The 121,896-nt window shown below is 44.1% G+C and overlaps 2 protein-coding genes across 3 annotated transcripts in view; both read right to left on the bottom strand.

The window, feature by feature from the left end:
* Positions 1-44,550, bottom strand: part of FAM47E (family with sequence similarity 47 member E) — a 52,779-nt gene extending 8,229 nt beyond the window's left edge. The window contains exons 1-7 of the mRNA XM_073637104.1: positions 44,282-44,550; positions 37,072-37,444; positions 29,018-29,190; positions 28,510-28,681; positions 14,735-14,935; positions 13,320-13,478; positions 11,306-11,383 (exon numbers count right to left, since the gene is read on the bottom strand). Of these exons, the coding sequence (XP_073493205.1) occupies positions 11,306-11,383; positions 13,320-13,478; positions 14,735-14,935; positions 28,510-28,681; positions 29,018-29,190; positions 37,072-37,444; positions 44,282-44,334 (1,209 nt within the window). The 5' untranslated portion in view covers positions 44,335-44,550. The remainder of the gene's footprint in view (positions 1-11,305; positions 11,384-13,319; positions 13,479-14,734; positions 14,936-28,509; positions 28,682-29,017; positions 29,191-37,071; positions 37,445-44,281) is intronic.
* A 9,226-nt stretch (positions 44,551-53,776) lies between these two features.
* HPSE (heparanase) lies at positions 53,777-120,010 on the bottom strand. 2 transcript variants are annotated; one of them, XM_073637106.1, is made up of 12 exons: positions 119,423-120,010; positions 87,359-87,507; positions 83,500-83,625; positions 78,528-78,704; positions 77,056-77,227; positions 71,846-71,893; positions 67,669-67,762; positions 65,378-65,484; positions 60,133-60,247; positions 59,671-59,798; positions 58,059-58,202; positions 53,777-56,764 (listed from the first exon to the last, which is right to left on the bottom strand). In XM_073637106.1, the coding sequence occupies exons 1-12, from the start codon at positions 119,611-119,613 to the stop codon at positions 56,728-56,730; spliced, it is 1,488 nt and encodes a 495-aa protein (XP_073493207.1). In that variant the 5' UTR covers positions 119,614-120,010; the 3' UTR covers positions 53,777-56,727. The 2 variants fall into 2 exon arrangements, with proteins under 2 accessions (XP_073493207.1, XP_073493206.1); XM_073637105.1 differs by having other exon boundaries at positions 53,778-56,769; positions 119,423-120,009.
* Positions 120,011-121,896: the final 1,886 nt, after the last annotated feature.

Consider the following 121,896-nt stretch of genomic DNA (forward strand, 5'->3'; position numbering starts at 1 on the left):
TGTCAGCAAAGTTCTCATGCAATGTAATACATGTCTATTGCATTGCATGAGATCAGTGATTACAAAAATAAAAATTAATGTCCCATACAGGGACTAAGTAAAAATGTAAAAAAAAGTCTAAAAAATGTTTTCAAACTGTTAAAAAAAAAAAATCACAAAATAAATAAAAATAAATAAATAAAATATTAAACCAATAAATCCGTATATTTATGCAAAAACAAAAAGAGTACACATATTTTGTATCGCCGCGTCCGAAACAACCCGATCTATAAAACTGTCACACTAATTAACTCCTTCTGTGCACACCGTAATAAAAATAAATAAAAAACGGAGCAAAAAACTATGCTTTTTCATCATATCGCCAAACAAAAAGTGGAAAAAAATGCGATCAAAAAGCAAAATGGAAATAAAAATGGTACCGCTGAAAACGTCATCTTGTTCCGCAAAAAGAAAGCCGCCATACAGCTCCATCAGCCGAAAAATAAAAAAGTTATAGCTCTCAGAATAAAGCGATGCAAAAAAAATATTTTTTCTATAAAATTGTTTTATTGTGTAAAAGCGCCAAAACATAAAAAAATATACAGTAAGTGTAGTATCGCTGTAAACATATTGACCCGAAGAATAATGCTGCCTTATCACTTTTACCACACGCAGAACGGCATAAAAAAAAACCTCAAAAAACAATTCCTGAATTGTTGGTTTTTGTTAATTTTACCTCCCAAAAAACGGAATAGAAAGCGATCAAAAAACGTCACATACCCAAAAATGGTACCAATAAAAATGTCAACTCGTCCCGCAAAAAACAAGCCGTCACATGACTCTGTCGGCCGAAATATGGAAAAATTATAGCTCTGAAAATATGGCGATGCAAAAACTAGATTTTGCAAAAAAAAGCGTCTCTTAGTGTGTGACAGCTGTCAATCATAAAAACCAGATATAAATCTGGTATCTCTGTAATCGCACCGACCCGAAGAATAAAGTAATCTCATCACTTATACCGCACGAGGTAAATAAAACCAATTCTTCACCTGCTACTGATTTGTTTATTATGTCTCCCAAAGATCGCAGTAAGGCTCTGCTCACATTTATCCTGCTCTCTGCGCTGAGCACTTACACCAGAGTTTCCGTGTAAATCTCTGAAATACGTGATTCAGACGGAACCCATGATGGAAGATTCCCTGTAATGAGGCAGATATAGGCCACTGTGGATGCCATCTGGCCTGTGATCCCACTGTGTCATTTTTTTTAGGCGTGCATAAAAGTGAGGTTAGCCACAGTTTTGTGCACTTCTGAAAAAAAGGACACCGCTAAACAGAGATCAGACGGAGTCCAGAGTAACTCTGCTGCCTCATTATAGTGAATGGATCCTGCAGGGGTTTCATCTGAATTACATCACTTGGAAATTTAGATGGAAACCCCGATGTAAGTGCTCAGCCTAGGGCGCCGGATAAATATTACATAAAATGTTCACAATAAAAACTTCAACTCGGTCCTCAAAAAAAGCTAGTCCCCACTCAGGTACGTCATCTGTTAAAAATATAAGGGACTTCCAAGTTACTGGTAGCAGAAAGGCTCTGGAAAAGCGAAATGGCCCTTGCCCCCTAAAAGAAATTCATAAAATTTTGTGCTCCCAAATCCAAATGCCTAATCTACAATAATTTGTTCTCCAATTGTCAAATAGCGCTCCGTCCCTCCCAGATCTCGCCATATGGCTAAGCGTTACGATACAGCCACATATGGGGTATTGCCACTTTTAGAAGAAATTGTGTGACACATTTCGGCACCATTTTTACCCATTGCCTTATGTGAAAATGTAAAATCTGAGGGTAAAACATTTTTTTGTGGTAAAAATACAATTCTGTTTTCTTCACTGCCCAATGGTATAAATTTAAAAATTAAAAAATACTCACTACTTCCCTAGATGAATTCCTTGAGAGGTGTAGTTTACAAAATGGGGTCACTTGTGGGGGTTTCTGCTGTTTCGGCATGTCAGCAACTCTTTAAATATGACATGGTGTCTGCAACCTCTCCCAGCTAACATAGCGCTCCTTTCTCTTCCGAACCCTGCCGTACCAAAGCAGTGGTTTTCCCCCACATATGGGGTATCGGCGTACTCAGGAGAAATTGCACAACAAATTTCATGGTGCAATTTCTCCTGTTATCCTTATGATAATGCAAAATTAGGGGATGAAAAACATTTTTTGTGGGAAAAATGTGAACATTTTATTTTTACGGCTCAATATTATAAACTTCTGTGAAGCACCTGGGGGTGCAAGGTGCTCACCACACATCTAGATAAGTTCCCTAAGGGGTCGAGTTTCCAAAATAGTGTCATTTGTGGGGGGTTTCTACTGTTTAGGCACATCGGGGGCTCCCCAAATGCAACATGGCGTCCGCTAATTATTCAAGCAAATTTTACATTCAAAAAGTCAAATGGCGCTCCTTCCCTTCCAAACCCTGCCGTGCGCCCAAACAGTGGTTTTCCTCCACATATGGGGTATCGTCATGTTCAGGAGAAACTGCACAACAAATTTCATGGTGCAATTTATCCTATTACCCTTATGATAATGCAAAATTAAGGAATGAAAAACGTTTTTGTGGGAAAAATGTGAAAATTTTATTTTTACAGCTCAATATTATAAACTTCTGTGAAGCACCTTGGGGTTAAAGGTGCTCACCACACATCTAGATAAATTCCTTAAGGGGTCTAGTTTCCAAAATTTTGAAAATTTAGCAATTTTCAAAATTTGAATTTTTATGCCCTTAAATCAGAGAGAGATGTCACACAAAATAGTTAATAAATAACATTTCCCACATGTCTACTTTACATCAGCACAATTTTGGAACCAAAATTTTTTTTTATTAGGGAGCTATAAGGGTTAACCAGCGATTTCTCATTTCAAATTTACAAAACCATTTTTTTAGGGACCACATCACATTTGAAGTCACTTTGAGGGGTCTTTATGACAGAAAATAGCCAAAAGTGACACCATTCTAAAAACTGCACCCCTCAAGGTGCTCAAAACCACATTCAAGAAGTTTATTAGCCCTTCAGGTGCTTCACAGGAATTTTTAGAATGTGGAAGAAAAAAATGAACATTTAACTTTTCTCACAAAAATGTTACTTTAGACCCAATTTTTTTTATTTTCGCAGGGTAACAGGAAAAAATGGAATACACAATTTGTAGTGCAATTTCTCATTAGCGCGCTAACCACTGTTTGGGCGCACTGCAGGGTTCGGAAGGGAAGGAGCGCCATTAGACTTTTTGAATGTAAAATTTGTTTGAATAATTAGCAGACGCCATGTTGCGTTTGGAGAGCTCCTGATGTGCCTAAACAGTGGAAACCCCCCACAAGTGACAACATTTTGGAATCTAAACCTCTCAGGAAACTTATCTAGATGTGTGGTGAGCACCTTCAACCCCCACGTGCTTCACAGAAGTTTATAATATTGAGCTGTAAAAATAAAATTTTCACATTTTTCCCACAAAAACGTTTTTCATCCCTTAATTTTGCATTATCATAAGGGTAATAGGATAAATTGCACCATGCAGATTGTTGTGCAATTTCTCCTGAGTAAGCAGATACCCCATATGTCGGGGAAAACCACTGCTTGGGCGCACGGCAGGGTTCGGAAGGGAAGGAGCGCCATTTGACTTTTTGATTGCAAAATTTGCTTGAATAATTAGCGGACGCCATGTTGCGTTTGGAGAGCCCCTGATGTGCCTAAACAGTGGAAACCACCCACAAATAACACCATTTTGGAAACTAGATCCCTCAGGGAACTTATCTAGATGTGTGGTGAGCACCTTGAACCCCCATGTGCTTCACAGAAGTTTATAACATTGAGCCGTAAAAATAAAATTTTCACATTTTTCCCACAAAAATGTTTTTCAGCCCCCAATTTTGCATTTTCATAAGGGTAACAGGAGAAATTGCACCATGCAATTTGTTGTGCAATTTCTCCTGAGTAAGCAGATACCCCATATGTGGGGGGAAAACCACTGCTTGGGCATACGGCAGGGTTCGGAAGGGAAGGAGCACCATTTGACTTTTTGATTGTAAAATTTGCTTGAATAATTAGCGGATGTGCCCCTGATGTGCCTAAACAGTGGAAACCCCCCACAAGTGACACCATTTTGGAAACTAGACCCCTCAGGGAACTTATCTAGATGTGTGGTGAGCACCCTGAACCCCCAAGTCCTTTACAGAAGTTTATAACATGGAGCCGTGAAAATAAAAAAATCTAACTTTTTCCACAAAAATTATGTTTTAACCCCAATTTTTTTATTTTCAGAAGGGTAAGAGGAAAAAATGGACCCCAAAAACTTTTGTGCAATTTCTCCTGAGTACGACAATACCCCATATGTGGGGAAAATACAGTGTTTGGGCGCACGGCAGAGTTCAGAAGGGAAGGAGCACTGTGTGACTTTTTGAATGCAAAATTGGCTGGAATCGAGAGCGGACGCCATGATGGGTTTGGAGAGCCCCTGATGTGCCTAAATAGTGGAAACCCCCCACACGTGACCTCATTTTGGAAACTACACCCCCCAAGGATTTTATCAAGGGGAATAGTGAACATTTTGAACCAGAGGTACGACGCAGAATTTGATAACATTAGGTCATCATATTGAATAAGTTGTCATTAGTCTTGAGCGCAAGTGCTCGCTACTTGAGTTTGAATCGGGTACTCAGGTATGCACCATGTATCACGGGTGCTCGAGTGACATGCTCGAGTCCCCGCCCACATGTTTCACGGTTATTAGACACCCAAAAAAAAACATGCGGGGATCGCTCGTGCATGGCAGGTGTAACATACCTGGCGGCGTCCTTGCATAGTGGTCCATCTCCCACTGTGCAAGAGCGTGCATTTGATTTCCAGTCCAGACTATCACTTTGGCTTCTTTCCATATTGTCTGCTTTGCTCTGCTCTGTCTGCTTAGGGCGACGCCCGCTGAACTTCCTGTTTCTTGTAGCTGCTGCAGACACACCCCTGATGCTTCCTCAGCCTATTGCTGTCTGTCACCTGGTATTTAACCCAGCTCCTCCCTGGAATCCTTGCCTGAGCATCTTGTTCTGTCAGTTGGCTTCTTGTCACTGATGTGCCAGGTCCTGTCTATGTTTCCTGCCTATTGCTGTCTGTCACCTGGTATATAGCTCAGCTGCTCCCATCTATCCCTGCCTGAGCATAGTGTTTCATTCAGTGTGTGCTTCCACTCTGAAGGTGCCAGGTCCCGTTCTTTGTCTCCTGTCTTGCGGTATCAGTTCCCGTGTCTGAACTGTGTCCTGTCTGTGTACTCTAGCCAGCTGCCTTTCCTGGAGGCTGTAATTCCAGGCCCGTGTGAACACGCTCTTAGCCTGTTCCTTCTGCCCTCTAGGGGCCGAATACCTAGATCACTTGTCTGTGTCTTTTCCCAGTGTCTGTTCATGCCCTAACTATCTTCCAGCCTGTTTCCCGTTTCTCTCTACGCCCATATCTTCCCTTTTTCTGCAGAGTCTGAACTCGTACCTAACTCCTGCTCGTTGTCACTGTACTTCCGTTTGTGAGTTTGTGGTCCACTCGCTACTTCACTGCAAGCACCCTGTGGGTATCTGGTTCTGCCTTTCCCTTCCTGTCTGTTCCGTGTGAACAGAGCCCTGTCCCCTCTGCCCTGCCTTGCTCGCCGCTCCGGCGGTTTCTGCCTGCTCTGCCTTGCTCACCGCTCCGGCGGTTCTTGCCTGCTCTGCCTTGCTCACCGCTCCGGGGGTTCTTGCCTGCTCTGCCTTGCTCACCGCTCCGGCGGTTCTTGCCTGCTCTGCCTTTGCTCACCGCTCCAGGCGGTCTCGCTCTGCTCTGACCCTTTGCTCGCTGCTCCGGCAGTCTCACTCTGCTCTGACCCTTTGCTCGCTGCTCCGGCAGTCTCGCTCTGCTCTGACCCTTTGCTCGCTGCTCCGGCAGTCTCGCTCTGCTCTGACCCTTTGCTCGCTGCTCTGGCAGTCTCGCTCTGCTCTGACCCTTTGCTCGCTGCTCCGGCAGTCTCGCTCTGCTCTGACCCTTTGCTCGCTGCTCCCGCAGTCTCGCTCTGCTCTGACCCTTTGCTCGCTGCTCCAGCAGTCTCGCTCTGCTCTGACCCTTTGCTCGCTGCTCCGGCAGTCTCGCTCTGCTCTGACCCTTTGCTCGCTGCTCCGGCAGTCTCGCTCTGCTCTGACCCTTTGCTCGCTGCTCCGGCAGTCTCGCTCTGCTCTGACCCTTTGCTCGCTGCTCTGGCAGTCTCGCTCTGCTCTGACCCTTTGCTCGCTGCTCCGGCAGTCTCGCTCTGCTCTGACCCTTTGCTCGCTGCTCCGGCAGTCTCGCTCTGCTCTGACCCTTTTGCTCGCTGCTTCGGCAGTCTCGCTCTGCTCTGACCCTTTTGCTCGCTGCTCCGGCAGTCTCGCTCTGCTCTGACCCTTTTGCTTGCTGCTCCGGCAGTCTCGCTCTGCTCTGAACCTTTTGCTCGCTGCTCCAGCAGTCTCGCTCTGCTCTGACTCTTTGCTCGCTGCTCCCGCAGTCTCGCTCTGCTCTGATCCTTTGCTCGCTGCTCCCGCAGTCTCGCTCTGCTCTGACCCTTTGCTCGCTGCTCCGGCAGTCTCGCTCTGCTCTGACCCTTTGCTCGCTGCTCCGGCAGTCTCGCTCTGCTCTGACCCTTTGCTCACTGCTCCGGCAGTCTCGCTCTGCTCTGACCCTTTGCTCGCTGCTCCGGCAGTCTCGCTCTATTCTGACCCTTTGCTCGCTGCTCTGGCAGTCTCGCTCTACTCTGACCCTTTGCTCGCTGCTCCGGCAGTCTCGCTCTGCTCTGACCCTTTGCTCACTGCTCCGGCAGTCTCGCTCTGCTCTGACCCTTTGCTCACTGCTCCGGCAGTCTCGCTCTGCTCTGACTCTTTGCTCACTGCTCCAGGCGGCCTCGTCGTGCTCTACTCTCGCTCACCGCTCCAGGTGGTCTCGTCTTGCTCTGCTCTTGCTCGGCCTTACTCTGCTGTGTTTGTCCACCGCATCTGCGGTTCTGTTCCTGAGTCCCAGTCTGTACTGGGTCCTATCCACTCTGTGCTCCAACCTGTCGTACCTGCCAGTACCTCCCTGCCTGCATACCAGTCGTGCTTACCAACATCCACCTGCCTGCATACCGGCCGTACCTGCCAGTACCTCCCTGTTTGCATACCAGTCGTGCTTGCCAGCATCCACCCGTTTGCATACCAGCCGTGTCTGCCTGTACCCACCAGTCTGTGTGCCAGCCTAACCTGCCTGTTCCTGTATTCCCCGGTGTGGGTCAACAGCCGTGTCCGGGGTCTGACCTGGAGTAGCACCTGGTCCCTCTGCTCGGTTCCTCCTTGGTGCACTGGCGTCGTATGCCGTCGTGCGACCTTGGTCAGATCGGGTGGATACTTAGTTACGCCCCTACACGCACACGCCAGTCAGTCCAGGCGTGTGCATTACAGCAGGCAATCCCCGCAAGGTTTTTTTGGCCGCAAAGCATATGGGGCGGAGATTTGAGCACCCACAATACTCAACGCTACTCAACGCATACCCGAGCACCCGATGCAAACTCAAGTAGCGAGCACTTGCGCTCAACACTAGTTGCCATATCGTCATCTTTTTATTTTTTTTTTGCTTTTGACAAAAATCCCAACCCTAACCCTAGCCCAACCCTAACCCCAACCCCAACCCTAACCCTAGCCCAACCCTAACCCTAGCCGAACCCTAACCCTAGCCGAACCCAAACCCTAGCCCAACCCTAACCCCAACCCTAGCCCCAACCCTAACCCCAACCCTAACCCCAACCCTAGCACAACCCTAGCTCAACCCTAATCCCAACCCTAGCCCCAACCCTAAACCTAACCCTAGCACAACCCTAGCCCAACCCTAACCCTAGCCCAACCCTAACCCCAACCCTAACCCTAGCACATCCCTAACTCCAACCCTAGCACAACCCTAACCCGAGAGTTTATTTTTCACACCGTTCCTCTAGCTTAAGTGATTAGACCGCTTTATTCTTCGGGTCGGTGCGACTACAGAGATACCAGAATCATATCGGGTTTTTATGATTGACAGTTGTCACACACTAAAAGACGCATTTTTTTGTAAAATCTAGTTTTTGCATCGCCATATTTTGAGAGCTATAATTTTTCAATATTTTGGCCGACAGAGTCATGTGATGGCTTGTTTTTTGCGGGATGAGTTGACGTTTTTATTGGTGCCATTTTCAGGCACGTGACATTTTTTGATCGCTTTCTATTCCGATTTTTGGGAGGCAGAATAAACAAAAACCAACAATTCAGGATTTTTTTTTTTTATTTTTTTATTCTGTTCCTCGGGTGGTAAAATTGATAAGGTAGCTTTATTCTTTGGGTCAGTATGTTTACAGCGGTACCACATTTATATAGTTTTTCTATGTTTTGGCGCTTTTACATAACAAAAGCAATTTTATAGAAAAAATTATTTTTTTGCATCGCTTTATTCTGAGAGCTATAACTTTTTTATTTTTCGGCTGATGGAGCAGTATGGTGGCTTCTTTTTTGCGGGACAAGATGACGTTTTCAGCGGTGCCATTTTTATTTATATTCGTCTTTTTGATCGCGTGTTATTCCATTTTTTGTTTGGCGGTATGATGATAAAGCATTGTTTTTTTTCTTCATTTTTTTTTTTTTTTTACCGAGTTCACTGAAGGGGTTAACTAGTGGGACTATTTTATAGGTCAGGTCGTTTCGGACGTGGCGATACCAAATATGTGTACTTTTATTGTTTTTTCTTTTTTTTTTCATAATAATATTTATTGATGGGTACATTATATTTTTATTTTTGGTGGATTATTTTTTTTATTTTTTTTTTATATTTTTACTTTTTTTTTTTTTTTTTTTTTTTTTCACTTTCTGACACTTTTTTTACTTTTTTACTTTGTCCCACTATGGGACTTTCACTTTTTTTATTCTGATCGCCTGCATAGTACAGGGATGGAGCACCATTCCTGTGCTATGCAGGCTGTCAGCGCTGCACAGGGAGAAGATAGTTTGGTCATGCACTGCGCATGACCAAACTATCTTCCTGCTGTCTGGTGACCCGGATGTTGTCATGACGACATTGGGTCGTCATGGCAACATCCGGGAAGCCGCGGCAGACAGCGCTGGAGGCCGGAAGAGGAGGGGAGTATTGCGATCACCTCCCCTTGTCACCGCAAGGACCGCTCCCAGCACATAGCACTGGGTGTCAGCTGTGACAATCAGCTGACACCCGGCGGCGGTCGCGCCCGCACACAGGCGATCGCAAAGACATACTAATACGTATCAGGCTCTTAAAGCCCAGGGCGCAGATACGTATTAGTACGTCTTGGGCTTTAAAGGGGTGTTCCCATCTCCAAGATCCTATCCCAATATGTAGTAGCTGTAATAATAATAATATCTCCAATTAGAAATGTAGTATAGTATTTTTGATTCGCTATGCCACTTACCTCATGTGCAGGCAATACAGGACTTTAGGTATCTACGGTTACGACCACTAGCAGCTAGCTAACTAACTGTCACTTTATCAGTGGACGTAAGCTTGGATACGTAAGGTCCTCCAATGCCTGCACATGAGGAAAGAGACATAGCGAATCTAAAATACTTTACTACATTTCTAATTGGAGGTATTTCCTAATATTATTATTATTACATCTACTACATATTGTGATAGGATCTTGGAGATGGGAATACCCCTTTAAAGGGGTTGTTCAAGTAGGATTCTTCAAAACTGTATTGCCCTGTATAAAATAATAATAATAAAAAAAAACATATTCACACCTTCTACTCCAGTGCCGGCTATCAGTGGCCACTAATTATCTTTAGTGCTCAAACTTCTTGGATAAATACAGTGTAATAAGTGGGGCTATGAGTTATACAGATCAAAGGTTGGGGGCATTGGATCACTGCCTGCATCACTTGCTGTGAACAGGTAATTGAAGCAGGTTATCGGATGAAGAGCAGACATGGAGTGTGTATACAGAGTAATTAATAGGTAGCTGTCAATGTTGGATAACAATTTAGGCCAGCAGATGTGTCCCTGTATGCCTCCCCTAGCACAGGTGTTAAACGAAGGTGCCTCAAGCCTTTCATTTTGTGCAGCTGCCCTATTTGTACTGTATAGTCAGGACAAGATAAAAAAATATTTTAGGTTTTTTTGTATTATAATTCTAGTTTTACAGAATCCATGGATGTATCCATGATCGGGGAGCATATTCACATCTGTGGGTAAAAGTGCAATAGTTTTGGTAGCTGGCAACCCACAGGAGCAAAATATCTCCCGGAATTATGGATATATCATATTCATGTGTGGTATGTAAAGAATGCTTGAAGGATGTTCGGTAAGATGGCAGACATATTGTTTCTCTAGGATGTTCCTGGGGAAAAATATGACCCACAGCAGAAATAAGGGCTAAAACTGGAATCAAATCTAAACAGCCGTCCACCTCTTATCTCAGTAGCGGGAGGAGTGAGGGGTCTGGTGAGACCATTTATAACATGTTATCTAAAGAATATCCGTGTCAGAGCCCAGGAGAAGCAACGTGTATTGCTGATCAGTCCACTTTTATTGCGGTGTTCTGCTCCGCCAGAAGCACTCATGGATCCAATTCGTAAGACGCATCTGTAGTTTATCCTTTTTATTTTATACTGTTTTTGCCGTTTTATGTACTTTTGTTATTCCATATTTTGTAACCTTATTAAGCACTGTACTTTTTTGTATATTAAATCAAAAATGTAATGAGTTTTTCCCTCGTTGCTCTAAAGTATCCACGATCTCAAGGAGATAAAATAGCTTGGTTGTGTTACCTTGCAGCCAGAGCGCAAGCAGTGAATCATTCAGGAGCTCTAGAAAGCTGGGTGTGCATGTATACTAGTGTTTTGCCCAGTACGAGTGTCTCGCTGGCCTGGTAAAATGGTGAGTGGTGGCAGCGTAAAGCGTGGAGTGGATGTGGCGACCGTCTGTGGGGCGTGCTTAGCTCATTGATAGCCTATTGCGATAGGTGACTGGACGAGTGAATGGAAAAGCGGATTCCCCCTTTACATCCGAGGCATGTGTGTCGTGAGCGAATGATGTTCGTGATATACAGCATTTAAGAAGTGCTTGTCCAAGTAGTGGACAATCCCTTCAAATTTAAGTCAATAAAACTAGATAACCTCATCAAATTAATTTTACACTGGGTTGTGCAAATATAGTCATCCAAACATTTTCCTATTTAGCTTTTTTATATAAAGTAGACATCAGGTAAGGTTATTAGATTATAACATTAGATGAAAAATTATAGCAAATGACACTCACCTCTGGTTTTCTATAACCCTTCTTTTCAATAAAATCTTTAAGGGCAGTAGATCCATGAAGCTGCAGAAGCTTTTCATCCTATATAAATTGTTTAAATAAAAATTGTTTAACGTTTCCATGGTAAGTTTAATCACAAAAGCAACTGGAATTGTTCATTGGTTACGTCCAATGCGGTAGATCGTTCAAAAAATATAAATGTTTACAAACGGTAACATACTATAGAGTGTCACTAAAAAACAAGTCTCCAAATAATAACGTTAACTCTGTCTCCATATGTGCAGTTCAGAATATATAAAGTGTTGTTTCTATCTGGGACTTTTATGGTATATCGAGATTAGAGTCTCACCGCTAGGTCACATCCGTCTTTACAATGGAGCCCCAATGTTAGAGTAGTATTCTGCAACTCTCCTAGTGCCGGAGTAACTATGTAGACAGTGCATCTACAGTACACACCAGCTTACATGTGCCAGGGAAAGCCACCACAATTGTGGTAAAACACAAGGCCCACGAAATGTTTCACTGTTAATTCGGCTTCATCAGAGGTACAGGTGTTATAAGTCGGATTAACAGTGAAACATTTTGAAAGAGCTTTTGCTATAACCTTCTATTATAGTATTCTAAAATACACAACTATTTTAACACTGTCTTTCTATAGTCAACTATGCAGTGTGGTATTGTATAATCAGCTTCATAAGTTTAGAAAGTGAAAAGTCATTATACAATCCTCAACACTAAAATTTCAACACTAATAAGGATGAGCTGTAAGGTTTTGCAAATTGTGGAAGTAGCAAAAGATCTGCAAATGATCTCATTTTCAAGCACCTAGCTCCAGTTTGTGGCAAGTGGGAGGGGCATAAAAGCCAGATTGAGAGCTAATTTTTTTTTGCCACATCAAACTTTAAAAAATCAGATGAAGTCTTGTGGGGTGATTGTGCGATGCTTCCTGTTAGTTTCTGTGCCAATTATCACCACTGACAATCGCCAGTTATTGCTACTGACTATTACGAACTGACAGGGGCAGAATCCTTGAAAGAGAAGACCTTGGTTTATCACTCTGGCAGATTGCAATACACGTAAGCCAAATTGTCAACACTGTCCAATGGTGCATATTCAACTGGTTGGAAAAACAACAATGAACTGAAATGTTAGCAAAAGGTACCCACATTGGGCTATGAGCCAGATGTCTGGCTACTGGTGTTCCATTGACCTCACTCCACCGCTCTCAAAGGTTATCATAGTGCAGAGCAAGATGGCAATGGAGGCTGGAATGGAGGTTTATCATCTTCAGAAATAAGTCCCACTTTTTTCATGGGCACAGTGATAGCCAGAGATTGATCTGGAGATCATTTGAGCAATACCATGAAGAGGCCTTCACAAAGGAACATGACAACAGTCCTAGTCTCAAGATTATGGTGTAGGGTGGTATAATGTACTGTAGTTAGACCCCTTTGGTCTTCATTCCAGGTACAGTAACAGCTTAGTGTTACATTGATTTGGCCGTGGAACCAGTGGTACAGACATTTCTCCAAAGTGTTCCAAGAGCAGTTTTTTAACAAGACATCGTCAGGCCGCATTTTGCTTGTGCTACTGTGAGCAGCCTGAATAACAGAAACATGCTACCATGGCCTGCATCGCCAGATTTATCTCTGATCAAGCACATCTGGATTGTCATTGGTTGGTGATTGTAATGAGAGCTGCCAGGAGCGGACCTTGAGGAGTGGCGTGCCCACATGCATTCAACATGGCAGAACAGTCCTCAGACAACCATTAATAACCTCACTGATAGCTTGCCAAGGAGCATAAGTGTGTATGCATTTTTGCCTTTGGCGCTCATATTCGACATTGAGTAAGTCAAGATGTTTTACAAATTTTGTTTTTTTACCTTTTTGCATATGATTAACATATTGATCTATCCTGTGAATTACATAATTCCACAACTTTTCCTTCATGGTGATGCAATGTCAATGTTGAGGACCATATGTTTTTAAAGACACATAAACAGAATATACCATACCATTTCACTTAGTCTTTCTACAGAATCTGCACCCTTTTCCTTGTCTTCTATTGTCGGGTCTTTCAATGGCTCATTGACTTTCTGTCTCTTCCATGTTTTAGGATCAAGGTACCAAGCTCCATATCTAGTTTTTACCCAACTTGGACGGTATGTGGACTCCTATAAAAAGAAAATGTTATAGAAGATACAGTTGCGTTTCAATATATGTTTATAATGCAAGAAATAAGACAAAATAACCAAAAGTAAAAATGTTCAAGTCATCAAACGCCACTTTAATTATGGAGTTCACTAAAGCATTCAATCTTAGTGATAAATCTCCTGAAAATCAGAAGAAGGAACAGGGATCAAGACGGATGGAGGAGAAAGCAGGGGATATACAAGACAAAAGGAAAGAGCAGGAAATGTAGTGAACATATAGGGAAATGGTGGCATGAAAGACCAGATAAAAGACTAGAATGTGTGGTAAACATACGAGGAAGAGGAAGGAACAAAGGAGCAGAGGGTGCAGGAAGGAAAGTAGGAAAAAGGGATCTTCAGGAAGGATCAGGTACAATTGGGACAGTAGCAGAGTTCATGAAAGACCAGATGAATGATTGGGGTAAAGGGAAAGGGCTTGGATGACCAAAGGAAGAAATAGGCAAAAGCAACAGTAGAAAAAGCAGTGTACATGAAAGACCAGAAGAACTAGCAGGAAGGATGGGGAACAGGGCAAGAAGAAGTAGCATGAATAGCTAGAGACATGGTAAGGGAATAGGGGGGGAAGCAGTTGGCACGTGGAATTGAGGAAAGGAGCAGAGAGAGGTACAAATGACAGAATGTTCCTTAGGAAAGTTTAGTTCAAGCTTCATTGTGATTTATTTAATTAAAAAAGTACTTTATTTTACCTTCAAAGGATTGGTACAGAGTATACATGGAAACAGAACTCTATAAAAAAAGCAAATACTGTAATAATTTGAAAAAGAAAAAACAAAAAAGCCGGCACTAAACCTCATTACATCAGGATCCACCAGTCCTCATTTAGAATCAGGTCGTAAGAAGCCCAATGGTCCGCGGTGCTTCACCAAACAATCAGTCCAATAAAGATAAATGAAGCATGAAAAGAACGGTGGCACTCACCATGGGCTGGAACAAACGACAATTTTTATTGCAAAAAAGACATCAAGGAGCAGCGGCGACCATGTGGACCTGTAGAAGCGCATTCCGGCGCGAAACGGCCGTAGTCAAGCTTCACACTCCCCTGCATTCCTCTGGTCGCCGCTGCTCCTTGATGTCTTTTTTGCAATAAAGATTGTCGTTTGTTCCAGCCCATGGTGAGTGCCACCGTTCTTTTCATGCTTCATTTATCTTTATTGTAATAATTTATTTCACAGGACCTGCATTCGCTTGATTTCTCACAGTTAACTCATTGGATTTACCATAGATTTACCAGCGTTCCTTAACGCTGAGGTCTTTGCTGTGCCATCTTGCGGTGGGACTCCTACTGACATTCTTAGCTCTGGTGGTACATTGTTGAGCTCTACTACATGGATCGGGACACTGAGGGCAGGCTTTGTCTCATATCCACTGGCAAATAAACTGAAGATGCTGGATTCATTGACACTGCATGGCTCCCCTCCCTGTATTATAATGCAAATACACAATCTTAATAATATATATAAAGACATTTTATTATTAATATTTGAATAATAGGACCCACTATAATGTACAAACGTGTGCATTCTCAATGTGTGCACAGCTTTCCCACCATTTTTAAGTGACAGTGTGATACTGTTTCATCCATTTGTTTTCAGCATAATCTATATAACTTCAAAAGTGACAAAACTGCTCAATGACAAACAGATACTAGTGTAAAGTTTAAAGAGTTAATGTGTATCTAAAATGTAGACTGCAAGCTATTTATCCCCACAATGAAAATTCTTCTGAATAAAGTAAAGGGCTTAAATGGTGGTAGAGAAAGGCTATAAATGTATCATTTCAGAAAATGTGTTCTTATACAGTACTAGATGGTGGCCCGATTCTAACGCATCGGGTATTGTAGAATATGTATGCGGCCGACCGGGCGCAATCAGCAGAACGTTGTTTAAATTTGCCGCCAAAATCGCTGATTGGTCGCGGCCGGCAACCGCGACCAATCAGCAAAACGGTGTTTAAATTTGGCGCGGCTGGCGGTCACGACCAATCAGCAGAGCAATGTTTAAATTTGGCGCCAAGATCGCTGATTGGTCGCGGTCGGCTGGCGGCCGCGACCAATCAGCAGAGCGTTGTTTAAATTCGGCGCCAATCTCGCTGATTGGTCGCGGCAGCAGAGCGTTGTTTAAATTTGGCGATAAAATGCCTGATTGGTCGCGGCCGCTGTTTAAATTTTGCGGTAAAATCGCTGATTGGTCGCGGGGCAGCGTCCGCGACCAATCAGCACAGCTGTGTTTAAATGTGGCGCCAAGATCGCTGATTGGTCGTGGCCACTGTTTAAATGTGGCGCCAAAATCGCAGATTGGTCGCGGGCAGCAGCCGCGACCAATCAGCACAGCGGTGTTTAAATTTTGTGCCAAGATCACTGATTGGTCGCGGCCGCTGTTTAAATTTTGCGGTAAAATCGCTGATTGGTCGCGGGGCAGCGTCCGCGACCAATCAGCACAGCTGTGTTTAAATGTGGCGCCAAGATCGCTGATTGGTCGCGGCCGCTGTTTAAATGTGTCGCCAGAGGCCGCGACCAATCAGCGAATCGTATTGGTGAGGACCGGGGAGCGGAATCATATTGGTGAGGACCGGGGAGCGTCGCTGCCTATGCGGCTACTTCCGCTGCGTGAAGTCGGGAGATGAGCGGCTGCTCGCAGCAGAAGTATCCCGACGGCAGCGCCGCTCCCCGGTCCTCCCTTGACACCCTAGCCGCAAGGAGGTCAGCGGCGCCGACGCCGGTCGGGATACTTCTGCTGCTAGCGGCCGGGAGATGAGCGCCTCGTGCCGCCTCATCTCCCGGCTGCATCACCGCTGACCTCTGTCCGGCAGATGAGCCGCTAACGGCCGCCATCTTTTTCTCAAATCCTGCGTCGCTGATTGGCCGCAGCCGGACCAATGAGCGACGCGGGATTTCCTGGACAGACAGACAGACAGACAGAAAGACAGACGGGATAAGACGATTATATATAAAGATGTGCAAACATTTGTCACTAGCTGTAAATACTGATGTGTTTAAACTTTTGGTCTGTACTGTATGTAGTAAATATACATACATACAAACATATATAATACAATATATATATACTTTATATTTTTATATATATATATATATATATATACACATATATATGCAGTATATAGATTGTAGGGTACTGCATGACTATCGGGATCATTACAGAACTGTTTGTGTGTGTGGTAGACTTTAAAGTATGTGGACACCATAGGGAATTTTATGCATGTATTTACGTACATTTTTTGTAAAATGCATATGCATTTAAATAATAAAAAAAGGCTCTAAAGGTGTGCAAATCATTTAAGGATATGTGTGCGTTGCAATTTTTGATTATTATTTTTGGCATGTTTTTGTTGCGGAATAAACAGCAGTTTACAGTACCAGCAGACTGAATGAGATTTCTGAAATCTCGTGCACATGCTTATTTTTTCCTTGCAGATTTGTAGCGGATTCAAATCTGCAGCATGTTGATTCTTTCAGGGTTTTTGCTCGTTTTTTCGAAAAAAAACATGCAAAAAAAGCAGCAAAAACGCAAAGAAACTGGCTCACATGAGGACCACCCCAGGAAAGGAAGACCAAGAGTCACCTCTGCTTCTGAGGATAAGTTTATCCGAGTCACCAGCCTCAGAAATCGCAGGTTAACAGCAGCTCAGATTAGAGATCAAATCAATGCCACACAGAGTTCTAGCAGCACACACATCTCTACAACAACTGTTAAGAGGAGACTTTGCGCAGCAGGCTTTCATGGTAAAATAGCTGCTAGGAAACCACTGCTAAGGACAGGCAACAAGCAGAAGAGACATGTTTGGGCTAAAGAACACAAGGAATGGACATTAGACAAGTGGAAATCTGTGCTTTGGTCTGATGAGTCCAAATTTGAGATCTTTGGTTCCAACCACCGTGTCTTTGTGCGACGCAGAAAAGGTGAACGGATGGACTCCACATGCCTGGTTCCCACCGTGAAGCATGAAGGAGGAGGTGTGATGGTGTGGGGGTGCTTTGCTGGTGACACTGCTGGGGATTTATTCAAAATTGAAGGCATACTGAACCAGCATGGCTACCACAGCATCTTGCAGCGGCATGCTATTCCATCCGGTTTGCGTTTAGTTGGACCATCATTTATTTTTCAACAGGACAATGACCCCAAACACACCTCCAGGCTGTGTAAGGGCTATTTGACCAAGAGGGAGAGTGATGGGGTGCTACGCCAGATGACCTGGCCTCCACAGTCACCAGACCTGAACCCAATCGAGATGGTTTGGGGTGAGCTGGACCGCAGAGTGAAGGCAAAAGGGCCAACAAGTGCTAAGCATCTCTAGGAACTCCTTCAAGATTATTGGAAGATCATTTCCGGTGACTACCTCTTAAAGCTCATCAAGAGAATGCCAAGAGTGTGCAAAGCAGTCATCAAAGCAAAAGATGGCTACTTTGAAGCACCTAGAATATAAGACATATTTTCAGTTGTTTCACACTTTTTTGTTAAGTATATAATTCCACATGTGTTAATTCATAGTTTTGATGCCTTCAGTGTGAATGTACAATTTTCATAGTCATGAAAATACAGAAAAATCTTTAAATGAGAAGGTGTGTCCAAACTTTTGGTCTGTACTGTATATATATACACAACGCATCTAACAATCCTTCTGAGGACTAATCCAGCTGCACATATTCAATGGTGATAGCAGGGGTTAGGCAGGCAGTGTATGTGGCAGACTTCAGTGCATATAGAGCAAGACGGCCAATTGAACGTTCCTGCTGCTGCTGTTCTTACAGATATTTGTAGACATAGCCCCAGATATCAGGGGCCAGGGATTTTTTTTTTAATCTTAATCCTGGTTATTTACTTAAAAAGCAATCCAGAGTACACCATTTTTCTGCTCCATTTGCTTGTTCTCACTGCAGAATAAAGCCAGATCTGTTCCATATTTCAGCGATAAAAATCCAGAAATTTAAACTGAACGTGGAAAATATTGGCCTCCTTTTCCATTCTGCTGCAGTGTGTCGGTCAAGCTATTCACACTAGGTGTTTGTGAAGAATAGTATTAGTAAATTACAGGCTTGCTATTTAAAATCGAGGTTCTCTGTCAGACATAACACCTATAAAAGTGTTCCAAAATCAGACATTTCTTCCATTTTCATTTCGTTGCAGTGTGTCGATCAAGCTATTCACGCTAGGTGTCTGTGAAGAATAGTATTAGCAAATTACAGGTCTGCTATTTAAAATTGTGGTTCTCTGTCAGATGTATCACATATAACGGCGTTCCAAAATCAGCCATTTCTTGTGACCCTGGAAAATAGTGTCCTCCATTAAAAATGGGCAAGGTGCATGGCAAGGGATGGGGAAGTGGACGTGAAGATGATGGTGCATGCAGAAGCCGAGGACGTGGGCAAGCTGAAATTGTGCCACAACAAACACCCACATCTTGTTGCTCGACCTTCCTGTCCCAATTTCTAGGTGACCGCAGAACACCACTATTGAACACAGAGCAGTGTGAAAAGATAATTGGTTGGATAGCAGATAATGCTTCCAGTCACTTAGCCACCACCACCCTGTCTTCCACACAGTCAAGTCTCAGTAGCCGTGAGTCCGAACCGCATATTCCTTACCCCGATCCTCCTTCCTCCCACCATGCCGAGTGTCCCGAGACAACTGATCCCACACTTGGACACTCAGAAGAGCTATTCACTTTTCCATTTGTACATTCGGTCCTCTCGCCCAGCCAGTTGCAAGCGAGTCAAGAGGAGAACGCGTATTGGAGCAGCCACGGTCACATGAAGGCGACGGTGGGAAAGTGCAATTACTGTCGCAAGAGGTGGATGATTATGATGATGAGACACAATTGCCAGAAAGTCAGGAGGAGGACCAGGGTGCAGAAGTGGAAGACAAGGTGGTGGATGATATAGTAACTAACCCAACCTGGCAGGGGGACATACAGAGCGAGGACAGCAGCACACAGGGGGAGGAAAGCATAGCACCACAACAGGCAGGAAGAAGCAGTGTGGTGGCCGCAGACCCGCAGACACAAGGCAGGAAAGCGTTCCTCGTAACGCAAACACGACAGAAGTTGCCAGTACAACTGTTCGGTCTTCCCGAGTCTGGTTATTTTTTAAAGACTCCACAGATAACACCCCAAAAAGGCCATTTGCACAACCTGCCAGGCCAGCATCAGCATGGCTAGCAAAACTAGCAGCCTGATCACCACCAGCATGATCAGGCACATGGCAGCAAAGCAACCGACTAAGTGGGCTGAACCCCAGGGTCCAGCAACAGTGTCTGCGAGTGACACCACAGCTTGTTCCGCTGTTGTGCATGCATGCCAATCCCCTGTCCATGGTGCATGCCAAGATGCCTCCCGCCCTGCATCTGTCGTTGAATACTCTCAACTAGCACCATTAGCAAGCACATCCTTGTCCCAGTGCAGCGTTCAGCTGTCCCTACCCCAGTCCTTGGAACGCAAGCGCAAATACGCAGCCAACACCTCACAGGCCACACTACTAAATTCACACATTTCGCAAATGCTTGCACTCGAAATGTTGCCTTTTGGGCTCTTGGAGACTAAAGCTTTCCAAAACCTGATGGCGGTGGATGTCCTTCGGTACTCGGTGTGCCGTCCCCGCATTACATGAGCACGTGTCCCACAATATTAGACGTGCCCTCTACAACGCATATACTGGGAAAGTCCACCTAACCACAGACACGTGAACAAGTGCTTGTGGGCAGGGACGGTATATCTCGCTGGCGGCACACTGGGTTGATATAGTGGAAGCCGGGACCCAGTAGGACCTTGGGATGGAACACGTCCTCCCGACGCCGAGGATTGCGGGCCATGGTTCAATCAGGGCTGCCCCCACATTCTACAGCTCCAGCACCTCCTCCTCCTCTTCAGCCTTCAGCTCCGAAATGATCACATCAGTCGCAAGCTGGAAGCACTGCAGTACTGCCTCGGCCAAGCGGCAACAGGCTGTGCTGAAGCTAATATTCTTAGGCGACAAACCGCACAACGCTGAAGAGTTGTGGACAGCTCTGAAAGAGTAGGCAGATCTGTGTCTGACACTGCCTACCCTACAGCCAGGCATGGTCGTGTGTGACAATGGCCGGAACCAGGTGGCGGCTCTGAGGCGAGCTCACACACTTACCATGCCTGGCCCATGTGCTTAACCTCGTGGTTCAGCAGTTTCTCAAAACCTACCCGGATCTGTCAGATCTGCTTGTCAAAGTACGCCGCCTGTGTGCCCATTTTAGAAAGTCAGCTACAGCTTCCGCCACCCTTGCCGTGCTTTAGCAGCGTTTGCAGCTTCCAGCTCACCTACTGATCTGCGATGTCCCCACGCCTTGGAACTCTACACTGCAGATGTTGGGAAGGATTTGTGAGCAGAAGAGGGCAGTTGTTGACTACCAGCATCAACAAGGCCATTGGTATTCAGGTCAGACTCCACACATAAAACCTCAGGAGTGGACATGGATGTCAGACATTTGTACCATCCTCCAAAACTTTGAATACTCCACCAAGAGGGTGAGCGGCGATGATGCCATAATTAGTGTCACCATCCTGCTTCTCTGTCTTCTGAAACACTGTCTGCTCACAATTAAAGAGGATGCATTGATGAGATGGAGCAAGGAACCATACAGAGTGATTCCACGCAGACCAGCCTCATCTCATCCCAACATGGATTGGGTGACAATGAGGAAGAGGAGGAGGAAGAACAGGAGCTAGTTTCCTGCGCTATAGACAGTACTACCTGCACAACTGTCATACCGTCTGTTCAGTGTGGATGGCCTGAGGACAGGGAGGAGGAAGAAGAGGAGGATGAGGAGGAGAGCATGGTCAGTTGTCCTCTTGGTGAGGACATGGAAGTCTTGCCTCTTTGCAGTCTGGCACACATGGCTAAGTTTATGTTACGCTGCCTTTCCCGTGACCCTCGCATAGTCCAAATTTTGGGTGACAGTCATTATTGGTTGGTGACACTTCTAGACCCACACTACAAGGAGAACTTTCTGTCTCTTATTCCCTTGCAGGACAGGCCTAATAAAATGGGGCAGTACAAAAAGGCCCTTGTTGCGGAATTTCTTAAAAAATTCCCATCTGAAAACGCTGGCGGCAGAGGTCACAGTTCGCTGGACAACCAAGGAGTACAGGCAAGAGAGACACAAATGCAATCCAGCAGAGGCAGGGGAACTCTGTCAAAGTTCTGGGACAGTTTTCTCAGACCCTCCCATCGCACAGGCCCTGAAGCATGGGGTATTCTCCCAAGGAAGAAAAAGTTTCGGAAGATGGTGAGGGAGTACCTTGCCGACTGTAACATCCCTGGCGGTGTGCTTGCATAGTGCACCACCTCCCAATATGCAAGACCGCAATCTTACCCACCAGTCCAGCCTACAAACCTTGCTCCAGTTCATGCTGTGTGCATGTCTCTTGTCTGATTGCTTAGGGCGGCGGCCCGGTTACTTCCTGATTCTTATAGCTGCTGTGGGTATGCTCCTAATGCGTCCCCAGCCTATTGCTGTAAATCACTGGATATTTAAACTCCCTCCACCCAGAAGGAGATGCCTGAGCAACACCTTCACTCAGTTTGTCCTTGCAATTGAATTGCCAGGTCCTGTCCTGTATCTTGTCTGTTTCCGCCACTCTGGGGGCTGCATACCCAGACCTGTTATCTCTGACTTCTAGTCTGTTTCCGCCACTCTGGGGGCTACATACCCAGACCTGTTACCTGTGACGTCTAGTCTGTTTCTGCCACCCTGGTGGCTGCATACCCAGGCCTGTTATTTCTGACTTCTAGTCTGTTTCCGCCACTCTGGGGGCTGTATACCCAGGCCTGTTGCCTGTGACTTCTAGTCTGTTTCTGCCACCCTGGGGGCTGTATACCCAGGCTCGTTCTTGTATCTCGTTGAAGTATCAGTTCCTGTCTGAACTGTCTCCTAGCCTGTTACCTGTTTGTCTCTATGTCCGTACCTTCCCTTTCCCTGCAGTATCTGAACCTGCACCTAACTCCAACTCATTGTCTCTTTACTTCTGTTGTTGAGTTTTGTGTCCACTCGCTACTTCATTGTAAGTACCTTGTGTGTATCTGGTTCTGCTTGTCCCTTTTCCCTTCCTCCATATCTACCTCCTGTGTTCTAGCCATCTTCCTGTATTTTCCAGTCTGTTCCATGTGAACAGAGTCCTGTCCTCTCGGCACCTTCAGCCCTGTTCGGCTCTGCTTGCTCTCCGCGCCAGCGGTTTCTCTCTGCTCTGACTTGCCCACCGCTCCGGCGGCTTCTCTCTGCTCTGACTTGCCCACTGCTCCGGCGGCTTCTCTCTGCTCTGCCTTGCCCACCGCTCCGGCGGTTCCGCTCTGCTCTGCCTTGTCGACCGCACCTGCGGTTTCGCTCTGCTCTGCCTTGTCCACCGAACCAGCGGTTTCACTCTGCTCTGCCTTGCCCACCGCTCCGGCGGTTCCGCTCTGCTCTGCCTTGTCCACCGTACCTGTGGTTTCGCTCTGCTCTGCCTTGTCCACCGCACCTGCGGTTCCTCTCTGCTCTGCCTTGTCCACCGCTCCGGCGGTTTCGCTCTGCTCTGCCTTGTCCACCGAACCTGTGGTTTCGCTCTGCTCTACTTGCTCACCGCACCGGCAGTTCCTCTCTACTCTGCCTCGTCCACCGCTCCAGCGGTTCCGCTCTGCTCTGCCTTGTCCTCCGCTCCGGCGGTTTCGCTTTACTCTGCTTGTCTACCGCATCTGCGGCTCTGTTCCTGTCTCCCAGTCTGTACTGGACCCTATCCAGCCTGCGCTCCAACCCGCTAGTACCTCCCTGTCTGCATACCAGCCGTGCTTGCCAGTGCCCACCTGTCTGCATACCAGCCGTGCTTGCCAGTGCCCACCTGTCTGCATACCAGCCGTGCTTGCCAGTACCGACCTATCTGCATACCAGCCGTACTTGCCAGTACCCACCTGTCTGCATACCAGCCGTACTTGCCAATACCCACCTGCCTGTATGCCAGTCTAACCTGCCTGTTCCTGCATTCCCCGGTGTGGGTCAACAGCTGTGACCAGGGTCTGACCTGGAGTAGCACCTGGTCCCTCTGCTCGGTTCCTCCTTGGTTCACGGAGTCGACTGAGCCGCCGTGCGACCTTGGTCGGATCGGGTTGATACTTAGTTACACCCCTCCAGGCACTCCTCGGTTCATGGTACAGTGGGATCACTAATCACGCTCACGCCAGTCAGTCCGGGCGAGAGCGTAACACCGACCGTACCAATGTCCTCCATGATTCCTCTGTGCCTTATAATTATTGGGTATCCAAGCTGGACACGTGGCATGAGCTGGCTCTCTACGCCTTGGAGGTCCTGGCCTGCCCTGACCCTAGCGTTTTGTCAGAGCGGGTTTTTAGTGCCGCTGGTGGAATAACCGATAGGCGCATCCGCCTGTCAATTGAAAATGCTGACAGGCTGACTCTTATAAAAATGAACAAGGGCTGGATTGGGCCAGACTTCTCAACACCACCGAATGATAGCAGCGTAACATAAACTCAAATCCAGTGTCTTTTTTTTGGGAGGTCTAACTCTAAACCTCTGTCTTCACATCCAGACATGGTGTGACAGTGTCACTGGTTTTATATGTGAGGGGAGGTATGTGTCACTCAGGATGCTTTCTTGTGTGAACTAAGACCTACTTTATTTCTGGCAGCATGTTATATGCTGGTGGGTTTACTCTGTTAAAGGGTGTGCGGTTTTATGGGAATGGCAAAGAGGGCGGGACGCCATTCCCCTTATTTTCCCTCAGGGTGTGGCTGAGCAATGTGTAAAAGCTCAGTCCCTTTTTTTTTTTCTCTGGGGTGTGGTCTGGAGAGTTAAGTCTCTAGACAGTATTGTGGAAGCTGCAGAGCTTTTCACAAGGGCTTTGTTGTGCAGTTTATGCTACCGAGAGCGGGTGGAACCCGCTCACCTATGGACTGAGCTATATATTTTTTTCGTTTTCCCGTTTAACCCAGAGGGGTCTTGATTATTTTTCCTGTGGAACCCTGCATGAGTTTATGCCATAATAAGCCAGCAGAAAGGTAAACCTGAGAACGTGTGTCCTGAGTCTACTTCCGGAAGTGGCCGAGCGAGTCGTCTTGCCACAATGATTCCTGATTTTGTCTATTTGCTCTTGTCCTCCTCCTACTCCGCATCCTCATCCTCCACCACCATATCACCACCATATGTACCATATCAACATATCTACGTCCCTTGCAAGAGGCATTGGAGTTCCTTCAAATTTTTGGCAGCCGTTGCTTCACTGCATAGGCAAACAGTATGGGAGACACACTTCCTAATAATGGGAACATTGTTTTCAGGAGGCCCTCCGACCTCTACGTCTCTTGCAAGGGGCATTGGAGTTCCTCCAAATTTTTGCCAGCCGTTGCTTCACTGAATAGGGAAACAGTATGGGAGACACACTTCCTAATAATGGGAACATTGTTTTTAGGAGGCCCTCCGACCTCTACATCTCTTGCAGAACCTCTCCTTTCTAATGGAATATGTCGTTACTGTGGCCCAGCTCTATGTGTCTTTAACTTGTTAGTAGGTTTTTTCCTAAATTTTGGCAGCCGTTGCTTCACTGCATACCCTATAAATGAATATCAAACCCTCTCCTTTCTAATGGGAACATGTTGTACTCGTTACTGTGGCCCAGCTGTATGTGTCTTTAAATTGTTAGTGGGGTTTTTCCTAAATTTTGGCAGCCGTTGGACTCACTGCATACCCTATAACTGAATAGCAGAGCCTCTCCTTTCTAATGGGAACATGTTGTTACTGTGGCCCAGCTATATGCGTCTTTAAATTGTTAGTGGGGTTTTTCCCAAATTTTGGCAGCCATTGCAGTCACAGCATGGGCATTACCGCTATAGGAGACAGGCTCCTTTATAATGGGAACATTTTTTTTTTACTGAGACCCTCCTCTATGTCTCTTCAAAGGGGTATTGGGTTGCATCCAAATTTTTGGCAGCTCTTACAGTCACTGCATACGTAATAACAGTATAGGAGACCCACTCGTTAATAATGGGAACAGAAAAGGATAGCCAACTGCTGGCCCTTTAAGAATAGTAAGGGCCGCCTGATAGCCCTATAAAATAGGCTTTGTGATTTTCAGAGTCCCTCCATCATAAATGAAACAGGATGCATCTGATGATGTGTCACACCACCACATGGCCAGATAAGGTTGTAAAATGTTAAAATGATATTTCCCGGTGAATGCATTTGTCTTGGTTGAAAGCAATGCAAAAGTGCAAAAACGCATCAAAAACGCTAAAAGCCCAAGGTGTGGAGGAGCATTTTTGTTTTTGGTTATTTTACCTTATATACAAGTCATTACCCTGGAAAGGATGTTACTTAACATGTGTCCCAGGAAAATCCATTTTGGTTTCGTTTTTGTATATTTTATAGTGAGTCCGTAAAAGTGGCGTAATACATCTGACAACGTTGTTGACAGCAGTGATCTGAGAGTCATAAATGCTTCCAGGGGTCTTCCCCATGCTGTTCCCATGTCATTTGAGCACTGCTCCCATCGATTTGGGCAATTTTTAGGCCCTCTGCAGACCGCCGGGGGGAGCCGCTGAAAAATGCTCAAGTTTCCCATAGACTTACATTGGGCTCGTTACTCGAACCGAGCACTCGAGTATTCCAATTTGCTCGACTCGAACAACAAGTACCCGAGCATTTTAGTGCTCGCTCATCACTAATGTTGATGAAACTTTAATGTAATCTATGCCTTCATGAGAGTGAAAGTAAAGTCAAATATTGGCCGCTGTGCGGTGTGTTTGCCTTTGTATGGGCAGTGTAATTCTTTTTGTTCTGCATATGTGCCAGTTCGAGGCTCGCTTCTAAGTCATTGGCTTTACTCATCTTTTTGGCCACATAACAAAGAATATTACTCTGCCCATTGTCCATGTGGTGGTTATTAGCACTGCCATGTAAGGAAAAAATTTTGTGCAGCTGGAGGATCATGCCAAAACATCATCTACATCAATCAAGGGACCAGGGAAGGATTAAGTAAAGAATTAATAGGACACTTTGTTCATTGAGATACACGCAGCAGACAGTTGAAAGGTCATCTGCAAAAAACACGAGAATTTTTTTTTGTTATGTGGTACTGCAACTGACTAATCTCTATAATTTTATGAAGACCTTTTCAGGCCAGAAAAGGAGGTGACAATGGTTTATAGGGGTGTGAATCCCGGTGATAGATTTCCTTAGCGTGCATTCAGACAGTCATATTACTACTCACGGACTAACCTTAAGGCAGAGTGGTCAAGAGGTCCATGGTCAAAATCCAGGAAGGATGAGACAAACGGGTAGTTAGGGGCAAAGTCCGGGGTCTGGTAACTAAAGTCAGAATATGTCAAAGGCAAAAGGGGTTATACAAATGGGTAGTCGAAAGGCAAATCCAAGGTCCAGCAACAATAGATCAGAAAATCAAAATACAGAGCACAGAGTAAGCACACCTCTGAACAGAAGTTACAATTTTCAATGATCTGACATTGCCAGCCAGTTAAATAGTCTGAAATTATCTGGAAATGAAACATCTGGGTGAAACCTGAACACAGCACTGACAGCCCGACACGTACCTGCTATCCATAGGGCAGCTGAGCTGTCACTCATGCACTGACAGCCCGACACGCACCTGCTATCCATACGGCGGCTGAGCTGTCACAACTATGACAGCCCAAAACACACTTGCTATCCATAGGTTGGTTAAGCTGCCACTTACAACAATGACAGCCAGACACGTACCTGCTATCCATAGGGCAGCTGAGCTGTCACTCATGCACTGACAGCCTGACACGCACCTGCTATCCATTGGGTGGCTGAGCGGTCACTCATGCACTGACAGCCCGACACGTACCTGCTATTCAGAGGGCGGCTGAGCTGTCACTCACAACAATGACAGCCTGACACACATCTGCTATCCATAGGGCGGCTGAGCTGTCACTCATGCACTGACAGCCCGACACGTACCTGCTATTCAGAGGGCGGCTGAGCTGTCACTCACAACAATGACAGCCTGACACACATCTGCTATCCATAGGGAGGCTGAGCTGTCACTCATGCACTGACAGCCCGACACGTACCTGCTATTCAGAGGGCGGCTGAGCTGTCACTCACAACAATGACAGCCTGACACACATCTGCTATCCATAGGGCGGCTGAGCTGTCACTCATGCACTGACAGCCCGACACGTACCTGCTATTCAGAGGGCGGCTGAGCTATCACTCACAACAATGACAGCCTGACACACATCTGCTATCCATAGGGAGGCTGAGTTGTAACGCACAGTGTCTTCAGAACACAGCGACAATATGCAAAATCATTCTATGTCATTATTGTCATTGTTATTATTATTGATGACCCATACACCTTTTGATTAGATAGGGTGGACTTAAGCTTTATTATAGGCTTGTCCGTGGTTATTTTCTTCATAGCCATTCAAGGCTTTTTAAATGTTTTTATTATATTGTGATTTGTGTTTCAATAAATAAATGTTTATTATTGTAAGATGATCACTATTTGTGGCTTATTTCTTTTTCTCTGTGTCACAGACTTAGGGCATACAATACGTCCTAAGTTGCGACCGCAAAGACTGCAGTGCTTGCAAGAAGTTCTTCGCCGTACAGCTTGCAAGTTCTTCCCTGTACAGCTTGCAAGTTCTTTGCTGTACAGCTTGCAAGTGCTGCTCTGAAGCTGGCCGGATCAATAGGCCCATGCAGCAGAGGCAAAGTTCGGGCCAGTGGCACAACCATGCTGCTAGTCCGAACTTTCAAACATAAGGAGTTCAAAGCTCCAGGCAAGAAGGAAGACAGGAGGGAAAGGAGTAGTGTGCTCCTGAAGACAGAAACTGAGAAAACCTCTTTAATGTTACAATTACTAATCACACATGTAATAATATTTCATACTTTATTATGAAAACATAAAGGAGAAAAAGAATAGGTTGGAGCAGGGCCTTTTAGCTTTCCGGTATGATTTCATTATTTACTCATGTACTTACCAAAGAAGTCACCCACTCACAAAACTCCTTGGTCACTTGCTTGACATTTTCATCTAGCGCAGGGGTGAAAGGCAGCATTGTCTTAGATTTTCTCTCTTCAGGAACAGGCTCTTGGTTAGAAAGCCATATATATAGCCATTTATACGGATTTTTGGGCCTGGATGGCTCACTCCTGCAAAAATAAGATTAAGAAGAACATGAAATGACAGAACCAATAAGAAACATAAATGATTTCTTAGCCCAAAGGGAAAATAATAAAAGCATTCTGCAAGATAACATAATTAAGAATAAAATCTTATATGTCATTATAGAAATGCAAATAGTATACTTTAGGTGCAAATCTGTAAAAGTTCGTGTATTTAAAGGATATGTATTTGGTAGACATCTTTTTAGCTGCCAGTAACCACCTCTACTTTTACACTTCAGTTTCGTGCAATTTTAAATAGAATTAACCTCCTATATCTTGTTTTCTACAACATACATGGTGTTTAAAACTATGAAATCTTACATGGATGATTGCCTTGTGCTTGCATCACGTGATTTCACACTTTGTACTTCCAGCATCTCTGGTGGCTCAAGGTAATGCTCTTCCTCCTGATCTTCTGGTACACCTTCATAGAATCCTGAAGCACTCTTTAGTCTCATCTCAGGGTCCAGGATGCCCACAACTTCCTCAAACAGCTTCACAAATTATATAATAGGTGTACAGTTAAATTCACATCTCAAACAAGAAAATAAATGCATTTTTTTAGTTAAAATGCTCATGCCATCTATGTGATCTCTTTTTCCAGATTATCCAACAAAAGTTCAAAAGCTGGCTCAAAAGTGATCAAGTCACACAAAGTTATCATATATCGCATCAATCTGAGGAGCAAAGCTGAAGAACACAATAAGGAATCTGCTGTTTAAAATATTGAATGGGTGTATTGCATAAGTAAATATATTGGTGGAGAATTACAAGTTATTGCTCAAATTGCACCAAAAAATGGCATAGATGATGTGTGCTAACTTAGGACATGGCAACGCAGATTTATGGAAGTGAGATAAAGAAGATAAATGTGCCCAACATATCTATCAAGATGCACCAAATTCATAATACAGTGTGCCACTATGATAAAGTAGTAGCATTTTTTACTATCTGGTCTAGCTTCATCCTACAGATTCTACAGAAAACCAAGGAGACTATCACAATTATTCGTATAAAAATAGACAAGCTTAATTAAACGCAACAAAAAGCAACTTAAAAGAAACTGAACAGATTAAAATGTAATTCTACAGGGAAGAAAAGGGGTAACATATCCACCAAGAGGAGACATCTACATGATAGCAATAAATATATTTAATATATATTTAGTAATAGATGGACGGTTACCTCAGTAAATATTATGAAAAGGTATAAACAGGCAATATCGGAAGTCGCAACACACAGGTGACCACCCCAGATATATGTACAGCAAAAGTTTATTAGCTCCAAGATGTATACCTTCTTACCCAGTGGTGGTCACAGACAGAAGAGGACCTCTATGCATGAACAGTATATGCAGCTTTTGCAGTCCAATAGCTCAGCATAATGTACATTTCCAACTCATTGGGAGGTAGATGTAGGCCCCCTTACATCTTGTGACCCTGGTTGCATCAACGATATTTCTGCCCCTGCTCTTACCTTCTGGTGGAACTCCAAATAGTGTTTACATTTCTTTGCTATCTACAGTGGGAAAAATAAGTATTTGATACACTGCCGATTTTGCAAGTTTTCAAACTTACAAAGAATGGAGAGGTCTGTAATTTTTATCGTAGGTACACTTCAACTGTGAGAGACAGAATCTAAAAGTAAAAAACAGAAAATCACTTTGTATAATTTATACATAATTAAATTGCATTTTATTGCATGGAATAAGTATTTGATCACCTACCAACCAGCAAGAATTCAGGCTCTCACAGACCTGTTAGTTTTTCTTTAAGAAGCCCTCCTACTCAAAACTTATTACCTGTAATAATTGCACCTGTTTGAACTCATTACCTGTATAAAAGACACCTGTCCACACTCTCAATCAATCACACTCCAACCTCTCCACCATGGTCAAGACCAAAGAGCTGTCTAAGGACGTCAGGGACAAAATTGTAGACCTGCACAAGGCTGGGATGGGAAACAGAAGAATAGGCAAGCAGCTTTGTGAGAAGGCAACAACGGTTGGCGCAATTATTAGACAATGGAAGAAACACAAGGTGACTGTCAACCTTCCTCTGTCTAGGGCTCCATGCAATATCTCACCTCATGGGGTAAGGATGATTCTGAGAAAGGTCAGGAATCAGCCCAGAACTACAGGGGAGGATATGTGGTCAGATGAGACTAAAATAGAACATTTTGGTATCAACTCCACTCGCAGTGTTTGGAGAAAGAAGAAGGATGTGTATAACCACAAGAACACTGTCCCAACCGTAAAGCATGGTGGGGGTAACATCATACTTTGGGAGTGTTTTTCTGCAAAGGGAACTGGACGACTGCACTGTATTGAAGGGAGGATGGATGGGGTCATGTATCGCAAGATTTTGGCCAACAACCTCCTTCCATCAGTAAGAGCATTGAATATGGGTCGTGGCTGGGTCTTCCAGCATGACAATGACCTGAAACACACAACCAGGGCAACTAAGGAGTGGCTCTGTAAGAAGCATTTCACGATCCTGGAGTGGCCTAGCCAGCCAGTCTCCAGACCTGAACCCAATAGAAAATCAGTCGACAGCCTCAAAACCTGAAAGAGAAGATCTGTATGGAGGAGTGGGCCAAAATCCCTGCTGCAGTGTAGTTCTTGGTCAAGAACTACAGGAAACGTCTGACCTCTGTAATTGCAAACAAAGATTTCTTTACCAAATATTAAGTTCTGTTTTTCTATTGTATCAGATATTTATTTCATGCAATAAAATGCAAATTAATTATGGAAAAATCATACAATGTGATTTTCTGTTGTAGTTTTTTAAGATTCTGTCTCTTACAGTTGAAGTGTACCTATGATAAAAAATTACAGATCTCTCCATTCTTTGTAGGTGGGAAAACTTGCAAATGTGTATCAAATACTATATTGTACTTACTTGTTCATCTTAGCGCTAATATGTTTCTGGGCTGTAGTAGATACTTATACTGTACATAAACTGTATACCTTTCATAATATTTACTGAGTTACACCTCCTGACTGCGCTTTCATCCATTAGGATATGAGCACACGATCAGTACTGTCAGCGCTTTGAATGCAGTATACTTTATGCTGTGTCCAAAGCACTGCACGCAGGTGAATCCGCATGTGTTCATTAAACCATGCGGATTCATTGCAATCAATACATTGTATTGATCTAATTTCTCTTGGGGAGACGGTCTGACAAATTGACATGCTGCGGTCTGGAAAGACGCGCCGCATATCCGTGTCCGTGGGTGATCCGCAGATGAACGGAGACACATAGTGGGCATGGGATTTCTTGAAATCCCATCCACTATGCTATAACATTTGGTCGCTGCTGATTGCACGCAGCGTAAGTGCACTGCATCCAATCTGCAGCGATTACTGATCGTGTGCATGTACCCTTACTTCTTCATTTACTAGTATTATGTAGCTATCTCCTCCATTTACATACAGTTGTGCTCAAAAGTTTACATACCCCGGCAGAATTTTTCCTTTCTTGGCCTTGTTTCAGAGAATATGAATGATAACAATAAAACTTTATGGGATACACCCGCGAGTACTGCAGGAATTAAGTAATGTCATAGATAGACCATTATTTTTAATCTTTAAAGATTCCATAATAACAGGGTCTGTACCACAGGACTGGAGTATAGTTTGTGGTGCCAATATTCAAAAAGGGGACAAAAACTGAACTTGGAAATTTAGGCCGATAAGCTTAACCTCTACTGTGGGTAAAATCCTGGAGGGTTTCCTAAGAGATGCTATGATAGAGTATCTGAAGAAGAATAACCTCATGACCCAATATCAACATGGGTTTACCAGGGACCGTTCCTGTCAAACTAATCTGATCAGTTTTTATGAGGAGGCAAGTTCTGGACTGGACCAAGGAAATGCAGTGGATGTTGTGTATATGGACTTTTCAAAAGCTTTTGATACGGTTCCACACAAAAGGTTGATACATAAAATGAGAACATTGGGGATAGGGGAAAATATATGTATGTGGGTTAAGAATTGGCTCAGTGATAGGAAACAAAGAGTGGTTATTAATGGAAAACACTCAGACTGGGTCTCAGTTAACAGTGGGGTACCACAGGGGTCAGTATTGGGCCCCCTTCTTTTTAACATATTTATTAATGACCTTGTAGGGGGCATACAGAGTAATATTTCAATATTTGCAGATAACACTAAATTCTGCAGGGTAATCAATACAGAGGAGGACAATTTTATATTACAGGAGGATCTATGTAAACTAGAAGCTTGGGCTGATAAATGGCAAATGAGCTTTAATGGGGATAAATGTAAGGTAATGCACTTGGGCAGAGGAAACAAAATGTATAATTATATGCTTAATTGTAAAACACTGGGCAAAACTGTAACTGAAAAAGACCTGGGTGTATTGGTGGACGACAAGCTCACGTTTAGTGGCCAGTGTCAGGCTGCTGCTGCAAAGGCAAATAAAATAATGGGATGCATTAAAAGAGGCATAGATGTTCATGAGGAGAACATAATTTTACCTCTATACAAGTCATTAGTGCGACCACACTTAGAATACTGTGTACAGTTCTGGTCTCCGGTGTATAAGAAAGACATAGCTGAACTAGAGTGGGTGCAGAGAAGAGCGACCAAGGTTAGTAGAGGAATGGGGGGTCGGCAATACCAAGACAGGTTATTACACTTGGGGTTATTTACTGTGGAAAAAAGGCTTAGGGGTGATCTTATTACTATGTACAAGTATATGAGGGGACAGTACAAAGGCCTTTCTACTGATCTTTTTACTCTGAGGCCTGAGACGGGGACAAGGGGGCATCTTCTACGTCTGGAGGAAAGAAGGTTTAATCACGATCACAGACGGGGATTCTTTACTGTAAGAGCAGTGAGACTATGGAACTCTCTGCCGCATGATGTTGTAATGAGTGATTCACTGTTAAAATTTAAGAAGGGCATGGATGCCTTTCTTGAAAAGTATAATATTGCAGGTTATAAATACTAGATTCCTTGATAGGGCGTTGATCCAGGGAACTAGTCTGATTGTCGTATGGAGTCGGGAAGGAATTTTTTTCCCCAATGTGGAGCTTAGTGTTTGCCACATGGTTTTTTTTTGCCTTCCTCTGGATCAACAAGTTAGGCTATGGGTTGAACTAGATGGACTTAGTCTTCCTTCAACCTTAAAAACTATGTTACTATGGTTATTGGTTGGGTGAAGCCATTTATTGTCAAACTACTGTGTTTTCTCTTTTTGAATCTTAATGACAACCAAAAACATCCAAATGACCCTGATGAAAAGTTCACATACGGATAAAAAAGTTCTAGCTCTCAGAATAAAGCGATGCAAAAACAATTCTTTTTTCTATAAAATAGTTTTTATTGTGTAAAAGCACCAAAACATAAAAAAAACAATATAAATGTGGTACCGCTGTAAACGTACTGACCTGAAGAATAAAGCTGCCTGTCAATTTTACCACACGCAGAAAGGCATGAAAAAAACAAAAAAACAATTCCTGAATTATTGGTCTTTATTTATTCTGCCTCCCAAAAATCGGAATAGAAAGCGATCAAAAAATGTCACGTGCCTGAAAATGGTACCAATAAAAACATCAACTTGTCCAGTAAAAAACAAACCATCACATGACTCTGTCGGCCGAAATATGGAAAAATTATAGCTCTCAAAATATGGCTATGCAAAAACTAATCTTTGCAAAAATAAGGGTCTTTTAGTGTGATAGCTGTCAATCATAAAAACCCGATATAAATCTGGTATCGCTGTAATTGCACCAATCCGAAGAATAAAGTCGTCTAATCACTTATACCGCACGAGGAACGGTGTAAAAAAATAAACTCTACGGTTAGGGTTAGGGTTAGGGTTGGGGTTGTGCTAGGGTTAGGGTTGTATTAGGGTTGGGCTTCTATTAGGTTTGGGGTTAGGCTTGTGTTGGGGTTGGAATTTTTTCAGAAGTAAAGAAAAGAAAATGACGACGATATGGCGACTAATGTTGAGCGCAAGTGCTCGCTACTTGAGTTTGCATCGGGTGCTCAGGTATGTACCGAGGATAGCGGGTGCTCGAGTGAGACATGCTCGAGTCTCCGCCCCAAATGTTTTGCAGCTGTTATACAGCCCAAAAAAAATTGCGGGGATTGCCTGCCATGCACGAGCGATCCCCGCATGCTTTTTGTGGGTGTCTAATAACCGTGAAACATGCGGACGGGGACTCGAGCATGTCACTTGAGTACCCGCGATACTTGGTTCATACCTGAGTACCCGATTCAAGCTCAAGTAGCGAGCACTTGCACTCAAGACTAATGACAACTTATTCAATATGATGACCTAATGTTATGAAATTCTATGTCGTACCTCTGGGTTCAAAATGTTCACTATACCCCTTGATAAAATCCTTGAGGGGTGTAGTTTCCAAAATGGAGTCACTTGGGGGGGGGGGGATTCCACTGTTTAGGCACATCAGGGACTCCCCAAACGCAACATGGCGTCTGCTAATTATTCAAGCAAATTTTACATTCAAAAAGTCAAATGGCGATCCTTCCCTTCCGAACCCTGCAGTGCGCCCAAACAGTGGTTTTCCCCCATATATGGGGTATCAGCTTACTCAGGAGAAATTGCACAACAAACTGCATGGTGCAATTTTTCCTGGTACCCTTATGAAAATGCAAAATTGGGGGCTGAAAAACATTTTTGTTGGAAAAATTTGAAAATTTAATTTTTACGACTCAATGTTATAAACTTCTGTGAAGCACCTGGGGGTTCAAAGTGCTCAACACACATCTAGATAAGTTCCCTGGGGGGTCTAGTTTCTAAAATGGTGTCACTTGTGGGGGGTTTCCACTGTTTAGGCACATCAGGGGCTCCCCAAATGCAACATGGCGTACGCTAATTATTCAAGCAAATTTTACATTCAAAAAGTCAAATGGCGCTCCTTCCCTTCCAAACCCTGCCGTGAGCTCAAGCAGTGGTTTTCCCCCACATATGGGGTATCGGCTCACTCAGGAGAAATTGTACAACAAATTTTGGGGTTAATTTTTTATGATACCCTTGCGAAACTAAAAAAATTGGGGTCTGCAATAACATTTTTGTAAAAAAAAATAAATGTTCATTTTTTTCTTCCACATTCCAAAAATTCCTGCGAAGCACCTGAAGGGTTAATAAACTTTTTGAATGTGGCTTTGAGCACCTTGAGGGGTGCAGTTTTTAGAATGGTGTCACTTTTGGGTATTTTCTGTCATAAAGGCCCATCAAAGTCACTTCAAATGTGATGTGGTCCCTAAAAAAATGATTTTGTAAATTTTGTTGTAAAAATGAGAAATTGCTGGTCAATTTTTAACCCTTATAGCTCCCTACTAAAAAAAAAATTGGTTCCAAAATTGTGCTGATGTAAAGTAGACATGTGGGAAATGTTATTTATGAACTATTTTGTGTGACATATCTATCTGATTTAAGGGCATGGAAATTCAAAGTTTGAAAAATGTGATATTTTAAAAATTTTCGCCAAATTTCCATTTTTTTCACAAATAAACGCAAGTGATGTCGAAGAAATTTTACCACTATCATGAAGTACAATATGTCACGAAAAAACAATCTCAGATTCAGTGGGATCCGTTGAAGCGTTCCAGAGTAATTACCTCATAAAGTGACAGTGGTCAGAATTGTAAAAATTGGCCTGGTCATTAACGTGCAAACCACCTTGGGTTGTAAAGGGGTTAATAAAGATTGTCTATTTTTGTGCACATAGGACCGATTCATCAAAGTGTTTACACCACAAAACTGGTATAGAACACTTTGAAAGGTCACAAAATGTGTGCACAACGTGGGGTTTCTCAGAAAAGTTGCGACTTTTGGCATTTGTACACCAGTTTCGGGCTTCTGCAAAAACAGTTGTAGTTGGGGAGTAGCCGGGACGGGGCATGGTAACTCCCACCCATCAAATACATCAATAGTTGATGGTGTTCTTTGCTAGCAATGTTACTCCAGCTCCTGACGGGAGTGGCATTTCTGGCATGGCACAGGGAGGTGCATGCCACTTAGAAGATCTGCTGAATTCATTAAGTGGTGTGTGCCTCTTAATGAATGTGACGCATACTACTCCAAAACGTCAGTCTTAATGAATCAGGATCATACTTTTAGCAGTCTCACAGTTTTTCGCTATTTCAACCTGTCTAACTTTAAAATAGTATAAAAAAAAACTCATCCCATTAATATAAACTGAGATTCATTATGTATAACACTTTTTCTGCTATTGTTGTGTTGCCATTTTACAATAAAACAACATTAAAATTGGAAGGCGTAATCCTTTTTTCCTACAATCATGCACTTTATATTTGAATAATATTTGAATTAATTTGATATTTGAATTAAAGATATACTGTAGACTATGGTTCTTACTTCGGGTGGTATTCCTTCTTCCAGGTGAGGGTAAAGAGCTAGTGGGTGTTGTGCCAGGCCATATTCTATCCCAGCAATGTACTCCCTGCGTGCTTGCTGCTGTGGAAGAAGCTTAGAGAAGTAAGCTTGCTCTTTTGTAAACTTTTTTTCTTGTTTCTGAGAAGCTTCTGAGCCCGTAGCCATATTCTGCAGGATAAGAGCATTCCTCTTTGTCACGGGAATATGAGGAGTACCGGTAGTAGAGGGATAGCCATCTCGAAAATCGTCAAGTCCTTTTGGTAAGAATTTCCATTGGTGGGTATTGAGAGCACCAGAAAGGTTCAGTTTATGGTTGGCATCTTTTAGAAATTTTACTTTCAGTCTCTCTTTATACCTGCAATAGAAATGGGGTGCATACATGTACCAGAGCCATCACACGCAGGTTCACAATACAAACTATTTATTGGAAAATATATATAATGTATGAAAACAGAGCTTAAAGGATATGGAAACTTTTTGGACTTAATTGAACTTCTAAAAACAGACACAAAACCGAACCAAGACAGACCCCATAATCATTAGGACCCCTCTGCTTCCTGTGTCATCAGTAATGCAACTGATCTGATTTTATGCACATGAATTCCGTAGAATGAGCAAATGGAAATGTGAACTTGGCCTTAGATGAATAAAAAGAGAGATAGTTATAAAAGGTATAAAGAAAGCAGCTCAGTGGTCAGCGAGTGAGTGCAAATGGGGGAGATAGGTTGAATAGATATAGATATATTGGACATTTTTCATTAAATGAGAATCAAAAAATGATACAATTTAATATAATGTGAGGGTGTAGTACACCCAGGGGCAGACATACAGCATCATTGGTGCAATGTATTCAGTCGCACAGGGACCCATGAGGGTAGGGGGCCCATTTCCACTTCCAAATCAGCAAGCAGCTCTTGTCACATACACAAAGAGGGGCCCATATACTGTTCTTGCACAGGGACCCTCTTCCATCTGTGTCTGTCACAGAGGCCCTAGTTAAAATGAAGAGAAGAGGATGAATGTCCACTTTGGCAAATCCCTGGTGATTTCCAAGCTATCCAGCTGAGGACAGACGGTAAGCTTTCATATAATATTATCACGGCATTATTAAATAGTGAAGCTCCTGTTTTTAGCTAGACTTTTATTGGCTAGATGTTGAGGACCACAGTTACTAAATGGTGTAATGTTCTAAACAGTGCGATTAAATAAGAAATATTTATATTATGGTGGGGACTAATTGTAAGGAATATCTGGGATAAATGGAGTGGTCATAATTGGTTCTTAATGTCCAGCCTCGCTTTCTCTTCCTTCTCCCTTTTTTCTCCTTTCTTTTCAGAATTTTTTGAGTTCTTCTTTTCAGCAGCGGACTAGAGGCGGGTAGTACGAGTGGTTAGTTTGTGGTTGGGTGGGTTTAGAATTTTGGAGCATTTTATTAATATCTGGATTTTTTTATAAAAAATAAATGCATTTGAAATGAATAGAAAAATCACTGGACTAGTTTCACATTTAACTTTACAGTGCTGCTGTTTTTTTACTGTTCTGCTTAGAAAGGATGATACAAAACAAAGAGTGAAGCAACACACTGTATGTGCTAAGATATATGTTAACATTGTATATACAGTGGGTAAGGAAAGTATTCAGACCCCTTTCATTTTCACTCTGTTTCATTGCAGCCATTTGGTAAATTCTAAAAAGTTCATTTTTTTTCTCATTAAAGTTCACTCTGCACCCCATCTTGACTGAAAAAAACAGAAATTTTTGCTAATCTGTTAAAAAAGAAAAACTGAAATATCACATGGTCATACCTGGAAATTTACACTGCATTATGCTATATAAATTGTTTGGCCAAGGCACGCGTGCCTACCAGCCATGACAAGGCATACCTTTCTCTAACGGTACCCTAGTCATGTCTGATAAAAATGGTTAAGGTCCCATCAAAAAAAGGATGCCTTGTCATGGCTAGTGAGCACACACAAATTGAGCAATTTGTGCACTCAGTGCCTTTATTTTATAAGAATATTCTATGTAGGAATAATGCAATTTAACCCTTTTATGACCTTGCAATTTTCCATTTTTGCGCTTTTGTTTTTTTCCTCCCCTTATTCTAAGAGCCATAACGTTTTTATTTTTCCGTCCTTATAAGCTTGTTTTTTGCGAGACACGTTGTACTTTTGAGTGACACCATTGATTTTATCATGTGATGCACTGGAAAGTGGGAAAACAAGTGCAATTTCACAATTGTTCTAGGTTTTTCTTATTTACCATGTTCACTTTATGGTAAAACGGACCTGGGAATATGATTCCCCAGGTCAAGATGAGTACGTAGATACCAAACATGTATACGTTTTTTTCTAATTTAAGTGGTGGAAAAAAATTCAGAAATTTGTAAGAATTTTTTTTTTTTGCTTATGGTGCCATTTTCCGAGACCCATAGCGTTTTCCCTTTTTAGGGATCTGGGGCCAGGTGAGGGCTTATTTTTTACGCCCTCAGCTGATGTTTTTACTTATACCATTTTGGGGTAAGTAAGATGTTTTGATCTCCTGTTATTGCATTTTATTCTGGTGTATTTCTGGCGTTTCAGTTTTTTTTCTCGGAACGCTGTTCGGATTAGCTTATTTTATATTTTGATAGATCGTGTTAAATCCCGCTGTCAGTGATTGACAGCAGAATTTAACTGATTAACAGCCGAGGGCGGAGCTCTGCTCCATCTGTTGCTTTTAAAGGCCCATGATGGCTGATTAAATCAGTCATCATGTACAGGGAAAGATGTGGAATCAACGTGCGAGCCCACATCAAAGGCAGGGACATGACCTTTGACGTAAATGTAAGTCAAAGGTCGTGAAGGGGTTAAATTTTACAAATATATTTGCATACATATTAGCACATACAGTGCGCTGCTGCACCGTTTGGTATCTTGATAGATAGCTGAATGATCCGTAGACAGACAGATTGTTTAAAAAACGGGCAGCACTTTAAATCCAAAATCAAGTGTAATGGACTTTATTCAGCCCGCGTGCTGATACTTTGGCTCAGTATGTCAGAATCTTTCTCAATGCCTTTTTTGAACTTGGAGAACAATTCTGATGTATTTAAGCCAAAACATTGCAACATGGGATGAATAAAGTCTATTACACATGATTTCTAGATTTGGAGTGCTGCCCCATTTTTTAGACACGTATACAGGAAGATGATCTTGGTGAAATCTTACAAGGATTTGCACTTATTCCATATCTGCGCTGATTGTAATTCTCAATATTAAAAAAATGAAAAAATGCAAGCACACAGTCCTTCACAATTCAATGACATATATTCTTCATTATTTATTACCTACCTCAAAAATAATGATGCGACAATGACAGCAAATATGCTTAAATATTGTTCAGAAAGTCCTTCTTTAGGCCCCCTTCACAAGTCTGTGTTTGCAGTATGTGTGGCATTTTTTCACGGATGTCACATGTACCCATTTTAACCTATGTTGATCTTCACATCTGTGTATTCCCAAGGACCATATGTCCATATAAACCACACGGAGACATGTCTGTTTTTTACCGGTAGCTCGGATGACAAGGGCCAATACAAGTCTATAGGTACATGAAAAGCACCAGTGTGTCATCTGTGCGCCGTCCGTATGTAGTACGTGGTTAACATTGCAAAGTATAGGAGAAGCTTTGGAGTTTCTGTTTCTTTTGCCATACCGGAGAACACTGATAACAACTGATGACACACAGATGACCCACTGATCCAAAAAACTGATGACACACTGATCCAAAACACTGATGACACACAAATGACACACAGATGACAAATAAATGACACACTGATGGCACACAGATGACGCACTGATGACACACAGATGACACATAGATGACACACTGATGGCGCACAGATGACACACTGATGGCACACAGATGACACACTGATGGCGCACAGATGACACACTGATGGCGCACAGATGACACACTGATGGCACACAGATGACACACTGATGGCGCACAGATGACACACTGATGACACACTGATGGCGCACAGATGACACACTGATGGCACACAGATGACACACTGATGGCGCACAGATGACACACTGATGGCGCACAGATGACACACTGATGGCGCACAGATGACACACTGATGGCACACAGATGACACACTGATGGCACACAGATGACACACTGATGGCGCACAGATGACACACTGATGGCGCACAGATGACACACTGATGACGCACTAATGACACACTGATCCAAAACACTGAAGACACTGGTATTGTTTTTTCCTGGTACCGGTTTTATATGGACATGTGAAGGGGGCATTACAATTAGCTACAAAGGGTTTCAAGGAGACACTGGCACAGGTACGTGTGTATCCAGCAAGAGATCACCGCTTGAAAAAGGTGAACGCCCCTGAAATGCAGCAAGCATGATCTCTCCCTGGATACACCTGTGCCTCTGCCAGTGTCTCCTTGAAGCCCCTTATAGCTACTTCTAAAGAAGGACTTTCTGAACCATATAATCCAAAATTTAAGTATATTTGCTGTCTCTATTGCATCATTATATTTGATGTATTTCAAAAATAATGAAGAATATGTCATTGAATTGTGAAGCGTCTCTCCTTGCGTTTTGTTCTTTTCTTTTTTTCATTTCGTACATATGGAATTGGAGAGGATCCCCTTTTGCAAGGTGTTTTGAAGTAGATAGATAGATACAGTACAGACCAAAAGTTTGGACACACCTTCTCATTTAAAGAGTTTTCTGTATTTTCATGACTCTGAAAATTGTACATTCACACTGAAGGCATCAAAACTATGAATTAACACATGTGGAATTATATACTTAACAAAAAGTGTGAAACAACTGAAAATATGTCTTATATTCTAGGTTCTTCAAAGTAGCCACCTTTTGCTTTGATGACTGCTTTGCACACTCTTGGCATTCTCTTGATGAGCTTCAAGAGGTAGTCACCGGAAATGGTCTTCCAACAATCTTGAAGGAGTTCCCAGAGATGCTTAGAACTTGTTGGCCCTTTTGCCTTCACTCAGCGGTCCAGCTCGCCCCAAACCATCTCGATTGGGTTCAGGTCTGGTGACTGTGGAGGCCAGGTCATCTGGCGTAGCACCCCATCACTCTCCTTCTTGGTCAAATAGCCCTTACACAGCCTGGAGGTGTGTTTGGGGTCATTGTCCTGTTGAAAAATAAATGATGGTCCAACTAAACGCAAACCGGATGGAATAGCATGCCGCTTCTAGAAACTGTGGTAGCCATGCTGGTTCAGTATGCCTTCAATTTTGAATAAATCCCCAACAGTGTCACCAGCAAAATACCCCCACACCATCACACCTCCTCCTCCATGCTTCACGGTGGGAACCAGGCATGTAGAGTCCATCCGTTCACCTTTTCTGCGCCACACAAAGACACGGTGGTTGGAACCAAAGATCTCAAATTTGGACTCATCAGACCAAAGCACAGATTTCCACTGGTCTAATGTCCATTCCTTGTGTTCTTTAGCCCAAACAAGTCTCTTCTGCTTGTTGCCTGTCCTTAGCAGTGGTTTCCTAGCAGCTATTTTACCATGAAGGCCTGCTGCACAAAGTCTCCTCTTAACAGTTGTTGTAGAGATGTGTCTGCTGCTAGAACTCTGTGTGGCATTGACCTGGTCTCTAATTTGAGCTGCTGTTAACCTGCGATTTCTAAGGCTGGTGACTCGGATAAACTTATCCTCAGAAGCAGAGGTGACTCTTGGTCTTCCTTTCCTGGGGCGGTCCTCATGTGAGCCAGTTTCTTTGTAGCGCTTGATGGTTTTTGCAACTGCACTTGGGGACACATTCAAAGTTTTCCCAATTTTTCGCACTGACTGACCTTCATTTCTTAAAGTAATGATGGCCACTCGTTTTTCTTTACTTAGCTGCTTTTTTCTTGCCATAATACAAATTCTAACAGTCTATTCAGTAGGACTATCAGCTGTGTATCCACCTGACTTCTGCACAACACAACTGATGGTCCCAACCCCATTTATTAGGCAAGAAATCCCACTTATTAAACCTGACAGGGCACACCTGTGAAGTGAAAACCATTTCCGGTGACTACCTCTTGAAGCTCATCAAGAGAATGCCAAGAGTGTGCAAAGCAGTCATCAAAGCAAAAGGTGGCTACTTTGAAGAACCTAGAATATAAGACATATTTTCAGTTGTTTCACACTTTTTGTTAAGTATATAATTCCACATGTGTTAATTCATAGTTTTGATGCCTTCAGTGTCAATGTACAATTTTCAGAGTCATGAAAATACAGAAAAATCTTTAATTGAGAAGGTGTGTCCAAACTTTTGGTCTGTACTGTATATGGATAGATATGCGATAGATAGATAGATAGATAGACAATAGATAATGGATAGATAGATATATGGATAGATAAATATATAGATAGATAGATACATAGATAGATAGATAATGGATAGATAGATAGATAGAAAGATGGATGGATAGATAGATAGATAGATAGATAGATAGACAATAGATAATGGATAGATAGCTATATGGATAGATAGATAGATAGATAGATATATGGATAGATAGAAAGATGGATGGATAGATAGATAGATAGATAGATAGATAGATAGACAATAGATAATGGATGGATAGATAGACAGATAGATAGATAGATAATGGATAGATAGATAGATATATGGATAGATATGGATAGATAGATAGACGATAGATAGATAGATAGATAGATAGATAGATAGATGATAGATAGATATATGGATAGATAGAAAGATGAATGGATAGATAGACAATAGATAGATAGATATATGGATAGATAGATAGATAGATGGATAGATAGATAGATAGACAATAGATAGACAATAGATAATGGATAGATAGATAGACAATAGATAATGGATAGATAGATAGATAGACAATAGATAATGGATAGATAGATATATAGATTGATGATCGATAGATAGATAGATAGATAGATAGATTATAGATAGATAGATAGATATGGGATAGATAGATATATAGATGGCTAGATAGATAGATAGATGGATGGATGGATGGATAGATAGATAGATAGATAGATACTGTATATACATAGATAGATGGATAGATAAGACAGTGATAGTAATAATACTAATAATACTTTGCACTTATTTTGCAGACTATCAGACTAACCACATCAGTATACAGATATACTCACCATGGATAACGAGGGGGCTGTGAACTACCTTCCACTCCTGTCCCTCCAGACATGGCTTCTATAACAGGCTAGAGATGGAGCATATTCTTCTATTAGTTATATGTGTGGCGATAACTATTACTACACGGGCAGGGCAGAAGAAGCACGTGAAAGGATACTGCGAGTCCGTCTGCAATACCTAAGCTCTACACAGCACTAACCAGATTGTTTGTTTACACTCCCATGTTGGTTACCATGGTAACTTAGCTGTTTTAGCTACTGCTGGCATGTGTGGATGACGTCACCTGGTGGTGTCGCATAACATTTGCCTCACGGTTCTGCTTGTAAACTAAACAGTGGTTAAATGTCACCATCTAGTGGTCACAAAGAAAATGGCAGCATATACAGCACAACCTATAACCCAATGTAAACCTACTGTTACAATTACTTCTGATAAAATGACCAGTGGGAATTCATTTTCCTGCAGCTTGTTGGTCACAAAGACACAATTATCAGGCACATTCACATAGTTTCTTCCAGGTTGATAATAGGGTGCGAAGGCGAAAAAAAAATACATCTGTAGGTCCTGGCTCTGATTTTATAGGTGGCTGACAACAGTGACCCCACTTGTGATGTTATTCTCTGTGATGTTACCACTTCTCCTGGAACCTAAAAAGGGGCCCATTAAGCAACGATGTTCCCCATGATATTGACTCGCCCCCTGGGCCGTGGGGTACCCGGAACCGGGCTTCTGTACGATGCTGGGGGTAGTAGTGGCAACCCGATCCCGTGGCTCAGGGTGGTCAGACCAATTTGTGGCGGTCTATTTATCAGTGTTTTGTGAATGTTTGACTATGCCACCCGTGGATTGCGGTTAGAGATAACCGCCGCTGCGAGGCAGACCGCTGAGGCTGGTGTTAGTGTGCAGCACAGGGGTAGGATAACTCCCCACGGGAAGAGTGTAGCCTCAGGGCAGTGTAGGTGGATGCTGGGGGTGATGGTGCAGGCGCAGCAAAGATCACACTGAGTCCAATGGTGCAGTTCAGGGTTTTTACTCACAGTTGTTATCCATGTCACTTCTGTCAGCAATGACTGCCCAAGCCGTGCTGCGTCCACCAGGTGAGGAGCTTGGTCAACCCCCAGGCAATTCAGGAGTATGGCACAGGACCCCCTTCTGTCCTTTCTCTGGCCTCTCGTGCCCCACCAGTGACCAAACTTCTGTCCAGCTACCGCGGACCGTGTCGGGCAAGCGTTGGCCTCCGCTTCCCGCTATCCTACAGTATATGGTGCCTTCCTAGCAGGTTTGGTGGGGGGTCGCACCAATAAATGATCACGACCTCCGGTTCTTGGCTGAGGGATGATTTACCTCCACCAACTTGGGAATCCGGTACCTTTCCACAGCCTGACCCTTCACCCGATATAACGCGGGTTTGCAACGGTTGCTGTCTGTTATGCTCTCTTAGGGTCCTTTCTGCCTTCTTGTTTCTGGAGCCTTTCTACTCCTCTGTCTCTTCTCCTTCCTTCCTTCTCCTTTTTCTCTTCTCCTCTCTGGCCCCGGCCTTCTCTCTAGGCCTGCCTCGTGGAGCTGAGCTCAGGCTGAGCCTCGGCTCCCTGTCAGCTCTCTACTCCTTCACTCTGCTCTGCTTTTCCCTGACTTAAGATGGCTCCCACCTTTTATCTGTTTCTCTGTGTCTGAGCTCAGGTGACCTGCACCCAATGAGCTCCTTCCTGTGCTCCAGAAACCGTCCCCTTCTGCTCCTACACCACTGGGTTCTCTCCCCCCTCCCCACTCCAGCCAGGGACATGGTCAGTTGTGCCTGCAATTATATGGGAGCACCGTCGAGTTGTCCCCCGAAAATGGGGTGAGTGTGTGTATGAAGCTAACTGAGCCCTGGTCCACACTCCATCCTTACCTGAGAAAGGAATATTACACCTCTGGTTGAGGTGCAATACCCCTGTGGCAACCGAACCCTCGGGGCGCCACATTCCCCCCTGGTAAACCACAGCACGTCATCGGGCTGGAAAAGAGTAAAAACATTTGATTTACAAGACATGCAGAATTAAAGTTTTTTTTTGTTTTTTTTTTACGTTAGAAAACAGCCAACATTATTCAATTCCCTTTATGGGAAACATTTTCTTTTTTTTTCAACACTTTAACTCTTTTACCAGACACCATATAAAACATTTTCACTATCATGTAATTCCTTTTAGCAGCATATCAAACAATTCTATATATATTATATATAACTTTTTCAGGTAAAACATTTTTAAGCAAATTCTGATTCACTGGCCGCGGTGCAACTTGCGCCCAGGTGTCCATTCTTTCAATAAGGTGCAAAACTTTAGCACACTTTTAAACATGAGGGACTCGTCCGTAAACCCTCCACGTAGGCCCTGGGCGTGGCGGCAGGGCATAGGTGATCCGGTAGTTGGACCATGTCTTCGGCCACGCCAAACGAGTTTTTGTCCTGAGGTAGACATTGCAGTACTTTTATACAACCAATAGGGGGCGCTTTAAGAAGCGCAACTATTTACAGGGTTGGCCGCTCCCAGTCCTCGGCCGGATCAAACAGAGGGGAATGGCTGCTCTCAGTCCTCAGCCAGTTTGGGAAGAGGAATGGCTGCTCTCAGTCCTCAGCCAGTTTTAACTGACCCGATACCGGCTAACTCTATGCAACAGTTTCTTTACCCTGACGGGTAACTATATACATTGGTACGCTGCCGCTCCTTAGCAGCGGTGTCCTCCTCGCGCACCTTCTTCCTCCTCGTATTCTTCAGACCCGTCCGGGTCCTCTGGGTAGCAATGCTCCTGGTACTGTTCCTCCTCCACCCTCTGAACATTGAGGGCATACCACCCTTTTAGGCCTCGATGTCGGGTGTATATTACCCGATCTCCCGGGAACAACTCCCGCTTCGGGTGACCCGCTGGCAGGTGACCCTCCACATCCCTCCTGTCGACATGGAGGTCTGTGGCTGTGGCAGAGTCCCGGATAAACCCACACCCTTTCTCCTGGTGGAACTTCACCACGGTCCCAGCCACTTTAGGACCGCGTGCTGCATGGGGGTTTCCTCGAGTCTGTGTCTTCTCCTCCGCGCTCTGGGCCTGCAGCTGCTCCCTCTTCGGGCGCCGCGCCCGCTCCTCCTTTGCAAGCTGCTCACAGATCTCTCGCCTGCGGACTGCGGCCGTCTGCGTCTCCTGGGCAAACCCCATCACATCCTCCCCGGTCTGGTCCCATCCCATCTGGACCTCTTGCTCCGGGAGCTGAGAGACGGTGACTGGTTGTGGTCGGGGCAAGAGCGGAGCAAGCGGGGCCTCGACCTCTGCGGACAGGTTTATCCGCTGACTGGGGTGCACCCATCCCTCTGGTACAGGGACCGCCTCTCCATCGGGTCCGGTGAGCTGGCTGTACAGATCAGTCCCAAGGGGTGGTGGCTTCGGGATTGGGGGCGCACGCGGTTGGGGGGCGCCTGGGAAGGCCAGGCCTTGCGACCGGGCCTGGAGCGGGCCACTTCCGACCGCACCCGGGGTCAGGGGGCACGACGTGGGGCATGGTTCAGTGGCGGTGTTCACGGCTTGGGGCCTACGTACCGGCGGCGGGAGCGTGGAGGCTCCAGCGGCTCCCGGCGTTTATGGCTCCGCGGCGGGATCCAGGGGTAAGCTTTCGGTGTCAGGACCCGGGGCAGGGGTGTCTTCATTACCTGCCTGCGCGGCAGCGCTGTTCTCGGCCTCCGGTCTCCTCTCTCTGTCTTCGGGGGCAGGCGCACTGCCGGGTGCTGGCAGCGTCTCTTGCTGTCGTGTCGCGACCCGCCAGGCCATCTCCTCTCTCCATCCGGCGATGACTTCCCTCTGCGCTCGGACCATCCTCCGGTCCAACTCCTCCAGCGCAGTCCGCAGGAACTCAGGGTCTTCTGCGGGGAGCTGAGCCATCAGCTCCGTGAGGCTGTACGGGGTCGCCTCGGCCTGCAGCAGGCCGCCTGCCAGGGTGCTGGAGTTGGTGCTCCTCTCCATCTCCGGGTGTGGTCTGGTGAGACTGATCCAAACCACACCCTGCCCCTCGGTTTTCTTCTCTTTCTGCCCCTGTTGGGGGTGGTCCTGGGGCAATCTGCTGACAATCACTCTCAGGGGCAGCCCCCCCACCTTGATGGACATCTCTACAGCCACACTCATGGCTGTTGGGGGTGGGCTCCTTCTATGGCGCCATTCTGGGACCTGGCCCACGATGGGAGGTGGCTTCCTGTTGTCTTTTGGCGCGCACATTATGGCGTCTGTTCTGCCGGGGTGGGCGCCATTTTCAATACAGTGAAACAGTCTCTTTTCAGGCACGCAATACCCGTTTGTGGCGGGTTGGTCACAATCCTGCCTACTATGCCAAAGCTGACTCGCCCCCTGGGCCGTGGAGTACCCGGAACCGGGCTTCTGTATGATGCTGGGGGTAGTAGTGGCAACCTGATCCCGTGGCTCAGGGTGGTCAGACCAAATTGTGGCAGTCTATTTATCAGTGTTTTGTGAATGTCCGACTACGCCACCCGTGGATTGCGATCAGAGATAACCGCCGCTGCGAGGCAGACCGCTGAGGCTGGTGTTAGTGTGCAGCACAGGGATAGGATAACTCCCCACGGGAAGAGTGTAGCCTCAGGGCAGTGTAGGTGGATGCTGGGGGTGATGGTGCAGGCGCAGCAAAGATCACACTGAGTCCAATGGTGCAGTCCAGGGTTTTTACTCACAGTTGTTATCCACGTCACTTCTGTCAGCAATGACTGCCCAAGCCGTGCTGCGTCCACCAGGTGAGGAGCTTGGTCAACCCCCAGGCAATTCAGGAGTATGGCACAGGATCCCCTTCTGTCCTTTCTCTGGCCTCTCGTGCCCCAGCAGTGACCAAACTTCTGTCCAGCTACCGCGGACCGTGTCGGGCAAGCGTTGGCCTCCGCTTCCCGCTATCCTATATGGTGCTTTCCTAGCAGGTTTGGCGGGGGGTTGCACCAATAAATGATCACGACCTTCGGTTCTTGGCTGAGGGATGATTTACCTCCACCAACTTGGGAATCCGGTACCCTTACACAGCCTGACCCTTCACCCGATATAACGCCGGTTTGCAACGGTTGCTGTCCGTTTTGCTCTCTTAGGGTCCCTTATGCCTTCTTGTTTCTGGATCCTTTCTACTCCTCTGTCTCTTCTCCTTCCTTCCTTCTCCTTCTTCTCTTCTCCTCTCTGGCCCCGGCCTTCTCTCTAGGCCTGCCTCGTGGAGCTGAGCTCAGGCTGAGCCTCGGCTCCCTGTCAGCTCTCTACTCCTTCACTCTGCTCTGCTTCTCCCTAACTTAAGATGGCTCCCACCTTTTATCTGTTTCTCTGTGTCTGAGCTCAGGTGACCTGCACCCAATGAGCTCCTTCCTGTGCTCCAGAAACCATCCAGAAGGTGCTCCTACACCACTGGGTTCTCTCCCCCCTCCCCACTCCAGCCAGGGACATGGTCAGTTGTGCCTGCAATTATATGGGAGCACCGTTGAGCTGTCCCCCGGAAATGGAGTGAGTGTGTGTATGCAGCTAACTGAGCCCTGGTCCACACTCCATCCTTACCTGAGAGTGGAATATCACACCTCTGGTTGAGGTGCAATACCCCTGTGGCAACCGAACCCTCGGGGCGCCACAATATCACCTCTCTTATGGAGCCCTCTCCCCCCACCCCCAATTTTCCTGCCGGTCCTGATGAGGAGATGTGGTGGAGTCAGACGCTCCTGATTCATGAAGAGGTGCACGCCTCTTCATGAATCTGGAGCATCTCACGAGTGACTGAATTGGAGTGAGATTTCTGGCGTAGGGAACACCACAGCTCGTCATCACTTAGAGGAGTTGTGGTGTCACGCCTCCGCCGCACCCCACGTCTCACCCCAGCTCTGCCCATTTTTGTGGAGCTGCAACAAACTCGTGTGAAAATGAGAAAAATTACAAAATTTTGGTGCAACTCCGAGTTGCAGCCAAATTTTATGATTTTTAAAAGCTTTTACGCCACTGTTTGGGTAATAGGGGACATATTTGGGAAATTGGGGACATAGTGTTCTAATCACTGTTTCCATTCTGCAAAAGCTGAAGTTCTATTGACGCACCCCCTGGGGCTGTGGGGTACTCAGTAGCCGGGCCGGTCGGTGCTGGGGATGTCACGGTGGCAGTGACCTGGTCCGTGGCCCCGGGCGGTCAAATAAAGGAAAAGTAAAAGGGGAATAAAGTTTTTAGAAATAATGTTCGTGACGCCACCTGTGGTATGCGGCTATATGGGGCCGCCGCTGCTGTGCAGATCCACTGGAGCTGATGGTGATGCAGCAGAGTTGGTTCAGCTCTCCACAGGCTGAACTTAGCTCCAAGGAAGTAGATGGTGATTTTATGAGGTAGATGTTGTTGGTGCAGTGTAATGCAGGTGATGGCGCAGCAATTATTCAAAGACACAATGGGGTGCAATCTTCAGGTTTTACTCACAGTTCTTAAGTTCTCCAAGTTACAGTCACCGGTGTGCAACTGTCCACGTCGTCCTCTGTCCTCCGGGGCAGTGATCCAGCAAACTCTCAGGTATTTCAGGAGCACTTGGACGGGACCCCGTTCTATGTACCCTTCCAGGTTGTCTCCTGCCCTGCGCCTCACAATCAGTATCCCAAGCCAGTGGCCTCGGGCCTTGTCGGGCGACTTGCAGTCCCCTGGACCCTATGTGGCCACCTTTTCAGCAATGTAATTGTGGGTTTTGGCTGCAACATCTTGAAAATGCTGCAGCCTCTGGTTGGCTAGCTGAGCCTGGTTGTTCTCCACTAGTTTGGGGCCGGTCCCCTTCTGCAGACTGATCCCTCCATGTCAGTGTGAATTCGGGCGCACGGGTGGCTTCTTGCACTCACCGTGCCCCTGGGATCCCTTCTGTCTCTGGAGCCTATCCCTCTGCTCCCATCCTCACTCACTCTCCTTCTGGGCCTCTCTCACCAGGCCCAACTCCTCTCTCTCCACTGAACTCCTGCTCCAAGCACTGGAGCCAGGAGCATGGACCCTTCTGCACTGCTCTCCTGAACAGGACTGGACCCTTCTAGATGTTTCTATCTGCCTTTTATACCCTTTCTGTCTGTGCTCCCCTGAACTACTTCCTCCACCCACCTCCTCTACCTAGTTCCACCCTCCAGCTAGGGACTAGGGACTGTGCTCTCCCTTAGGAGCAATCTCGCCCTTCCCTACTGAAGTGGAGTGTATTGGATGTGGGTGTGTGGGTCCCGGGTAGTATTCCGTCCTTACCTGAAAGTGGGGTACCACATGTGATATTTCAGTTTTTCTTTTTTAATAAATTTGCAAAAATTTCTACATTTCTGCTTTTTTTTCAGTCAAGATGGTATGCAGAGTGTACTTTAATGAGAAAAAAATGAAATTTTTAGAATTTACCAAATGGCTGCAATGAAACAAAGAGTGAAAAATTTAAAGGGGTCTGAATACTTTCCATACTCACTGTAGCTCAGTGGTAGAGCGCATGCTTTGTATGTGTGAGGTCCTGGAATCAATCCCCAGCATCTCCAGTCTTTTTTCAAATATGGAGAGGGGAGCATCGAGGATGAGTGAGGAGCAGAATCAGAAAACAGGCAAAAGCAGACATGACAGGCAGATTGTGGTAAACTTAGTGAGTGATTTAAGTTTAGCCCAGAGCTGGATTCACATCTACACTGATGTATTGGTCTATAAATTACTACATACGTCTGCTTCTACTGTCTGTGTGCTAACTAAGGAACCCTTCTCTGTGTGCTGCGCTGTGTATGGGCGAGAAAATAGCAGCTAGTCTCCTCCCACTAGCTCAGAGTCAATTGCAAATTTAGAGAGCGTTTGCACAGGGAAAAACTGGTGAAAAAGCAGAATACTAGTCATATGTCTATAGATAGTGTTATTCCTCATGTAAACACATTACAGTTGATTGGTTTATGATCTATTTATAATGTTTTTGCACCATGCCATGTACTAGCAACACTTTTATAAAGTCACTTATTGTGACGAATAATACCAGAGTTGTAATTACAACACATCCCACCACCATCGTCCCATATTCTAATGAATGCTGTAAATGATGCAGCTTGTAGCCTCTTGGGTTTCTGTACAGATGGGATTAAAGGACCTTCTGGACTATCCTGTGTAGTGTGTTATTGTATAAGACCAAGCATAGAGCTAGCAGTGTAAAACTGAACTGTTTGAGTATACTTAAAGAGAAGTTTTAATGTCCAGAAAAGCTTTTTAGGTGCAGGCATAGTGGCTATCTGCAGGTGCATAGTGTTAGGATTCCGCCTAGTTGCCTTACTGGCTCAGTGGTAGTGTATGGAAGGGTTTACAGTCACCACTCACTATTCAGTAAGCATGGCTGTAATCCCTCCCCAGCACATTGACGGACAGCCAGCTCTGCAGTGTGTCTGGTGCAGGCTGTCAATTAATAAGCTGGGGAGTGATTACAATGTGCACACAGCAAGTGAAGACACTAACGACTCTCTGCACCACCCCTATGAAAGCAAACAGCCGCAGGGAGGATAGAAGTTCATTTTCTCCCTGTAGCCACTGCCAAAGTAAGGCAGGCAGGATCTTATTATTTTACTGCAGATTATCCCTATATCTGCAGATCAATAATTTTCTGTTCAGAACAGGTTCTTTTTAATATCAATATTGGTATGTACTTATATGTATGCAGTGAGGCTTGTCTCTGCAATTTCCATCAGGCGGGCTGGTGTAGTATCATAAAGACAGCTATTCTTGATATGCTTGAAACAACAAAAAGGTGCTTTATTTATTTCAGCTATATTGGCTCTTATGTTGGCCATAATATCTATTAGTGATGAGCGAAAGTGCTCTTTACTCGAGTTTTCCTAGGGTACTCGGGTATGCATCGAGTATGGCGGATGCTCGAGTGACATGTTTGAGTCCCCGTGGCCACATGTTTCGCGGCTGTTAGACAGTCACAAAACATGAGACTGCAGGGACTCGAACATGTCACTCGAGCACCCGCGATACTCCGTGCATACCCGAGTACCCTAGGAAAACTCGAGTAACGAGCACTTGCGCTCAACACTTTAGTATTTGCAGCATGAACTTGCTCACTAATAACCAGGAAAGACAGTGTTTTCATCACAGCAATATTGCACGTTATCTTCGGGATTCTCTGCATATGTCATATAAATCATAATATCGCAAGATTACAATTATGATCAAGATAATAATTCACATCAAATTCATCATTAAATAATTAATTTATGGTTAAAGACCCCTAGCTATATTTATTCATTTTATTTCATGTAATCAGAATTTTGTGCGGATGGAGAAGCTGGATCACAGAATGTATGGTGCTGAGCATTAAATGAGTACCACCCCTTTGAAAAATAAGATTTTAATCAATATCTCATTCAACACAATTTCCAAAATTTTGTCAAGATTGAGTTTCATAGAACTAACATGAAAGTAAGGTTAATAATATAACTTTCATTACAAAATCTTTTACTCAAATTAGGTGATGAAAATAAGAGTACACCCCACATCAAAATCTACTACATCTAGTATTTTGTATGACCTCCATGATTTAAAGGCAGCACCAAGTCTTCTATGAACAAGTCAATGAACAAGTTGGTAACAAGTTTCAACATCTTTTTACATTCTTCAAAAGTGACCTTTTAGAGCCTGTGTAATGCTCGCAGGTGGCGCACGTGGTTCGTGCCACAGACCGGACTTCCCCTGGAGGGGCGTAACTAAGCAGCTAACTTGGTGTTCACTGGAGCCTCTGGTGGTGAAGTCAGGCGTGTTCGGCGGGTAGCTGCCAGGTGCCATTTCAAGGCAGCGTCTGGCAGTAGCAGGTGGCCACAAGGGTCAGAGACGTTAATTACCCTTAAAGAGCAGGGGAGAGCGCGCGTATAGACGTGCCGTCGGAACACAGTGTGGCGTGCACATGAAAGGACAGGGAGCATGCCAGGACCACACCGAAGGGCCGACACGGTGAGTTAGCTGGCATTCCTGCATGGAGGAGGAAGGGGGCACCATGCAGGGACACTGGCCATGGTGTTACAGCCTGGATGCTGGATGGACAGTGATGGTCTTTTCAGATTTCCCCATAGGTGTTTGATTGGGTTCACATCAGGAGACATACTTGGCCAGTGAATCACTTTCACCCTTTTCTTCTTCAGTAATGCATCAAATGTGTGTTTTGGATCATTGTCATTTTGAAAAAGTGCACATCTTCCAAGGGCACGGAGGAATGTTCGCATCTTCTCTTTCAATATAGAGCAGTGTACATGTATAAATCCATGATATCAATGAATTGTATCTTCCCGACACCAGCAGAACTCATGCAGCCCCACATAACGACACTGCCATGTTTCACTGCAAGCACCATGCGTTATTATAAATTCATTTTTCTAAATGCATGGCGGCTACAGTGAAACATGTATTTTTTCATATTCCCCAACTATAAAAGGGCCTTTGAGATAGAAGGGCATTTTTTGCAACTATTATCTTCACTCTAACATCTTTTGCTTTTAGTTACAATTTCGTACAACTCCTTTACACCAATCCAGACCTCAAAATTGGTCCAGATCCCAATATTTAGACCACAATCTCAAATGATACTAAACCCAGATAAGACCTTACAGCTTCCTTTGTGGCTCTAAGTACCTCACAATTTTTGTCCTTATCTTTCTTGCTCTATTACAGCAAGGACTATGCTGCACTGCATAGGTGGCTGGTGTATCACATTGGTTTGTTACTAACTACAGCAGTATTTTTGTAGTATTATAGCCGTCTGGCACTTTAAACATGTTTAACCAGATAAGAGATAAAAAACAAAACTAAAAACACTTTCAGAAATATAAAGTTTAATAGCACCACATCACTATTACAACCTTTTGTAATAAACATATGTGCTATTTCTAATCATTAGAACCTTACATCTCCATTTTTACCAATTTTCACTTAACATGCAAAAATATATTTCCTTCAGTATGCTACATAAAAAAAAGAGGTCAAACAAAATTGATGCACAATGCATCATTTTACAAGCTTGCATCAGAGTTATCAAAGAGGTGCACACAATATGATCACGTTCACTACAACTTAGTAACGCATCAGGAATAATAAATTGCACACCTTACTAAGAAATGTGCTGAACTCAATGCCGCAGCCTTTTTTTCTAGACAATTTTGAAAACAGAGTGCAGTGCAAAAAATACTTAAATAATTAGGTCACACACCACATAATCCACTTTTTTGGGGGGAAATTTGTTCTGCAGTAAGCAAAAATATCAGACACAGGTACTGACAAAGATACAGGAGTATTCCTGTTAAGTAAAGATTGCCATGTCCCCTTTGTATATATATATGTATATTCATCAAGATTCACTGCTGGCAGCTTCCTTTGCAATTTCTGACCAATGACTTCCCAGATGTGTTCGATGGGAGACAAGTCAGGAGACCATGCATCCATGATAGCATGTTTAGGCCAGACAAGCTGCTCACAGTAGCACAAGCGGCCTGGTGTTGTGGTGTTAAAAAACGGCTCATACGACACTTGGAAGAAACGGCTATATCACTGGTAACCCAACTAAATCACTGTAATGTCCAGCTGTTTGTGTACCTGGAATGAAGACTAGAAGGGTCCAGCTACAGTACAGAAAACACCACCGGTACTTTTTGTGAAAGAGGTTATTCGGGACATAACAATTGACCTATCCGAAGGATAGGTTATAAAAGTGAGATGGGTGTGAGTCCCACATCCAGCACCCCCACGATCAACTAAAATCTGCTTTGGCAGCCACTGAGTTTTGTAGTTTTTCTCCCTTTCACTTCAATAGGAGATAAACAGAAGTACTTGGCAGCAGTCAGTAACCAATGTAAGGAGCTGCTATTTTCCGCCCCATGCATTGCAACATGTCAGGTCGCTGCCATAGTTTTCCGCTGATTGTGTATGTGGAGTGTATAAAAGAAGTAAAAATGAAAACCTGATGAACAAAAAAGCCCCGATGCAAACTCTGTATTTGGCCCCCCTAAATACTTTGTGTTATTTAGAATACTGGTGCCGTATTATGTGTCCGAGGGTCTTTTGGACACCCTTCATACTCCAGGTTTCACTGCTAACTCTGCATCTCCTGGAGCTATGCAGGCGAGTTATAGGTGAGAATAAAAGTTAATGGCAAAGTCACTATTACAGTAAGTGTATTAATGCCAATTACACGTTAATTTTAAGAATTAAATATAATGTTGATGTTCAATTTCAATTCTAGCAGCAAAAAGGTTTACCAGAGAAAAAAAAAGAAATTTATTAATCTGATAACTGGTTTCTCTATGAAGAACTAATTTATTTTCTTCATATGGTAAGTCACAGGCAAGCACTGGCCATAGCACTATTTACAACAAAAAATCCAAAACTCATAGAAGGTAGAATAAGAGGAGAGCCCGGATCCAACTGCTTCCCATTCAGATCCGGCAAGGTTTTTTCATCCACCATCTTTAAAACTTGACCATTCAGCAAGACTGTTCTAGATGGAGGAGAAACAATCGCTTGATTAATTCCAATTAAAAAAGTATCAATTGAAGATTGCAGTGCAATCACTGAGCCACTGTGCTGCTTAATATCAAAACAGTGAAATTCTGACACCCCCACCGATCAGCAATTTTACCTTTGTTGGCAGGACAGTGTAAAAAGGGAACAGAGGCAGCCATCATAGCTCCATTCTCTTTGTAGCTGTCACTTTCAAGTGCCGCAGCTCAGGAGGAATACCGTGCCCAAAAACAGCAACTACACGGTGAATGGAGGGGTGCCAGTCTGGCTCTGTTCATCATTTACATCCTGCTGCTGCTAAAAGCTGAAAAAAGCTCATCGCTGGGGAAACTGGGTGAAGGATCACCACTGATATGATATTCACTACATATTCTAAAGATAGGTCATCAATATTGTAAGAAAATAGAAACACAGAAACATCAGCTCACCGGGTAGGAAAATATCTCAAAGTAGGGTGCAGTGCACAGCATCCTCAGGCCAGTTCCTGGGTGTATGAAGCAAGAAAAAGGAGGAAAAATGCCAGAAGCAGCAAAAATAAGTAAATTAAAATATCACATTTATAATAGTACGTAAAAATCCAAAGGGGATCAGCTCGCATTTCGAGAGGACTATCTCTTAGCTTTTACCAAGACTAAGCTAGTCATCTCGAAACGCGTAGACCCGATGTCTCATCTTTTATATGTACTTTTAATCTCTCATTTGGACTTTTACGTACTATAATAAATATGAGGTTTCAATTTACTTATTTTAGTGGTTGCTGGCATTTCTCTTTTCTTTGCATCAGTATTGTAAGCCTGGCCAACGCCATTAAGAGACAATTACAGACTACCGCCACATTAGGATTTTGCTACATTAATAGTTTCCGAAGTTGAGACGGATTTCTCAGCTGTTACTTTCATAGATTGTGTCCATGTGTACAGAGACTGCTAGACAAGTGGGCCCACCGTCGCTAGAATAAAAATATTAGCACCATCTACTGATTATTAGATTGAATGAAGAAAAATCTGTGTTTTGAGCAATTCTTTTCTCTGTATTACACACTAGTATGTACTTCATGGGCTGCATTAAGCGACAACAGTCTACCTTTTGGACAAAAGTTGCCTTTTTATATTTAGGAGCATATTACATTGTAAATGTTACACTTAAGAATAAGTGTGAAATAACAGTTGTTGGAAATGGAAGGATGGTAAAAAGTGAATATCGTTTAGCTTTTTTTTATATTATACTGGTTTGTCTCACAGAATATATCACTGCAGTGGAACTTACGTAGAAAGCAGTCCTTTTTCTCCGGGTAAAAGGAGATATTCATCCACAATCTTTCCAGACAGGAAGCTAGGCAAATGCATTTCCTCGCTACGGTTGTTCAAGTTCATGGCAAACAGTGTAACATCTCCCACTTTGTATTTAGGGCTGAGTGAGAAAGCATAGAATAAAATTAGTATAAGTAAGTATTAGCAATATAAGTAAGTACACTTGTACAGAACTATAATTGGACCTTTCTTCACCATAGGCAAAAGGTACAATTCAATGTCCGCATCCTGTATCAAAATACCTTGACCAAGGCAAAGGGGGTTGTTGAGCAAAGGGGGTTGTTGACTTCCTGGAAACTAGAACCTGGGTAAAATACTCTGGATGCCTATACGTTGGTACACCACTGCACTTACATTAATGAAAGGTCAGCATGAATCAAAGCCTAGCTGCACAATTGCAGTCAGGTATGATTTTCTCCAAAAATTTAAAAAAAAATGTAGTTTGAAGAACTGACTGAGGACCATAGGAATAGATTGGAGTGGTCCAGTGCTGCCCCGTCCGGCTCCTCCCTGTACCGTTATAATTGATGGACAGAGCAAGTGTGGGGAAAAAGCTTTCCAGGAACCATAGCGATAGATGTGACTGGCAACGCTGGACTATTCATATGGTCCCCACCTAGCTTTGCAAACTATATTTTCTCTGACATGCCGGAGCATTTCAGTAAAAAATATCTGCCTGCAATCATACAGCCAAGCTCTGATTCATACTGCACCAGAAGCACTGCAAAGCATTATAGAAAATGGGGTTGTCCGGTTAAAAGCTACAAGTCTGCAGTCACTCTGTGTGACTGCAGACTTTTGGATCCTCTATGTGCACAGCGCGTTATGGGGATTTTCTGATGCCGGCGGTATTGTGCCTCACAAGGATTTGATATGCATACTCCCGGCCACATTCCGACTAGATGGGTGCTGCCTTGTTCAATGCAAGTGTATAGAGCAAGGCCAGTAACAGTCCAGTATGAATGTGGCTGGGAGTATGCATAGCGCATGCTTGCGATCACATGACCACCCGCTCCTGGCATCCAAGACTCGTCACAGCCTGCAGCGCACGTGATGTGTGGATTCACAAGTCGGCAGTCATATAGACCCGACTACCCCTTTAAAGCGGTAGCTAACCACAATTAAACTTCTAATTTCTTTCTGCTCATTGATTTATAAATCAAATTGGTAGTTTAGTTGGTTTTAGCTATAACTATGTATAAAATATAGATATGTATTATTTCTATAAACTGGATTATCAAATCAGGAGGTACTTTTTAGTAGTTGAATTAAAATAAAATTAATCAAACACATCTTATACCACTGCCAATATTTCCATAGATAAGCTAAAATGCACATATTTACCTACATGTCCTGAAAACTTACTTGAATAAAAAAAATAAAATAGATGTGATAGAGAGACAGATGCAACGTGCCCTGCCATCGCTTTTTGGCCCCAGCTATGCTCATAGATAGATAAATATTAGTATAATGCAATCAGTACCATCAAATTAGTGCATTAAAATAAAAATATATTATTGAACAATTCTTTTGAAATAGTTTATAAAATAGTTACGGTATTTACTTACTTGTTAGTATTCGTGCAATGAAGATAAACCCTAATGTTTTCCACATTTACATTCTTGGACTTCTTAAAACCGGCACTCAAAACAATGGATCCAACCAAGTTCCTGAATACCAGCGACAGCCAATAGTCCTAAAGTAAATATTTTAGAAGATTGAAAATATTCTAAGATGATCTACACATTGATATTGAGTTTAGCCAGCACCTTGTAAAATGATACATTTAGAATTATACCAAAAATGTAGCATACCAAGTGGTAAAGAAGCAATGCAGGTATCTGACAGGGGTACAGACATAACATACAGCATTGTAATAGTATGGTATATACTACCTTCTGGTATACAACACTTCGCGGGTTAAATTGATGCATAATGCTATATAACAACCATGGGACCAACAGAAATCCTTAGCATGTTCCCATCAAACAAACTACCGTATTGACAGAAGTCACGAAATATTTACTTACAGGTAAAGGCTCAAATTCAGAATCCACCAGATTGTATGAGCCGGCACCAAACAAGGCCTGCCTCATAACCACATCAATTCCCAGTTTAGCAGACATCCCCAGCTTGTCTAGCCACCTGTTTGAATAAAAGAAAAATAAGAGAATTCTAGATGGACACTTGGTACCTTGTCTGATGCCTTAGATACCAGACAAGGTTCTTTTCGCTTTTGTTTTTATTTTCTAAGGTTTTATTACACATCATTTTATAATACAGATAACAATTATATTAGAAAAAATATCCAGCACATACCAACCCACCAACGGTGGATCAAAATAAATAGGATTATTATGTATGTAATGAATGAGTCTGGGAAAACTCGCCCCTACAATTCCAGACTTCAAATCTTTCCCTCCATTTTCCAAGGCGGTCTCTACTCCTGAACCATATTCAGCTATTCACCCAATTTTCCGCCATTCCCTCAATATAGGGACATTCTGTCTTAGCTAATTTCTAGCATTTAATAATCTAGCAGCAAAAAGCAACTTTGTAGCGAGAACACTTCGGGTACGTGTCCACGATCCTTTTCCAACAGCAGTTTGGACACAGCTCACTTGCGCTGCGTCCAAACCGCTGCGTTGTACAGTAGAAGCAAAGGGATGGGATTTCCAGAAATCTCCGCAACAGAAATTTCACCCATAGAATGGATATGGTACGGTGACTCCGCATGTGTTCAATGAACACATGCGGATTTACCTGCGTGATCGGACGCAACGAAAATACGCTGCAATAGCCTGATCGTGGGGACGCAGCCTTACACGGCAATTCCACTGGTCAAATTTTAGTTAAAGAAGCACTCCCACCAGGTTTTCAATTCATTAAATGTCTATGTACTGTATGGGCATGTAATGTGGTGTGAGTGTATTAATATACTCACCTAGTGCTGCTCTCTCTGGATTCAAGCACCGTTCTTCTCCTCTTCTCAGTGACGTCACCACACTGCAGACTCTCTGGGTCACTCTGCACTCAGTATGACCTGGAAGTGGTCTTTACAGTGTAAGTCTATGGAGAGTCAGAACGAGGCCCCATAGACTTACACTGTAAAAGAGACTTTAGGCTCATGCATAGAGTGACCCAACTAGTCACAATTGCGGTGACGTCACTGAGAAGAGGAGCAGAACGGCGCTGTACACCGGAGAAAGCTGCAATAGGCAAGTATATTAATACACTCACATCACATTACATGCACACATACACAGATTTAATGAATAAAAAAAACTTAAATGGGAATGCTTCTTCAAATGGGTATGGAACTATAAAAGGATTACATTTACATGGAACTGATATATCTTGTGATCTCTTTTACTGAATTTCCCCTCTCAGTAGATCACATTGAGATCTCAGACCTTCAATGGTTTTGAGAACAACAGGACTTTGTAAAATGATAAAACCACTAATGATGTGCCAGTGATGTGCTTTCTGAAGGAGTCTAAGTGAGCTATGAAGCCTCTGTCATTCTGACATTAAGACCACGGCCCCACTATCAGTATTCGGTCAGTATTTTTTCTCAGGAGTGGAAGCCAAAACCAGGTGAGGAACAATCAGAGAAAAGGTATAATAGAAACAAGTCACCAATTCTGCATTTATCACCCACTCCTGGTTTTGGCTCCCACTCCTGAGAAAAAATACTGACCAAATACTGACTAAATACTAATAGTGGGGCCGTGACCTAACAGCGGATAACCGCACAGTCTATCAATGCGATTCTTCTACTGCATAATATCTATGAAATGTCAAATACCATTTTGCATTGATTTAAGCATAAATAAATGTACTCCAACATGTAGGGGCCAATTCATTAAGACCGGCATTGTAAACTCCTGTCTTAACCCCTTCACGACGTGGCCAATTTTAGTTTTTGCCTTTTCCTCCTCTTCTTCTTAAAGCCATACATTTTTTCTGTTTACATAGACATATGAGGGCTTGATTTTTATGGGGCAAGTTGTACTTTTGAATGACTCCATTCATTTTACCACTTAGTGTACTGGAAAACGGGAAACAAATTCCAAGTGGGGAGAAATTGTGGAAAAAAAACGCAATTCTGACGTTTTTTGGTAATTGTTTTTATGGTGTACATTTTGTGGTAAAAATGACCTCTCAATGTGATTCTGCTCATCAGTATGATCACGGTGATGCAAACATGTCCAGGTTTTTTTTATTATTATTTTAGTGGTGAAAAATCTAAAGTTTTAAAAAAATAAATAACAATTTGGGGGGTTGTGTCGCTATTTTACGAGACTCGTAACTTTTTCATTTTTCAGCTGATGGAGCTATGTGACAGCTTACTTTCTGCGGAGCAACACAACGTTTTTCATTGATACTCTTTTGGGGTAGATATGCCATTTTGATCGCACATCACAGCATTTTTTGTGGAATTGCAGCGACAATACTTAAATTTGGGGTTCTTGATTTTTTTTTTTTTTTTTTTTCATTCACAGTGTGTACCAATTGGGTTATTTTTATATTTTGATAGATCTGACTTTTCTGAACTTCATGATACCACTTTTGTATTTTTTTCATTTTTATTAACCCCTTTACCATCTTGGGTTTTTCTGTTTTTGCGTTTTCATTTTTTTGCTCTCCTTTTTCCCAGAGCCATAACACTTTTTTATTTTTTTGGCAATATGGCCATGTTAAGGCTTGTTTTTTGTGGGAGGAGCTGTACTTTTGAATGACATCATTGGTTTTACCATATCGTGTACTGGAAAATGGGAAAAAAATTCAAAGTGCAATGAAATTGCAAAAAAAGTGCAATCTCACAATAGCCTTTGGTTTTTGTTTTTACCACATTCACTATATGGTAAAACTGACCTGCCATTATGATTCTCCAGGTCATTACAAGTTTGTAGATACCAAACATGTATAGGTCCTTTTCTATTTCATTGGTGATAAAAAAAAAAAAAAAAAAGTAAAGTTTGGACAAAAAGATAAAAAGTCATTTTCCGAAACCTGTAGCGTCTCCATTTTTAGGGATCTGGGGCCGGATGAGAGCTTATTTTTTGTGCGCCGAGCTGACGTTTTTATTGATTCCACTTTGCGGTACATCCAATGTTTTGATCACCCGTTATTGCATTTTATTGCGATGTTGTGGCTACCAAAAAAAACATAATTCTGCCGTTTTGATTTTTTTTCTCGTTACGCCATTTACCAATTGGATTAATTCTTTTCATATATTGATAGATCGGGCGATTCTGAACGCGTCGATACCAAATATGTGTATATTTTTTTTTATTGTTTTATTTTGAATGGGGCGAAAGGGGGGTGGTTGGAACGTTTATATTTTTCAAAACTTTTTTTTTTTTTTCCACTGGCTTCAATAGTCTACATGGGAGACTACAAGCTGCTAGCTGCTCTAGCACTGCTGTTTGTATCAAAAATGCTCACTGGCTATGAGCGCAAACCACTGGGCAGCGCTCATAGTATCCCGGCAATGACATCCGAAGGGATTTCCTGCAGACCCCGGGTTGTCATGCCAACCCATGGGCGACCCGCGTTCATGTGACACGGGCACCGATGGGCGGGATTAGTGACGAACTTCCAGTAAGAGCAAGTTAAATGCCTCTGTCAGAGATTGACAGCGGCATTTAACTAGTTAGGGGCACATGACAGCTGATCAGATCAGCTGTCATGTCCCCCGAAACATGCGGACTCATCGCCGGAGCTGGCATGGAGTGCAGGGATGCAACCTTGGAAGTACTCATACGTCCAAGGTCGTAAAGGGGTTAATGGAGGAAAAGGGGGGTGATTTTTTACTTTTTTTTTTTTCTAATTTTCATTGTACTTGTTAGTCCCCTTAGGGGAATTGAAGCTGCGATTGTCTGATCGCTTGTGCTATATGCAGCAATACCACAGTATTGCTGCATATAGTGAAAATCACAGTCTCCTTTGAAGCCCGGCCACAGGCAGGGTTTCAAAGAATCTCCATAATGACAAGCACAGAGGTCTTCAACTGACCCCCTGCTGTCATAGCAACCTATCGGCAACCTGCAATCATTTTAAAGGCGCACCGATGGGCGATTAGAATGATGCGACGGCATGCTGGCACGTGTTAATTGCCGCTGTCAAAGTTTGACAGTGGCATTTAACAGGTTCTTAATCGCGAGCCGATTGTTAGAGGCAAGTCCTGGCTGTAGTAACACACAAGCATCATCTGCCGAGTATGGGGCAGGCTCACCCCGTGAGCCTGCTCCATACTCCTGCCTCCGACTTGTGCCATACATGTACGGCGGATGTCATGAAGGGATTAATGAAGGAGTGTGTATGAGTGAAATGTGCCTAATTCATTATGAGGCGCACATCACTTAATGAATTAGGCCCGTCTTAGAACTGCCGTGCAAATTCACCAGAGATATACTGCAGTCAGGGACTAAAGTGGTATAAATGAATCAGACAGCCAGGACTCCCCACACCACATCCCACCCATTTAGGTAAAGCTGGTTGGGATTGGGGTGAAAACGTCAATTTTGCTCAAATGTTAAGGTGTTTTATGCCAGAATTCTGGGGAAAATACCTTAATGAATGAGGCCCACATTTCATGTATCTAACCCTTCTTTTTCTGTTATTTGCCATTTTGTCCTTGCAATTTTACAATAAAGGGCAGCACCTCCATGCAGGTGACCACAACCAATTTGCTTTTTTAATGTATGAACATTGTGGCTACTAATCCAAAATCTCTTAAGCTGTTAACATGTGTTGTTCTTAGGCTTCTTTCCTGCCAAGTTTTGCAACATATAAATATATGCTTAGACACTAGACTAGCATATCATTTGCAAATAAGGGCCTTTTTTAACCAACTGACTTAAAAAAAAAATAAAAAAAAAAACCCTGATGGACATGTTGTTCTTTTTAATGCATTCTATGCTAACCACTAGAGGTAAAAACCATTTAAGACATAAAACAGTATTATTATCGGACAACTGCTAATAGCCAGCATTGCCGACTCTGTGAAATGCCTAATTATGCAGCAATATGAGGGATAAATTCATGTATGCCCCATGCCATTTCGAGAATTCTGAGTGACTATATACCACTAATTGTGACCCATCCCTTCTGTCTCTTTTGGAAGACATAACGAAGTATTACTATAATGTGCTACAAAAGAAATAATAAATGAAACCCACTGTGATTATATGCTCCTGGACAATATAATCTCCATATGTCATGGTACAAGAGGGAGTTTTTATAACTAGCAAACATTGATCAACTTACATGAAGCCATCAATATATGTATTGGATAATCCTGGAGATCCTCCACCATATGCCGAGCTAGTTTCACCTAACCAGATTAACTTTCCTGGAACAGTTTCATTTACTATCTAAAACAATAATTATTGAAAAAAAAAGAAAATGAAAATTCTTATTATTCGTTATGGGATTTACCAATACCTCCATAAAATATGCATATCACTACAATATCACGTTGTCACTTAAATGCCCTTAAAACCCGTGCTATTCCCATACTGAGAGTTCAGTGGTCATCTGCTGGTCTTTGTTAAAGAATCCCTCCCATCTATATATTTTATTAAATGTGCGTATATGTGCATGTAATATAGTGTGAGTGTATAAAATATATTCACCTACCACTGTTCTCTCCTGTGTCAAGCAGCGTTCTTCTCCTCTTCTCAATGACGTCATCCCTCCGCAGACACCCCAGATCACACTGCTCTCTGCGAAAGCAGAAAGTGGCTTTTACAATGTAAGCCTAAGGTATGTCAGAAAGAGGCCTGATAGGCTTACATTGTAAAAGAGACTTCCAGCTCACACAAAGCATACAGTGGCCTGGCTAGCTGAAATTGCGGTGATATCACTGAGAAGAGGAGAAGAAGAACTCTGGACACCGGAGAAAGCGGCGGTAGGTGAGTATATTAACACTCACACTATATTACATGCCCATATACACAGATTTAATACAGAAAATATAGGTGAGAGTGCTTCTTTAATTAGTCTAGACAATGACATGCTGTGCTTCACACAAGATCATGGCAGTCAACCACTAACCGCAGCAATGATGCCAGTATAGATGGCACAACACCAAAGTGATCATCTGTCACACTTATATGTTGCATGTTTTATGGCAAAATAAAGTAGATTTACTAATATACACTGTGGTCTAGAAAGGATTCATTTTTTAATGGAACAAAACATTACATCAATATTTGCAATGAAATGAAACATTTTAAATCCTTTTTGTCCTTCTCAAACCTGCAAAGAAAGAAAATATTAAATTAAAGAAAAAGTCACAGCAATTTTTTCCTTAATCCCTCCTAAGTATGTATGTAATGTAGGTGCGAGTACATTAAATCACTTCTGGATTGCGATCCTCCCTGTTCTCCAGCACAGTTCCAGTCCTCTTCTTCCTCACATGACTTGTTTTCAGATTTGTCGGCTCACACTGTGTGGAACGGTACCTACTTTCCCAATTTGTTTTTATGAGACTCAAAATGAGGTTCCTTAGACTAACATTAAGAAAATGACTTCTGTTCTACATATAAACCCGTGTGAGCCAACTAGTCTGATTTCAGATCGCGTGGGTGGCGAAAGATGACAATCCGTAAGTAGTTTAATACATTACATATTTAGCTGGAGAAAAATAAAGATGTTCCCTCATCGCTTCGCACAAAGAGTCCCAGCATTCATTGGAGATTCTCAAATGGGACTTTATCAGGCTGCAGGATGGCCCTGCAGTCACTTTCCCGCAGCATCTATCACGAACACCCCCCCACACCGGAAAAGGACATCATCAGGGGGTGGCGTTGCAGTCACTTTCCACAGGATCTATCACTGCCGCTCTCTGCAGATGTCTATGATCAATTGTGGTGAAAGAATCAGAGAGAAGTGACCGCAGCGGCTCCACACAGCTTATGTCACTGCTGCTCTGAAAAGAGATGTCATCAGGGGGCAGCGGTGATAGAAGCAGGGTAAGTGACAGCAGTTTGACGGCGCTCTGGTCCCTTCTCTCACCGCAATTGATTCTAGACATTTGCAGAGGGCAACAGTTGTAAAAAAGATGTGGTGAGTGACCACAGAGCCGCCTCCCGATGTCATCCTGTTCCAGAAGTGGGTGATAGAAATTGCAGTGACTGCAGGCCCACCATCCTCGTCATGATATATCCGTTGAGCATACCTTCAAACAAAGCATCACAGGAGGTAAAAAACTCAACATGTTCTGGATACCCATTATCTTGGAGATTCTATTTATTTGCATTTCAACATCAAAATTGCAACGAATATAATCAGTTAACCGTATTTTTAATATAAAATGACATATACTGTATTGGAAATGAAACGCCAATAAACGCAGACATAGGGATTAACTAATGGAATTTTCAAATAAAGCAAATTGCAAAAGTATTTAAGGGTTAAAAATAGATATTCGTACAGGACTTTTTATGTATAGGACCACCACTTTAATGATGAAATTATTACTCTGCCTATTTAAAGTCTTTCATTAGAAATCTTATCCACCAAAAAAAAAAAACAAGAAAAGCCCTAATCCATACCCTTAACACAGTCTTTATTTCTGAAGATAAAGTGTCCAAAATGTTACTGCTGACAAAGTCTTCCATAGATGCAGTCCGGCCATCAACATAATAACTGTTTTTAAGCAAAGAGATAAAAAAAAAAGATTATTATATATTAGATATCAAATATTAAAACATTACATATAAAAATAAGAAACACTCAATTCAAAGGTCAAAACTTAAAGGGGGTTATATTCATAGCCCTCACCCACCCATTATTATTAAAAAATAAAAAAGAACAAGTCTTTGTAATCTAAGAATCAGAGCTTGCACGCATCTCCACCTCTCACAGCACAGTGTGGGTCTCCTATAACTAAAGTGGTAAGTATTGTCAGGCTCTATCCAGTAATTTAAAAATCACTCCTTTGTTCTCATGCAGATAAAATCCATTTACGGTTTGTTATAGCTTTCAACCCACGCGTTTCAAACAGCGCATCCATTCTTTGCCCTGGTGTCACATGTGAATGAAAGAATGATTTTTAAAAATGACAAGATCGAGCTCGACAAAGTGTATCTTTTTCAGTACTGATTAACACCCATCAATGGTGGAGTCTCAGGCGCTGCAGGAACATCAAAAGGAATTGGGCGAGCTGGTGTTTTCTGCACTTTTGTCTCTGCTGTTAGATGGCACATACGCATTCGTGGCATTCTCATTGCAAGACAAACCCCTTAAATAGCCAATATTATCAGATTGACCCATGTAAATCAAATTTGAGTCAAATTTCCTCAAATTTGCAGGTACATTGTAGGAACGTAGCCTGACAGACAGTATAAAATAAGGAGTCTGGCCAAGCTGCACCATTATATGCCTTTACAGTGTAGGGACAGAGGTCAGAGTGCATGGCTCAATCCACATGGGGGCGAAAAAAAGGCATTAGTGTTTAACACTTAGTTACGTCAATAAGGGAGAAAGAGATAAGGCAATCGCTTGCTATCTCTCTGCCCCTCCTCCGGTCCGCCACCCAATTAATTATTCTTTATTGGATTATAAATTTGGAGTTTTGGCATTTTTGTTTTTGCTTCTAAATCATTATGGCTCTAATTTTCAATATCCATATTTTTCGGCTAAGGCCTCATTTGCGACTTTTCAAAATGTTACTAAATATTTCCAAAATGGTACTCCAGTACCCTAATGTAGTACAAAATCTGTCTTTTTTTCTTTTGTACAATTGAAGTCTAACGTGGGACACTTTATAGCTCATTGAAAGGATCGTGTAACATTTTACTCAGAATAAGGTGCAAAAGAAGTAAAAGAGAAAAAAAATCATAATTTCAATCATCAGAAAAAAAAGACAGAATAATTACTTAAAAAATGCATTTAATGGGGTCTTCGCTTATATATTAGTCTTTAAATACCCATAATTTATTTTTATTAACTATGTGATGGGTGCTGAAATGCTCTGCAGATCAGTGGGGGGCTGGGTCCTTCCCCACCAATTGCTCCTGGTTCGTGCGATACTCGCATCATTCAAGTTTTTTTAGCGATCAGTGTGGGTCTCAGGACTCGGACCCATTTGCTGGGTGTTTAAGCGCCCATCACATATATAAGAAGTGTAGATACTCTTTGATGATTCGGGAGGTTGGACTATACTTGACAAAGACCTACATAGGTTCAAAAGGTTGTTTGGAATGGAGGAATAAACACCCTTTTTGCAATTGAACATCCTGCATGGACGCTGTCTTCTCCTTTTTACCCATCGTGAGGTTGGACAGCAAGATATAACTTCAGATAGCTTGCTTTTAAAGGGGTTATCATCAGAAAATGATATAGTGTTTAAATCTAATTTTTGTTACATATATTTTTTAAATAATATTTGGCAAGGTTTCTTTTTTTTTCATATCACAATCTTTATTTAACATACAAAATTAGTGATCTTTCAATTTTCACATTGGCCACTGGGGCTTTTTAAACTCCTACTTCCTGCCCTTTCACAAAGAGTTTTCAGAAAACATCTTCTCTATAGAGGCAGGATTATAATGACAGGTACCACCTCTATACACAGCTGATCACACAGCATCCACCAATCAGAATAAGGAATGTCACAGCTGACCCTGCTCCCCTCCCTTTACTATGACCTTTGCACACGCTCATTAGATGCTTCAATACAAAGATAGGGTCAGAGGGTTTTGATTGTGGCTAACATCCATGTTGATTTCCTGAAACAACAGGAAGTATGAGTCTTAAGAAGCCCCAGTGGCCAGTGCGAAATTTCCAAGGTTTCTATTTATTATTTTTATGATTGTGAATATGTGAAAAGAAAAACATTGCTAAAATGTTTAACAAATATATTTAACTCAAAAATGTGATTTTAACAATAGGTCCATTTCTGATAACTTCCCTTTAAGATAGAAAGCCTCATAGTAGAAAACTCAACATGTTCTGGATACCCATTATCTTGGAGATTCTATTTATTAACATTTCAACATCAAAATTGCAACGAATATAATCAGTTAACGGTATTTTTAATATAAAATGACATATATTATATTAGAAATAAAAGGCCAATAAAGAAGAGGGAGAGGTGAAAAAGAGAAAATGAACGAGAGAGGACAAGAAAGAGAGCTGGTGAGAGCAAGAGCGACATGAGCAAAAGGAAATGGGAAAGAAAGATAAAGAAAAAAAAAAAAAGGACTAGAGAAAGTGTGGCGCCCCTGAGGGTTCGACCGCCACAGGAATGCTGCACTTCTTCAAAGGAGTGTGGTGTTCCTCCTCTGAGGTAAGAACAGTGTGATAGTCGTGACCTAACCTTTTGCATCCAACACCACATTCCACCAGAGGGAGCTAGTATGCACTATGTGCTGCTCCCCTGGTTACAGGGAGACTGGGGAATGCAAAGTAGTAGGAACCAGTTAGTGGGTGTGGGTGGAGGAACAACTGGTTGGTTACTCTTCAAATTTCATACTTAAAAGAATGCCATCTTTGATCTTGGTTCTTGTTCTTCTCTGGTCCTTTTTGGCTAGTGTTGGTCTAGTCTTTGCTAGTCTGTCGGCTGTCACTGTGCTGTCAAAATACTGTGTGTATGTGACTTCCCTCCGGGAGCTCAGATCCTGTGTGGGCCTGCAACGGCAAGGGACACAGCCCTCGTACCCTGGTCATGGGATGAGAGGTAAGTTGCAGACAAGGAATGTCTCAACCCGGCCGGGGACCAGGATCAAGAAGGCCCGGGAGCTTTAGAGTGTGGCTCCCTAGCAAATGGGTCCCAGGGAGGATGCAGACGGAGCGGAGCACGCCACCTGTCCTCGCCTACCTGATCTATTCAGAGGGATTCCGGCTGCAAGTGGGGTACCGGCCACCGACACCCGACATTGTACTCTACGTCCAGGATGGGAAAGCCCGGTTAGGCCCTGAGGATCCCGCCGGGCGTCGGATGGAGAGGAATTGCCACCCGAGTCCTACACCTGAGAGGAGCTCAGAGGAAGACCCGGCCTATCCACACACGCACAGACGGGAAAGGGTGAAGTCTGTAGTGCAGGAACACTCTGGTGTAGGGTCGCTACCGAACACTGGACTTCCTCGGAGATAGTCGGACCCCCCGTCCCTGGTGGCCGCAGGACTCCGCGAGGAGCAGGGAGTCGCCTTCCCGCTAATATCTCTGAGTGAGTAAAGCCTTGGAAGTTCACCCCTATGGCCTCCGGACTGTTCATTACGCGCCATACCACGTGACGCGGTGCTCGTACTCCCCGCGCTACTGCTACCCCCCTTCGTCCTGTTTGACTGCCCTGAGGCCTTGCTCCGCCTGTGGGGAGCAGTTAGAACTTTAGCCGCCACGACACCGGGCCTCGGCGGACTGCTAGCGGCGCTGGTGGCCCTTCACCAGAAACCACAGGTGGCGTAGTCGTTAATATAAGCCACTCAACCCGGACAAGCCCACACCATCTCTTTCTAATGTGACGGCCCTGAGCACGGGTCGGGCCCGGGCCACGGCTGCACCCCATCTCTTCAACACAGGGCCCGACACCGAGTCCCCCAACACCCAGGGTAAAACACGGGCTTTCTGAGTAGAGGCGTCACAAAAGAAATAGAGAAAACAACAAAAACGTGAGAGAACACTCAAAATGGCAGAGTTTAACTAAAGGAAAACTATATTGGTTCTAAATGAAATGAAACTACCAATGTTAACATCACCAAATTGCCGAGATATATGTTACCACTTACTGGTGCCAAGTAACGGAATTGATGACTTTACCCCCAGCCTTTAAGAAGCTAAAAAAGAAATATTAAGAAAAATAATATTGTTTAGAAATATCTAAAATTGGAAATATCATCAACAATCTATGTATACTTTTTATTACATCTTGTGTAAACCACCTGAGGATGCTGAAGCTTAAAGGGGTTCCCAACTTTGGGGATAATTTTTTTCTAACTTATTGGGGCTAAAAATAATTTTTGTAGTTGTCTTTTATGAAACTGTTGCACCATTTGCCTCCTTTAGCCGCTGTATTACACTCTGTATTGCTGGCTGCACAATGAGTTAATGGGTCGGCCACATTATCTTTACTGTATCAGATGTGTTGGAGAGATGATTTTGTGGCAGTTACTATATGGGGATGTCAGGTTTTCCTCCTGCCCTTGTTACTCTTGCTTTCTTCAATGACTGCACAGCTCTCCAGTCCGTATAGTGGCTGCTGGCGGAGGAGCGTGTGACCAGACCAGTCTCCTCCAATAGAAAAACAACTCACATAGGAAAGCAGCTTTTCTGTTGGAGGAGGCTGATGGCTAGCCTTACACATTAGATGGCTGTGAGCAGAACATTTTATTTAGCAGACGGGTATCTCTCCTGACCCACCATACACAGGAACACAGAGGATCCACGATTCCATAGAGTTTGGCTGAATTTTATCTAATGTTGCATGTGTTTAAATGTGTTCTTTTAGAACGCATCTATAGATCGATAGTTAAGCTTTCCATAATTTTTATTTATTTTTTTTTTTTTACTTTTCACTGTTCTTAATAGTCCCCATAGGGGACTTGAAGCTGTGATTGTCTGACCACTTGCGCTGTATACGGCAATGCCACAGCATTGTGGTATATAGCAAAAATCACGGTCTCCTTTTTAGCCTGGCTACAGACTGGGTTTCAAAGGAGCTGTGTAATAACAAGCATGGAGGTCTTCAACAGACCGCCTAATGTCATAGCAACCCATCAGTGACCCGCAATCACGTCACAGGTGCGCCGACGGGCGCATGGAATGGCGCTCCCCCATGCTGGCACGTATTAAATGCCACTGGCAGAGTTTGACAGTGGCATTTAACAAGATAACAATCAGGACTGTTAGAGACAGGTCCTGGCTGTAACACAAAGCTATTACCTGCATGCTTCAGACTTGCGTCATGAAAGGGTTAAATGCTTAAAATCGCCATAATCATGCTGACCCACAGAGTACAGTTAATTTTGTTTGTGCAGCACATAAATAGCATGAGCTATGAAGTGCCTATACATCATAGGCCGTGAAGGGGTTAAGCATGGTTTAAAAACATCTCTTTAGACAAGCCTATCACCACACCTCACTAATCTAACTCTTCACTGTTCCCACTTTCTAAATTTTCCTCAGAATCTGGTCCCCCCTATTCATCTGTCTCCACATCCTTCACACGCTCAATAGCACTTGGTAATTGTGCTGAGCTACTGGCTGAGGAGTGGACCATGCAGCTTATTTGTTATGCCCCATTTATTATAATGGTGGCTGGACCATATACGACAAGCATGTTCTACCTATTGTGTCTCCCCTATTTCCTCATAGATTGTAAGCTTGCGAGCAGGGCCCTCACTCCTCCTGTAACTGTTGAATTATGTGTTAACTTGTATTTATTCTCTGTACAAGTCCCGTCTTAATTGTAAAGTGCTGTGGAATATGTTGGTGTTATATACTGTAAATAAAATTATATCATCATCATCATATCTTTTCCATCTCCATCATCCACCCTCCTAAAACAAAAAACACAAAAGGCTTCATTCAGCTACCTTGATGAAAAAATAAAAAAAAATACTATGGTTCCTGGAATGTGACAATGAAAAAAACAAGAGGATTCTATGTCCTAAAGACCCAAAATGGCCAGTCCTTAAAGGGTTAAAAATGGTTGATTGCAAAATTGCATCATACTGCCGTCAAATAACAACCAGGACAACAATTTGATTAAAATGCTTAAAGGCTAGAATCTTAACACGTGTGTCTATATCTTATGTTGTAGCTCAGGATTATCCAGTTGTATTTAACAAGTAATGACTATACAGTATCAAAAATATACTACTCAATCGGCTCCGAACCCACTGATTAAGCGTATAGTAATAAGAAAGGCGGACAGTTCAAGGGATTGTGAAGATACGGCATAAGAATACAAGCATAATGGAGAATGCAGTTTTTGATTGGGAACAATTTTCACTACAATTGGAGTTACTGTACAATCCAAGTTCCAAATCCTGAAGCAAACAGTAGAAAGCTTGTTTAGAACTCAGGTGTCCATTTTCTAATAATTTATTGTGGCGCCCTGCTGCGCATTGGTGCCACAGAACCCAGAAGGGTGCATGGATGGACTTCTCCACAAGAGGCCCTCACACATTCACACACCTCCACCCTACCACCTCAGACCAGCAGAGGAAGCCTGTTAGGGATATATATAGGGAGGGTGGAGCCAGGCAGCTCAATTAGTTCAGTTAGAGTTTAGAGTCAGACAGAGAGAGTCTGAGAGCGTGCTGACGCTCAGAGAGCAGCGAAGAGGCAGCACGCTGGCTGCCGTGCTTAGGCGAGCCAAGGCCTACAGCACGAGTGAAGGCTTAGTGAGGGCCCTGAGTGTGGCCAAAGGCGAGAGGAGAAGGAAGAAGTAGCGAGGGGGCAGAGGAGCATACCAGGCTCACCCCGAGATATATACCGGACACCGGGTCCGCGCCTACGGGGTCCCTTTATACCCAGTAGGGACCACCGGAACCCCTGGAGGACTACAGGTCCCAGGTTTACCAAACGCTGACTACAGTACCAGGGCTAGGAGTCACGGAGGCCCCAGCGTCCAGGGAGAGTGATCTCCAAAAGAAGGCCCTACCACCAGGTCAGCAGGTGCAAGGGAGAGAGACCGTAACCAAGCAAGGCCTAGTTCCAGGCAGGACAGAAGCTTAGCGAGTAAAGCCACGGATCAGGAGGCCCTATACCCGCTCACTGGGGAGAGTCCAAAAGTGCGCCCTTCGTCCAGAGTACCCTGGACCGTGCCTGCATCATCACCAGTAAAGGTACTGAAGCTTACCCCCGTGTGAGTGTCCGTCTTTCCTCCGGGACCGTCCTGCCGTCTCTCCCCAGCATCCACCATCTACCCCTACACTGCCCTGAGGCCTGCTCCACCTGTGGGGAGCAGTCCTAACCAAGCTGCCCAAACACCTGCCTCAGTGGACTGTCACAGCGCTGGTAATCCTTACCAGACACCACAGGTGGCATCACAAACTTATTACAAACACTTTAAATCCCCTATAAATATCCCTCTTTTACTGACCGCCCTGGGTCACGGACCGGGTCACCGCTACTGTGACATCACCCCCAGCATCTACCGGCCCGGCACCGGGTACCCCACGGCCCAGGGGGCGCGTCATTATAAACTGTATTGGAATGAAAAAAAAAGCACTCACAGGACAACACTGTCTGTACAAATAGGTAAAGGAGTGTGTCACCCCCTATGATATGGTCTGCTCATGTTCACCTTTGAGTGTTGTGTTGAGGACATAACTATTTGAGGAGAGTATGTCCAGCTGCTGCTTCATGTCCCGTGTAGGCCAATTAAGAGCCTACTATTGGTACAAAAATCTTCGAAGTCTTGATGCAGAGGTTAGGGTTTATGACTGGCTATCAAAGGATGTATCACGCAAGGTGAAGGAAAGACTAAGTGCAACACAAAGGGAAGAGGGAAAGGGAGCCCAGACTCTAGGGAAAGGGGGAGTGGAGACCTCCTAGGTAGATATAATCTCACCCTGTCTCCACTAACGTCCCTATATTAGTTCTTCACCAATCGCCGCACGCATATCTCGCCTTGTCTTTGCCTGGTGTTGGGCCCTGGCTAGGGAAGGGAGGAGATGAGCGCTAGTCCATCCCCACTGACCACTACAGACAACAAGGGGGGACAAACAAGGGAAAAATTGCTTAGCTTTAGACGACTCCAGACAAACGCGCACAGGTCCTCTAGCACCAGAGAGGTAGAAGTATTGCTCTTGCTCAAGCCTTCACAAGGGTTAATGTGAATATCGCCGTCACCTCCCTCTGGCACACAGCAGGTATTTATACACCCAGGCCAGGGTGTTAATGAGCCAGAGGGAGGTAGCCGCTGGGTCTTAGACAGCTTCAAGAAGTTGTCTGTAAAGCCAAATGAAGAGATCTCCTGCAACCCACTGCAGGGCGACTGTCTGTCACTTCTGACACATCCGTGACAGGATGATCCATTTGCACGATGTGTGCAGTTTAAGAAAACTTTATTTGCTAAGTTTGTATCTATGATTTTTGGGGTTGTACTGAGCCCTTTTTCAGGACAATATAATCATCACTTCATGTTACTGTCCTAAAAAAGGGGTCAGTTCAACCCTGAAATGTAGATACACACACTGCAAAAAAAGCTTCATAAACTCCATATGTCCTGCAATTGTATTGTCTTTTGCCAACAGCGCAGGCAGTTCACAAGTCCTCACCTCCTTTTCAAGACTTCGAGGATTGTTGTACCTTTTTCTAATAATAGAGTCTGCTCTTGGCTGTCACATGGCATTGAGTCTCACAGATGGGCTGACAGGAATAAAAGTAAAAGTGCCATATTAAAATGGAAATACACTATGTATCGTGCGAGTTCCTGCTGGGTTTTTGTGATTTTTATTTTAAAATGTTTAACTCTTGGTTAACCAGGATTGTTTGATTCACCCTCTCTCTTGCTCCCCACTGTACCAAAAATGAAAACCCATTAACTGATCAAGTTAACACTTATTACTGCATTGATTCCCATTGTCAATGCTCACTCCTATTGCTTTTGATTAAAAATCAAAACAAAAAAAAAAAAACACAACATTGGTGTTGATTGAGGCTTACTATACATTTTGCTCAATGACTAAATCAATTTGTTGCAGTTTAAGACTGCTCTAAAGTCAAAAAAAGAAATTACACCTCCTAGTAGCTGGTGCGGGTATGCGCCAAAATTTGCAACATTTTTTGGCATAAAACTTAACAAGTCTGTCTGTACATTGTTCAAAATGTCTACTCTTGTTACTGTGTGATAATTTCATCAACATCGTGATTGTGCAAGTATACTGCAGGAATCTAAAATGTTGCACAATTTACAACATATTGAGGATATTGATGGCGGGAGCCTTCATACCACTATGCGAAAACATGCTTAGAATTACAGTTTTACCTTTTTAGCATCTTTTGTGATGATTTCTTTGGCTGCCCAATGTCTGGGCCAAAGAGACCTGAGGTTCTGTACCTGCTGTACTTGCCAAGAAGGTCATGTAAAGTAATAAAATCCTTGCCAAGCTGAGTGCCATTAACGTACAGACCAGACTTCTTTTTAAAGCTGTTGGGTTCTGATCATAGATTAAAGGAAAGAAACAATACGGTATAAGTAAAGGAGCTCTCCGGGACTAGAATATCAATGGCCCATCTACAGACAAGCTAATTGGATATTGATGGTCTGAGTCTGATTCTCGGCATCTCCATAATTCACCAGGCTATGCTCCCTACCTTTATTAGTGGTTGCGTCTGCTATTACTGCATCAAGCAGGCTAATCCCACTCGGTGTAGAAGACTGAGCTGCAATATCAGGCAAAGCCACCACAAAAGGTACACTGTCTATAAGGCCACGGCCCCACTATCAGTATTTGGTCAGTATTCTGTCAGTATTTTTTCTCAGGAGTGGGAGCCAAAACCAGGTGAGGAACAATCAGAGAAAAGGTATAATAGAAACACGTCACCAATTCTGCATTTATCACCCACTCCTGAGAAAAAATACTGACCAAATACTGATAGTGGGGCCGTGGCCTATGGCACAGTTTCACAAACAATGTAGGGGATTCTACATCGCCTTTAATCAGCTGATCAATGAAGCTAGTTTATGAACAAAGGAAAAGTCTATTGAAACTTGAATTTTTATGTGAATTAATACTGCTACTTCTGAAATTTTGCAGAGAATATCAACCAAAATAAGCCAGCGCTTATAATAAATAAATAAAAATCTGAGATAAAAAGCTTGAAATTAGAGAAAGCCTCATCTCCGACTTAAATCTGAACTCACATAGGGAGCATTCAGATGTCTGTGTAAATCGCTCAGAGATCGCAACACAATGCACGGATTGGTAGTGGGTCTCCTGACCCAAGCGTCACAGCCTCATAGAAATACAGTAAATGAAGCGGTCATGCTCAGATCAGGAGACCTGCAGCCAATCCATACATTGCGGTGCGACCTCAGACCGATTAGCATGGATGTTCGAGAGCTCCCTTAAACTGAAAGATTATTGTGAACGAGCATTCCCAGGAACGCTTATTCACAATAATCATGCATTCATCATACGATGAATAAGCAAAATGCTTATTTGTCTAGTGAAATTATCTTTTGTGCTTCACCAAAGACTCGTCCATGTAAACAGAATTCGCGCTGCCGAGAACATAGGCCGCCAATGTGCACTGACAGATTTATTACAGATGGTTCAGTGCACATTGGGAGTGCAGTCTACCATGTAAACATGCAAATATACAAGTTGCCGATCAGTGATCGTTTAGATCTCCCGTTTGCTTGGTGTAAAAATTGTAGTTTTCAATTTTGCCGCAACACTCTTCCATAATTTTCTTTATGCCTTGTTAATCATTCAAATAATTATTGCAGCTTACCATTGCCTAATTCCCAGGACAGATCATATTTCTTGGAGTCACAGTAATCAATTAATAACTTGGCATTTGAGCTGTTCCAATAATGATTTTTATTCTTCCTCAGTAACGCGTTTAACCCAAATATGAGATGAAGGCCTGAGCAATTAGCAAATCTGTACAGCAGGTCAACGGTCTGCTCTGGAAAGATAACAAGGTAGCATTCAATATCAATACACATTATATGGCCAAAAAAGGTATGTGGATAACAGACCTAAAATTAATTTGAGATGTTTCAGCCACAACCATTACGTAAAAGCAAGCAAACAGCCATGCAACTTCTATAAAAGAGGTATGGGACTAGTGTTGAGCCACCCCGTAGTGTTCGGGTTCGATTCGTCGAACAACGGGATGTTCGTGGAACTGTTCGTCGAACACCTTAGAACACTGTCGAACACCGTTAAAACCAATGGCAGGCAAACAAAAACACATAGAAAACACCTTCAAAGGTGTCCAAAAGCTGACAAACTGCTCAGAAGACACTCTCTTTAAAAAAGCCAGCCGGTAATTCAGCATCGGTACCCGACAATTTAGAACAGAAAGAATAGAACATCACACATAGATTACATAGATAGAAACATGTCAGTCACATATATAAGAAGTACAGTGACAGTGTTGATTACTGTACTTGTCATTTAGTGTTAAAATAAAGGATTTATTAAAAAAAAATTGGCGTGGGGTTCCCCGTAATTTTAGGCTCTAGCGGCGGTTAAGCAGACGGTTGGGGCAGATGTTTGAAGCCTGGGAAGGGGGTAATACCCACGTAGCTTCCCAGGCTACTAATATCAGCCCCCAGCTGAATACCTAGCCTTTACTAGCTATTAAAATGGGGGACCCACAAAAAAAATGATGTGGGGTCTCCCCTATTTTAATAGCTAGCAAAGGCTAGGCAGACAGCTGGGGGCTGATATTAATAGCCCAGGAAGGGTGCCATGAATATTGGCCCCCTCCCAGGCTAGAAACACCAGCCCTCAGCCGCCCCAGAAATGGCGCATCCATAGGATGCGCCAATTCTGGCACTTAGCCTCGCTCTTCCACGCTGCCCTGGTGCGGTGGCAGTGGGGTAATAGGGCTGGGGTTGATGTCAGCTTATAATGCCAGCTGGCATCAAGCCCAGGTTAGTAATGGAGAGGCGTCTATAAGACACCCCCATTACTAACCCCATAGTCAAAGTTAAAAAAAACACAAACACCCAGAATAAAGTCCTTTAATTGAAATAAACACACAATTCTTTAATGTTCTAAATTAAACCATACTTACCGTCACGCCCATTCCAGCTGAAGCAAACGATCTCCTGCAATAAAAGTAAAATAATAAACCAACCTCATCCTTACCTTTCCATGGTTCCCAGGACGGCTCCAGCTCTGCTGCATTCACATAACAGGCTGGATCGCAGCCAAAAGCTGCCATCCAGCTTGCCATGCCGCAGACACTGAGAAGCGCAGGCATGCTTGCGCTCCTCAGTGTCTCACTGTGACGGCATCCAGATGAGCCGCGTTCATGTCCAATGAACTCAGCTCACCTCATGCACGTCACTGACAGCGTGGGAGAATACTCCTGCGCATGCGGTGAGCGTGAGAGAATTCTCCTGCACTCATGGCAAGCGCAGGAGAATTCTCCCACGCTGTCAGTCACGTGCATGAGGTGAGCTGAGTTCATTGGACATGAACTCGGCTCATCTGGATGCCGTCACAGTGAGACACTGAGGAGCGCAAGCATGCCTGCGCTTCTCAGTGTCTGCGGCATTCTGTTGCGATCCAGCCTGTCATGTCAATGTAGCAGAGGTGAAGCTGTCCTGGGAACCATGGAAAGGTAAGGATGAGGTTGGTTTATTATTTTACTTTTATTGCATGAGATCGTTGGCTTCAGCTGGAATGGGCATGACGGTAAGTATGGTTTAATTTAGAACATTAAAGAATTGTGTGTTTATTTCAATTAAAGGACTTTATTCTGGGTGTTTGTGGGTTTTTTTAACTTTGACTATGGGGTAAGTAATGGGGGTGTCTTATAGACGTCTCTCCATTACTAACCTGGGCTTGATGCTGAATTGCCATGGCTGTGGCATTACAGTGAGTGGCAGACAATCCCTGCATGATGTGAAAAAATCCAGTTACGCTTTTGGTGCACTAACAGTTATCGAACATAATCTCGAACAGCCGAATTTTTGGCAAATCGTTCGCGTTCGAACGACTCGAACACCGCCCAAAACAGCTTGAATTTGAGATTGGCAAACAGTTCTAGTCAAACACCGCTCATCTCTATATGGGACACAGTGAAGACCTTAAGATGCTTTGTCCTGGAAGATCTCTCCTGGTCAAATGTCAGTGCCATTATGGTGAAGTGGAAATGTCTAGGAGTAACCACAGCTAAGCCTAAGACCAAGCAATCTCTCTGACCAGGGCTGCCGAGTGCTAAATAAAATCCAGTTATTCTCTGTTATATCAGTCACTACAGATTTCTAATCTGCCTTTGGAAGTGACATTACACAAAAACTGTTGCCCAGGAGCTTCATGAAATAGATTTCTTTCATCAAGCTCCTGAATTCAGGCCTAAGATTACCATATGTAATGGCACGCGTGAGCTGGAGTAAAGCTTGCAGCCACTAGACTTCGAGGTAGTAGACACGTGTTCTCTGGAGCGATAAATCTTGTTTCATTATTGGGCAGCCTGATCATAAATCAGCGGATAACCTGAAAATGCTACTTGGTCAAGTGCGTATTCCTAATTGTAAAGTTTGATGAAGGTGGGAAAATGGTATGTAATGGTTTTGCAGTGTTTTGGCTAGACACCTAATTTCCAGTGAAGAGCATAACATTTTTTTGCTTCTAACTTTTTATCAATCAGCTTGGAGTGGACCCTTCCCTGATCCAGCAGGACTGTCTAGTTCAAATTGTAAGCAATATGACAACCACCACTCATGTTAACCCATTCGCGACGGGGTAAAATTCTGTTTTTTTGCGTTTTTGTTTTTCTATCCCCTTCTTCCCAGAGCCATAACTTTTTTATTTTTCTGTCCACATAAACTTATGAGGGCTTGTTTTTTGAGGGACGAGTTGCACTTTTGAATGACACCATTTATTTTACCACAGTGAACTGGGAAACAGGGAAAAAAATTCCAAATGGGGAAAAATGGTGAATAAAATGCAATTCTAAGATTGTTTTTTGGGAATTGTTTTTATGCTGTACATTTTTTTGGTAAAAATGACCTCACAGTATGATTCTTCTCATCAGTAAGATTAAGACAATACCAACTGTATCCAATTTTTTAATTATTTTAATGGTGAAAAAAAATTATTTTGATAGATCAGACTTTTCTGAATACATGCGTGTATTTTTTTTAATATCTTTATTTTTAAATGGAGGGGAAAGGGGGTGATTTTAATTTATTTATTTTTTTATTTTTTTTAGTTTTCACAGTACTTGAAGCTGTGATACAGCAAAAATCACAGTCTCCTTTGAAGCCTGGCCACAGGCAGGGTTTCAAAGAAGCTCTGTAATGACAAGTATGGCGGTGTTCAGCACACCCCAGCTGTTACAAGAACCCATTGGCGACCCACGATCATGTCACTGGCGCCGATAGGCGCTTAGAATGACGCACCCCTATGCCGGCACGTGTTAAATGTCGCTGTCAGAGTTTGACAGCGGGATTTAAGAGGCAGGTCCTGGATGTAACACAGCAATGATGTGCACTTCCGACTTGTGCTGTACATGTATGGCGCATGTCATAAAGGTGTTAAAAGGAATTTGTCAGCATGTTTTTGCTATGTAATCTGAGGACAGCATGAGGTAGGGGTTAAAAAACAGATTTCAGCTATGTGTCACTTATCAATCTGTGTGCTGTTTACTTACAATGAAGATTTTATCACTAGGACATTATCAATGCTGTGACTAACTGGTCCTGTGAGCCCTGGTCTGATTCTGCGCCCTTGTGTAATAAGCAGCTCACTGTCTATAGACTATGTACACGGAGAGCCTGGTGTGGGTGGGATTAGCTTCTCAGCTCTGCTGAATTGCTAAATCTAAGAACTTGGATTGTGTCAGAACTGCTGCACTCAGTAATCTAAGGGGTACATCGTTGGATTCAGGGTCGCTTTGCCTACATCATGCTACTCTAAAACGAGGTAGCAAAAACCTGCTGACAGATTCCCTTTTACTAGGCATATTTCCAAGTCAGTATCCATGCCAGCATAATATTTTTTTTTCTTTTATTACATCATCGATATAACCACCCTCCATCCCAATCCCGTCTCTTATGCATTACATATTTTATTCTATATGCCTGCTACCTAGCTGGGATGATTTTTAACTTTGAAAATAAAAATGTCTACTGTATTAATCCCATGGAAACCTTTTAAAAAGCTTTATAAGAAACAAAGCAATATACCAGTACTCATGAAACCTTGCAAAATATAATTAAAAAGTACGAAAAAAATATATTTCATCATATTTTGTGAGGTTTCTTGTGTATATTGCTATTTCTTTTAGATTTTTACTCCAGGGTTATTGGAGAAGACCGTAGTACTCATTACCTCTACCCATTTGACAATATGGTTTTTGAGCTCAGCATAGTTTGCAGAATTCCTTTTTGCCTTTATGTTTAAGCGCACCCAATTCCATTTTCATCAATAACAATAGAATAGTTCTTTGAACTCCAAAGTTGCAGGTTCGATCCTCTTACAGGCCAGGTTCTTTTGTTTTTGAAGTGCATTTTGAAGTCAGTTTATAGCCTTAATCTTTAAAATAATATTTTGTGACAAATCATATTTTTCAGACATTATAGTTTGGACAGACTAAAATGTAGTGATATTAAATCCTAGTTTTATCATATGGTGTCCTAAAATATTATATAATCACAAAATATGTTATTTTTCTACCTAGAAAATACATTGCAATTCTTATCTACAAAATTTAGTTTAAAATCAACAACGTGCCTTACTTGTGATTGTGGCATTTTTGTAGGTCTCAGAAAAGGCCTCCTTAAGAATGGATTGTTCCTGAACAGGCCACTGAGACCACAGCCTCTGCTGCACTGAAGAGGAGGCTTTGCTTCCATAACAAACATCTGTGGAAAAAGATCATTTCTGTATTATGTAGAATTATAGCGGTTGTCCGATGCAAACAATCTATCACCTATCCACAGCACAAGATAGGTGAGAATTGGTAAATCAATGGGTATCCCACTGCTGGTACGATCGATAGATGGGAGAATTTGTTTCCCCGGTGGGGAACTTTTATCACCATTACAAAATGGTTGGACATCCAACAGTAGCTCCATTCGTTTTCCATGGGTCTGCTGGAGTGCAGCGTTCAGCAACTCCATAGGAAATGAAAGGAGCAGTGGATGAGCATGCTTAGTGCAGCATCATTCTAAGTTCCCCGTTCTGCCCATCAGTGCGGGTACCAGCGGACCGACCATCACCAATGAACCTGGATAGGTGATAAAAGGGGTTGCCTGATAAAAAAAAATAACTAATGAGAGTCAAAAAATTGATATGCAAGTCAGTGCCTTTATACATGCTTACCTGTTCAGTACTTTCCTTGGTGTTTGGTTCAGCTCCATTAAGGCACAGCTGTGATTTAGGACTGTTTTTCACAGTTTTTGTTGAATTTTTTGCAGCGATAATAGTTTTTGAAGTAGCAAAAATCTACAGTGTCAAAAACGCACTAAAAACTCATCATGGGCACAGCTTTACAATTTAAAGACCTATCCTTAAAAATGTAATCAATTTCTTACTATTAAACAAAAAGTCATCAGGAAGCTTCATGATAATGCTCAACTGGAAAGCAATGGTGTAACTTGAAGCTCATGGGCCTCATTGCAAAATTTCTAACAGGCACCCCACAACTACTCGTCTTTAGTAGTATTGGTATTCTCATATGGGCCAAAGGTTTTTTTGGTCCCCACTAGGCTCAAAGGCCCAGGTGCGACTGCAACCCCTGTAATTATTATAGTTACGTCCCTGCTAATAAGATAAACTGCATATATTTAATCTTTGCCAGCATTGGTCAATTAAAGGCAAGTAGCCAGAAGTGCAAGCTCCTGTGCCCCAATACAAAATCATTAACATAGCCCCTAGCTATCATTAAGAACACTGTTTTTCCCACAAACAAAAGTTCATTTTAATCAATAGATCTTGGAATAATAATAATAATAACTTCCACAATTGGATGTGTTTAAATAAAATGTTCCTGTGCTGAGATAATTATTATTATTCCAAGATCTATTGATTAAAACTTTTATTCATGGGAAAACCCCTGCCATTGGTTTCCCAAACACTAGGTCTGGACGGCTACTGCTACCTCTGGATATACCTAAAGGTATGAATCTGGATGTGGAGAAATAATGCAGAAAATATCCTAATGAGAAGATGTACATATTTTTCTCAACCAATTATTAGCACTTAAAATGTATGTCCTGAGCAAGGCGGTCCATTATAGTACGCACTTTTATAGACAATTAGAATATAGTTAGACCTGTCACATAAAACCCTGTATAAGATTCACCTTAATACCAGAGAGATTGAAAAAGTGGTCACATGAGTCAGACAAAAATAACGGATAGTTCTCAAGGCAAATAAACAAATAAGTACATAACGTGACCACATACAACCTGGTGGTGGGATGCAAGTTGGGGGTAACTTGCATCCCACCACCAGGTTGTATATGGTCACATTACGTACTTATGTGTTTATTTGCCTTGAGAACTATCCATTATTTGTAGCTGTCCCTTTGCTCTCCCAGGAAGTCCGATAAAGCGGAGATTGTTTAGGCGAAGCTGATTCTTCAAGTCTTCTGCCTTTTAACGCCAAAACTCTGACCTCCCAGTGATGACTCCTATAGCATTAGGCATCCCTTCTGTGAGGTCATCTAGACCCGGCTCAACCTCCTCCATTTGTTCCTCTGGGGGTGCCTGGTCTTGTTTTCTCCGGGAACATATGGTGGGTCTGCAAGGGCCTGGCTGCGTGCCCCTTCTCACGGAATATGGGGGGAAAATTCTTTCAGTCTCTCAGTAGCAGAATTTCTGGTTGGATTCATCGTGTCGGGCTTGCGCAGCCCAAGGAATTTGTTGCGTTTAGGAGAAATGATGTGTAAAAATCTAGTCCACCGCAAGATAGCGAATCACGGGAATTGAGGAAGGTAATGTATAAAAAAAAGACACTACATAGCGACGAGCACACCTCCAATAGAGAAAATAGGAAAAAAGTTTATTGAACAACACATGATAAAGAGGCCATAAAATGGCATGTACACTGTCCCCCGCATGACAGATATCAACATGCAAACAATTATTGGCACCCCAAAATTTGTACAAATATAATAATCAATTGAAGATGACTCTCAGATAATGAGACAATGTATCATCTGAAAATCCCCAATTATGCACGTGGAGAATGAAATATATATTAACAGGTGAGTAACTGTAAAATACTGCATGCACAAAGATAAGAGGCAACATCAATATGAGTGGACAAAGAGATATATCCCAATAAATGCTGACCCCAATCAAATAACTTTCATGATAAAAGGTAATATGAGACCATAAACCTTGCGGTCAAAAATGGAAAATAACCCGAACCAATAGATTGCGCACAATGCCCAGTATTGGGCTGGAAAATCTAAGAATAATCTATCTCCCAAAGGGGTGTATGCGGCAGGCGTCCTGACAGGACGATAGATCGTTACCTAAAACACCAACTCGCATAAGAGGGGAGGGGACCTGAATAGCGTCAGCGGAGGACACTGGAAAGCCCAAATTGAGAAAGGACGACACACTCAGAAGTTACCAAGACATGGCGTCATCAGTGGCGATGTAGCCACATCTCGTGACGGGAATTAGTTTATTAAAAAAACAGATAGAGAAAAAGTGCTCCAAATGGGCAAGCTCGAGTTTTGCAGTATTGGGTGACACAGTATAAGGATAAATGGTCCGAGAAGGGAAGGTGGATGGCAAGAAGTATATGCCCACCTCAATACTGTGCAGTCAATTGGAGCATATTACTTAATCAGAATCATCAGGTACTAGATCATAGTGGGATGAATTACAGGGTTAATTCAAGTCCCAGGCAGATGCTTGTGCTTTACAGTGAGCTGTGAGTACAGGACTGCAGGTAGGTAGTCAACACAGAGACTCAGCAGGGAGAAGGGTGGGCGGCTGCCCCAGCACCTGCAATGTCACTGATTCTACCTCAGCCAAAGAGTTTTCTGCCCTTATCTTATCTCCTGGGAAGCAACAGTGACATTGCTAGCAGTAGGCAGCCCAGTGTCCCACTGGTCGTCAAGTACCCATTTCCAACTGCATCGCATCCTGGCACTTGTGGGACGCAAAGGGAACACTATTACTGTCTAAGCGCACTAGGAAGATCAATATTATTGATTGGGGGCTCAAAAAATTGAAAATAATATATTGTGAGGCACAAAGTGGGGCACTTTTACAGTGTAATTCAATAATACTGTTTGGAAGCATATGTTTGGCATTTTTCGGAGAAGGGGGACATTATCAGGCACTTGTTTTTTGGGGGCGCTCTCTTTGTTGCGCTAATTGTTATAGGAAAAAAGTAAACGGGTTTTTTTTTTGTTTTCTTTTTTAACCTGTACAGTAGTCTCATTTATCTTTTCCCTATTGCAAAAATTGTAACAGCAGAGAAAAAAAAAAAAATCTCTAAAAAATTACTTACCTTCAGATAAAATAACATGCTGTGAAAGTTATGGGAAACCAAATGAAGAATTAAAAATAACAAATTACCATATTTCATAATGGTGCTTAAAAACATACATTGCTATAGTATCATTGTCACCTTGCTGTCTGCTTTGGAGGTTACAGGTAATATTTTCTTCTATTGATGCATTTCTTGTTGGATCAAAGAAAAGGAAGTCTGATTTTGTTCCTCCAAATCTTAAGTAGGCAGGAGAAAGCCCTCTTGTTAAAGTGATAAGTTTTTGAGATCTAAAAGACATAAGTCAGAATTATACACAGTCACAAATAAGTTATTTGATAAATGCATAACAAAAGTAGTGACTAATGTACAGTAATTAAGACTGAATCTGGGAGTAGCTTAGAAATTCTAATATTGGCAATAATGATGAGCGAACGTACTCGGATATCTTGTTATCCAAGCATGCTCGGTCTTATCCAAGTATCTTGGGCGTACTCATTTTGTTTGAGCCCCTGCGGCTGCAAATTTTGGGGCGGCAGATAGCCACAACACATGCGGGGATTCCCTAACAAACAAGCAATTCCCGCAAGTATTTCAGCTGTCTACTGCTGCAAAACATGCAGCTGCAGGGACTCAAACATAATATCAGAGCATGCCCAAGATACTCGGATAAGACCGAGCATGCTCGGATAACAAGATATCCGAGTACATTCGCTCATCCCCGCCAGCAGCCTCCTTTAGTTACTACTCCCTCCTCCTCTTTGACCGATCTCTATGCTGCACTTTCAGCCCTCTTTCATTTCTCCTTTGAGAGTCAATGTCCATTAATTTGTTTGCCGCTGGCTCCACTCTCAGAGTAAGGGCTCGTTCACACTGGCGTATAACTCAGACGAGTGCAATTCGATATATAGAGGAAAAAAAAATAAAAAACTCGAATTGCATTAGGACTATTGTTATTCAATGAAGTAGCGCAGATCTGCATATTTTTTCTCAGCTGTATTCAGCATGAGAAAAAATAAAAAAATATATATATATTTTGCATCATGCTGCATTTGTCTCTGAAATCGGTAATGGTACAGTGCGAGGAAAAAATAAAAAAAATAAAAAAATCACATGCCATACGGACCATCAGTATGACATCCGATAATTAAAGACTAGTGTTGAGCGAGCATGCTCGACACTGCTCGGTACTCGCCCAAGCATCTCACTACTCGGGATGTTCGGCGAGCACCGAGCATTTCCGGGTTACTCGGGCAGGAGCTCGGGTCTCCGCCCTGCACGTTTGGCGCTCTTTACAGACCCAATGAACATGCAGGGATTGCCAGTCAGTCACTGTAATGCCGCAGACATGTTGTTTGTGGGCATTACAATGATTGGCTGGCCGCACAGCGTCACCTCGAGTATTTAAAACCGGGCGCCGCCATCTTGGACACAGTCGCTCCGGATCAGACAGTGTAAGGAGAGTGCTGCTGGCCTAGGGAGAGATTTATACTGCAAAATAGGTAGTGTAGGGTCTCTAAAGCCTGCCAAATCAAACAAACAGTCCTTCTCAGATATCAGGCAGGCAGGCTGTATAGGAGACGCAGTGGTTATACCAGCAAACGCCGCATTACAGTCCTGTGTGCTCCTGCTGGTCAAATTGCTAGACTTATTCCCCGGTCTCAGGGGCCAGGAAAAATCCATTTTTTTTCATCTAAATCCAGTATTTTTTTTTTCCTCAGTCAGACTGTACAAATACGCGCCTTATTAACCTTTTGGCATTTCCACCCCCCCCCCCCAAAAAAAAAAATTGAGCGTCTCCCTGACTGGTCAGACACAAATATATCTGTTTAAAAGAGTCTGGTGTAGGCCAGAAAAATATAACTGTGGTTTTGCAGTTCCACAGGTCAAATCTCTGTAGTATCCTTTTTTTGGCATTTTTTGCCGTAAAAAATATAGTAATAGTGTCTCCCTGATTGTTCAGACACAAATATATCTGTTTGAAAGATTCTGGTGTAGGTGTTATGATCTGCAACATAAACTAAGGAAAGAATGGGAAAAGCTGTCCCTACAGTAAGACTAAGCTGAATCCCTACGATGTAGCGGGCAGCCTGTTCCTTGTGAACAGACCCGCCTTCGTCCTCGGCTAGTCTGAACGGAGACCTATAGAATAAAGGGAGGGGTCAATAAAAGAACTAAGGACTGGGACAAAAATGGGACACCTCCTAACAGAAGTTGTTGCAGAGCAAAAAGACAAACTGACAAAAAGTACTAGAGGTCCCAGAGGACCAAGCAAACTAGACAGAGATAGGCACCGAAGCACCTGGCTAGAGAGACAGGCAAAAAACACTGAAGTCCAGCAAAGCCAGAAGGGCAGAGCTGGAATATATAGGCAGCTGGTCACGTGACCGCAAAACACAAGATAGCAAAAACTAACAGGAGGGTTCTAACAGTACCCCCTCTTCTATGAGGATCCTCCGGATCCTCCAGGCCCAGGCCTATCAGGAAACCTCCTGTGGAAAGCTTTAACAAGCCTAGGAGCAGAGACATCATCAGTCCTTACCCAGGAGTTGTCTTCGGGACCGAAACCCTTCCAAGAGACAAGATACTGTAATATCCCTCTATGCCATCTTGAATTCAAAATACGAGAAATTTCATATTCACCGTCTTCCACCACAGGAGGAACTGTGACAGTGGCGTCCCTATTAGAAACGTCAGCCTTTTACAACAAGGAAACATGAAACACAGAATTAATCTTCCAGGAAGTAGGTGTTAGAACTCTCCTGTTAGGTTTTTTCTAGTTTGCTGATCACATGACCATTTTTGCCTATTTAATCCGGCTCCGCCCTCCTGGCCTTGCTGGACTTCATTGTATTTTCTACTCTTGAGCTAGCTTGGTACTCTGTTACCTTTCTCTGTTAGTTTTGCTAGGTCTTCTGACCTCTATGTTCTATGTTGTGTGTTTGTCTTTACTGCTACAATTTCTGCTAGGAGGTGTCCAACTTTATCCCAGTCCCTAGTTCTTGTAGGGATCCCTCCCTTGCATCTATAGGTCTTCGTACAGACTAGCCGAGGACTTTAGCGGGTCTGATCGCAGGATCAGGTTCCCCGTTACATCGTAGGGATCCAGTTTAGTTCTATTGTAGGGACAGATCTCCTGTCTTTCCTTAGTGCTTGTAGCAGATCATAACAGTAGGGACATCCAACCGGACGGCAGATGGGTTAACAACCTGAAGCACTTTAAATGGACCCACAAACTTAGGACCCAGTTGTTTAGAGGGAATCCTCAACCGCACGTTCTTCGAGGACAACCAAACCATGTCACCCACAGTAAACAAAACCTCTTCACGTTTCCTGTCAAAATACTTCTTGGACTTCTTGTTAGCCTCTTGCAGGTTACAACGTACATTAGTCCAAACTCTCTCCAAATCACCGGAAAAATTCTCCTCCTCCAGCACCGCCGACCCCAATTTGGAGAAAGAACCAAAAGACGGATGTCTCCTAGTGCAACAAAAAAAAGGAGAACACCCAGCAGAGGAGGATGTATGATTGTTAAGAGCAAATTCTGCGAGAGGCAGAAAATCAGACCACACCTCTTGATTGTCCGCCACAAAACAACGCAAAAACTGTTCAACGTCCTGGTTCTTTCTTTCAGTCTGTCCATTAGACTCAGGATGATAACCAGACGAAAATGACAAATGAACTCCCAACCTGTCACAAAAAGCACGCCAAAAGCGAGCCACAAACTGAGGTCCTCTATCAGAAACAATATCCGTGGGAACACCATGAAGCTTGACAATCTCCTTAACAAATGCCTTAGCGAGTGTCTTGGCGCAGGGCAACTTAATGAATGGAACCAAATGACACATCTTACTAAAATGGTCTACGACCACCCAGATGATAGTAAAACCCTCAAACACAGGAAGATCAGTAATAAAATCCATAGAGAGATGCGTCCAAGGTGCACTAGGAACCTCCAGAGGGCAAAGCAACCCCGCAGCAGGAGTATGTGAAGCCTTTGACCTAGCACACACAGTACACTGACGCACCCACTTGATGACTTCCTTCTGCCATCCAGGCCACCAAAAACTGCGCCTGATAAGTCTCTTAGTCTCCGAAACTTCTGGATGACCTGCCAACCGAGACTCATGACACTCCACAAACAAATCTCTCCTAAAGGCTCTAGGCACGAACAACCTCCCATGGGGAGTGTTAGATGGAGCATCATCTTGAGCATTCAGAATCCCATTCTCCAAATCGGAGTCCAATGCCGCCACCACAACTCCTTTCTGCAAAATGCTCTCCTCATCCTCGGTACCGACTGTAGGAGAGAAGCTGCGAGATAAAGCATCGGCTTTAACATTCTTAGTACCAGGGATATAGGTAACAGAAAAATGAAACCGAGAAAAAAAAAGTGCCCACCTAGCTTGACGGGCAGGCATTCAAGCGCTTGGCAGCATCCAGATAGATCAAATTCTTATGATCTGTGAAAACCTGAATAGGAAATCTAGCGCCTTCCAAAAAATGACACCAGTGTTCAAACGCAAGTTTAATAGCCAGCAACTCCCGATTTCCAACATCATAATTCAGTTCGGTTTCCGAATTTTTTTTCGAAAAGAAGGCACAAGGATGTACTCCACCCTTGTTCTCCTGAGACAAAACTGCTCCGACCCCCACCGATGAAGCATCGACCTCGACCAAAAAAGGTTTGGTCTCATCAGGCTGTATAAGGATAGGGACAGAACTGAACCTCTCTTTGAGATACTCAAACGCTTCAATGGCTTCCGTAGTCCACTGGGTCGTATTCGCACCTTTCCTGGTGAGATCGGTTAGAGGTTTAACAATTACAGAAAAATTATTAATGAATTTCCTGTAATAATTGGCAAAACCCCAAAACCTCTGTATAGATTTCAAACCAATAGGCCTCGGCCATTCCTGCACAGCCTCAAAGCCCTCGCTGGAGACAATGTAGCCCAAAAAACTAATTTTCTGCACAGTGAACTCACATTTCTCCAGCTTAGCAAAGAGTGAATTATCACTCAATAACTGCAAAACTTCATGTACACTCTGCCAATGGGACTCTAAATCTGGTGAATAAATCAAAATGTCATCCAAATACACAACCACATTCTTACCAATCAAAGGTCTCAGGATATCATTAATAAGGTTCTGAAAAAATGCAGGTGCATTGGTAAGACCGAAGGGCATCACAAGATTCTCAAAATGACCTACCAGAGTGTTAAAAGCAGTTTTCCATTCATCACCTTCCTTCACACGTAACAAATTGTATGCCCCTCGGAGATCAATTTTGGAGAACCACTTGGCCCCCACTAACTGGTTAAACAAGTCAGGAATTAACAGCAATGGGTAGGAATTGCGTACGGTAATCTTATTAATTTCACGAAAATCCAGACATGGACGTAAACCGGCGTCCTTTTTTTTAACAAAAGAAGAATCCGACTGCCACAGGTGACTTAGAAGGTCTAATGTGACCAGCAGTCAGGCTAGTCTCTACACTGTGTTCCAAATTATTATGCAAATAATATTTTCTCAGATTTTCCCAAATTACCTATATGAATTGCAGTCATTGTAATTTTCCAGTCAAATAACTATTAGAGTACAATGGAAAGGTTTTTGTACAAACTGCCTATGATAACAGTATATTTTTATAAAAATAAAACCCTCAAACTGCACTCAAAATGCATGTTGCAAATTATTATGCACAGCAGAGTTTTCAACCTTTTCATTTTAATGAAGAACAAAAAAATGGTCATTTTTGAAATTATAAGCATTAGCAGGTTATTACAAACTGAAATAAAACAGTTTTCAACTGAAAACTTTATTCTAGGTGATGTTACATTTGCACATAGGACTCCTTGTTCGAAAGGAGCTTCTGAACTCTCTCGTCCATTGAATTTGTCAGGTTTTGGATGGTTTCTGGTTCAATTGTTTTGCATGAGGAGAGAATACCCTCCCAGAGCTGTTGCTTAGATGTGAACTGCCTCCCGCCATCATAGACACTCCTTTGATGATGCTCCAGAGGTTCTCAATGGGGTTGAGGTCAGGGGAGCATGGGAGCCACACCATAAGTTTGTCCCCTTTTATGCCCATAGCAGCCAGAGATGCAGATATGTTATGTGCAGCATGAGAGGGTGCATTATCATGCATGAAAATGATTTTGCTGCGGAATGCACGGTTCTTCTTCTTGAACCATGGCAGGAAGTGCTGTTTGAGAAACTCAACATACATTATGGAGTTCATCTTTACCCCTTCAGGGATCCTAAAGGGGCCGACAATCTCTCTCCCCATGATTCCAGCCCAAAACATTACTCCACCTCCTCCTTGTTGGAGCCGTAGCCGTGTTTGCATGGGGTGTCCATCAACCAGCCATCCTCCACTCCATCCATCTGGACCATCGAACATTGCACGGCACTCATCGGTGAACAAAACAGTTTTGAAGTCAGTCTTCATGTATTGTTTGGCCCACTGGAGCCGTTTCTGCTTGTGTGCAGTGGATAGAGGAGGTCGACAGGATGGCTTACGCACAGCTGCAAACCTTTGAAGGACCCTGCATCTTGTTGTTCGGGGGACGTTGGAGGCACCAGCAGCTTCAAAAACTTGTCTGCTGCTATGACAAGGCTTTTTTGCTGCTGCTCTTTTAACCTGACGTAATTGCCTGTAGGAAAGAGTCCTCAATTTTCCCTTATCAGCACGCACACGTGTGTACTGTGAATCAGCTACATACTTCTTGATTGTGCGATGATAACGATGAAGTGTCTTGGCAATGTTGATTGTTGTCATGCCTTGACCTAAACACTCCACAATTTGTTGCTTCTCAGCAGCCGACACATCCTTTTTCTTTCCCATTTTGGCAGAAAATGTAGGCTGCTTAACTGGTTCAGGACCGCCCACTGTACATAAACGTCGGCGCTGCCTGGGCTCTGTGCAGCGCCGACGTTTAAAAACGGTGGGTGGTCCCGCAGCGCTCAGGACCCCCAGGGTCCTGCTAGCGCTGCGGTACCGGTTCAGAGCGATAGCTCTGACATGTGGCATCATGGGGACCTGATTGGATCAGGTCCCCATGATGTTAACCTGTTCCTATCTTCTAGATGCCGCGATCCATAGCGATCGCGGCATTTAAAAGATAGTGACAGCCGGTGGTCGGCGATCGGGACCCCCCACATACCTCAGGAGCGGCGGGGATCCCGATGCTGTGACCTCAGACATCATCGAGACCTGATTGGCTCAGGTCTCGATGATGTCAGCGTCACACCAGCCAATCAGAGAGATCACCAGGGAAGTTTGTTTTAGCAACAAACTTTCCCGGGCGATCTGCCTGATAAATACACTGTTTCTCCTCCGATCTCAGTGAGAGAGCAGAGGAGAAACACTGTGACAAGAGCTGTCAGCCTTGCCACAGTTAAAGTGAAAAAAATAAAATAAAAAAGAAAGTAAGAGTTAGGGTTAGTCAGTCCTGTCAGATCAGTCAGTCAGTCCTGTCAGATCAGTCAATCCTGTCAGATCAGTCAGTCAGTCCTGTCAGATCTATCAGTCAGTCAGTCCTGTCAGATCAGTCAGTCCTGTCAGAACTGTCAGTCAGTCAGTCAGTCCTGTCAGATCTGTCAGTCCTGTCAGATCTGTCAGTCAGTCAGTCAGTCAGTCAGTCAGTCCTGTCAGATCAGTCCAGTCAGTCAGTCCTGTCAGATCAGTCCAGTCAGTCAGTCCTGTCAGATCAGTCCAGTCAGTCAGTCCTGTCAGATCAGTCCAGTCAGTCAGTCCTGTCAGATCAGTCCAGTCAGTCAGTCCTGTCAGATCAGTCCAGTCAGTCAGTCCTGTCAGATCTGTCAGTCAGTCAGTCCTGTCAGATCAGTCAGTCCTGTCAGAACGGTCAGTCCTGTCAGAACGGTCAGTCCTGTCAGAACGGTCAGTCAGTCAGTCCTGTCAGATCTGTCAGTCCTGTCAGATCTGTCCAGTCAGTCAGTCCTGTCAGATCAGTCCAGTCAGTCAGTCCTGTCAGATCTGTCAGTCAGTCAGTCCTGTCAGATCTGTCAGTCAGTCAGTCCTGTCAGATCAGTCCAGTCAGTCAGTCCTGTCAGATCAGTCCAGTCAGTCAGTCCTGTCAGATCAGTCCAGTCAGTCAGTCCTGTCAGATCAGTCCTGTCAGATCAGTCCAGTCAGTCAGTCCTGTCAGATCAGTCCAGTCAGTCAGTCCAGTCCGGTCAGTCAGTCCTGTCAGATCTGTCAGATCAGTCAGTCCTGTCAGATCTGTCAGATCAGTCAGTCCTGTCAGATCAGTCAGATCAGTCAGTCCTGTCAGATCAGTCAGTCCTGTCAGATCAGTCAGTCCAGTCCGGTCAGTCCAGTCCGGTCAGTCCAGTCCGGTCAGTCCAGTCAGTCCAGTCCGGTCAGTCCAGTCCGGTCAGTCCAGTCCGGTCAGTCCAGTCCGGTCTCGATGATGTCAGCGTCACACCAGCCAATCAGAGAGATCACCAGGGAAGTTTGTTTTAGCAACAAACTTTCTCGGGCGATCTGCCTGATAAATACACTGTTTCTCCTCCGATCTCAGTGAGAGAGCAGAGGAGAAACACTGTGACAAGAGCTGTCAGCCTTGCCACAGTTAAAGTGAAAAAAATAAAATAAAAAAGAAAGTAAGAGTTAGGGTTAGTCAGTCCTGTCAGATCAGTCAGTCAGTCCTGTCAGATCAGTCAGTCAGTCCTGTCAGATCAGTCAGGTCAGTCAGTCCTGTCAGATCAGTCAGGTCAGTCAGTCCTGTCAGGTCAGTCAGTCAGTCCTGTCAGATCAGTCAGTCAGTCCTGTCAGATCAGTCAGTCCGGCCAGTCCAGTCCGGCCAGTCCAGTCCGGCCAGTCCAGTCAAAAAATATAAAAATAAAATGGCCCGTCAGACTTATACCGCAGAAGAGGTGTATGCCCTGCTATGTTCTGACACTGATGACAGCGCAATCTCAGATGGAGATATGGATTTTGAGGGCTTTAGTAGCGGCGACACTGAGAGCTCAGAAATGAGCAGTGATTCATCCTCAAGCCCAAGGACCAGTTCAGCAATAGGGGCAAATAGCGCTACTGGAGAAACGTCTCCAAATCAGGGAACACTGCCCAGTACAAGCGCTGTCCCTGCTACTAGTGAATTGGTGCACCCCAGTGTACAAGGGGCTTTGCCACATGATCTAGCATTTCCCAGATGGGAGGCTTCGGATTCGGCTGCTCCATTCAGCCCTGATTTCAACGCCACTACTGGTATAAATGTGGAGGTGGAAGATTTTGGACCAATTCATTTTTTTAATTTGATTTTTACAGACAGCTTGCTAGTAGTGTTGAGCCACCCCCGTAGTGTTCGAGTTCGGTTCGGTTCGTCGAACACCCGTGTGTTCGCCGAACTGTTCGTCGAACTGTTCGTCGAACACCTTCGAACACCGTTAAAACCAATGGCAGGCAAACAAAAACACATAGAAACACATAGAAAACACCTTCAAAGGTGTCCAAAAGCTGACAAACTGCTCAGAAGACATAACTAACACATGGAAAAGTGACAAGTACATATAGTCATGCGAAAATAAAAGAGGTGGAGGAGTAAAAGGAGGGGGAGACACAGATATAGGCATGTCATGCCCTTCTAAAATCCAAAAAGTGAGAAGCCGACACGGCCAGTCCGCTCCTGCCCGTGCCACCTCCGTGTCGCCGGGTTTGTGCCAGAGCCGCGGTGAACCCTGACGGCCAGCCCCCCTCTCCCAATACTGGTGCCTGTCCGCTGGTGGGTCGAGCGAGCCCCCCTGTGGTGGAGGCAGCTCTAAGCTTTTTAATTTAAATTGTCTCTCTAATTTGAATGAATACACTTTAAATCCATTTACAAGGATCTATTGGAGGGCAAGTCTCATGCCAGCAGCCGTGGTAATTCCAGCTCCAGTAGCGTCCACTAAAGCTGCTGCAGTTAAAAAGCTTTTATAAGGATCGAGCTCGGCTGTCCACCGCAAGGCATCCTACTGCCAGTCCCAGCCCCTATGCCTTGGGGTGCCTCCTGATGCTCTTCACTAAGTATCCCATGGTCCCGAAGCATTTCCTTTGAAAAAATTAAGTGTCTAAACTACAGGTGGTGTAGCTTGCTTAACAGCCGGGATAATCCGCTGACTAGCAGACACTGCTACTAGGCACAAAGTATTTCCTGGGCTAGATGCAGTTAAAAATTTGTAATTAGATACTCTCGTTGGATGCTGAGAAAGCATTCCATAGAGTCTCCTGGCACGCCATATATGATTCTCTTAAAAAGCTTGGGGTAGGGGTCTAGGGGACCCTTTTATAGCCAAAATCACGGCCCTGTATCGCAATACGTCACCTAGGCTGAAGATAAATGGAACTGTAGCACCCTGAGGGCTCGGTTGCTACAGACGTATTGCACCTCACCCAGAGGTGTGATATCTCACTCTCAGGTAAGGATGGAGTGTGGATCAGGACCCGACACCTGCATGCATTACACCACATTGCCGTGGGGCAGGGCGACCAATATGCCCCTGAGATGGGCACGACAGTCCCTGTCCCTGGCTGGAGTGGGGGGAGGGAACACTGAGGAAGGGGAACCCTGTAGTGCAGGAGCAGGGAGGAAGCAGTTCCTGGGTGCATTGAGAAGGGAGTATAAAAGGTGGGCACCATCTTAGTTCAGTGCAGAGAAGTCTGAGCAGAAGTGGCAGGGAGCAGGGGCTCTGCATGAGCTCTGCTCCGGAGGCGGGCCTAGTAACAGAGGCCCAGGCCTGGAAGAGGGAGAAGGAAGGAAGAGGAGCAGAGAAGGCTCCAGGAACGAGGAATGAAGGGATCCCAGGGGTGCGGACGGGCGAGTCGCCACCGCACGCCCGAATCCACCTGCGTGGAGGGGTCAGGCCAAAGGGGGAGACCGGTCCCCGAACTAGTGGAGGCAGGAAACGACCCTCAGCTAGAAACCGGAGGCTCTGACATTTTATGTGGCGCAGCCCCTCGCTACACCCGCTAGGAAGGCACCACATAGGGTCAGGGAAACTGGCGCCAAGTTTACCAAGAGGAGGCCCGAGGCAGCCGGACAGAAGTGTTGGTAAGAAAGGCCAGACAAAGGACACACAAAGGGGGTCCTGTGAAGTGCTCCAAAGTTATCTGGGAGTTGTCTGAGCCCCTCACCTGGTGAGCACAGTACGACGTGGGCAGCCGTTACCTGCAGACGTGGTCTGGATAATAAGAACTGTGAGTAAAGGCCCTGGACTGCATCACTGACTCCGTGTCGTTACTGCTGCTGCCCTGCACCATCACCCCCATCCTCCGCATACACTGCCCTGAGGCTATACTCCTCCCGTGGGGAGTTATGCTACGCTCTGCTGCACCCACAACACCAGCCTCAGCGGTCTGCCCTGTAGCGGCGGTTCACTCTGACCGCAATCCACGGGTGGCGTAGTCGGACATTTAAACATCAAAACCACATAAATAGTTCCGCCACTGGTTTGACCGCCCTGAGCCACGGAACCGGGTCGCCGCCACGAAGACTACAACCACCAGCATCCACCAAAAAGGGTCCGGCTACGGGTGTCCCAAGGCCCAGGGGGTGCGTCAGAACATTTTCATCACCTTTCACAATCACCAATGGGACAAGGCAGGGATGTCCTCTGTCCCCTCTCTTATACATCCTAGTGACGGAGCACCTGCTCTCATCAATTCGCCATAACCCCAATATTAGGTGGATTGAGGTGGGAGGCACCGAGTACAAGTGCTCTCTATTTGCTGATGATGTCCTAGTATATATCACTCAATCACATATATCCATCCCTGCTGTTATGGCTGAAATAGATCACCTTGTTACATGGTAAAATTTTAAAATCAATGCGGCGAAGTCTGAGGCCCTCGATGTCTCCCTCCCCAAATCCATATAAGATTCCATCCAGTCCAACTTTCCCTTTGCCTGGCCCTCACAGGGTATCAAATACTTAGGAATTCCTATTCATAGAGACCTCTCCCATCTATGTTATCTTAATTTTGGGCCCTTTATTGAACAATTCCATACAGACCACGGTTGGCAAGTTAGAACTGTAAGATTCACTACGTGAACCACTGGTGTTTTGTGGAAAAGCACATGTACACTGCGTTCCAAATTATTATGCAAAAAGTGTTTAGGAGTGATAAGGGAAGAATTTGTTTGTTTGTCAGTTAAACTCATTGATGGTGATGTGTGTCAGGGCTCTTTATATCACTGTAAGCAATTGCAGACACCTGTGCTAATTAGTTTGGCAGGTGTGTCCAATGAAAGGCAAGACTACTTAAGAAGGCTCTCTCACATTATTAAGCAGCCTACATTTTCTGCCAAAATGGGAAAGAAAAAGGATGTGTCGGCTGCTGAGAAGCAACAAATTGTGGAGTGTTTAGGTCAAGGCATGACTACAATCAACATTGTGCGATGATCAGGATGAAGTGTCTTGGCAATCAAAAAGTATGTAGCTGATTCACAGTACACACGTGTGCGTGCTGATAAGGGCAAATTGAGGACTCTTTCCTACAGGCAATTACGTCAGGTTAAAAGAGCAGCGGCAAGAAAGCCTTGTCATAGCAGCAGACAAGTTTTTGAAGCTGCTGGTGCCTCCAACGTCCCCCGAACAACAAGATGCAGGGTCCTTCAGAGGTTTGCAGCTGTGCATACGCCATCCTGTCGACCTCCTCTATCCACTTCACACAAGCAGAAACGGCTCCAGTGGGCCAAACATTACATGAAGACTGATTTCAAAACTGTTTTGTTCACGGATGAGGGCCGTGCAGCGCTCGATGGTCCAGATGGATGGAGTGGAGGATGGCTGGTTGATGGACACCCCACGCAAACACGGCTACAGCGCCAACAAGGAGGAGGTGGAGTAATGTTTTGGGCTGGAATCATGGGGAGAGAGATTGTCGGCCCCTTTAGGATCCCTGAAGGCGCTAAAGATGAACTCCATAATGTATGTGGATTTTCTCAAACAGCACTTCCTGCCATGGTTCAAGAAGAAGAACCGTGTATTTCACAGCAAGATCATTTTTCTGCATGATAATGCACCATCTCATGCTGCACATAAAACATCTGCATCTCTGGCTGATATGGGCATAAAAGGGGACAAACTTATGGTGTGACCCCCATGCTCCCCTGACCTCTACCCCATTCAGAACCTTTGGAGCATCATTAAAAGGAGTGTCTATGATGGCGGGAGGCAGTTCACATCTAAGCAACAGCTCTGGGAGGGTATTCTGTCCTCATGCAAAACAATTGAAGCAGAAACCATCCAAAACCTGACAAATTCAATGGACGAGAGAGTTCAGAAGCTCCTTTCAAACAAGGGGTCCTATGTGAAAATGTAACATCACCTACAATAAAGTTTTGAGTTGAAAACTGTTTGATTTCAGTTTCTAACAACCTGCTAATGCTTATAATTTCAAAAATGACCATTTTTTTGGTCTTTATTAAAATGAAAAGGTTGATCGAAAAGTTTGGGGGATCTAAGAGTGTGGCAACCCAGTAGTCATGATTACTTCGAATTCTGACAATATGAGGGTCATGCTGCAGGTAGTGCAGCAAGAAGGCACTTATGTGTCTTGCGCATCTCGGAGCCCCAAAATTATTTTCCGGGCTAGATGCAGCTAAAAATTATTATTAATTTTAAATCTGGTGGAGCTTATTATAGATGGCCTAATAGGATCAGTGCTGCACACTGCTACAAAGCCCAAATTATTTTCCAGTCAAGATACAGATAAACATGATTAGTAATTTGAAAGCTTAAAACGGTTGGTAGGGTGATTTTAACCAATCATCAAGCTTTTACTCTCCCCAGGATGACACAGGGGTAGAAAAGTCGTTTCGGATCCATGATTTGTTCATCTTTATGAACGTGAGTCTGTCTACATTATCAGTGGAGAGCCGCGTGCGCTTATCTGTCAGCACACCACCAGCAGCGCTGAACACACGTTCAGACAGAACGCTGGCTGCGGGGCATGACAAGATCTCCAAGGCGTAAGTGGCTAGCTCCGGCCATTTATCCAGATTGGAAGCCCAAAAAGAGCAAGGGTCCAGTGACACAGTCGTGGCTTCAATGTTTACTTGGAGATACTCCTGTACCATCGTCTCTAGGCGTTGACTATGTGTCAGACTTCTTGTCTCCTGTGGCCTTGCAAAGGATGGGCTAAAAAAGTGGTGAAATGATTCCGCAAAATTGATGTTACCAGCAGATACTGTGGTTCTGTTACGGTTTGAGTGCTGAACACTTGACGGTCCCACGGTTGGCAAGTTGGAACTGTGAGATTCACTACGTGCACCACTGGTATTTTGTGGAAAAGCACATGTAAGATTCTGCAACAGTCTCTGCTGATACTCCTGCATGCGTGCATCCCTTTCTATGGCAGGAATAATTTCTGCAAATTTACTTTTGTACCGGGGATCTAACAGTGTGGCAACCCAGTAGTCAGGATTATTTCTAATTCTCACAATTCGAGGGTCATGTTGCAGGTAGTGCAGCAAGAAGGCACTCATGTGTGTTGCGCATCCAGGAGCACCAAGTCCCTGTTGTGTTGGTGGCGAGGTAACAATCATGCTTCCTTCCTCTGTCCTCTCCCCCCAACCTCGCACAACAGAAATGTGATCAAGGTCTCCCTCATCTGATGAGTCTTCCATCAGTTCGTCCTCCACTTCTTCCTGGGCTCCTGCACCTTCCTCACTAGTTTGGCTGCTACCATGCGCCCTGGTAAAACCATCTCCCCCACCCTCACATGCCTGCCGCCTTGGTGCTGCCGACCGTCTGGACCTTGCAGATGTTAGCCCTTCCGCATACAACTCCTCCTCCTCTACTTCCTCCACCTCCTCTTGTGCCACCACCTGACTCCGAATTCTGTTTAACATGTGCTCCAGCATGTAAATCACCGGAATAGTCATGCTGATAATGGCATCGTCAGCACTAAACATCTTCGTCGCCATTTCAAAACTGTGCAGAAGGGTGCATAGGTCCCTGATCTGAGACCACTCCTCCAGCGTGATTTGCCCCACCTCTGAATCTCGTTGGCCCAGGCTATACGTCAGAACGTATTGCACCAGGGCTTGTCGGTGCTGCCACAGTCGCTGCAACATGTGCAGAGTTGAATTCCACCGGGTAGGCACATCGCATTTTAGCCGGTGAAGTGGCAGGCCCAACGACTTCTGTAGAGATGTAAGTCGCTGAGCTGCGGGATGCGAACGGCGGAAGTGAGCACACAGCGACCGTGCCCTCTGCAGAAGGCCATCTAGTCTGGGATAGTGGGCTAAAAATTGCTGGACAACCAGGTTCAACACGTGAGCCATACAAGGCACGTGTGTGACATTGCCCCGGCGAAGGGCCGCACCCAGGTTTGCAGCATTGTCGCACACGGCCTTCCCTGGTTTCAGGTCCAGTGGAGACAACCATTCATGAAATTGGTTCTCCAGAGCTGACCACAACTCCTCAGCTGTGTGACTCACATTTCCCAGACATTTCAAAGTAAAAACCGCCTGATGACGTTGAGCCCTACTGCCAGCATAGTAAGGAGGTGTGCAGGATCCCTTCTGCGCAGTTAGAAAGCTTGTGGCATGACCAGACAGGCTTTGGGTGCAGGTGGAAGACCGAGAGGAGGTTGAGGAGGCAGAAGCAGTGGAGGAACTTTGACATAAAGAGGATTGACGCACAACTCGTGGGGACGGAAAGACTTGGACAGCAGCCCCTTGTCCTGCTGTCACCATAGTTACCCAGTGCCCAGTCAGCGACATGTAACGCCCCTGTCCATGCCTACTCGTCCAAGTGTCTGTGGTGAAATGCACCCTGTCACACACAGAGTTTCTCAAAGAAGCGGTGATGTTGTGTGCGACATGCTGGTGGAGCGCAGGCACACCTTTCTTTGAGAAGTAGTGCCGACTGGGCATCTGGTACTGGGGCACTGCGACGGACATAAGGTCTCGAAAATCCTCTGTGTCCACCAGGCGGAAAGGCAGCATTTCTGTAGCCAAGAGCTTGCAGATGGTGAAATTCAACCTCTTAGCTTTCTCATGGCTAGGAGGAAATGGTCTTTTACTTGTCCACATCTGAGGGACCGAGGGCTGGCTATTGTGCTTAGACGGGGTTGATAAGGGTGTCCCCGGCAAACTGCCGGTCTGTGAGGAAGATGCAGGCGGACATGTTAGGTTGCCTTGATCCAAAGGTGGTGCTATCGATATCGGACAGCGCTCAACACCAGCTGGTGTTACCACCTCCAAAGAAAATGATGACCTGCCAATCACGCTGGCTGTTGCGGGTAAAGAGGTGGCAGGTCTGCGCCCCAAAACAGGTGTGACTGCTGTCCCCCCAGTCACAGAGGATGAAGAGGCCGCGGATGCACAAGATATGGCAGACGGTGGTTGGCCCGGCCGGCTAGGCCGCATTGTAGCACACTGAGCTTCCCACTGCAACTTATGCTTCATGTCCATGTGCCGGTTCATGCATGAAGTACTCAAACTATGTATTTTTTGGCCTCTACTTAGCTTTTGCTGACAAATGTTACAGATAACACGAGTTGGGTCATCTTTATCGATCTGAAAAAATGCCCAGGCTATGCAAGGCATAGCACCCATGCGACCTGAAGAGCCACCACGACTTGTGGTGAGAGGCAGAGTTGTGTTTGAGGATGCAGTTGTTGACGTGCTTCCAGTACTACGTCTCTGTCCAGGAAGGCGCAACCTGACCTCGTCGTCACTAGCATCTTCCTCCACCTCCTCTGCTGACCTCATCTCTTGGCTGACTGTGGGTTGACAGTAAGTGGGATCTCCAACCTCATCATCATCACCCTGTGTGTTATCACACCCGTCGTCCTCAGAGCCAACCTGTTCCTGCCCTGACAAAAAACTAAAGTTGTCGCTCCAATCAGGTATTTGAGTCTTATCATCGTCTTCCTCATTGTCTCCACCAACAGGAGTTACAGTTTGGGAATGAGGGTCTACATTATGGTCAGAACCTTCTGCGTCTGGTCCTGGATCAGACTCATAAAGATTCTGGGCATCAGTGCAGATCATTTCCTCGTCTGGATTCACAGAAGCGCTGGAGTCGACCTCTGATTCCCAGGCTATAGTATGAGTAAACAGCTCTGCAGACTCAACCATCTGTTCTACCTCATACTCAGACGGGCAGCTGGAGATTTGGGAGCTGTGAGGAAGCAAGTGCGATTTGGGTGACACCTTTGAGGACTGGAGTATTTGTGATGTTGAAGTTGATGTGGAGGAGAGCCCACTTAAAGGAGCACTTGATATCCGTTGAAGCACCTGCTGTTTTTGTGCCTCATCTGGAATTTGTAGCGATTGACGTGGCCGTAAGAAAGGGATCTTATCACATTGTCCGCTAAAAGAAGTAGACATTTTAGTTTGGCTGGAAGATGGTCTTTCTTCTGCAGATGTTACTGTTGCTTTAACACCTACCTCACGGACACAACCTTTTTTCCCCTTCCCAACACGCCTATTCCCCTTTCCACCAGCAGCAGGCCTTTTTCCACTCATTTTGGTGGTTAACTAATTCACAACTCTGGAGTTGTTTGCACAAAAAAACAATGGATGGTAACCGAGCAGAGCTGAGTGGCCAAACTGTGGTATTAGGCCAAAACTATTGACTGGGTTAGATGCAGAAAAAAATTATATTCAATTTGCAACCTGATGGAGGTCAGTATAGATGGACTAATACAACAAGTCCCACACACAGCTAGAAGCCCAATATTTTTTCAGAGGTAGATGCAGAAAAAAATATATTCAGTTTGCAACCTGATGGAGGTCAGTATAGATGGACTAATACAACAAGTCCCACACACAGCTAGAAGCCCAAATATTTTTTCAGAGGTACTGTAGATGCAGATAAAAATTATTTTGAATTTGCAACCTGATGGAGGTCAGTATAGATGGACTAATAGAGAAAGTCCGACACACTGCTAGAAGGCCAAATATTTTTTCAGAGCTAGATGCAGAAAAAAATTAGATTCAGTTTGCAACCTGATGGAGGTCAGTATAGATGGACTAATAGAATGATGCTATGCCCAAAAGATTTTACTTCACTAGGTGCAGTAAAAAAATTGGTATTCTATACACAGGTGGTATATCTTGCAACACAGATAGGCTACTCCACTGACTAACACACTCTGCAATAGGCCAAAAAGGATTAGCTTTGCTAGATTCAGCCAAATGCTGTGAAAAAAACTTGCACAGCACTGGCACAGACCTGCCTGGCAAAAACTGATAGGAACTGATGTAACCTAGTCCTGAAAAGGACTCCAATTACAATTAGTCTTTACTCCCACAACCTATCTATTTAAGAGCACAGACCTGCCTGATAAAAGTCGTAGGAAATGCTGTAACCTAGTCCTTAAAAGGACTGCAATCACAACTATTCCCTACTCCCAAGCTATCTGTATATTTGTGCGAAAATTGGCTTGAAATTAACAAGGTATAGCGCACACAGCAACAGCGGTGCCGTCTAACACGCAGCTGCAGCAGTGAGAAAATGGTGGCGACGGGGAAAATGGCTTGGTCTTATAGGGCAAGGACATGTGACATACACTGCCAATGACACATGCCCTTGCTTGTGTGAAAAAAAGCACTTCGCTCCGTGTGTGCACTGCTGATAGGCTGACAGATTGCACCTCCCCACTGTAAATGCGGGAAAGAGAAAAAAAATGGAGATCTTCATTGTTCCTGCAGAGATCCATCCCCTGCCCCTCCCCCCACCCCGCTGTACACTCAAACTGCGTATTAACATTAATTTTCATCATTACTGAGAAAAAATCCAGTTATGATTTTGGTGAACGAACAGTTATCGAACATAACCTCGAACAGCCGAATTTTTCTCAAATTGTTCGTGTTCGCCGAACGGCTCGAACACCGCCCAAAACAGCTCGAATTTGAGATTGGCGAACAGTTCGAGTAGAACAACGCTCATCTCTACTTGCTAGAGCATATTGTCGTGCAAACAAATTTATATGCATCCCAATTCATAAGCCAGAATCCCCGATGTTACTATGCTAGGGCAAATTTATGGACACCAACTAATGTCCCGGAAATAAAAAAATTTTTAGGACTTACATTTGCCATGGGGCTTGTTAAAAAACCGAGCATTCGATCCTACTGGTCCAACCACCCTGTTCAAGCCACCCCTATGTTTTCAGTCATTCTGCCTAGGACCCGTTATGAAATGCTCATGCGGTTTTGGCATTTTAACGACAATAGTCAATGCCTGCCCAGAAATGCCCCAGAACATGACAGGTTATATAAAATTAGACCCATCATTGAAAATTTGTCAGAAAAATTCTTAAGCCTCTACACCCCAACACAAAATATTTCTATAGATGAGTCCCTTGTAAAATTCAAAGGAAGACTGCACCTCAAGCAATTTATCCCATCTAAAAGGGCAAGGTTTGGTATAAAGCTCTATAAAATGTGCGAAAGTTCAACCGGATACACATCCGCTTTTCGCATATATGAGGGGAAAGATAGCCAACTAAACCCACCAGGATGCCCTACTTATCTGGGGACATCTGCAAAAATTGTTTGGGAGCTGATAAGTCCATTTTTTCAAAAAGGCTACAATCTATATGTGGACAATTATTACACCAGCATACCCCTATTTAAAAGTCTGGTTGAACACAACATCGGGGCTTGTGGGACCATCCGTAAAAACCGTCAGGGGTTTCCACAACCATTGGTCAACCAAAAGTTTCAAAAGGGGCAGTCAGGGGCTGTACGCAACGGAGAGCTGCTTGCCCTGAAATATAGGGATAAGAGGGATATTTTTGTCCTCAGCTCGATCCACACAGATGCCACAAGGGCCACTGTAGAACTAGGATCCACCACTCCGAAGCAAAAACCTGTGTCAGTCATTGACTACAACAAACACATGGGGGGTGTGGACCTTGCAGACCAGGTTCTACAGCCATACCAGGTATCAAGAAAGTCCTATACCTGGTATAAAAAGTTGGTTATTTATTTGTTTCAGGTGGCCACATACAATTCTTTTGTGTTGTACAAAAAAGCAGGAAATTCAGATCCTTTTCTTGATTATCAAGAAAAGGTAATTGAAAATCTTGTCTTTCAAAGTGTTAGCCCCACTCATCCATTAGAATCTGAGGATGCGAAAAGACTCACTGAGCGACATTTTATTGCACTTATTCCAGCAACGGAAACAAGAAGGAACCCCCAGAAAAGATGTCGTGTATGTACTAAGAGAGGAATGAGGCGTGATACCCGCTACTATTGCCCACAATGCCCATCATTGCCAGCCTTATGCGTCACTGACTGCTTTAAAATCTTCCACACAGAACCACGTTTTTAAACTGTAAAAATGTATCCCAATTTGTCATTCAAACATTTGGTTCATTTAGTGAATGACACATTCGAGTAGAGCTCAATTAATTTCCAGGAGGGGGGTTCTCCAGAATCTAAACCTTCCATTGCGTGCTTGTTTGTGGAAATCATCCATTGAGTTAAAATGGTTACTAAACCCATAGATGAATTCCCAGAGGGGTGTCATTTCCAAAATGGGGTCACTTCAGGGGGGATTCTTTAGCTCTGGTACTCTGAAAAGTGCCAGAACAGCATAATCCCCCCTGAAGTGACCCCATTATGGAAATGACACCTCTGTGGGAATTCATCTATGGGTTTAGTGACCATTTACCTATCTACTTATTTTTCCACCACTAGATTAATTTATACAGAGGACTAGATTGTAAAATTCGGTCACTTGTTGTGGGTTTCCTCTGTTTAGGCACCTCAGGGGCTCTCCAAATGCAACATGGCGTCCGCTATCGATTCCAGTCAAATTTCCATTCCAAAAGTCAAATGGCGCTCCTTACCTTCCGAGCCATGCCGTGCGCCCAAACAGTGGCTTTGCACCACATATGGGGTATCAGCGTGCTCAGGAAAAATTGCACAACACATTTTAGGGTCCATTTTCTTCTGGCTGCCCTTGTGAAAATTAAAAATTTGAGGCTAAAGTAGCAGTTTTGTGCTAAAAATGTGTTTTTTTATTTTCACACTTCAACATTATAAAATTCTGTGAAGCCCCTGGGGGTTCAAGGTGCTCACCACACATCTAGATAAGTTCCTTGAGGGGTCTAGTTTCCAAAATGGGGTGACTTGTTGGGGGTTTCCTCTGTTTAGGCACCTCAGGGGCTCTCCAAATGCAACATGGCGTACGCTATCCATTCCAGTCAAATTTCCATTCCAAAAGTCAAATGGCGCTCCTTACCTTCCAAGCCATGCCGTGTGCCCAAACAGTGGCTTTGCACCACATATGGGGTATCAGCGTGCTCAGGAGAAATTGCACAACACATTTTGGGGTCCATTTTTTCTGGCTGCCCTTGTGAAAATTAAAAATTTGAGGTTAAAGTAGCAGTTTTGTGAAAAAAAGTTAAATGTTCATTGTTTTCTTCCACATTCCAAAAATTCCTGTGAAGCACCTGAAGGGTTAAAAAACTTCTTGAATGTGGTTTTGAGCACCTTGAGGGGTGCAGTTTTTAGAATGGTGTCACTTTTGGGTATTTTCTGTCATAAAGGCTCCTCAAAGTCACTTCAAATAAGATGTGGTCCCTAAAAAAATGTTTTTGTAAATTTTGTTGTAAAAATGAGAAATCGCTGGTCAACTTTTAACCCTTATAGCTTCCTAACAGAAAAAAAATTTGGTTCCAAAATTGTGCTGATGTGAAGTAGACATGTGGGAAATGTTATTTATTAACTATTTTGTGTGACATATCTCTCTGATTAAAGGGCATGAAAATTCAAAGTTTGAAAATTGCAAAATTTTCAAAATTTTCGCCAAGTTTCCGATTTTTTCACAAATAAACGCAAGGGATATCGAAGAAATTTTACCACTATCATGAAGTACAATATGTCACAAAAAAACAATCTCAGAATCAGGGGGATCCGTTGAAGCGTTCCAGAGTAATTACCTCATAAAGTGACAATGGTCAGAATTGAAAAAATTGGCCCGGTCACGAAGGCAAAAACAGGCTCTGGCGCGAAGTGGTTAATAATGTGGGACAGCCTTCTTAAGTAGTCTTGCCTTTCATTGGACACACCTGCCAAACTAATTAGCACAGGTGTCTGCAATTGCTTACAGTGATATAAAGAGCCCTGACACACATCACCATCAATGAGTTTAACTGACAAACAAACAAATTCTTCCCTTATCACTCCTAAACACTTTTTGCATAATAATTTGGAACACAGTGTATGTACTCCTCCAAGGCCTTTCTTTCAGGGATAGTAAGATTAAACAAGCGACTTTTGGGAAGAGTAGCACCTGGAACAAACTCAATGGCGCAATCATAATCCCTATGAGGAGGTAAAACTTGCGACTCCTCCTCCGAAAAAAACCTCCAAAAATCTTGAATAGGTACTGGTAATTCCCCTTTTTCCACAGCCGCAATGCGACCATTACAACATTTATCATAGCACTTCGGACTCCAAGACTTTATCATATTAGTAGACCAGTCCAGCAAAGGATTGTGCAGTTTTAACCAAGGCAATCCTAGAACAACTGGAGAGGGCAAATTATCCAAAACAACCAAGTCCAAAATTTCTTGGTGAACACCATTGATAGTGAGAGGAAATGCAGCAGTCTTGTGAGTAATACATTTCAAATGAGTGTTATCAATTGCAACCACAGAAATAGGAGATGACAAAGGTTTGGATTTCAATTTAAGTTTTTCCAAAAACCCTTTATCAATCACATTAAGTGTTGAACCACAATCCACAAATACCTGAAATTCAATCAAATCTCCCTGCAGAGTGGTACACCCAGAAAGGAACACCCCTGCAGAGCGTAAACAAGCTATATGGGCATAACTGACCTTTTGTTTTTTTTACTTAAACGACGCTCACAATACTTAATCAAATGATCATCTTTACCACAATAAAGACACAAACCTTCGGCGAATCTCCAATCTCATTCTTGAGAGCGGAGTGACATTGCCCCAACCTCCGATGGTTCTCCGCTGTCAGAGCAGATTTTCTGGAAACTAGGACCTGAAGTTACAGGAGTTTTTACATCATTGACCCTGGACCTTATTCTCCTGTCCACACGAACAGCTAACTGCATAGCTTCCTGCAGAGTCTCAGCTGCAGGGAATGCAATTAGCAAATCCTTAACCCTTTCACTCAGACCAGCAAGAAAAACTTTTCAGCGCCGAATCATTCCACTTAACTTCTGAAGCCCATCTCCTGAAGTGTGTGCAATAAATTTCAACATCATCTGATCCCTGATTCAAACGTCTAAGTTCTGATTCAGCAGATGAGATTCGATCAGGATCGTCATATAATAGCCCCATAGCAGAAAAAAATTCCTCAACAGAACTTAAACATGGATCATTAGGTTGGAGAGAAAAAGCCCAACCCTGTGGTTCTTTGCGCAAAAGTGACATAATAAAACCAATGCGCTGTGATTCATTCCCAGAGGACCTCGGTCTCAAATGAAAATATAACAAACAAGCATTTTTAAAGGAAAAAAAATCTTGCTGTTTACCATAAAAAATATCAGGCAGTCCTACCTTCGGTTCCACAAAATGCGCTCCAGGACAGCTACTCACATGTTGCTGAAGCTCGGCCACCTCCAGAGACAATCCCTGCAGGCGTTGAGCCAACTCCTGGACGGAAACCACATTGATCCCCGAATTTCTTTCCTTTTAGTTTTTTTTTTTTGGGCTGGACTTACTGTTATGATCTGCAACATAAACTAAGGAAAGAATGGGAAAAGCTGTCCCTACAGTAAGACAAAGCTGAATCCCTACGATTTAGCGGGCAGCCTGTTCCTTGTGAACAGACCCGCCTTCTTCCTCAGCTAGTCTGAACGGAGACCTATAGAATAAAGGGAGGGGTCCTTAAAAGAACTAAAGACTGGGACAAAAATGGGACACCTCCTAACAGAAGTTGTTGCAGAGCAAAAAGACAAACTGACATAAAGTACTAGAGGTCCCAGAGGACCAAGCAAACTAGACAGAGATAGGCACCGAAGCACCTGGCTAGAGAGACAGGCAAAAAACACTGAAGTCCAGCAAAGCCAGAAGGGCAGAGCTGGAATATATAGGCAGCTGGTCACGTGACCGCAAAACACAAGATGGCAAAAACTAACAGGAGGGTTCTAACAGTAGGCCAGAAAAGTATAACTGTGGTTTTGCAGTTCCACAGGTCAAATCTCTGTAGTATCCTTTTTTTGGCATTTTTTGCCGTAAAAAAAACAGTAATAGTGTCTCCCTGATTGTTCAGACACAAATATATCTGTTTAAAAGAGTCTGGTGTAGGCCAGAAAAATATAACTGTAGTTTTGCAGTTCCACAGGTCAAATCTCTGTAGTATCCTTTTTTTGGCATTTTTTGCCGTAAAAAAAAACAGTAATAGTGTCTCCCTGACTGGTCAGACACGGTTTTCCTCTTCCACGGTTCTAATCTCCTTTTTATTACCCTTTTTCCATTGATAGTGCGAGTGTAAGCTATTTTACTTCATTTACAATGGGCAAGGCGCGTGGCAAGGGACGTGGAACTGGACGTTTTGGTGATGGTGCGTGAAGAGGACGGGGCCGTGTCCAAGGTGAAAATGTGCCACAACCAACAGCCACATCTTCTCGCTCCCAGTTCTTGACCGAATTACTAGGGAAGCACACAAGACCACTATTGCGAACTGATCAGTGTGAACAGGTTATTTATTGGATAGCAGATAATACTTCCAGCTACCTGGGCACCACCACCTCCGGTCTGTCTTCCACACAGTCAAGTTTTAGTAGCCGTGAGTCTCGACCGCATACTCCTCCTCACCCTGATGCTCCTTCCTTCCACCATGCTGAGTGTCATCAGACAGCAACTGATCCCACACTTGGACACTCTGAAGTGCTGTTCACTGGTCCATTTCCATATTTGTGCCCATCGCCTGCTCCGCTTTAAAGTGGTGGAAGAGGAGATCCCATGTAACGATGGCCAAATATTTGAACAGCCACGGCCAGAGGAAGTCGACGGTGGCAATTTGTCACAAGAGGTGGATGATGACGAGACACAATGGCCATGAAGTGAGGAGGGGGATCGTGGTGCGCAAGTTGAAGAGGAGGATGATCTAGTAACTGACCCAACGTGGCAGGAGGACACGCAGAGCGAAGCCAGCAGCACACAGGGGGAGGGAGGCAGAGTACCCCAACAGGCAGGAAGAAGAAGTGTGGTGGCCGCAGACAGAAGGCGGGCAACCGTTCCCCGTAACACCAACACGAGAGACGTTGCCAGTACAACCAGTAGGTCTTCCAGAGTCTGGAATTTTTTTTAAAGACTCTGCTGATAACCACAAAAAGGCCATTTGTACCACCTGCCATGCCAGCATCAGCAGGGGTGACAAAACTACCAGCCTGACCACCACCAGCATGATCAGGCACATGGCAGCAAAGCACCCGACTTCGTGGGGTGAACCCCAGGGTCCACGATCAGTGTCAGCGGGTGTCACCACTGCTTCTTCCGCTGTTGTGCGTGTAGTAGAACCCCCTGTTGTGTGTGCAAGGCAATCCCCTGTCCATACTGCATGCAAAGATGCCCCCTCCTCTCAGTCTTCACTTGTTATGGCAGTTAATCAAGAAACAGCATCCACATCCCACCGCAGCGTTCAATTGTCCATATCCCAGACCTTTGAACGAAAGTGCAAATTCGCAGCCAACGACCCACAAGCCACAGTCCTAAATTCGCACATTTCACGATTGCTTGCATTGGAAATGCTGCCTTTTAGGCTGGTGGAGACAGAATCCTTCCGCAACCTTATGGCGGTGGCCGTCCCTCGGTACTCGGTCCCCAGCCGACACTATTTTGCCCGGTGTGCCATCCCCGCACTACACAAGCACATGTCCCAAAACATCTGCCGTGCCCTCAAAAACGCAGTTACTGGGAGAGTCCACCTGACAACGGACACGTGGACAAGTGCTTGTGGCCAGGGACGGCACATCTCCCTGACGGCACACTGGGTAAACATAGTGGAAGCCAGGACCCAGTCGGACCTTGGGACGGAACACATCCTCCCCACACCGAGGATTGCGGGCCCTATGTCAGTCAGAGTTGCCCCCACAGTGTACAGCTCCTGCGCGTCATCCTCCTCATGTTCAGCCTCCATCTCAGATATCACCACATCAGTTACAAGCTGGAAGCATGGCAGTACTGCCTCAGCCAAGCGGCAACAGGCTGTGCTGAAACTCATAAGCTTAGGTGATAAACCTCACACTGCTTGTGAGTTGTGGACAGCTGTGAAAGAGCAGGCAGATCTGTGGCTGACACCGCTGAACCTACATCCAGGCATGGTCGTGTGTGACAATGGCCGTAACCTGGTGGCGGCTCTGAGGCGAGGCTAGGCGAGATCACACACATACCATGCCTGGCTCATGTGCTTAACCTCGTGGTTCAGCGGTTTCTTAAATCGTACCCCGAGTTGCCAGATCTGCTCGTCAAAGTATGCCTGTCAGCTCATTTTCGCAAGTCGGCTACAGCTTCCGTCGCCCTTTCTGTGTTGCAGCAGCGTTTGCAGCTTCCGGCACACCGACTGGTGTGTGATGTCCCCACACGTTGGAACTCTACCCTCCACATGTTGCAAAGGATTTGTGAGCAGAAGAGAGCAGTTGTGGAGTACCAGCTGCAACAAGGCCGTCGATATTCAGGTCAGACTCCACACATAAGACCTCAGGTGTGGACCTGGATGTCTGACATATGTACCATCCTGACAAACTTTGAGGAATCCACCAAGATGGTGAGTGGCAATGATGCCATCATTAGCGTCAGCATCCCACTTGTCGGTCTTTTGCAACGCTGTCTGCAGAGAATTAAAGAGGAGGCATTGCAGCCAAAGTGTGATGAGATGGATCAAGAAGCCGTAGCGGGCGATTACACACAGCCCAGCCTCATCTCATCCCAACGTGCATTGGGGGACAATGAGGGAGAGGTGGAGGAGAGGATGGTCAGTCGTCATCTTGGTGAGGACACGGAAATCTTGCCCGTTACCAGTCTGGCACGCATGGCTGACTTTATGTTACGCTGCCTTAACCGTGACCCTCGCGTTGTCAAAATGTTGGGTGACAGTCATTACTGGTTGGTGACACTTTTAGACCCCCGCTACAAGGAGAACTTTCACTCTCTTATTCCTGAGGTGGAGAGGTCTACAAAAATGTGGCAGTACCAGAAGGCCCTTGCTGGAGAACTGTTAAAAAAATTCCCATCTGAACAAGCTAGTGGCAGAGGTCACAGTTCGTTGACCAACCAAGGCGTACAGGAGAGAGAGGCAGGGGAACACTGTCAACGTTCTGGGACAGTTTTCTCAGACCCTCCCTTCGGACAGACCCTGAGGCGCGGGGTACTCTCACAAGGAGTGGAAAGTTTCAAAAGATGGTGAGGGAGTACCTTGCCGACCGTACCAGTGTCCTCCGTGATTCCTCTGTGCCTTTTAATTATTGGGTATCCAAGCTGGACACTTGAAATGAACTCGCTCTGTACGCCTTGGAGGTCCTGGCCTGCCGCTAGCGTGTTATCGGAGCGTGTTTTTAGTGCCGCTGGGGGAATTATAACTGATAAGCGCACTCGCCTGTCAAATGACAATGCTGACAAGCTGACCCTTATCAAAATGAACAAGGGCTGGATTGGGCCAGACTTCTCATCACCACCAAATGACAGCAGAGTAACAAAGTCAAATCCACTGTGTTATTTCGGGAGGTGTATTCCCATGCACCGCTTCACACCCACACATGGGTATACGCTTCCTCATTTCGGCTATATTTTTCTCTTCTCCTTATCCTCAGCCTCCACCACCACTATACCACCAGGGTGACCGTGGTCCGTGTTGCCAGCATTGCAAGTTCCTCCGTCCTTATTTTTGCCAGCTTTTGCTTGGAAGGCATAGGCAAAGACTATGGGAGACCCACTCCCAAATAATGGGAATAATGTTTTTAATATGCTGTACTGCATGGCTCTTGTAAGGGGCATTTAAATCGTCTTGTTAAGCTACTGCGACCTCCACCATTCTTCCAAGGGGCATTTAAAATGTCTTGTTAAGCTACTGCGATCTCCACCATTCTTCCAAGGGGCATTTAAACAGTCTTGTTAAGCTACTGCGACCTCCACTTCTCTTCCAAGGGGCATTAAAACCGTTTTGTTAAGCTACTGCAACCTCCACGTCTCTTCCAAGGGGCATTTAAACCATCTTGTTAAGCTACTGCGACCTCCACGTCTCTACCAAGGGGCATTAAAACCGTCTTGTTAAACCATTCTGAACTCCACAGCTCTTCCAAGGGGCATTGAAATGTTGTTTTTAATTAACTCTAACCTCCATGACTCTTCCAACGGGCATTGCATTTCCTCCTAATTTTAGTCAGCTTTTGCTTTTCAATGCATAGGCGAACACTAAGGGAGACCCACTCCCCAATAATGGGTAGAAGTTTTTTAGTATGCTGTAATCCACGTCTGTTTCAAGGGCCATTGCAGTTCCTCATAATTTTTGGAAAGCCTTCCATTCACTGCTTAGGCCAACAGTGCACAGGAGACCCAGTTGCTATAAATGGAAAAAACGGTTTAGTTAAGGTCCTCTGACCTCCATGTCACTTCCAAGGGGCATTGGAGTGCCTCGAAATTTTTGGTAGGCATTGCACATTTGGTAGTTATGCCCTATAACTGTGTAGCCGAACCGCTCCTTTTGGTACAGAAACATATCCTACAAGACATGTGGGGTTGACTGGCCTGATATTGATGTGAATGGTCCCTGTTCCTCCTGCTCTTTCTCCTTTGCCACCACCTCATCCATCATTCATCACCTGAAGCTTTGTTTTAACGGGAGTCATAGAACTGGGATAGTAGCAGGAAAACATCCAGCAATCCTCGGAGGAGGTAGGATATGCGCCAAAACGCTGACCACCTCAGGCCTAGCCGCTACTACATACATGCGCTTGCATTCCAAGGAACAGAAAGCTAAGGAGATGGATGGCCTCATGATCATGAATAATTTACTCGTTGTGTAGGAGGCCGACCACGGCTGCTGTCTACCTTCTGAACTTTTGTGTTGAAGCCTGATTGACCCAGGACCCGCAATCCTCTATGTCTGGAGGACGTGTTGCATCCCAGTGTCCAACTGTGTCCCGGCTTCCACAATATTAACCCAGTGTGAAGGCGTGAGATGGACCATCCTTGGCCACATTCACTTGTCCAAGTGTTTGTGGTTAGGCTGCCCTTCAAATAGGGGCGGCTGAGGACCGTTTATGGACAACCGGCCGCCCCCTGGTGGCTGGGGACCAAGCGTGGACACCCGGCCGCTGGGCGGCTGGGGACTGAGTATGGATACCAGGCCGCCGACGCAGCCATGACGTGGTGGCCAGATTCCGCCTCCACATGCCTAAAAGGTCCAATTTGAAGTGCAAGCAAGCTAGCAGTATGGTATTGCAGCCTGGGGGTGGGTGGGTGGCAGGCTGCACACTTACGCTTGCATTCCAAGAAAACAAAGCAGATGCTAACTTCTATCATCATCATGCTCCTCACCTTGGCACTCTCAACTTCCCTGATGGAGAAGCCAGGGCCCACCGGAGGAGTCTGGTTCTCTGGTGGGCTCGTCCAAAGCTGCCCTAAAGCAGACCGGGCTAAGAAAAGTGTGTGGGGGGGAAGTTGACAGGAGAAATAGGGGCGGCTGGGGACCCATTAGGGACACCCGGCCGCCCCCAGGCGGCTGGGGACTGTGTGTGGACACCCGCCCGCGTGGTGGCTGGGGACCTAGTATGGACACCCGGCCTCCCCCTGGCGGCTGGGGACCGAGCGTGGACAACCGGCCGCCCCCTGGCGGCTGGGGACTAAGTATGGATACCAGGCCGCCGACGCAGCCATGACGTGGTGGCCAGATTCCGCCTCCACATGCCTAAAAGGCCCAATTTCAAGTGCAAGCAAGCTAGCAGTATGGTATTGCAGCCTGGGGGTGGGTGGGTGGCAGGCTGCATACTTGCGCTTGCATTGCAAGGAATGGGGGAGGTACAATTGAACACTGCCCTGGGACAAGGACTTGCACGGGGATAGTTGCAAGTCTGCATCTTCTGATGCGGCAAGGATCACTTCTGATGGGCACAATTTTAGGCAGTGACCTGGGTGTCAGAGATGCTTCCAGGGGTCTTCCCCATGCTGTTCCCATGTCTTTTCAGCACTGTATGCATGTGTCACACAGCACATGGCCAGATAAGATTGTAAAATGTTAAAATGACATTTCTCGGTGAATGCATTTGTCACGGTTGAAAGCAGTACAAAAGTGCAAAAACGCATAAAAAATGCTACTTGTGAACATAGCCCAAGGTGTGGAGGAGTATTTTTGTTTTTGGTTATTTATTTTACCTTACACACAAGTCTTTACCCTGGAAAGGAAGTTCCTTAACATATTTCACAGGAAAACCGTTTCAGTTTCGTTTTTGAAGGTTTTATTGTGAGCCCGTAAAAGTGGCTTAATACCTCTGACCACGTTGTTGACAGCAGTGACCTGGGGGTCAGAAATGCTTCCTGGGGCGATCCCCATGCTGTCCCCATGTCTTTTGAGCATTGTCACTATCGTTTTGGGCACTTTTTAGTGCCGGTGGTGCCACTGCAAAAATGCTCGGGTCTCCCATAGACTAACATTGAGCTCGTTGCTCGGGTCGAGCACCCGAGTATCACGGCGAGCTTGGCCCGAGCATTTTAGTGCTCGCTCAACACTATTAAAGACACATTGCAATTCTGGAGCTTAGGAAACTGTAAGTGGCCCTGGAAAAGATTAATAGCTGCTGAGTAAAAAAAAAAAAATACGGATTGTATACGGATAGTACCTGGATGACAAGTGTGAAAAAATTGTCCCAATCTTTTGGATGAAAATGGGACCGATTTTTTTTTATTTATTTATTTTTATACGGAAGTGTGAGTGAACCCTAAAAAGCTTTTTTTTTTTTCTTTTTTTTTTTTTTTTTATGTCGTTCACTATACAGGTTAAATGTTATATTTTTTAAAGTTTAGACTTTTACTGATGCAGTAATACCTGTTAATTTTTTCATTAAAAAACAAAAACTCAGGAACGGGTAGGTGATTTTAAATTTATATTTTTCTGTGAGTTCATATTTTAAAAACATTTAACTGTCCTTTACATTATTTTAGTTCCACTAGGGAACTTCATAAGGCTGTGTATATACGTTGCGTTTTTTTAGTGCAGATTTGTCACAAAACCTGAAGCTACTTGTATGAGAATCCTGAAGTCTCATTAACCCATGTGGTAAAAAAATAAAAATGCCAAAACTGTTTTTTTTTTTTCTGTCACCACATCTTTCAAAAACTTCAAACGTTTTTTATTTTTCTACCGCTTATTATAGTATCACCATAATTATACTGACTTGGAAAATCATGTTACCATGTCATTTTTACCCTACAATGAACATTGTAAACAAAAAAAAATGTATGGTGGAATTGCAATTTTTCACCCTTCCATCCTACTTGGGATTTTTTTTTTCCCCCATTCTCAGTATATTTTATGGTAAAAATGGTTGGTTTAATTCCAAATTACAATTCACCCAGCAAAATAAAATAAAAATTTCATACACCTATATCAACGGGAAAGTAAAAAAAAAAAAAAGTTGGCTCTTTCAAGAGGATGAGTAGCAAAAATGAAAACATAAAAAAAGAAAAATCGGTTGTGTTTTTGCGGGGTTAAGTAGGTTTCCAACTGCCATGGCAACCCATCAACACTTCGCGATTGCTGATCGGAGCTGGTAAGAAGAAGGTGCTCTTGGGACCGCTTCCTACATTAGCACCGGAGGTACCCAACATGCCAGGAAGGGATTGAGGCTCCATAACTCCTGCCAATGAGCCTGCTGCAGAGATCACTCCAGAACAGAGGGAATGTGCTGTTCTTTGATTTTGCTGATAAAACCGTACAGTAATCCATGTTTTGGGCTGGGGCTACACAGCAGCATGTCTTGTGCACCACTATTTTAGAGCTGTGATTTTGCTGTAAATAAAGCAGACAAGCTGCGTGCAAGGAAGACTAAGGCAGGTGAGCCACGTGCGACTTGTGGCCAGTGACAGAGACATTTGTAGCTCTGTTTTTGCAAAGAGTTTTTAGGCCGCAGTGTGACACCATAGGAAATTCATTAGATGTGATACTGCGATTTCAATGTCGCATGAAAAATCAGCGGGTAGCCCTAGACTAAACACCTCTATTTAGTGGTATAATATATGTAACGTGCTACTTACCCAAGGAAAGCAATATACTTTGGTTCTGAAGCAAGGCTGGCATCTATGGTTACAGAGAGGAATCTTGGATTCAGAGGGGCTCTTCTGCTACTGTTCAGCTGTAGCTGTAGTCCCCCAGGTGCTTCCAGAGCATTGCTGCTGGCAAGCAAAAGAGCACCAGCAAAAAAGACAATGCAGACAGCAATATTCATTAGTCAGGTCCTATGTGGAGCGCTGGAAAGAACTTGAAATATGCTCCACTGAAAATGCTGTACAGGCTGAAAGCAGGAAACAAACTTTTCCTCTCTGGTACATGTAACCCACAGAGGATGCTGGGTATGGACAACCACAATGAGTTTGTTTTCTGCTTGGATTGCAAATATTTGCACTCTGTCAAATCATAGGACTTTCCCAACTTCCTCCTACTGGGCGCACAAACAAATTCACGAAAGCAGAAGTCACAGCGGCTTAGTAGGTAGAACGTAGGCAGCCGTAGAGAAGGCTGCTGCCTGCTTTCTGTGCAGGCAGGTGATCGCAGGCAGGTGTAAGGAGTAGAAAGTCACCCTGCCCCACCCTGACAGCATTCATTGTGCTGAGCCTGTAATGTGAGCTGCTATCAACAGGTTATACAGTATTTGCTGACATCTTCAGACGACAAGCTGGACTCAAAGTTCATTTATTATGTATGACTGGTGATGATAAAGGGAATAGCAGGAATGCCGCTTCATAGCAGCGGAAAAAGCTGTCAGATCACCCACATCTCTTGCACAAGTGTAGAACAGTTTGCATCCTTTTTTATCTTAATCTCAGATAGTCCGTTTAAGCGTACAGATATGTTAAACTGCTAGAAGAAAAACTACTACAGGGTCTACTACCCAAATAGTCCAAAAACTTGATTACTAAGACCACGGCTCCGCTATCAGTATATGGTCAGTATTCGGTCAGTATTTTTTCTCAGGATTGGGAGCCAAAACCAGATGAGGAAGAATCAGAGAAAAGGTATAATAGAAACAAGTTACCAATTCTGCATTTATCACCCACTCCTGGTTTTGGCTTCCATTCCTGAGAAAAAATACTGACCGAATACTGATAGTGGGGCCGTGGCCTTATAGGTATATGCATATTACACTAGTCACTTTAGCATTTTTTTTGCACAGAATTATGTATTTATATATAATCCTATACAAACACTAGGACTGTTCATTGACATGTTACAAATGGGGATTTATTTCTGATTCACACCATATATATGTATGTATATGTGAAACTAGATGGTGGCCCGATTCTAACGCATCGGGTATTCTAGAATATGCTACCGACCGGGCGCGACTAATCAGCGAAGCAGTATTTAAATGGGTTGTGCACTACTTTAAATTAACCCCCCAATGTATCCCCCCGGGGCCCCTAATGAAATTTGGAGGACCGGGGAGCAAGGCCGCCGGTCGGGGTACTTCTGCTGCGAGCAGCCGGGAGATGACCGGCTAGCACAGGGTGAGCGTGTGAGGGAGATGACCGGCTAGCACAGGGTGAGCGGCTAAGCGTGAGAGGGTGAGCGTCTGAGGATCTGAGGGTATGAGGGTGAGCGGGTGAGGGTATGAGCGTGTGAGGGTATGAGCGTGTGAGGGTGAGCGGGTGAGGGTGTGCGTGTGAGCGGGTGTGCGTGTGAGGGTGAGAGTGTGAGGGTGTGCATGTGAGGGTGTGCGTGTGAGGGTGTGCGTGTGAGGGTGAGCATGTGAGGGTGAGCGTGTGAGGGTGATCTCCCGGCTGAATCGCCGCTGACCTCCGTGCGGCAGATGAGCCGCTAACGGCCGCCATCTTGTTCTGAAATCCCGTGTCGCTGATTCGCCGCGGCCGGACCAATCAGCGACGCGGGATTTCCTGGACAGAAGGACAGACAGACAGACAGACAGACGCGATAAGACAATTATACATATTAGATGTTGTGAATTAGGATTTGGTGATCTAATTTTTAAATACACCACTAGGTGGCGATATACTAATATGTTCTCTTTCGGCTAGGTCCTGATAATTTCTATGTTAGTATGATATTAAATGTACTTGAATAAAGAAAAACCCTTTTTTGCACTTTATTATTGATTTATAAGAACATACAGGAATAAAATGTACAGTATATATTGACCACACTATATCTTGGTCACCCATACTAACCCCATTTTATTATCCTACACATAGATCAGAGTTTTGCATACTTTCTGTCTATTCAGTTATATATATGCTATTAAAGATCTTTCTTGGTCTTGGAGATACGAGCTCAACAAGTATCCTGGACTTGATGATATGGCCCCACAGAGCCCTGATTTCAACATTTTTGAGTCTGTCTGAGATTACATGAAAACAGAAAAGGATTTGCGGAAGCCTACATCCACAGATCTGTGGATCGTTCTCCAAGATGTTTGGAACAACCTCCCTGCCCAAACTACTTCAAAAACTGTTTGCAAGTATATCTAGAACACATGTCAAACTCTGGCCCGTGG

Source organism: Phyllobates terribilis, unplaced genomic scaffold (assembly GCF_046119375.1).
Source record: "Phyllobates terribilis strain yellow unplaced genomic scaffold, ASM4611937v1 Scaffold_1__5_contigs__length_1240528914, whole genome shotgun sequence".
Classification (NCBI taxonomy): domain Eukaryota; kingdom Metazoa; phylum Chordata; class Amphibia; order Anura; family Dendrobatidae; genus Phyllobates; species Phyllobates terribilis.

What these genes read in the sequence shown, in the direction of transcription:
- HPSE (XM_073637105.1), bottom strand. Translation starts at nt 119,613, where the DNA reads ATGAATATTGCTGTCTGCATTGTCTTTTTTGCTGGTGCTCTTTTGCTT. An exon ending in TCACAAAAGATGCTAAAAAG is followed by an intron (nt 71,894 to 77,055) that starts GTAAAACTGTAA and finishes TTTCTTTTTTAG; the next exon opens with CTTCTTAAAGGCTGGGGGTA. An exon ending in GAAAAAGGACTGCTTTCTAC is followed by an intron (nt 56,770 to 58,058) that starts GTAAGTTCCACT and finishes TCCTCCATCTAG; the next exon opens with AACAGTCTTGCTGAATGGTC.